General features: G+C 46.0%; 3 protein-coding genes and 1 non-coding gene across 11 annotated transcripts in view; 2 read left to right on the top strand and 2 right to left on the bottom strand.

Annotated features, from left to right (window-relative positions):
* Positions 1–22,926: 22,926 nt before the first annotated feature.
* Positions 22,927–96,564, bottom strand: LOC116986370 (protein NDRG3-like). Of its 8 annotated transcripts, none has more exons than XM_033041838.1 (18): positions 96,171–96,564; positions 95,467–95,470; positions 67,642–67,710; positions 64,391–64,426; positions 57,273–57,378; positions 55,944–56,064; positions 55,128–55,190; positions 54,911–54,971; positions 53,183–53,269; positions 51,359–51,415; positions 48,632–48,735; positions 45,278–45,343; positions 43,730–43,781; positions 42,670–42,717; positions 41,358–41,393; positions 39,865–39,916; positions 36,788–36,802; positions 22,927–26,048 (listed from the first exon to the last, which is right to left on the bottom strand). In XM_033041838.1, exons 3-18 carry the CDS (start codon positions 67,696–67,698, stop codon positions 25,879–25,881), a joined length of 1,131 nt encoding a protein of 376 aa, XP_032897729.1. In that variant the 5' UTR covers positions 67,699–67,710; positions 95,467–95,470; positions 96,171–96,564; the 3' UTR covers positions 22,927–25,878. The 8 variants fall into 8 exon arrangements, with proteins under 8 accessions (XP_032897729.1, XP_032897733.1, XP_032897728.1 ...); XM_033041842.1 differs by lacking the exons at positions 95,467–95,470; positions 96,171–96,564 and adding an exon at positions 95,471–95,865 and having other exon boundaries at positions 22,927–23,330; positions 25,911–26,048; XM_033041837.1 differs by lacking the exon at positions 95,467–95,470 and having other exon boundaries at positions 96,175–96,564.
* Positions 96,565–105,925: 9,361 nt separating this feature from the next.
* On the top strand, positions 105,926–126,814 carry LOC116986371 (ER degradation-enhancing alpha-mannosidase-like protein 2). Its single transcript, XM_033041844.1, has 11 exons — positions 105,926–106,262; positions 108,223–108,333; positions 109,407–109,446; positions 113,028–113,133; positions 114,082–114,207; positions 118,068–118,279; positions 119,968–120,109; positions 121,928–122,052; positions 123,528–123,672; positions 125,251–125,372; positions 126,268–126,814. Exons 1-11 carry the CDS (start codon positions 106,093–106,095, stop codon positions 126,751–126,753), a joined length of 1,785 nt encoding a protein of 594 aa, XP_032897735.1. The 5' UTR covers positions 105,926–106,092; the 3' UTR covers positions 126,754–126,814.
* An 8,203-nt stretch (positions 126,815–135,017) lies between these two features.
* On the bottom strand, positions 135,018–135,090 carry trnam-cau. Its single transcript has one exon. It is a non-coding gene; the product is annotated as a tRNA-Met (tRNA).
* Positions 135,091–141,226: 6,136 nt separating this feature from the next.
* Positions 141,227–144,179, top strand: part of map1lc3a (microtubule associated protein 1 light chain 3 alpha) — a 20,827-nt gene continuing 17,874 nt past the window's right edge. The window contains exons 1-2 of the mRNA XM_033041846.1: positions 141,227–141,383; positions 144,063–144,118. Of these exons, the coding sequence (XP_032897737.1) occupies positions 141,344–141,383; positions 144,063–144,118 (96 nt within the window). The 5' untranslated portion in view covers positions 141,227–141,343. The remainder of the gene's footprint in view (positions 141,384–144,062; positions 144,119–144,179) is intronic.

The following is a 144,179-nucleotide window of genomic DNA, read 5'->3' on the forward strand; positions in this document are numbered from 1 at the left end:
CTCTGAGGCTGTGGCCTCTGGTCCTAGACTAGTGGAAACAAGTCATCATGAAGTGAGTTTTGGTCAACACCTCAGCAAAAACAAGAAGCGAAGTATAAACCATAGAAGGCGGGCTTGATGAAAGAGACAGCGCGAGAAGCAGAACATCTTCAAGGTGTGATTTCTCAGAGGAGAAGTGGTGGTATATTGAACAGTAAATGGAGCTACAATCGGCAGACTCAAGAACCACACGACATAGGCATTAGTTTCAGAGACATAATAATAATAATAATGGATGGGATTTTTATAGCGCCTTTCTAATACTCAAGGCGCTTTACATCGCATTATTCATTCACTCCTCAGTCACACTCGGTGGTGGTAAGCTACTTCTGTAGCCACAGCTGCCCTGGGGCAGACTGACGGAAGCGTGGCTGCCAATCTGCGCCTACGGCCCCTCCGACCACCACCAATCACTCACACACATTCACACACAGGCAAAGGTGGGTGAAGTGTCTTGCCCAAGGACACAACGACAGTAGGCACTCCAAGCGGAATTCGAACCGGCTACCTTCCGGTTGCCAGCCGAACACTTAGCCCATTGTGCCATCTGTCGTCCCATGACATGACATGACAATGATAAACAAAACTCAACTCATCTACACCCTTCACCCGTTTTGATCAATGGCCAAGTAATTGAGAATAAAGCCAGAAGCTCTCCAGAGTGGTGTAGAACTCCATGTGTACAAGGACCAGCAGGCTGATTAACTACACGGTTATTAGCTTAGATTGCCTCAATGCAATTTTCCTGACTTGTGTTTCCTTCCTCTTTGGGCTTGGCAGGTACCAGTACCCAACCATGGATGAGCTGGCTGAGATGCTGGCTGCAGTTCTAACCCACATAAAGTGAGTTCATGTGAAAATGTCCTTAAATGGAGCCCGCACCAACAGCCGTTCCATCCCCTTCTCCCCACACCCTCCACCACTTTCCATCATACGATCTTCCTTCTGTTCCATGTCAGTGAGCGCCGGGAATACTGAGGTAGTCTGATAATAGTCGGAGCTAGTCAGTACGGAGTTTGTACGTTCTCAGTACGGAGTTTGTACGTTCTCCCTGTGACCGTGTGGGTTTTCTCCGAGTGCTTCGGTTTCCTCCCACATTCCAAACAACAAGCAGATTTGTAGGTTAATCGGCTTCTGTAAGTTGTCCCTAGTGTGTGTGGGATAGAACTAGTGTAAGGTTGATCGTTGGTCGGCAGGGACACGGTGGGCCTGGTTCCAAGTTGTATCTCTGAACTAAACCAGATGAATTTCAAGCTGAACTCCTCCATAACTCGTATCATCCGCATACATCTTTCACCGGTGTCTCAACACTCGTTCTTCAAACGTCATGGGAATCAGAATTGTGCACAGAATTCTTATTGTCATCCAACTAAAATTCAACTCTTTGAATCCTGTCCAAGAAGTCCTGGTACTTTGTTTGAAACATCCAGAAGAGTTTGAGAGGAGAGTATTTTGACTTTAGAGATACAGCATGGAAACGGGAGTTCAGCCCACTGAGTCCACGCCGACCAGCGATCACCCCGTACACCAGCGCTATCCGATACACTAGGACAATTTACAATTTACAGGAGCCAATTAACCTACAACCCTGCATAGAAAGGAACAGCAGATGCTGGTTTATACCAAAGATGGACACAAACTGCTGGAGGAACTCAGCGGGTCATGCAGCATCTCCGGAGAATAAGAATGGGTGACGTTTCAGGTTTGGACCCCTCTTCCAAGTGCATTAGTCTACAACCTACCTACAAACCTGTATGTCTATAGGAGTGTGGGAGGAAACTGGGGCACCCGGAGAAAACCCACGTGGTCACAGGAAGAACGTACTAACTCCATACCTGACAGTCAGGATGGAACTTGGGTCTCTAGTGCTGTAAGACAGCAACTCTGCTGCTGTGCCCCCCCCCCCCCCCCCCCCCCCCCCCCCCCCCACCCTTGAGTGGCCACATGTAACGGTGTCTCTGCGTGACCTAAACTACAAAGTTAACATCTCTGAACATCTGTGACGTGCTAGGTCCTGCACGAGAACAAAGTGTCTAATGCTGCGCTCACCACAGGGGCCCGTGTATTGCTTAGTATGCTTGTACCTAACCCTCAGTACATTCAGCTTATGACCTCAACTTAAGTTGCTTCACATCAACTGAAACACAAAGAAACCACAATGCTGTGGGGAAAAACAAAAGGATACTTAAGTTATCCAGTGTAATAAGGACCAAGATCACAACAGGTTCCATTTATTTAAAGGGCGGTGCATCTGTGGAATATATTGCCACAGAGACGGCTGTGGAGGCCAAGTCGATGGGTAATTTTAAGGCGAAGATTGACAGATTCTTGATTAGTAATGCCCCTGTCCCACTTAGGAAACCTGAACGGAAACTTCTGGAGACTTTGCGCCCCACCCAAGGTTTCCGTACGGTTCCCGGAGGTTTTTGTCAGTCTCCCTACCTTCTTCCACTACCTGCAACCTCCAGCAACCACCTGCAACCTCTGGGAACCGCACGGAAACCTTGGGTAGGGCGCAAAGTCTCCAGAGGTTTCCATTCAGGTTTCCTAAGTGGGACAGGGGCATAAGGGTGTCAGGGGTTACGGGGAGAAGGCAGGAGAATGGGGTTGAGAGGCAAAGATGGATCGCCCATGATTGAACGGCAGAGTAGACTGAACGGCAGGAGCAGATGGACCGAATGGCCTAATTCTGCTCCTAAAACCTATGAATAGCACCTTTACAGATCACTAAGTGAACATAGAGGCAATTTAATTATAATTAATGGTTGATTAATTAATGATTGAAGAACTGAACATGGAGGCAACAAATATTTTTACTTGCAAAATATTACATGCAGCTTGGTCACCTTTTAAAAGAGACAACAATTGTTGTTCCATGGTGTGTACGCAGATGAAACAGGTAACATTCAGTGCCTGCGTCACATGATCATAGCCTGTAAACAGATATCTTCATTTGTACTTGTGTGGGCGTGTTAAGGAAGGACAAGGTCGTGGTGTGGTCTTCACTGAGGTGTCAGAGACTCACAGTGGCGCTGCGGTAGAGTTGCTGCCTAACTGCACCAGAGACCCGGGTTCAATTCAGTGCTTTCTGTACGGAGTTAGTACGTTCTCCCTGTGACCGCGTGGGTTCTCTCCAGGTGCTACAGTTACCTCTCACATTCCAAAAACGTGCAGGTTTATAGGTTCATTGGCTTCTGTAATTTGTCAATTGTCCCTAGTGTGTAAGATAGTGCTAGTGTACGGGGTGGTCGCTGGCCGGAGCGGATACGGTGGGCCGGAGTGGATACGGTGGGCCGGAGCGGATACGGTGGGCCGAAGGGCCTGTTTTCGCGCTGTATCTCTAAAGGCTAAAAGTCTAAAGTCTACGCCCTCTCGTGTTATAGACAATAGACAATAGGTGCAGGAGTAGGCCATTCGGCCTTTCAAGCCAACACCGCCATTCAATGTGATCATGGCTGATCATCCCCAATCAGTACCACATTCCTGCCTTCTCCCCATATCCCCTGACTCCGTTATCTTTAAGTTGTGTAGCATAGAACTAGTGTACACGTGATCGCTGGTCGGGGCGGTCTAGTGTGGAGCCCACGCTACATCTCTAAACTAAACTACATTAAACTAGGGTGAATGTTGAAGGATGGGAAGTGCTCCGGGAACTTCCAGAGGACCTTTGTTAGGAGGGGAGAGTTGTAGACCTGGGGCTGGTTTGCCTTGCAGATGTTGAATGTAGGATTGATCATCTAGGTTGGTGCAGGGACAATGTTGACGATGATTTGGAGCTTCGTAGTGTGCACAAGTTCAAGCACCCTCACTTCACGTACATCTAGGTTTAGGTTTATTATCGTCACGTGCTAAGGTACAGTGAAAAGCTTCGTCTCGCATGCTGTCCAAACAGATCAGATCTACCATGCATAAACACAACCTGTTCAATCTCAAGTACAATAAATTACAAAGAGTGCAGAATATAGTTCTCAGCATTGTAGCACATCAGATCCATAGACAATGTTCGATGTCCTCAATGGGGTAGAGGTGAATCGTGCAATACTCTAGCCCAAGAAGGAGCAGAAATCCCCTTTTCTTCAGTCATCGGTGACTGTCACCTTTAGGCAGGTACATGGATAGGGCAGGTTTACAGGGATATGGGCCAAACGCAGGCAGGTGGGACTAGTGCAGATAGGACATGTTGGTCGGCATGGGTAAGTTGGGCCGAACGGCCTGTTTCCATGCTCTATGACTCCATGGCTCTCTATGTAACAAACTTCCTTGTTTCTAAATTCCAATCCCTTGCAATAAAGGGAAAAAATGCCATTTTCCGTCTTAACTCCTTATTGCAATGCCATGCTAACATTTAGTTTTCCATGCAAGAACACCTAAGTACCTCCGTACTCCATTCCAATGCAGCCACTGTTAATAGTTCAATGGTACTTTATTGTCACGTGTAAACAGGTCCAGTGAAGTTATTTTTTGCATACAGTTCAGTAACAATCCTGCTCCACATGATATTTTATTGCCACATGTTCCTAGGTGCAATGAAATGCTTTGTTTCGTACACAGCCCGGTAAAACCATACAGCACAACTCACCTAGGCAGCAGGCCCACCCTTGCCCCCATCTACCCCTCCTCGCCCACTCTTCCCCCCCCACCCCCCCGCCAGGTCCCCCCCCGCCAGGTCCCCCCCCCCCTCCTTCCCTGCACCCCTGCCGCCTCCGCCAGGTTCCCCCTTCGTACTAAGGATAATTATACTAAGTACCAGTGAGTAAGACACTAGACCACACTGAGTCAGTGCACAAGTTGCAATGCCAAGGGTAACCTCACTTACCCTGTACATAACAGGCTTCCTATAGTTTCCTCCTACTGATGTGCTTGACTTCATATTTCTGACGTTAAACTTAATTTGCCAAGTTTGTGCCCACTCATTTAACCCCATCCACATCCTGTGGTAGTGCACACAAATCCTCGTCCCTGCATGCCCACCCACCCACCTATTTTTGTGTAATCAACACACTTGGTTGCCCTCCAATTCTGTCCCTTCTTCCAGATCATTCGTGTCGTTTAGAGATACAGCGTGGAAACAGGCCATTCGGCCCGCCGGGTCTGTGCCGACCAGCGATCACCCGTACGCTAGTTCTATCCTACACGTTAGGGTCATTTTACAGAAGCCAATTAACTACAGACCTGCACGTCTTTGGAGTGTGGGAGGAAACCGGAGCACCCGGAGAAAGCTCATGCGGTCATAGGGTGAGCGTACAAACTCCACACAGACAGCACCCGTAGTATGGATTGAACCGGGTGTCTGGTGCTGTGAGGCAGCAACTCTACCCTTGCGCCCCTGTGCCACCCTTAATATGGGATAGTGAATAATTGAGAGGCAAGGACTAACCTTGTGGCTAAAAGGAGACGCAAAGTGCTGGAGTAACTCAGTGGGTCAGGCAGCATCGCCGGAGAACATGAATAGGTGGCGTTTCTGGTCGGTAACCTGTGGCAGTGGAAGCGAGATGGGACAATGCCAGGTCTATTGTTTGGGAATCTCACCAGATAGGATTTTCCACTTGCACCATCTCCGGAAAGCCAGAGGTTGAGGGGACACCTGGTAGGTGTTTAAAATTATGAGAGGCATAGATAGGGGGGGGGGACACAGCCAGAATATTTTCCCCAAATGGATATAGACCATATTCGAGCACATAACTTTAAGGTGAGAAGAGTAAAGTTGAAAAGCGATGTGCAAGGCACGTTTACTGCACAGAGGGTGGTGGGTGCCTGGAACGTACTGCTGGGGGTGGAGGTGAGGGCAGATACCATAGTAATGCTTAAGGGCCTCTTGCATAGCCACATGCATATGTAGGGATTGGAGGGATATGGATCATGTGCAGGCAGATAAGAAACATAGAAGGTAGGTGCACGAGTAGGCCATTCGGCCCTTCAAGCCAGCACCGCCATTCAATATGATCATGGCTGATCATCCAGAATCAGTACCCGATCTTATGTCAGTCCCACCATCCCGGGAATCAACCTGGTGAACCTACACAGCACTCCCTCAATAGCAAGAATGTCCTTCCTCAAATTAGGAGACCAAAACTGCACATTGTAATCCAGGTGTGGTCTCAGCAGGGCCCTGTACAACTGCAGTTGGACCTCCTTGCTCCTATACTCAAATCTTCTCTCTATGAAGGCCAACATGCCATTTGCTTTCTTCACTGACTGATGTACAAATGCACCCAGGTCTCGTTGCACCTCCCCTTTTCCTAATCTGACACCATTCAGATAATAATCTGCTTTCTTGTTCTTGCTACCAAAGTGGATAACCTCACATTTTTCCACATTAAACTGTATCTGCCATGCATCTGCCCGCTCACCCAACCTATCCAAGTCACCCTGCAGCCTCATAGCATCCTCCTCGCAGCTCACACTGTCACCCAGCTTGGTGTCATCCGCAAACTTGGAGATGTTACATTTAAATTGGTGTTGGCATCATGCTTGGCATAGACATTGTGGGCTGAAGGGCATGTTCCTGTGCTGCACTCTTTAATGTTCTATATTTTATGGCTTATGTTTTTTCTTATACTACATGCATAAGTCAGGCTTACAAGAAATATCCCATCACCTTTAGCATTAAAACTCATTACACTTGCCCAGTAGCTTAATGTTCTCATAACTGTCCACAATAAGCCATTTCACTCATCCTAATGCAAATATTCCTTATGTTCTTCACATCTCTTCCTATTTTTCAATCTTTTACCTCGACTGAGATGCGATTTTTTTTTCTGTATCTTAACTCCGTCCCCACAGCGGCCTAACATCGTGGAGTTGGCGGCCTTTTCTGGAGACTGACGGACGTTCCAAGTGGCGGAACTTGCGATCCCTTTGCCGGGAATCGAAGCTTCAGCCGCGGGGCCTGTGGACTTAACAGCGTGAAACCCGCGGTCTCTGGTAAGAAGAGGCAGACTCGGGAGCTCCATGCCGCGGAGAGAGTTACAACCGCCCCAACGCGGGAGTTTCGATCACCCCGACGGGGGCTTCGATTGGCAGCTGCGGGGGCGGGGGGGGGGGCTTTGATCGTCCCGACTGCGGATGGTTTGACTGCCCTGACCTCGGGAGAACAAGAGGAAGAAGTTTGAACTTTATTGCCTTCCATCACAGTGAGGAATGTGGAATCCACTGCGATGGATGTTCATGTTAACTTTTATGTGGCTGTGTGTCTTGTTGCTTTCCACTTAGTATCGCTGTACGGCAACTCAAATTTCACTTCTTCTTTCGTGTGGCGTGCACAGCCTAAAGTTGTTGGACAACTTGTTCTATTTGATCTTCCGTTTGTGCACGTCGAGTTGATTGCGTTAGTCGAAACAGGGCTGACCAAGTGAAGGTTGCAATCTTCCACCCCTCAAATTTCACTGTACCTTAATTAGTACATGTGACAACAAACTGACCTTGCAACCTTGATCTTCTCTCCTGCTGGAAATCTAGTGAAATGTAATCTTTCTTTTCCATTTCTAACAAAGAGTTGCAGAACAAAAATGGAACCTATTGCTCTTTCCACCGATGCTAATTCATTTTTGTCCTTCCAGCATTTACTGTTTCTGATTCTTCATGTTCACATGTTGGTTTTACTTTGCTTGAAAGATACAGCAATAAACAGGCCCTTGAACCCACCGAGCCCGCACCAACCATTGATTACCCGTTATCATTAGTTTAATGTCATCTCCCTTTCTTATCCCTTCCCAACACTTACAGAGGGCCAATTATCTTACAAAACCCCCGCAACTTTGGAGTGTGGGAGGAAACCGGAGCGCCCGGAGGAAACCCATGTGGTTACAGGGAGAACGCACAAACTCTGCGCAGACAGGACCCGTAGTCAGGATGGAACCCGGGTCTCTGGCACTGTAAGGCAGCAATTCTGCCAGTTAGTTTAGAATTTAGACTTGTGACTTTACAGATACAGTGCAGAAAGAGGCCCTTCGACCCACCATGTCCATGTTGACCAGCGTTCACCCCATACACTAACACTATTGTACACACTAGGGACGATTTTAGAATGTACCAAAACCAATTAACCTACAAACCTGCACATTTTTGGAATGTGGGAGGAGACAGGAGCACCCGGAATAAACCCACGGGGTCACAGGGAGTACGTACAAACTCCAAACAAACGGCACCTGTAGTCAGGATCGAATCTGGGTCTCTGGCACTGTAAGGCAGCTACTCTACCTCTGTGCCGCCCTAGTTGACAAGTGATGGGAGCAGAATTTTGGTCATTTGGCCCATCAAGTCTACTCCGCCATTCAATCATGGCTGATCTATCTTTCCCTCTTAACCCCACTCTCCTGCCCTCTCCCCATAACTCCTGACACCCACATTGATCAAGTTGTAGTTGTAGTGAGTAGGTTAATGACTGTGTGACCACACAGAGTGTGCTAACGAGAGGCTGTTTTTATGGTGTTAGTGATAATTCCAATTGGCTAATTCACAACCCGTCTGCCAACAGTGTCGTTCTCATCTACTTGAGGACGCAGGCTGACTTGGTGTCGTACTTGGGGTGGAAGGTTGCAACCTTCACGTGGTCTGCCCTGTTTCGACTAATGCAATTCAACTCGACGTGCACAAACGGAAGATCAAATAGAACAAGTTGTCCAACAACTTTAGGCTGTGCACGCCACACGAAAGAAGAAGTGTGGTACTTCAGCCAAGGACACAGTCCACCTGCTCCACTGTGGCCACAGTATGCAATGAAGTGTGTGGCATATTAATAGGAAGTGAGCATTCTACTGACTCAGAGTTGAGAGCCTTACCACTGAGTAAACATCGTGACTACACTGGCATTACTGACTCTTGAGACAGAGTGAGGCCACACGCAAATTGGAGGAACAGCAACTCATATTTCGCTTGGGCAGCTTACAACCCAGCCATATGAATATTGATTTCTCTAATTTCAAGTAACCTTTACATCCCCTCACTCTCCCCACCCATCCACCACTCTAGTCTTCCTGCTAGTTCCAATGTTTGCATCCATATATCCCTTCATTACCACCCATTCTACAGCCAACAATGAACCATTGTGGGCTCCGCATTTCCTTGGTCATCGGTGTCGGCTCCGATTTACTCTAATTGTCTTCCTACCTCTAGTTCCCCTCTCCCCTGACCCTCAGTCTGAAGAAGGGTCTTGACCCAGAAACGTCACCTATTCCTTTTCTCCAGAGATGCTGCCTGACCCATTGAGTTACTCCAGCATTTTCTGGTTACCTTCTGACTCATGGCTGTCCATTATTCTACCCTTGTTTAGAGATGCAGCATGGAAGCAGTCCCTAGTCTGTAGGATAGAACCAGTGTATGGGTGATCGTTGGTCAACGTGGACTTGGTGGGCCGAAGGGCCTGTTTCCACACTGTATCTCTTCACAATAGTGTACTCTATGATGCTGTGGGAAGCAAGCGAAGGGTTTGCAGGTGCCCTGGCAGAGATGTTTGTCTCTTCCTTAGTCACAGAAACTGAGTCAATGCCGACTATCAACGACCCGTTCCATTAGCATTTTGTTTATCTTCGGTGTAAACCAGCATCTGTAGTTCCTTCCTACCCATCAGATCGATGTTATCCAACTTTCTCATTAACGTCATATACATTGTTATATGCAATTTACAGAGGCCGATAAACCTACAAACTGCACATCTTTATCTTGCACCAAACGTTATTTCCTTTATCTTGTACACTGTGGACGGCTCGATTGTAATCATGTGAAGTCTTTCCACTGACTGGTTAGCACGCAACAAAACGCTTTTAAGTTCATGTGAAAGGAGCAGAATTAGGCCATTCGGCCCATAAAGTCTACTCCCCCAATTAATCATGGCTGATCTTTCCTTCCCACTTAACCCCATTCTCCTGCCTTCTCTTCATAACTCCTGACACCCATACTAATCGAGAATCTGTGAATCGCTGCCTTAAAAATATCCATTGACTTGGCCTCCACAGCCCTCTGTGGCAATGAATTCCACTCATTCACCACCATCTGACTAAATAAATTCCTTCCTAAAGGAACGTCCTTTAATTCTGAGGCTCTGACCTCTGGTCCTAGACTCTCCCACTAGTGGAAACATCCTCTCCACATCCACTCTATCCAGCCCTTTCACTATTTGGTAAGTTTCAAGGAGGCCCCCCTCATCCTTCTAAACTCCAGCGAGTAGAGGCCCGGTGCGGTCAAACGCTCATCATATGTCAGCCCACTGATTCCTGGGATCATTCTTGTAAACCGCTTCTGGATCCTCTCCAGCGCCAGCACATCCCTCCTCAGATATGGGGCCCAAATTTTCTCTCAATAATCTTCTGTACACGACACTAAACTAAACAAAAAGCATGGGAGGAAACCAGAGCACCCAGATGGAACCCATGCAGTCACAGGGAGAACATGAAAACTTCACACAGGCGGCAGCCAAGGTCAGGATCGAACCCGGCTCTCTGAGGCAGCAGATCTACCAGCTGTGCCATTGTGCATGGGTGGTGGGCTGTATGGAACGAGCTGTGGAGGAAGTGGTAGCAGAGGGGTACAACTGCATTGTTTGTGGCACATTTGCACAATTCGGGAATAGGAGAGGCTTAGAGAGATGTTGGCCAAGTGCCAGCAAATGGGAGCAGCTCAGGAAGGCAGCTAGGTTGGCATTGGCAAATGGGTCGAAGGGCCTGTTTCTGTTCCGTGTCACCCCGTGACTCTGTAACTCTTTCCAAAGAACATTGGCATATATTTGTGGCTAAAGCCTACAGAACCAGTTACCCACGCCCAACCCCCACAGAAACATCACAGCGAATCTCTCTGATTCACATTGTATTTCCTCAATTGGAAAATACTGGCTTACTGCTTGTCTAATCTAGACAGTGGAACAATATAAAAGGTCAAAGGTTTTATGGAACAGCAGAGAGGAATGCGATTGAAGTTGATAAATCTACTCTCCTCTGATGGAGACTTTGACTCATGGTTCTGTTACTTGGCTTCGATTGAGAAAGTTGCAGCTTACAATCCCACTCCAGAGACGTGTTGACCTGATCACCTTTCTACTAAACTAAAATGAGAAACTGAGCGTTTGGCAGCTTCCTCGGCTAGAAACAAAATACAAGGTTCAATCTCCAAAGATGATCACAGGCACACAGACTCAGATAGCACACAAAACACACATTATACATAAATCCTACAAGACAATGAAAAATAAGAGACTGTGCGGAAATTAGTTGTGTGCATTTAGTTTAGTTTTAAGACACAAAATGCTGGAATAACTCAGTGGGTCAGGCAGCGTTTTGTGTCTATCGGAGAAAATGGATGGAGTCTGAAGAAGGGTCCTAACCCGAAACGTCACCTATCCATTTTCTCACGAGATGCTGCCTGACTTACTGAGTTTCTCCAGCATTCCGTATCTTCCTTTAAACTAGCATCTGCAGTTCTTTTCATTACATTTCAGCTTAGTTTTAATTAGGAAATACAGTGTGGAAGCAGGCCCTTCGGCCCACCGAGTCCATGCCGACCATCCATCAGCCCCGTTCGCTTGTTTCATATTATCTCGCGTTCTCATCCACTCCAGACACACTAGAGGCAAGTTACAGAAACCAATTTACCTACAAACCAGCACGCCTTTAGAATGTGGTAGGAAACCGGAGCACCCAGAGAAAACCCACGCGGTCACAGGGAGAATATACAAACTACATACAGACAGCACCCGTAGTCAGGATCGAACCAGGGTCTCTAGTGCTGTAAGGCAGCAACTCTGCCGCTGCGCCACCGTGCTGCCCCTCAAATCCGAGTGCTGGCTCGAAGGGCCGAATGGCCTATTCCTGCACCTGTTTGAAGTACACATTGTACATTGCACTAAAACATGATTTTAATACATCAAAGTTGAAAAAGTCCCTACCGTGGGAGGGGGAAGAACCCCCTCCCACACCCTCCCCCCACTCGGTTGCTCCATTCCCTCACTGGGTACCCCCAAGGCCAGTGATTAGTGATCGCTCAGCCCCCCCCCCCTTTCAAAAACGCTCCGTGGTACTGGTTCAGACTGAGTGCACTGCCAGATGTGAGCGGGGAACTGAGGCCAGTTGTCCGTGATGTCTGGATCCCAATGCTCAGCGCTTCGTGTTTCGGAGTTGGCTAATGTCAATGATTTGTAATTGGCCTGATTTGTAATTAGTTGAAAGAACCTTAATTTATTAATCTGAAATATCCAGGGGGATGGGATAAGTGTAATATTAAAATGACATGCAAGGTGTCAGGCTGTCTGTCACAACATGCAGCCCCGATAACCCATTATTTCCTTCAGTTAAATATTGGAAGGTTGCACTATTGTCATTTGCCACTCAACTATTATGTTTGTTTACCTCACTGACTATTTCTAACCCCCCCCTCCCCAAATTCCCTTGACAGGTTGAGTAGAAATGTCCCCAATCTCATTTCTTAATTGAACACGTAGATGAACATCAGATGGAAACTGATTCAGATGCGATGTTTAAGAGCCTGTTCAAGAAGGGGCATGTTTTTAAAGAGTGACAGAGATACTTGCAGGGGAATGTGTGAGGAGGTTATTATTTGTCTTTAGTTTTAGCTTGAACCAGGACATCTGAAGATTCAAAGTTTAATATAGTAATTGTGCTGATACTGACTCCAACCAACCAAGTAATGAATATCATCCATTCCAGAGGTTTTATTTTTCTGATGACATTTAAATTTCACTTGGATTTCAATCACTTCAATGTAAAAGCAATTGGGAATGGGGAGCATTGGAACAAAAATTTGCCCTCGGTACATATTAACTGTAATATAATAATGTATGCATGTTGGTAGGTGCAATCAAAACAAAAATCTTTTTATCATTGTGTTATGAATACCACAGAAAATATGATGTACTCTGAAGATCACATTTAAGAGAATAATATTGCTTAAATATATAGTTATTGGACTTTGCATTTCGGAAAAGTCCCAGCTGAGAGGAAGACAGCAAAATACTGAAAATGTTGGGGATGAAAATAACTTCAGGACAGTTTGTTAGGAAAATGAAGGAAATGGTAACAGAATACTTATACAGCTGAGTGAGTATAATTTTATGGATGAGAAATTGTGTTCAACCAATTGATGACTTCTTTGACAAAGTAACCAGCATGTTAGATAACAAGGAAGCCAATGGATGCAGCAAATTTTGTTATACAAAATTTGGTCTGTGAAGTGCCCCATAAAAGATTACCACATTAGATAAGCACCTGTGGACTTGAACGTAATAGGTTAAGTCCAGGGGGGAGATATGGGGCTTTATGTGTGGGCCAGATATATTGTCAGTGCAGAGGGGCTAGGAGCAAGGCCAAGTGTGCATCCAAACTCAAGGTCTGGAATAGCACTAGGTGCGCAGTCAAAGCTGGGACAATAGGAGTGTTCAGCACTGGGAACCTAAGCAGGTAAGCAGCTATGATCAGGGTAGAATTGAATTGAATTGACTTTATTTGTCATTCACACCTTTCGGTCCGAACGAAATTTCGTTTCCCTGCAGTCATACATATAATAAAAATGACAAAAACACACAATCAACACAAATTTAACATCCACCACAGTGAGTTCACCAAACACCTCCTCACTGTGATGGAAGGCAAAATCTTAGTCTCTGTCTCTTCCCTCTTTGTTCTCCCTCTGCGCCGAGGCGATCTAGGCTCCAGATGTTGTGACCCCACCGGGTGATGGTAGGTCCCGCGGCTCAACCGTGCTCCGCGAACGGGCCGGTTCAAACTGTGGTCGCTGCCGCCGCCACAGCTCCGGGGCCGAGTCGGGTCTCCGCTGCTGCTGCCGCTGCTGCTGCTGCCGCCACAGCTCCGAGGCCGAGTCGGGTTGCCGCTGCCATTGGTGCTGCCGCCGCCACAGCTCCGGGGCCGAGTCGGGTCTCCGCTGCTGCTGTCGCCGCCGCCACAGCTCCGAGGCCGAGTCGGGTCACCGCTGCCGTTGGTGCTGCCGCCGCCACAGCTCCGAGGCCGAGTCGGGTCACCGCTGCCGCTGGTGCTGCTGCTGCTGGAGCGCTGCCACAGCTCCGAAGCTGCCAGCTCGGCCATTAGGCCTCGGCGCAGACAGAGACGGGGAATACGACAGAAAAAAAGTCGCATCCCCTGAAGGAAGAGACCAAAACATGTTTCTCCCACCCCACCCACACACATACACAATAAAACAAAATTGACTAAAAACAGGACAAAGGAACAAAAAGAAAGAAAGAAAGAAAAAAAAACAGACGGACTGCAGGCGGGCCGCAGCTGTTAAGCCAGCGCCGCCATCTTGAAAATAGGGGGCCAGGTGTAAGGCTGGACTCAGGGTCAGGAATGAGAGAAGGTATGCAACTGGAGTCAGGGTCAGGAGTAGTACCAGGTGTGCAGTGAGACCCAGGTTGGTCAACATGGGCCAAGTGTTTGATTATAATCTGATTTCCATACATGAATATACTAAGATCATTCATGTGCTGCACCTGTTGATCAGAGCCTGGGTCTATCGTGGAATGTAATTAGAAATGTAATTTAGCCTAATCTTATTCATTGCTAATCCAATTTAAAGCATAAATATTAGATTCAAGTGTAAGTTAAAAGACTCGCTACAGTATTCACCAAATTGCACAATTTCAAGCTGAAAAATGCAAAAGCTCCATACCAATGGGAGGGGGGGCACCTCTCTCCAACACCCTCCCCCCCACACCCTCCCCACCCCTCCCACACCCTTCCCCCCCCCCCTCTCAGTCACTGCAGTCCCTCGGGCTTGGTCTCTCACTCCCAACTCTCACCAAATGTTGGTAGCCCTGAAGAACAATGAAAGTCTTGCTTGCAGCAGCATTCCAATCCTTCTATGCAGCAAGTCATTGAGTTCTACAGCGTGGAAACAGGTCCTTTGACCCAAATTGCCCTCACCGGCCAACATGCCCCAGCTACACTAGTCCCACCTGCCTGCGTTTGGTCCATATCCCTCCAAACCTGTCCTATCCATGTGTAACTGTTTCTTAAACATTGCGATAGTCGCTGCTTCAACTACCTACTCCGGTAGCTCGTCCCATACACCCACCACTCTTTGTGGCTCTTTGTGATTCCTATTTTAAAATTTCCCCCGCTCATCTTAAACCTATGTCCTCTGGTCCTCGATATTCCTATTCCGGGCAGGAGACTCTGTGCATCTACCCGATCTTTTCCCCATGATTATATACACGTCTATAAGATCACCATTCATCCTCTTGCTGGGAAGAGAGTCCCAGCCTACTCAACCTCTCTCTATAGCTCAGAACCTCGAGTCCTGGCAACATTCTCGTAATTCTCGTAAACAGATTTGCGTCAGGGTGCCGCCATTACAGTGGAAATCCAGCTCACTGTTAGTCATACATAGTGAAGCTTGTACCTCCTTCCTCTGACACCCACTTCCGAAAACAATTGACTGTTTAATAAGTCATTTTTTCCTATTAATAACGTTCAAAATGAACTTGATTCAAGGTAAGAGCTTGAATCACACAACGGCCAAGCATGCACGCCAATGCCTCTACTTCCTTAGAAGGCTTAGGAAGTTCAGCATGTGCCCAACAACCCTCGTCGACCTACAGATGTGCCGTAGAAAGCATTGTATCGGGATGCATCACAGCTTGGTTTGGGAACAGCTCCACCAAAGACTGCAAGAAATTGCAGAGTTGTGGACGTAGCCCTGACCATCGCGCAAACCAACTTCCCTTCCATTGATTCCGTCTACATCTCACGCTGCCTCGGCAAGGCCACCAGCATAATCAAGGACCAGTCTCCACTCCCTCTTCTCCCCTCTCCCATCAGGCAAGAGTTACAGGAGTGTGAAAACGCACACCTCCAGATTCAGGGACAGTTTCTTCCCAGCTGTTATCAGGCCACTCCAGTTAGAGAGCGCTCCTGACCTACCACCTACCATATTGGTTACTATCTTTAATCAAGACTTTCCTGGACTTTATGTTGCACTAAACATTATTCCTGAAGAAGGGTTTCGGCCCGAAACGTTGCCCTTTTCCTTCGCTCCATAGATGCTGCTGCACCCGCTGAGTTTCTCCAGCTTTTTTGTGTACCTATTATTCCTTTTATCCTGTATCCGCTTGATAATAATCATATATTATCTTTTCACTGAGTGGTGGGCACGCATTAAAAAACCTTTCACTGTACCTTGGTACACGTGACAATAATAAACTAAACTAAAACTAAAACTAAAACTAAAACTAAAACTAAACAAAGCGTTTCGCATTGGGATAACACTCGGCACAGGCATCGTGGGCTGAGTGGCATGTTCCTGCGCTGTACATTTTAATCCCCTTCATAGTTTCCAAAAAAGAATGGATAAAAGCAGAGGAAGGCTGATTGAGGAGCCACCATCACCAAAAGTGGTTGAAGATCTGTAACCGGGACAAACAGGTCGCTGATAAAGAGATATGGAATTTTTAGATGCCAAATGTGATTTCAAAAACGTCCTTCTCATTTTCAATAGTGGGTGTTACTCGCGAGAGTGTGAGAAGCAAAAGCAAACGGTTCATCTTCCATCTACAGCTTATCATCTACCGTGCTGCCCTAAACCTGCTTTATTATTGTGCCTAAACTAGAACCTGGTACATTTCCTGGCAACTCCAGTTCATTTACAATTACAAGGAGTTTCACTTGCATTCGGGATGTAGGCTTAGCTCTCTATCGTACATCAGTGTCAACATCTGATGTAATTGGCAGCATGGTGGTGCAGCGGTAGAGTTGCTGCCTTACAGCGCCAGAGACCCGGGTTCGATCCTGACCACAGGTGCTGTCTGTACGGAGTTTGTTCGTTCTCCCTGTAACCGCATGGATTTCCCCCGAATGCTCTGGATTCCTCCCACACTCCAAAGACGTGCAGGTTGGAGGTTAATTGGCTTCGGTAAAGATTGCAAATTGCCCCTAGTGTGTAGGATAGTGCTAGTTTGCGGGGTGAGCGCTAGTTAGCGCGGATTCGGTAGGCCAAAGGGCCCGTTTCCTTGCTGTATCGGTAAACTAAACAATCCCGTTAGCACCGAGACAAGATCTGGAAGGAACTGTACATGATATTGCTCCATCCATAGGAATGAACAACTCTGCTACAGTCAGGACTGCGGTGTGATGGTTTCTACCTTATTCATTAGTTATAAGTGGCAGCACGGTGAAGTAGCAGTAGAGTTGCTGCCTTACAGCGCCAGAGACCCAGTTCGGTTTCCAACCACACTCCAAAGACGTGCAGGTTTGTAGGTTAATAGGCTTACTATCCTTCACTGGCTGTAGGCCATTGCCCCTGTCCGTCAGAAAATAGATACGAGAACTCACGTGATGCATTTGGTTCTCGACAGTTTTACATTTCTGCACGTGTAATCATCGGAACTCTTTCTCCAACATCAGATTTTCTATTTCTGCCCACGTTGCCATCAATATATTATCTTTATTACATAAGCAATGATTCACTTCTTTCAAGATGTTATCATATTGTGCTGGAAATAGTGAAGACTTGATTCTGAAAGGTAACTTTAAATATGAGCGGAGCACTTTGTGCATGCTGATGGTCAGATACAGTCAAGTATTTTTTATGACATTCAACTCTGTGGAGCATGGGAGAGAAGACATTTTAGGAATATTTTGTCAATCCATGCACCAGTATCAAACATACGAAGCTGAGTGATACTGCCGTCCAACTATTCCGGAGATCTAAACATAATAGATCAGAATTTCCCCTGAATAAGGGGATTAATAAAGTTTAATCTAATCTAATCTAATAACATTGCAAATGCTTTGTTGAAGATACTATGGGGCTGCAGAAGAGTTCTGACCCAAAATGTCATCCATCGTTTTTCTCCAGAGATGCTGCCTCACCTGTTGTTACTCCAGCATTTGATGCCCATCTTCGGTATAAACCAGCATCTGCAGTTCCATGTTTCTATATTCTTATTATGAGTTCGGTTTTGTGTATGAAGGAACTGCAGATGCTGGTTTAAACCGAAGTTAAGACACAAAAAAGCTGGAGTAACTCAGTGGGACAGGCAGCATCTCTGGAGAGAAGGCATGGTTGACCTTTCGGGTCGAGACGTCACCCATTCCTTCTCTACGGAGATGCTGCCTGTCCCGCTGAGTTACTCCAGCTTTTTGTGTCTATCATGAGTTTGGTTTTGTTTGGTTTGGTTTGGCTTCGTCACGTGTCCTGAGGTACACTGAAAAGCTTTTTGTTGCACGCTATCCAGTCAGTCTTCTTATCGAGTCCACATCACAAGATTAGAAATTGTTCAACCAGATTTGAACACACTCCTCGGCATCTGCGCACAATGGCATCTTGCGCTTCTTGTGGTTCTTGTGCATAGTGGTAGAAAGATTGGTGGAAACAGGGCTGCCCGACGTGAACGCTCTTTCCTTGACCCCATCCAGAGAGTGAAAAGACTATACAGTACATGATTTCAATCAAGCCATGCACAATGTGTATAGATACAGGATAAATGGTACAACATTTAGTGGAAGATAAAGTCCAGTAACATCTGATTAAAGATATTTTGGCCATACATGCAAGTTGTAATGGCATCAAACATACAAAATTGAGTGATATTGCTGTACAACTATTCAGGAGATCTAATAAAAATAACATTATGAATGCTTTGTTGAAGTTACTATGAGATCTCTTCACATTGGAAATAAAATTGTAATCTCCATGTTAAATGTTAACCAAGAGGTTTTTCCTATAATCTGACTAAAACTGTGCACAAGAGCCAGAAATACAGTGTGTTGAAAAGGGTTTATGGACAGATATAACTCAGTGTGTGAAGAAAATTTGTTCATGGTCCAGACAAAGAACTAAAACAGTTGCATAGTTGTTGCAATGGGTAGTTGTGTTGGCTTCTAGATATGAGCAGTCGAGTCCAAAATGCCACCATAGCACTAATCAGAAAAACACAGCTTGAAGCAAAGTGAGCACAATTGAATTCTTAAATCTTCTACGATCCCAACTTGCTGAGGAGTGGAATGCACGAGCCATGGGAGGAATTTACAGTGTCTAGACCTACTTAGTTGAATTGGTGACAAAATGCAAATTGTTCATGCAGATCTCATGAAGCTCTTGGTCTTGACATGGACTAATTGCTTCCTGGGAGGACTTCAGGAATTGAAGAACCAAACTCGAGCAGCCATGACAAAGATGCAGAACCCTCTCCTATTTCAAAACCAAACTTCCCAATAAGGAACAAGGAACTGCAGATGCTGGTTCACACTAAAGGGCACAAAGTGCTGGAGTAACTCAGCGGGTCAGGCAGCATCGTTGGGTGACATTTTGGGTCGGGACCCTTCTTCAGACGGATCAGTTTGTGAAGAAGATGTTACAGAAACAACTCCCACCTCTGTCTATTTTACCTGATGACTAAACTTCACCACTGGCATCCACATCTGACTCACAGGTAAAGTCATTACCAACTGAGCCACTTCAATAGATTTATACCATGTTCATTATATCATCTTACTCCAACTATCATTCATGACAACAGTGGCTGATAAGAAGAACACTTGTTTGGGCTTCTCAAGTTGAACATTTTCCATCTGCCACTTAGACTTGGCACCCATTACGGAAGCAATCAACTTCAATAGGTGATCATTTCTATTGCACCCTATTTTCATATCATAAGACCATCAGCCATGAGAGCAGAATTAGGCCATTCGGCGCTTCGAGTCGAGATGGCCGATATATATAGTGTCATAGCCATACAGTGTGGAAACAGGCCCTTCGGCCCAACTTGCCCATGCTGCCGTACATGCCACATCTAAACTAGTCCCACTGGCCTGCATTTGGCCCATATCCCTCTAAACCTACTCTATCCATGTACCTGTCTAAATGTTTCTTAAACGTTGCGATACTAACTGCCTCAACTACCTCCTCCAGCAGCTCGTTCCATTCACCCACCACTCTTAGTGTAAAAAAAGTGACCCCGCAGGTTCTCCTTAAATCTTCCCCCCCCCCCTCACTTTAAACCTGTTTCTCAATTCCCCTACTCTGGGCAAAAGCCTCATTGCGTTTACCCATTCTATTTCTCTTGTGATTTTTCCCTTATTTTTCCATATGAATCCCATTCTCCCTTCTCCCCGTGACCCTATCAAGAACCTATCAATCTCTGCTTTAAAAATACACCAATGACTTAGCTTTCACCTTCTGTGGCAATGAATTCCACAGATTCACCGCCCTCTCGCTATCCAATGTTCCCAGTCACATTGACAACACAACCAATAATTGGCCATTGGAATCACCTATATATCGATGCTCTGACAACTACCACTGTTAATTAAATTGGTTGCAATCACTTGACTTAGTCAGTTCTTGAAACGTTGTATTAGTTGGATATAAGTTGCAGTGGGGAAATCCTGTTCTTCAATATAAGGAAGTACATCAATATTGATATCACCTGCCCAAAAATCTCCATAGTCTCTTCAGTATCAAATTTATTTGGGTTATTTCCCCTTGTAAGGAGCAAGTCAACATGCTTCACTAATGGAAGTGAACCACTCTTGGCACACAACGGCGCCATCTGTTGGCGTTACCTTCAACTGCATAGACATTTAAAAAAAGACACAAAGTGCTGGAGTAACTCAGCAAGTCAGGCAGCATCTCTGGAGAACATGAATAGGTAACGTTTTGGGTCAGAACCTTTCTTCAGACTGACCACAGGGGGTGGGAGGTGGGGGGAGGGGAGAAAGGTGGAAGAGAGGAGGGGCGGGACAAAGCGTGGCAGGTAATAGGTAAACACATGCAAGGGGGGGGAGGGGTTCTGATGGGCAGAAGAGTCCTCTTACGAGGAAAATCAGGAGGACAAAAAAGGGACATGAGATAGCTGTGACAGATGAGGTAAATGCGAATTTAAGGACATTCTACGTATATTTAGGGGGGAAAAAACAGGGAGAGTAGAGGGCCCCTTAAATTACGATTAGGACGTAATCTATGTGGAGGCACAAGAAATGGGAGAGCTGTTCAATGGACATATTTGAACAATCTACATTGAACATGGAGAAACGCATGCATGGTCAGGCAACTTGGGGACGTTAATAATGAGGTCTCAAAGGGAGTTCACATTACAGAAGAAGAGGTGCTGGAGGTCTTAAAAACATTAAGGTAGACAAATCCCTGGGGCATGATCAAGTATATCTCAAAGATATTGTGGGAAGCTAGGGGAAAAAATTGCAGAGGTATTTGCACGAGATCCCATTGTTACACTGACCTTTCTGTCCAGGGCCTCCTCCATTGCCAGAGAGAGTTGGCAATGCATTATCAATGGCGCAGCAGCTTTTGTCTTCTCCATTGCGATGAAGGGTCTCCCAGATAAAAGGTTGACACATTTCTCATACCACACATGCAGCCCGAGCTGCTGCGTACTTGCCGTGTTATTCTGTTTTTTTATTCTCATAACCCAACCCTTGCGAGGACCTGGTGCGGTTTAGCAAACCTGCAATGGAATCCTTCCACATAAACCTATCATTTCTGAAGTGTGGAGGACAGATTTGTCTAGGTGTGAGTGTGCCTGTTTGTGTGTGTGTGTGTGTGTGTGTGCGCATGCACACCTGTCTATGTGTGTGCCTGTCTGTGTGTGTGTGTGTGTGTGTGCGCGTTCGTACGTCTTTCACGACCTCTGTCGAGTTTGCCCTTGACTCATACTCGCAGCATGGCCGTCAGAAACAAAGATCCTATAGCGGAGCAAGATAGACCACTGCTGCTACATGCAATGGGCTGACGTGTAGTACGCAACGGAACGGAACGTGGGCCTTTTTTTCATCCATTTTCGTAACCGGACCCGACCCGACTCGCAGTGTAATCAACGTTGCGGGGGAACAGTTTGTGTTAATAAATAAAAATTCAGAAAATGAGAAGATTTTTATCAAATAACTTTTATTTTTACGAGGATGTTTCCGTGACCGGCTTCCGTCTCCTCGCTAGTTATCTTTGCTCCGCTATGGGATCTTTGGTGCGGAGACGGAAGTCGGTTACGGAAATGGGGCCTTAAGTTACCCATGAATCTGCCCATGACCGTACTACGTCTTTTTCGTCGAGTGATCTATCTTGCTTGCTACAGGATCTTTGGTCACAAGGTCGTAGGAGGTCGCAGGTAGGCCGTAGCAGGCCGTGATGCTAGTCGTAGGTACTCGTGACATCAAGTAGGTCGGGCCGTTTTTTCTAGCATGATGAAAAATGTCCACGAGTATAAAAAGGTCCTGAATTTGGTTGTGAAAGTGGGGCAGGCCCTTAAGGCCTCATATGGCTAGTGTAGAGATACAGCATGGAAACAGGCCTTATGGCCACCAAGCCAATGCCGACCCATCGATCATCAATTCACATTAATCCTATGTTATCCCAATGTAATAAAAAGGAACTGCAGGTGCTGTTTTATACCAAAGATAGACACTAAATGATGGAGTAACTGCTGACCTTCAGCAGGTCAGGCAGCACCAATGGAGAACATGGATAGGTGAAGTTACAGATCAGGAACCTTCTTCAGCCTGATTATAGGCAGGAGAGAATAAAAAATAGATGACCTCAGGCAAGGAAGTTCCCTGATAAGGTGAATGTTGGCTAGGGACAGGTCCAAGGGGGATATATAGTTGCACAGGTTCAATTCTGCCCACCGGTGCTGTCTGCGTGGAGTATGCATGCTCCCCCTGTGACAGTGTGGGTTTCCCCCAGGTTCTATGGTTTCCAACCACATGCAAGTTTGCAGTTTAATCGGCCTTGGCATAATTATCTACTGTGAGGGCAGTGGATGGGAAAGTGTGATATCATGGAACTAGTACGAGCAGGTGATCAACGGTCAGCGTGGACTCGGTGAGCAGAAGGGCCCGTATCCATGCTGCATCTCCGAAGTAAACCCAGTGAATAAAGAATGGTCATTATTGAACTGTAGGCAAGACAAGCAAACAATTTGTACACAACACATTCAAATTTTAATAAATGCTTTAAATGAACTCCAGCTGCAAAAAAACACAAACATCTGGAGCCAGAAACTCCAGCAACCAGTTTCAAACCGTAAGCAAGAACGAGTTTTATTTCCACATCAGTTTAGTTCCTCTCTAGATGATTAAAGACAGCGCGAGAGTCAGGTGCCGGGGATTTTATCACAACAAACCTACACACTGATGCCACAAGCTCACACAAACAGCTTTTGTATCTGTATCCTCTTGTTTTGTGTAGCATTTTATTGAAAAATATTTTTTAAGCTGGTGGTGCTCCAGTCTTGTGGAGAACAAAAGATGCAGAAGGGATGGATGCAGAGCTGGGTCACAGGGTGAGGGCGTTAGAGTCACATCAGCCGGCCTTCTTTCACCCTGTGCCCAATGACAGAAAGGAAACAAAACTGCTCAAGCTCAAACCTTCAGACTTTACAGATACAGCGTGGAAACAGGCCCTTCGGCCCATCCAGTCCGTGCCGACCAACGATCACCCCACACCGGGGACAATATACAGTTTTCACCAAAGCCAATTAACCTACAAACCTGTACATCTTTGGAGTGTGGGAGGAAACCGAGGCATCCAGAGAAAACCCACGCGGTCACCGGGAGAACGTAAAACTCTGTGCAGACAGCACCCGTAGTGCACCTCTTCCACCACCGAAATCGAGAGGAGAGTTAACATTTAATAGGAATTCCCACCCTGGAAAAGTCACTAAGAGTTGGAGTAACTCAGCCAGTCAGATAGCATCTCTAGATAACATGGATAGGTGGTGTTTTGAGTCCCGATCCTTATTCCGGGTCCCAACCCGAAACGCCATCTACCCACGTTCTCCAGACATGCTGCCTGACCCGCTGAGTTACTCCAGCACTTTGAGTCCTTTTGTGGAAACAGGCATCTGCAGTTCCATTTTTGATATGGATGTTGGGATTTAAGTAAATGCTGAACAGGTTTTGGGGAAAAACTTAAAACAGTTGCAAAAAAGTATGTTCCTCTCACCCCTCAGTGGCATCTCACTCACGTTACTGATTTGGGTGGATAACTGGACTCAAATCCTGGAGAGAAAACAGCGATACAAGGAGTTGCAGATGCAAAAAAAAGGACACAATGTACTGGGTTCTCAGTGGGTCAACCAATGTCTCTGGAGAACATGGGTGGCAACATTGAATCGGGACCCTTCTTCAAGCTCTGAAGAGGGGCCCCTAATTGAAACGTTGCTCATCCATGTTCTCCAGAGATACTGGCTCTGAAGTAGGGTTATAACCTGAAACGTCACCCATCCATTCCCTCCAGAGAAGCTGATCGACCTGCTGAGTTACTCCAGAACTCTGCGTCTTACCTTGGTGACAAAAGACCCAGACACATATTGCCCAATAACCTTCGTTATATGGGAGAGGCGCAGCTCCAAACATTAAGGAGGTCCTGCAACGTGACGTATTCCCAATGACTGCCCAGTCCATGGGTCGCGGGTGGGGGAAAGCAACGGTAGAGCTGGTTAAATAAAAAGTAATCGAAGCTTCAGCACTTGCTGAGATCACCTTGAATCTTCAAAATGGACACCAAGCCTGTTAGCTTTGTGTCAGCGATGCTCAAGTTTGAACTGGCCATGAGTATCAGGATAATTGGCGTGGGTTATGGGTAGAGTTAACGAGGTTGAAAGACCCGGTTCGGTTATTTGAGCACATCTTTGGAATTAAATAATCAAACCCACAAAGTATACGGTAGGGTGGAGCAGCGGTAGAGTTGCTGCCTTACATCGCCAGGGACCTAGGTGCGACCCTGACTACGGTCGCTGCTTGCACACAGTTTGTATGTTCTCCACGTGACCGCGTGGGTTTTCTCTGGGAGTTCCGGTTTCCTCCCACACTCTGCAGAAGTCCAGGTTTGTAGGCTAATCGGCTTTGGTTAAAATTGTCCCTAGTGTGTAAGATAGTGTTGGTGTACGGAGATCGCTGATCGGCGCGGACTCGGTGGGCCGAAGGACCCGTTTCTACGTTGTATCACTGAACTAAACCCCCCCCCCACCGTCAAATCTCCACGTACTGAAGATTTAACTGTGACATTAACCCAAAAATCACGAGCAGGAACCCATCTCTGTATCTATAAGCACCACCTATTTTAGCCCATATGTAACAGAGCGTGAGGTTGCAAAAAACCCCCCCAAAAAACTGTATTCTGAAAAACTATGCAGAATTATAGATTTCAGCGTCTGTCTATTGAGAAGCTTTACAGTGAATAGCAAGGAAATTCTGGCACTGCCCTTTAAATCCAGTGGGAATAAACAAATCAAGGATGAGCGGTCACCTCATTGAAACTTACCGGAATGGATAGAGTGGATGTGGAGAGGATATTTCCACTAGTCTAGGGGCAGCGGCCATAGCCTCAGAATATAAGGACGCATCTTTAGAAAGGCGAGGAGGAATTTCTTTAGTCAGAGGGTGGTGAATCTGTGGAATTCAGAAGGCTGTGGAGGCCAAGTCAATGGATATTTTTAAGGTGGAGATTGATAGGTCCTTGATTAGTATGGGGTCAGGCATTACAGGGAGAAGACAGGAGAATGGGGTTGAGAGTGAAAGATAGATAAGCTGTGATTGAATGGCGGAGTAGACTTGATGGGCCGAATGGCCAAATTCCGCTCCTCTAATTTATGAACTTATGAATCGTGGCTAACTCAGAGAATGCTGGAAAATAAGTGTGCATTCACTACTTGGGTGAAAATATAGCAATAGAAACAAAACACAAACATCAACCATAGACGAAAGCTACAACCGAGGTGCCAGCATGCACTACCGCGACAGTTAAACAAGAACCTTGCTCTCTACTGTTGAGATTCTGCACTGAAGGCTCAGCCATGTCGACAGGGAATTTCTTAAATCAAGAAAGAGGGCAAAGGAAAAATATAAATAAGAGGATGACAATGCTGCTTTAGCAGGAGACCTTCATGGTCTGAGCGGCACCTTGGTTTGTTTCTCTGTTCCTGATGGCATCGGCTTGGCTGACGGCGGGAGACTGGTTGCGAGCGATGTCGCCGGATCCCACGCTCGATACGGAAGCGGTCCTGGCCCGGGCTAGCCTGGTCATGGTGACTGCTGGCACTAGGGGTGGGGAGAAGGGGGAGACAGGAAGAAACACACACACACACACAAAAAAAAGATAATTAAAAACAAAGGCCAGTCATTACTTAATCAGCTCTGTTTACAAGCTAGCTGGATTAGAGGGCTTTCTGGGACAAAGTATAAGACGGGGGGGGGGGGGGGGGGGGGGGGGGGGGAGGGGTGGGGGGGGGGGGGGGGAGGGGAAGGAAAATAGATTGTTTTCTCAAATTGAAGCTTCTATCAGCGGTCCCGGATTTTATTTTGTAGCTACTTGTCCACATGAAGCTACTCCAGCACTCTATGTCGTCTTTGATTTAATCAAGTTATATCTCTATTCTGAACCCTATAACACTTAAGAGTTATTCAGCACGGAAACAGGCTCTTTGGCCCAACACTAGTCACACCCACTCGCGTTTGGTCCAGATACTTTGTAGAGATGTACAAGATCTTGAGAGGAATAGATGGGATTAGGAAGCAGAGATCAGCCATGATTGAATGGCAGAGTAGACTCGATGGGCTGAATGGCCTAATTCTACTCCTATAACTTGTTAAGATCAGTTGGAACTTGATCTTAACAAGGGTGACAGGCGCTATGAGGCAGCAACTCTGCCAGCTGTGCTACCCTTAATTTGGCCAATTATTTGACACTAATATGACCAACAATTTGACTATTGAAGCAAATCTGTTTGAATTCATGCTCAAGAGTGATAATTGTTCCCGTTCTAAATCTGATCGCCTTTCCTTCCTTTGGGCAGAGGTCACGTGCCCCCCCCCCCCCTCCCTCCCTCCCCTCCCCTGTACTCACATCTGGCAAGGCCAGCACCTGTTTCCATCCCTTAATGTCCCCATGAAGCTGCCCACATGAATCTGACTGGAGACAACATCAGGGGTTGAAACCTAGTCTAATGTTTACTCTCTGATGCAGGTTAGTTCCAATCTCCAACCAGACCGAGACAAGCTCGCTCAACGTAGGCAGCGAGCTTTTAACTCCACTTCCCATTCCCACACTGACCTTTCTGTCCTGGGCCTCCTGTCAGATTGAAGCCACACGCAAATTGGAGGAACGGCACCTCATTTTGCTTGGGCAGCTTACAGCCCAGTGGTATGAATGTTGATTTCTCTAATTCCAAGTAATCCTTGCATTCCCTCTCCCTCCATCCCTCCCACACCCTAGTTGTCCTGCTACTTTCACTTCATATCCCTTCATTATCACCTCCTCCACAGCATATAATGGACCATTGTGAGCTCCACCTTTCCTTGGGCCATCAGTTCTGGCTCTGATTTGATCTGTACCTTTTCATACCTCTCGTTTCCATCTCACCTGACTCTCAGACCCGAAACATCACCTATTCCTTTTCTCCAGAGATGCTGGTGATGTTTCAGGTCGAGACCCTTCTTCAGATTCTTCAGTGTCTGAAGAAGGGTCGCGACCCAAAACGTCACCTATGCACGTTCTCCAGCGATGCAGCATGACCTGCGCAGTTACTCCAGCACCTTGTGTAGAAAGGAACTGCAGATGCTGGTACATAATAACGTGCTGGAGTAACTCAGTGGGTCAGGCAGCATACCCGGAGAAAAAGGATGGGTGACTTTTCGGGTCGAGACCCTTCTTCAGACTAGTCCAGCATTTTGTGTCCTTTTGTGTATTAACTGATATCTCCAGTTCCTTGTTTCTGCTTCCAGATCTCTTCCAGATCGTTTTTCCCTCGTGTCATTTTCAGGTCTATTTCTCCCCAACAACTTCATTCTCTTTCTACCAATTCGAACTTTCTTCTCACCTACTTGGATACCCTTGAGAATAGTATAAAGGCATCCGATCCCTGCACAACCTCCGCTGATCCAAAGCGAACAAGTCTGGATTTCTCCATTGTGTCCAACTAACCACAGTAACTGATCTCTGGAGGCATTAGTGTACGTCTCATCCTCACCCTCTATAACGCCTTCACTTCTTTCTTAAGCAGCGGCAGTCCAGATAAGGACACAATACTCTAGTTATGGATGAAACCAGTAAAGGTTCCTTGCTCTGCAAATCTATTTTCTGGGTGTCCAAATCATTAACAATGAACAATTTATTTCGAAAGTGTAGCTACACCTGTTTTATGAATCACAAAATGCAAAGGAGGTCCGACCAACACAAAACTATCATCTTGCAGACTTTCGATACACTACCTTAATCGTGCTGGCTGCATATTTAACTGGGTGCCAGTGAACCCCTTGGATCTTCCAGTAGGAATCCAAAGGACTGATCGATTCCTTGGTTTAATATTGCTTCAGACTCATGTAACTCTAAACCAAGGGTGCTACCATTGCAATACGCCCAACCACTCCAGAATTTAAAAAAAAAAATTAAATCCAAAGTTTTGCACATTTCGACACAGGAAATATTCGAAAAATATGATCCGGTTGACATGAAAGTCTCCATTCATTCACATTCAGGATCCATCTTGGAATGGGGTGGTATGGCAGGGATGGGGGTGGGGAGGAGATTTGCAAGCTATTTGACACAAATACACGAGCACACAAAAATCAGGAAGCAGGTCACGATGGCAAACACAGCACAAAGGGCAAAGGGACATGCACGGTACAAGACAAGGCCCAAACAAAGTGACGGAACAGCATTCAGCCTGGTTGGGAATTCCAATGGGCTGGAATCACTGATTTCAATGTTTGTGCCACATGAGGATGTCGCTTCCATCAACGCATTCCCAGTTTGCCCAGCAATGTTTTGTTTCCCTCCACCAGCTTCCTAATCGGGTCTGGCAGGCATTGGGATGGAGATTTTTTCCATACAGGTCCAGTCCTTACCAAAAGCCAAGTACAGTCTCCCCAAGTTGCAGAAGCATGTTCTTGAACCTCACTCTCCCTCCCATTAAGGATCCTGCGCTAACAAGGACCAAGACTTTAGAAGCACCTTAGTTTAGTTGAGAGGTACAGCACGGCAACAGGCCCTTCAGCCCACGCCGACCAACAATCACCCACTAGCTCGACCTTACCTCACTTTCTCACCCACTCCACACACATTAAGGGTCATTTGCAGAAACCAGTTAACCTACAAACCTGCACGTCTTTGGGATGTGGGAGGAAACTGGGGTACCTGGAGAAAACCCACAAGGTTACAGGGAGAACGTGCAAACTCCACCCGAGGTCACAAGAACCCAGGTCTCTGGTCTCTACCATATTAGCTGTGCTACTCTTACCTTCACCTCTCTTCAAAATCCATCTTTGGCTCAACCTTTGGGTGAGTAAGCTTGTCTCCCTATTCTCGGGGGCAAATAATTTTTTTAAATGCTCCTAAATTTGCCTTTAATGTACGAGCTGGCCGATTACAGTAATTGGTATGGAAAAATAAGAATATGAAATTCATTGAAAACCGAGTCTGTTCTGCTCTTACGGTGAACCCAACTTCACGTACTACTTTTGGCTTTGCATTGCCCTTTATACCATGGGCCGATAAATATTTCAGGGCTTGCTATCCCAAATGGCTCTTAGTTGCATCCGGGAACACAGGTCCTCGCCAATTTAAATCCGAATATTCTTCCAAATATTAGAGTTCTTAGTTTTAGAGATAGTGTGGAAACAGGCCCTTTGGCCCATCGAGTCTGTGACTTCCAGGGGTCACCCTTGCACCAGCTCGATCCTACACTCTGGGGACAATTTAACCAATTAACCAACAAACCTGCACGCCTTTGGAATGTGGGCGGAATCTGGAGCACCTGGAGAAAACCCACGCGGTCACAGGGAGAACGTGCAAACTCCGCACAGATAGCACTCGCAGTCAGGATGGAATCCGGGTGCTATGAGGCAGCAACTCTACCGCTGGTCATTTATACCAGCTGAAAAATGATCATCAATGGAGCCAAAATCTTGATTAAATGCATTGAATGACTGGAGCACTTTTGCACAAAGCTTCTTTCGTTAATTAACTGTCAAATCGCAATGTTTCAAAGGCAATTGAGATTTTTTTTTTAAAGCCTTTATCCAACAGTTTGATATCAGCCAGCCAAAAGTAGGGAGCTCAGCGCCAAAAGAGATTTAATCAAGGAATTAAATTGGGAGATGTGGACTGAATATAAATGTATGACATTGAGCTTGTGTTCAATTGAGCTGCCTTGTCAATGATTTACTCAAACGAATGTCAAGATGGGACCATGGACAGGCAGTCAGAGGGAAGGGGCAAAGGTTAAGGACTGTGGCGAATGGTGAAGCATGATTGTAAATAATGCCAGTGGAGCTACCTGTTTCACTGTGCAGATGCTTTAGCTGTACATACGGGACTGTAGGCAGTGGGAGGTGGAAGGGGGAGGGGAGAGACACACACAGGAAGAGAACCAGGTTATTAGTGATCATAGAACACACATTGCACACAATAGGCAGCAGCAGATTGCAAAGGTTGCAGTACACAGAAGCGGTGGAAAGACGACCGAGAAACAACATTGGACGTGCCACGCACTCTCAAGCGTCAACTCTCCCTGAAACCCATCCCTTTGACCCAACATCGATGCCCATGTTGTTAGGCTTGGAAAGGGTGCAGAGAAGATATACAAGGATGTTGAAATAACTCCAGGGAGAGGTTGAGCAGGCTAGAACTCTATTCCGTGGAGCACAGGAGGATGAAGGCTGATCTTATCGAAGATCACGAGAGGAATAGATAGAGTAAATAGGCCACTTGTATATAATGGAGACCTGTATATAAATGAGCAGGGTGCAAAGGTGCAGAGAAGATTTACAAGGATGTTGCCAAGACTCGTGGCCCTGAGCTATAGGAATAGGTTGAACCATGGAGCGCAGGAGGATGAGGGGTGATCTTATAGAGATGTACAAAATCATGAGAGGAATAGACGCACTGAGTCTTTTATCCAGAGTTGGTGAATCAAGAACCAGAGGACATAGGTTTAAGGTGAGCGGGGGAAAGATTTAATAGGAACCTGAGGGGTAATTTCCTATTTTTCTTAAACACACAAAGGGTGTTCGGTATTTGGAACGACCAGCCAGAGGAGGTATTTGTGGCAGGTACAATCACAATGTTTAAATATGGACAAGTGATAGCTTTAGACACGAGCGCCCCATTCCCATTCGATACTGGCCACCTTCTGTAATACTAGGCCACATGTCCAATACTGTAGGACAGAGATGGCTGGTATATTCTGCCACGATTTTACATGCTGAGACAAAGAGGTGAGGAGCGATTAGTGATTAGGGTTGAGTGTGGTGACTTAATTGCAAGGCTCCACACAAAACAGTGAGAAAGTCTTGCTGAAGTTCAAACCTGTTTATCACCCTCTAGTCTCTGTACATCCATACACCCAGAGCCCAAAGAAATGCAGACAGCATAGAGTGCTGTTCAAATTGACACATTCGTAGCAAATCATTGGTAAAACTCATCAGGATTGTTTTGTTTAGTTTAGAGATATAGCGTGGAAACAGCCTCTACGGCCCACCGAATCCACGCTGACCAACGATTATCCCATACGCATGTCCTATCCTACACTCTAGGGACAATTTACAGAGGCCAATTAACTTACAAGTCTTTGAAAAGTGGGAGGAAACTGGAGCACCCGGAGAAAACCCACACAATCACAGGGAGAAAGTGCAAACTCCCTACAGAGAGCAGCCTTAGTCAGGATCGAACTCGGGTCTCTGACACTGCAAGGCCACATCTCCACCGCTGCGCCACTGTGGCCATTATCTGAACAATGAGATTAGATGCAACACATGGACATCAGTTAATCTCCTACAATGTCAGGCAAGGAGTCTGAAGAAGGGTCCCGACCCTAAACATCGCCTATCCATTCCCTCCCACAGATGCTGCCTGGCCTGCAGAGATACTCCAGCACTGTGTGTTATGCTCAGGCAAGAAAATGGTAGGTTTCATTACCAAAAGTGTACATCATGGCAGGCTTAGAGATTAAAGTACCACTGATGGGGGAAACAATTGCATGAGCTCTTGCATTGCTTTTGAGATCTTACACCAATGAGGGAGAAAGTAAACGCAGAAGTTTATTTTACAGAAATCATTAAATTGCTAGCACAAGTAGTAATTCTACTGAGCTTTATTGCAGTCAGCTTCAGCCCTGTCAGTAACATTATGTGACGCCACACACCACAACGCTTCCTGTTGACATACTTAAAAATAATAAAATAATAAACAATGGTGCATTTACATGTCCACCACCGATTTTCCGGCACCCTTGGTTCCAGAGCTAGGCCGAATTATCCATTTGCCGAACCAACAGAGGTCACATATTAATGACACAACAATAAGTTTCTTGCCCAGAGTACGGAAAATTGAGAACCAGAGGATATATGTTTAAGGTGAGGGGGGGGGGGGGGGGGGGAAAGATTAAATAGGAACCTGAGTGGTAACTTCTTTACACAAAGGGTGGTGGGTGAATGGAACGAGCTGCCAGAGGAGGTAGTTGAGGCAGGTACTAAATGCAATGTTTAAGAAACATTTAGACAGGTAGATAGGATAGTTTAGAGGGATATGGGCCAAACTCAGGCAGGTGGGACTAGTGTAGATGGGGCAAGTTGCGCTGAAGGGCCTGTTTCCACACTGCATAAATCTATGACTCTGATACATCCCTGTCACTAACTATACCCCTCCCAAATCTCTAAAGCACCATAATCTGTTAGAAACTTAAATAAAACAAATATTACATGTAAATTAAATGTGCTTACGCTGGACACCATGATGGTCACTTGGACCTCACTTAGAAGCCACAGCTAGGGTTTAATGTGCCCCACCTAGACTCACACATTTTTCTCCCCTCCCCCTACATTCCTTCCTCTAGCTTCACAATTCGCAACTCCTCAATCCTATTATCTCACACCTGCCTTATCATCTCTGGTGTTTGTCCATCAATCTTCCTATAAGAACATGCAAACTCCATACCCAAGGTTAGGATTGAACCCGGGCCTCTGGTGCTGTGAGGCAGTAGCTCGACAGTTGCGCCACTGTGATGCCAGCCAACGTTCCTCCAGCACTTTGTGTTTTGCTTCATATTAGTAGCTGGAGTTAGTTAATGAGCCCACCCCCTGCACCAGAAGCACTGGCTGGGAACCGTGGTGGAGTTTAGAGTGAACCAGTCTACCCAGGCTCATGTTATCCTCAGTACAACTTGCCAGACCTTTAGGAGGGTGAGTGAAGGAGTGATGGGATCCAATGCGTGCATCAGAGTGGCATACACAGAGAGGTGAGTACGTTCAAGTCGGGGCTGGTGAAGGAGGGGTCAGGTCTTGACGAGCAGCCACTTCCGTGGAGAGCACCAGCTGACTGCGCCCATTCCCACAGTACTACTAGGTGGGGCTCAGCCGCTCCCTGCTCAACCATGCAACGCAGCTGATTATTTCAGTCTACATGTAACTCTTGTCACAAATCCCTTCCTTTAGTTTAGAGTACAGACACTCTGACTTACATAAAGGTTATGAGTGGCAGACCCTGGTGCAAGTCAGCTGTTATGTTGGTTGGGATACCATGGGGGGGAGCTCCATCACAGGCCTGAGCTACAGGGAGAGGGTGAGCAGGCTAGGACCATATTCCTTGGAGTGCAGGAGGATGAGGGGTGATCTTACAGAGGTGTACAAAATCATGAGAGGAATAGATTGGGTGGACAGAGACTCTTGCCGAGAGTAGGGGAATCGAGACCCAGAGGACATGGGCTTAAGGTGAGAGAAGAAAGATTTAATAGGAATCCGAGGGGTGATTTTTTTTTTTACACAAATGGCGGTGGGTGTATGGAACAAGCTGCTGTTTGAAGTAGTGAGGCAGGGATTATTGCAACGTTTAAGAAACATTTAGACAGTTACATGGATAGGATTGGTTTGGAGGGACATGGACCAAATGCAGGCAGGTGGGACTAGTATAGATGGGACATGTTGGTAGGCATGGGCAAGTTGGGCCAAAGGGCCCATTTCCACACTGTATAACTATGACCATGACCTCACAAACAACTACATACATGACCTTGATCAGTAAGGGTGTCAGGGGTTACGGGGAGAAGGCAGGAGAATGGGGTTGAGAGGGAACGATAAATCAGCCATGAATGAATGGCGGAGTGGATTTGATGGGCCGAATGGTTCCTATGACTTATATGAACTTAAAACAGAAAACTTAAATGTCTGAAGGGAAGTTATACGTAGGCAGAGATAATAATGCAAATGGAATCTAGGTCAGTGCTGGAGTTGACAATTTGCCGAATCTTTTTCAATCTACACAGTGCCCACAGTTATCAGGAGAAATTGAATTGAAGTATAAAACATTACACGCGCTATCTGAAACATGCAGCCAGCTACGGGCTCTGTGGTAGCAGAACATGGACATCAGACATTTCATAGTGCTCTGCTCCCAGCAGTCTACAGACTCACTAGAGATTCTACCGCCCAGGGCAATGCTGAGAATGCAGAGAGAAGGGAAAATCCTTGGGTTTCCACAGAGAAGACTCTTTTTCCCCATCAGAAGGCTGCAGCAAAACTGCTCTGGGTTAGTCAGAGATGGTGTGTCGGAACTGCAGACGCTGGTTTACACCAAAGATAGACACAAAAAGCTGGAGTAACCCAGCAGGTCAGGCAGCATCTCTGTAGAAAAGGAATATAGGTGATGGTTTGGGTCGAGACCCTTCTTCACACTCGTGTTCTTCAGGTCACCTATTCCTTCTCTCCAGAGATGCTGCTTGTCCCACTAAGTTACTCCAGCATTTTGTGGCTATCTTTAGCCAGACACGGGCCTCATTTTAAATGTTTGAGAACAAATGTAATAAACAAATAGATTTTTAATATCATAAAGTGAGGATTTAAATGATTGACGCTCAGATTTCAAATCGGGATTGCTGGCACACAACGGCTCGGGTAGTCTTATCTGCGTCATCAGAACTAATCGCTCTCTTCCTCTGCCCTCCGCGGCCCAATTTATCCCTCTTCATTGTGTTGACTTTGTGTTGGGTTTCACGGTCCACTCATCCAGCCTGTGGTTCAATACTGTGTCTATTAGCTGGAGGTGGGACAACTCAAGGAAACTATTCTTTATACTTTAGAGATGCAGCGTGGAAACAGGCCCTTCGTCCCACTGAGTCCGCTCTGACCAGCGATTCCCCCGTACACTAGCACCATCCTACACACGAGGGACAATTTACAATTTCACTGAAGCCAATTAATCTACAAAGTTGCACGTCATTGGAGTGTGGGAGGAAACTGGAAAAAACCCCGGAGAAAACCCATGCAGGACCTATTACAAGCATGAGGTGCAATAGTAATTTTAAAAATAAATAAATAAATAAATGGTATCAGGACCTGGCAATGGGAGGTAAAACAACAAAAACAGACTTGGTTGGTAGTCCCCTTTCTGCGGAGTTTAATGTTATAATAGAGCGATTGTTCCTACTTTCTTTTTCTTTCTTTTCTAGGGTCTACTTTCTTACTTTACTTCCTTCTCTAACTTCTTTTCTAAGGGGCTTTCTTTTCCCAACACTCTCTTGCACTTCACGACTCTTGCGCACTTTCTTTACTTTCCTTACTTCTATCTTTTTCTTAAAGCTCAAAAAAATGAAGCGGTACAAAAAATGTATTAAGATATATGTGTTGTGTATTATTGTAATTTACCGTACTTCTAATAAAAATAATAAAAAAAGAAAAAAAAAAAGAAAACCCACGCAGTCATGGGGAGATCGTGCAAACTCCAAACGGCACATGTTGTTAGGATTCAACCCGGGTCTCTGGCACTGTAAGGCAGCAACTCTACCATTGCACCAGCCAAAGGAAACAAGAGTTCTAAGTAGCTCCAACTAAGTGAATCCCACTCCTAAAGCCTGCAATCTATTCCCTTTAGAATACTTCCATTCCCGTTCTTAATGCTACAACTGCATTTGCCACCTTCAAATTTGTGCAATAAAAAAATCTGAAACTTCCATTAACCAATTACTCACGAGGCATTCTGAATCAGTGACAATAGGGAAATGAGGTAAATCAGCCAAGAGACCATGAAAAAGTGAATTAATTTGGCCATTGGGGGTTACGTGCGGTATGTGTCACATCAATTGGATGTGAAGTTTAGGTTAGTTTACTGATACAGCATGGAAATGGACCCTTTGGCCCACCGAGTCCGCGCCGACCATTGGTGACCTGTTTCCACTGATTCTATGTTACCTCACTTTCACATCCACTCCCTGTCCAGTACACTAGTGGCAATTTACAGAGGCCAATTACCCTACAAACCCCCACGTCTTTCAGAGGTGGGAGGGAACTGGAGCACTCGAAGAAAACCCATGCAATCACAGGTAGACAAAATTGCTGGAGAAACTCAGCGAGTACGGCAGCATCTATGGAGCGAAGGAAATTGCCAACGTTTCGAGCCGAAACCCTTCTTCAGTCTGAATTCTCCAGCAATTTTGTCTACCTTCGATTTTCCAGCATCTGCAGTTCCTTCTTGACCATGCAATCACAATTGGCTTCTGTAAAAATAAACTGCCCCTGGTGTGTAGGACATAAAACTGTTGTACGGGTGATCGACGGTCAGCGTGGAGTCAATGGGCCGAAGGGCCTGTTTCCGCGCTGTACCTCTAAACTCATATGCAGCATGGGGCTCTTCCTACTTCAAGTTAAATCCTATTTTCATTCAAAGCTTGAATTTTCCTATTTTCTGTCCAAGAGCTGTCGTCCAAGGAAACCCAGGGCTGGTGGCACCATTGACCAGAGACCGCGATTCCCAGAGCATGCATGCATTCCAACTCCATACTTGCAATACTCACAATTAGTGCGAAACACTGCAAACAAGAGCAATCGGACGGTTAGTTCAGCACTTCGCCCGCTGGAGTTGCAACACTGCACAATTGAAGTAAAACTGTGACTACACATTAATCCAGACCCAACTACATGTTCCATTTGGCCTTAACCTCCTTCGTGAATTTTGAGCACGTCTTTAAGAAATTTCCCCCCCTCTCTCAATATAAAACGGTTGCATCGACACAATTTCTTGCACTCTGGGGCCAGATAGAGAGACGAGGGCAGTGTTCCACACTGGTTTCCTCTACACAACCACTATTGCGGCAAAATTCATCACTCAGAACTAATGCAGTTTCCATTCCAGTGAAAAACAACACAAGCACTAATCAGCCTCTAAACTCAAGTTACAAATTTAGCTGGCCAAGGAACGAGGAGCAGAAGATTAATTAACCCTCATGGTCTGGTTTATTCATGAACCAACTCCAGTCACCCACTTCTCCCTCCTATCCCTAATACAGGTCCACCAACAATTTTTACGGCAACTGGCCGTCCAGCCCCTCCTTTAATCTGGACAAATTTACAAGAGTGCACAAAATCTCTCATGGAAGCCCCCCCCCCCCCCCCGAAAATGTGACGCCGAGGCCGGGTGAGGCAGCCGATCTGGGCTTCCGCGGCGGGTGGAATTTGTCCCGTGCAGCCGAGGCTCTGGAACTCCTGCCGAGCAGGAGCCGGCAGAGCCGTTCCCATGGCCGACCACTGAAGCCGACTTTGCGGGTCGGTATCTCGGGCCCTCGGCTGACCGTTCGATTCCTCTCGGAGCCCGTGACCTCTATTGGTCCAGCAAGGCAGATAATCCAGAAAGGCTCTGGAAACAAGGGGGCCAACAATTGGTTAGTGGACCTGCACCCTGCACTTTGATTAAGATCTATCAATCATGTATTTAAACTAACTGACCTAGAGCACACTGCTGCTTGTGGGAGAGAGTTCCACATTTCTCCAAGCAGAATACTGGAGAACTGTTTCCTAAATTCACTACCAAAGTTTTTAAGACTATTTTTCCAGTGTTAGACTCTCCAAACCAAGGGAAAGTTACCCATCTAATCTTAATCTCTTGAAATCTTTTTCCCCCAACCTCTGCATTCTGGTGACTGCCGCCTTTAATTGGTGCAGCGCAACCCAAGATGAATAGCATTGTTGCGTTTGAGGGAGAGGGGATGAAGAGAAAGAGGGCGAGGGAGAGAGACGCAGATGAAGATGAAAGGAAACAAATTAAAACAATGGAAATGTTAAATTGGCATTTTTTATGTGACCAAATTTGGAAGTCTGGTAAGACTACACTGCTTTCCTTTAGACTTTACTTTAAGCTTTAGAGATAGAGTGCAGAAACAGGCTCTTCGGCCCACCGAGTCCGCGCCGACCAACAATCACCCCGTACACTAGCACTATCCTACACACTAGGGACAATTTACAATTTTTGTTTTTACCAAAGCCAATTAACCTACAAATCTGTACGTCTTTGGAGTGTGGGAGGAAACCAGAGCAACCAGAGAAAACCCACATGGTCACGGGGAGAACGTACAAACTCCATACAGACAGCATCCGTAGTCAGGATCGAACCCGGGTATCTGGTGCTGTGAGCCAGCAACTCTACCACTGCACAACTGTGTCGGCTTTCCTTTCAAGGATAGAAGATACTAAGATGTCCAACAAGACGTTCCAATTTTCTTTCATTTTATTCATTATTCAGGTTGTGGACATTGTTGACAAAGCCAGCAGTTATTGCTCCATCCATTACTGCCCTTAAACATTAAAGGCGAGCTGTGCCAGTACATAAACCACATAGGTACAATACAGGAGTAGGCCCTTCGGCCAACAATATCCATGCCGAACATGATGCCAAGTTAAACTAACCTCCTCTCCCTGCGTGTGATCCATATCCCTCCATATCCTGTACCTACTGAGAAGCCTTTTAGACACTACTATCATATCTGTGTCCATCACCACCCCTGCCTCACGCATCTCCTTTACACATTGGCCCTCTCGTCAAATCATCCGATCACCAACGAGAGAGCAGTCCGGACCTCCCACCTACCTCATTGGAGACCCTCAGACTATCTTTAATCACTAAACGTTATTCCCTTTATCCCGCATCTGTAAACTCTGGATGGCACGACTGTGATCACGTATAGTCTTTCCGCTGACTGGATAGCACGCACAAAATCTTTTCACTGTACCACAGTACACTTGACAATAAACTAGAATGATTGATGAGGTTGATTGCAGACAGAACCACGATGACAGACTGAAAATGGTGGGTTGGTAGTGAGGGGTAACAAACAGAACACGAGGTAGCTTGATAGGGTGGCAATAGAGATGGGAGTGTCCACATTGCAGAATCTAAAGGCAACAGATCACAAATAAATCTGAGAAGAAATCAGAAGAAATTTCCATTAGAGTGTGGCTGATCCTTCAAGCAGCAGCTGGATACATTGAGAGAGAAAAAAAAAGCAAGTTGTGGTGATGGAAAGAGAAGAAAGATGAGAGAAAGCTGTGCGATGCTTTAAATCCCCTGCAATTTCAAGAGATTATGATTCCAAGCAACGACAGTGTTTCACCAGTCAAATTCATCTGCAAATATGAAAGATTCTCACTGTCATTTCGCCATTCAATCATTCAGCAAAAACTGCCACACTAACAATACCAGATAATGCTCCAAGAATATGGGGATGAGGTTTACTTTGCAAAGATGGTCAGAACCAGAAAAGCTAAACACATGCTGATCCCAGATTAATTAGTCTAAGTGATTCTTACTGCACTGGGGCACCATCAGAATATAAACACAGCTCTCTGCTGGCTACGTTGCTATATCGCATCAAGGGACCCATGCAGGGAGCATGTCAAGCTGGCTGCAATGAAACACAAGCTGCCCAACTGTTTGGGGTCTATTCCAGAATCCTTCCACTAAATCAAGCACTGTGCTGAGGTGACAAGGAGAAGGAGAACGCTATCATTAAATGATACAGTTGCTAAAGCCAAGTCTTGAGAAACAAGCCGTTGGAAAAATAATCACTGCAGTAAGAAAGGTTCAAGAGGTGATACTTACTGTAGCCCATTCCCTGCACAAAGTATTTGAAGGCTTCGGTCAGCTTGCCAGGCTAGGAGGTAAACACAGATATTTATTATAAAGTTCATGTCATAGGAGCAGCATTAGGCCATTCGGCCCATTGAGTCTACCCCACCATTCAATCATGGCCGATCTACCATTAGTTTGAGTTTAGAGATACAGCAAGGAAACAGGCCTTTCGGCCTACCAAGTCCACGCCAAACAGCCATCTACCATCACTAGTTTGGTTGCGAACTGGGTCCAGTTTCCTCCCACATTCCAAGGATGAAAGGGTTTGTAGGTTAATTGGCCCTCTAGATTGTCTCGAGTGTGTAGGGAGTGGATGCGAAAGTGGGATAACATAGAACTGGTGTGAATGGTTATCGATGGTCAGCGTGGACTTGGTAGGCCGAAGGGCCCCAACTCCTGATAGCTCTCCGAATAACTGTGATCTCGCCACTAAAGACAGCAGGAACTTGGGCAAGGTGGCACTCAGTAGCTCATACCTACACACTGGCTACATCAGTGATGGGTAACTGTATCTGACTGGCTAAATGGGGGAAATTGAACTAAATCCCATCAGCAATTAGGAAATCAGAGAAGGCAAATGGAGGAAAAAAAAATGTGAAGGAATTAAGAAAAATGATGTGGGGCGAAATATTAGTTTTAATACTGGCTGCTATAACGACTTCCACTCTTCCAAATGTCTTATTCTCAAAAACAAGGAGCTAGAAGAGTTTTGGACATAGCCTGAGCAACGTAAACACTGGGAGATGCAACAAGCTGCGGAGAGTAGATATGTAGAAATAAAGAACCACCAATGCTGGTTAACACTAAAAAGGACACAAAAAACTGGAGCAACTCAGCAAAATATCTCTTTGTTAGGAAGGCACGGTGGTGCCGTGGTAGAGTTGCTGCCTTACAGTGCCAGAGATCCCGACTACGGATGCTGTCTGTACGGAGTTTGTACGTTCTCCCAGTACGTTTTTCCTGTGACCTGTGTGGGTTTTTCTCCGGTTGCTCCGGTTTCCTCACACACTCGAAAGATGCACAGGTTTGTAGGTTATTTGGCTTTGGTAAAATTATTAATTGTCCCTAGTGTATGTAGGATAGTGTTATTGTGCGGGGATTGCTGGTTGGCACAGACTCGGCGGGCCGAAGGGCCTTTTTCCACGCTGTATCTCTAAACTAAACTTAGTTCAAGCAGTATCTCTGGAGAACAAGAGCAGGTGACGTTTTGGGTTGAGACCCTTCTTCAGTCTGATTATAGGGGTATTGATTGTAGTAGACCGTGTAAGGAATGATTGCAGATTGAGGAAGGGTCTCACCTATCCATGTTCTCCAGAGATATTGTCTGACCCACTGAGTAACTCCAGCATTTTGTGCCCTTTTGTTGGCAGTGGATATCTGTCCCAAACAAAGTGAGGCAAGTCCAAGGAATTAAAATCCAATGTCAGCAAAGACAGTCAAGAAGCAACACTGATTCTGCTTACCTGGACAACCTGTGGTAGACCTCCGCAATCTGCCATCTGCCAAGGAAGATTAAGTTATAATCAGAGTCTTACAGAGTGGAAACATGCCCTCCAGCCCAACTTGCCCACACCGGCCGACATGTCCCATCTACACTAGTCCCACCTGTCTGCTTTTGGCCAATATCTCTCCAAACCCGACCGATCCATGTATCTGTCTAACTGTTTCTTAAATGTTGCGATAGTATCTGTTTCGACTACCTCCTCCGGCAGCTCGTTCCATGCACTCACCACCCTTTGTGTGAAAAAGTTACCCCTCAGTAAATCTTTTCCCCTTCACCTTCGTCCTCGATTCACCTACTCTGGGCTAGAGACTCTGTACATCTCAATATTTTCCTTGAATACATCTTTCCCCCCTCACCTTAAACCTATGTCCTCTGATTTTTGATTCCCTTACTCTGTGCAATAGTTTACCCGAGCTATTCCTCTCGTGATTTTGTACATCTCTATAAGATCACCCCTCATCCTTCTGCGCACCAAGCCTGCTCAACCTCTCCCAAATGTAGAAGGAGAACGTGCTTCAAATTTTCTTAGCAGGCTGGAAGCAATACAGACTAGTCTATTAAACTTTAGCACTGGTTAGAGCTCACTGCAGTTTAATTCCTGAAGGATAATTAACATTCCTATTTCTTCAAATCAGGGACATCCAGAATCAATTTGTAATCTATTGCTGCAGATACGGCACATACAGGCCACAGGATAGATTAGACAGCTACATCTTTAACATGGATGCCATAGGAATAACCCTCTAATTCCCATAACGTATGATGAGCGTTTGACGGCACAGGGCCTGTACATGTTGGGGTTAAGAAAGATGAGGGGAGACCTCATTGAAACTTACCGAATAGTGAAAGGCCTGGATAGAGTGGATGTGGAGAGGATGTTTCCACTAGTGGGAGAGTCTAGGACCAGAGGGCACAGCCTCAGGATAAAAGGCCACACCTTTAAAATGGACACGAGGGGGAATTCCTATAGCCGGAGAGTGGTGAATCTGTGGAATTCATTGCCACAGATGGTGGTGGAAGCCAAGTCATTGGGTATTTTTAAAGCAGAGATTGACAGGTTTGTGATTTCTCCACTACTGGAAACATCCTCTCCACATCCACTCTATCTCGGCCTGGTTTGGCCCAGGAGAGGTCCAATGATAAGCTTGGGCCTGGCAGTTTGGCTCAAGTTAGCTGGATTTGCATTCCTGGTGATCGGGGAGTAGGCTTGGAGCAAAGGCCACACTTACATAGAACAGAAAGCACCAGTTAACTCAGGAAGGTAGACTCACCTTCAGTAGTGTCGTGTTTGTTGGGTTTAGCCTGGAATTACACTCGACCTGGAGCCAAATGGGCAATGTTGGACAACGTTAGCAAGTCACGAATGTATTTAAAATCAGGTTTCACAAACACATCTCATCGAGCTCAAAATAGGCCCTACATACGCGAAATAAGCACTGGTCAAGGTCACGTTACACACTGGTGACTCAAACACTAGCTGTTCCTGCTTCTCTAGATGTTATTGCCATGTTCCTCTGCCGTTGTAGGTACACAGCTCAACCAGTTTTAGGTCAAATTACAACTGATTGCACACCTCAGCAAATTAATATCAAGCTGCATCTAATTTTGCATTTACATACTTTATAGCCTTCTGGTATAAAAACTACGCTCCTCTCTATGTAATGAAAACCAGCTGCAGATGCTGGTCTATACCAATAATAGACACAAAGTGCTGGAGGAACTCAGCGGGTCAGGCAGCATCTCTGGAGAACATGGACAGGTGACGTTTCGGGTCGGGACCCTTCCTCAGACGCTGCAGACTTTACTGTAGAATTTGGAGATGCAGCGCGGAAACAGGCCCTCTGGCCCACGGAGTCCGTGCACACCAGCGATCACCCCGTACACTAGCACTATCTGACACACTAAGGACAAATTACAATTTTTACCAAAGTCTATTAGCCTACAAACTTGTACGTCTTTGGAGCATGGGAGGAAACCGAAGCTCCCGGAGAAAATCAGCGCGATCACGGGGAGAACGTACAAACTCCGTACAGACAGCACCCATAGTCAGGATCGAACCCAGGTCTCTGGCCCTGTACCGCTGACCAGCGTGCCACGCTAACTCTACTCAGATTCAGGTCTGAAGAAGAGTCCTGACCCTGAAACGTCACCTGTCCATGTTCTCCAGAGATGTTGCCTGGCCCGTCGAGTTACACCAGCACTTTGTGTCCATCTCCTCTAGACTAGGCTTGCTGCTTATCCTGCACCTTGCACCATCATCTCCCCTCTCCTGCCAATAACATAATTCATTTCAAACGTCGGACCAAAGAATGTAGCTGCCATGTCACATACCACAGCATCCACGGCGGGAGAGGTGTCACCAACAACCAACAAGGCAGAGCACCTGAGTGAAGAAAAAGGTTCAGTCTGAGTTCCCCGATTCAATCCTAGTGCACAAACGCTAACACCAGATGTTCAAATCATGGGAATTTTGTTGTTTAATGACTTGAGAACGAGGAGACTAAGCACAAAATGGGAAGGGGGGGGGGGTGTACCATGTAAAGTGAACATTGGCGCAGCAGTAGAGGAGTTGCTGCCTTACTGCGCCAGACACTCAGGTTCAATCCTGACGGGTGCTGTCTGGACGGAGTATGTACGTTCTCCCCGTGACCTGCGTGGGTTTTCTTTGGGTGGTTGAGTTTCCTCCCACACTCCAAAAATACAGTTTTGGCCTTGGTTAAATTGTAAATTGTGTACGGGGTGGTTTCTAGTGGGCCGAAGGGCCCGCTTCATCTTAAGAATTATCTGAAGAATATCTCTAAATAAGTCTCTCTTATTACAGTGGAGAGAAAAAGAACATTTCAATTCAATTTTCAGGAAATGTGTCGAGGGACATGGATGAAACGTGGGTAAACATGGGACATCTCGGTCGGAATGGATGAGTTGGGCCGAAGGGCCTGTTAGTGTGCTGTTCGACTGTATAACTCTATCATTGTGATTGAAAGCAAAGCTTTAAGAGGCGAGACAACACCACAAGACTGGAAAAACAAAATGGAGCTCATGATCAAACGGATGGGAAACCTGTTTCAACATCAAGAGGTTTGATGTGAACAGAATGTCATTACATAAACATTAATCACCAACAGGTGTAAATGGAAAACTGGGGTTGCAAAGCTATTTGTTACACTGTGAAAACCTTCCGGAGGCACACCTGTTTAGCAGGCACATATGCCACATGCACTCTGTCTTTCAATATGGTTTAGGCTTATTATTATCACGTGTACATACATGAATACAATCCAGTTAAACTAAAGTGCACTAGATAGAGCAAAACTTTAGACATTAGATAGTGCGGAAACAGGCCCTTCGGCCCACCAAGTCAGCGCCAACCAGCGATCGCCCCATATTAGCAATAGTGCAAAGAATGGATCGACTGGGCTTGTATTCATTGGAATTTAGGATGAAAGGGGATCATAGAAACATATAAAATTCTTAAAGGATTGGACAGGCTAGATGCAGGAAAAATGTTCCCGATGTTGGGGGAGTCCAGAACCAGGGGTCACAGTCTAAGAATAAGGGTAGGCCATTTAGGACTGAGATGAGGAAAAAATGTAAATAGGCAAGACTTAAAGGGATATGATTCCAATGCAGACAAATGGGACCAGTGTAGATGGCCAATGGGGTCAGTATGGACATGGTGGGCCGAAGGGCCTGTTCCTGTGTTGCATGACTATGAATCAATGAGGTCTACAGTGCACAATACAATAGGAAAAGATTCAACATGATTGCAGGGTATCCCCAATATAGGCAGCTTTCAAGGCAGTGGTGAGGAATTAGCATGTACATTGAAGAGCAGATCCTGGTATTGACATGCCTTCTTAGAAGATAAAAAATACTCACTGCAGCGTTTTAACCGTGGTTTCATTAATACCAATAATTGGTCTTTCAATTTCCAGGTCTCTGCGACTACAAAAAAGGAAAAATAATGTCGGTAAATTATTGCATGGCTATTGTAAATAAACAACTATATATAGTTTGTATGAGGCTTGCATTTAGCACCTGCAACCCACTCCTTCCTGTCGCCACAGTATTTGGGTCAGACTTCACCATTGCAAATTACTACAACATTTCTCTGTCTGGCCACGTGTGTGGTTGCTGGATGTTGTCACTAGGTGGTTGAGTGGATCGTGTTTCCAAAGTCTTCATCCCAACGCCAATGAGCCGAGAGCGAGGAAGGACCTGCTCAGCCGAGTGCGAGGGGGGACCCCTACCGGGCATAACAAGGTGGGGACCCAGCCGGCGGGGCCACCTGCTCAACGTCTCCCTATAGCTCAAGCCTTCAAGTACTGGTTTAGTTGTGGATTTTTATTGCCCTGTCCCAGTTAGGCGATTTTTTTCAGCGACTGTCATAGTTGTAGCAGGTCGACGAAAAAACGGCGACTGGACCCCTCTATGACAATGTCTACAACAACCTACCACCTAGTCGACGTCCAGCTACGGCAAGCTACCGACAACCGGCGACCCATTAGGACGTCCACCTACAACAAGCTACGACAAGATAAGACAATTCAGTCGCCGTTTGGCGTAGGTGGTCGCCAATGGAATTCACCGAAGTCTGCACCAGCGACAACCTACAACAAGCCGACTGTCGCCGAAAAGTTTTGAACATTTCAAAATCCAGCGGCGACCAGAAAAACACTACGATTCATTGGGCGACTGAGGAGACTACACACGACCGTACAGGCGTCACCCCGGCAATCACGTGGCGACACCCCGGCAATCACGTGGCGACAGCCTAATCGCCTGTAGTCGCCTAAAAAAATATATCGCCTAAGTGGGACAGGTGCATCACACTCATGGTCTCATTGACTTTTGTCCGTGGTATTTCAGTCTTTTGTTTCCATTGCTGAACAGATGAAGAGATTGGGTCTGAAGAAGGGTTTCGGCCCGAAACGTTGCCTATTTCCTTCGCTCCATAGATGCTGCCGCACTCGCAGAGTTTCTCCAGCACTTTTGTCTACCTTCTGAAGAGAATGGGATGAAGATAGTGGAAACTGAGCAGGTCACACAGCATATCTGGAGAACATGGATAGGTGATTTTTTGCAACAGGACTGATTCTACGCAATGCGTAGGAAGGAACTGCAGATGTTGGTTTAAACCGAAGATAGACACAAAAATCTGGAATAACTTGGCGGGTCAGGCAGCATCTCTGTAGAATATGAATAGGTAACCTTTTGGGTTGAGACCCGTCTTTCATTCATTTATTCTATATCTCTCTATAACAGTCATTCTCTCGTTTCCCTTTCCCCTGGCTCTCAAGTCGGAAGAAGGGTCTGTGTTATTCCAGCTTTTGTGTCTTCTGATTCTACACGTTGCATTTCACATATACTGTAACTTCCTGTGTAATTTAAGGGTGCTGGCTATTCAGCAGAGTCTTGCCTTGTCTTTACATTTCAGATACTAGCAGCAGGTTTCAAAGATCATAGAACAGTACAGTACAGGAATGGGCATTTTACCCCACAATGCCCGTGCCAAACATGATGCCCAGTTAAACCAGTCCCAGTACATCTGCCAGTACATGATCCATATCCCTCTATTTCCTGCACTTCCATGTGCCTATCCAAAATCCTCTTAAACACCACCTGCCTCCAGCACTCCCCTGGTGTTCCAGGCCCTCACCACTCTCGTTCTAAAGGACTTGCCCTGCACATCTCCATTAAATCTCCCCCCCCCCCCCCTCCCACCTTATCGCTGTGCCCTTGGTGGTTACGTTACTGGATTTGTAACTAAAGTACTTAACAACTATGAATCCCATCGTGGCCTTTACAAAAAAGCAAACCCTATTAAGGATGGCCATAAAACAACAGGGCTGTCATAAAAACCAAACTGGTTCACTAATGTCCTTCAAGTCATCTTTACCCAGTCTGGATTTTACAAGACTCTAAAGTCAGCTCTGTTATTGAGACGGAACTGCCACTTAAAAAAGCTTGTCCTTTCACTCATTCCAAGGGTTTACGAGGGATAATCAAAAAATACAGATGTGACACCCGATTCCCATGCACAAATAAATAAATCGGGATGCATCACAGTCTGGGATGAGCTCCATCCAAAACCACAAGAAATTGCAGAGACATGGATACAACCTAGACCATCACACTGGATAGCACTCGACAAAGAAACTTTTCACTGTACCTTGGTACACTTGACAATAATAAACTCAAGTAACTATCTTCGGCATAATCCTGCCAAAAATCAAAAATATAACTTTTACTTTTTCCATTACAATGTAGAATTGTGGGAGAAATAGGTGCATATCCAGGTGAGGCAACTGGAAGGGAGGGAAGGGGGAAAAAAGGGGGAAGTGGGTGTTTGTTTGTTAGTACATTGAAATTGGAGAATTCAATGTTCATACCGTTGAGTTGTAAGCTACCCAAGTGGTATACAGGGTGCTGTTCCTCCCGTTTGCGTGTGGCCTCACTCCAGCAACAGAGGAGGCCAAGGACAGGAAGGTCAGTATGGAAATGGGAGGGGGTGTTAAAATAGATAGCTATGATTTTGAAACAAAATTCTATTTATTTTGGAGATACAGTGCGAAAATAGGCCCTTTGATTCACTGAGCCTGCGCCGACCACCGATCATCTAGTTCTACATTATCCCAGTTTCACATCCGACACACTGGGAGTAATTCACAGAAGCTAATTAACCTACAAACCCGAATGTCAACAGGATGTGGGAGGAAACCAGAACAGCCAGAGAAAATCCATATGGTCACAGGGAGAACGTACAAACTCTGCACAGACAGCAGCGTAGTCAGGATCGAACCCAGGACTCTGGCGCTGTCAGGCAGCGACCCTACATCTGCGCCACTGTGCCACCTACTCTTCCAGATTACATGGTTTTCAATAACAAATTTAGGTGCGACACAGTGGTGCATCGGTACAGTTGCTGCTGCCTTACAATGCCAGATTGACAGGTTCGATCTTGAATACGGGTGCTGTCTGTAGGAGTTTGTACGTTCTCCCTGTGACCGCCACGGGTTTTCCCCAGGCGCTCCGGTTTTCTCCCACACTCCAAACATGTAGAGGTTTGTTGGTTAATTGGCTTTGGTAAAAATTGCAAGTTACCCCTAGTGGTTTGGATAGTGCTAGTGTACGGGGCGATCTCTGGTCGGCGCAGAAGCAGTGGGCCGAACGGCCTGTTTCCACACTGTATCTTTAAAGGTGGCCACAATTTATTCATAAATGCATCTGTACCTGTTGTATGCGTTGACGAAGAGATGCAGGTTTTCCTGGTTGATATCCTGGGCGATGTGGAGTCGATAGGTCTGGATCAGCTCCAGGTTATTTTCCAGCTCGTCCTGCATGTGGCAGTGGTTTCGGTAGAACAAATATACAGAGGCAGTCATTAAAATGGACACACAGCTTAACTCTCCTCACCATAGTTAATCAGTGACAAAGATTATTACAATCACAGCCCGGCATTCCTGCAGAAATTAGACTTAACATTAGCCGTTTGTTAGACTTAACATTAGTGTGCGCACACTAAAATTCTGCAGGTGGTACATTGACCATTGTTGGCAGATAGAGCTGATTTAGACTTTCGACATACAGCGCGGAAACAGGCCCTTCGGCCCACTGGGTCCGTGCCGACCAGCAGTACCCCGTACACTAGCCCTATCCTAAACGCACTTGTGAATTGTATTTACAATTTACAGCAGCCTATTAACCCACAAACCCGTACGTCTTTGGATAAAACGTTTTGGGTCGCGACCCTTCCTCAGACAGACTAGACTATGGGAGAGAAAACTGGAAAAGAGAGGTGGGGGCCGGACAAAATCAGACAAGTGATAGGTGGATACAAGGGAGAGGGGGTTAAATAGCTCGTGCTCCTCTCTTTCCCAGCCCCCTCCGACTCTCTTTTCCAGCCTTCTCCTCTCTACTCCAATCGATCTGAAGAAGGGTCCTGACCCGAAATGTCACCCATCTATTCCCTCTACAGATGCCGCATGACCTGCCGGGTTCCTCCAGCATTTTGTATTTTGCTCAAGATTTCACGATCTACAGTCTCTTGTGACTACAGATGATGTAGCATTGACCTCAATTAGTTTTTAAAAATAGGATCTTACTCTGCGTATGAATATTGATTTCTCTCATTTCAGGCAACTCCTGCATTCCCTCCCCTCACCTCTCTCCCCCCTCCCCCACCCTAATCGTCCTACCAGTTCCCCTGTTCGCATCCTTGTATCCCGCTCGTTATCACATCTTCCCCAGACAACAATGGGCCATTGTGGGCTCCACCCTTCCTGAGAGCATCTGTTGCCGGTAGACAAAAATGCTGCAGAAACTCAGCGGGTGAGGCAGCATCTATGGAGCGAAGGAAATAGGCAACGTTTTGGGCCGAAACCCTTCTTCAGTTGCCGGCCCTGATTTGTTCTGGTCTTCTCATCTCCAGTTAATTTCTCCCCCCCCCCCCCACCCTCTTCTTTCAGTCTGAAGAAGGGTCCTGACCCGAAACGCCACCCATTCTATTTCTCCAGAGAAACACAGCAACCTTTGATTACACGTCAGCAAAAGCAGCAACAAATGAAAATTAATAAAAACTGCAGATGTCAGCAACCCCAAGTAAAAACAGAATAGCACTTTCAGCATTTTCTATTTTTACATCAGGCAGCATCTGTGGAAAAGGAAACGGAGTTAAAATTTCAGGCTGAAGTTGAGTAATCTTCAACACAAAAACATTAACTATTTCTTTCCACTAATGCTGCCTGACCTGCTGAGTGTTTCAGCTGGTCTATATTACAGCTCCCAACGTGTTGCTGCAAAATAGGCAGCATCACGTACTGGACAGCACGGCGGTAGAGTAGCTGCCTTACAGCAGCGCCAGAGTCCCGGGTTCTATCCTGACTACGGGTGCCGTCTGTACGAGAGTTTGTACCTTCTCCCCGTGACCTGCGCTGGTTTCCCCAGGTCCTCTGGTTTCCTCCCACACTCCAAAGATGTACAGGTTTCTAGGTTGGTAAAATTGTCCCTAGTATGTAGGATATTGCTAGCGTACAGGGATCGCTGGTCGGCGCGTACTCGGTGGGCCGAAGGGCCTGTTTCCGTGCTGTATCTCTAAAGTCTAAAGTCCAAAGTCTAAAGAATTGTCCATGACAAGAAGCCCCATCATATGCACATTTATCAAGAAACACGAGTTGAAAAAAAGTGTGTTTACTTAGTTTGTTTCGCTTCAAATTCTGGTAGAGCAAATTTCATTCCATATCTCAAATTTCAGGGTAGAAATCTGTGAATGTTGTACAAGCAAATTTCCGTAACCCGAAAAACAGCACTTCCGATTTTACAAAGCAGCTTATCTTTGGACATCAAGTGCTTTGGGGCTCCCCAGTTCCATGGAAGGAGCAGTTTAACATAGTACCAACCATTGATTGGACAATTTGAGCTCATGTCATGATCCCAGGAATGATTGGGTTAACATATGATGAGCCGTTTGACGGCACTGGGCCGGTACTTGCTGAGGTTTAGAAGGATGAGGGGGAACTTAATTGAAACTTACCAAATAGTGAAAGGCCTGGATAGAGTGGATGCAGAGAGGATGTTTCCACTAGTGGGAGAGTCTAGGGCCAGAAGGCACAGCCTCAAAATAAAAGGACGTATCTTTATAAAGGAGATGTGGAGAAATGTCTTTAGTCAGAGGGTGGTGAATCTGTGGAATTAATTGGACGGCTGTAGAGGTCAAGTCAATGGATATTTTTAAGGCGCAGGTTGACGGATTCTTGATTAGTACGGGAGTCAGAGGTTATGGGGAGAAGTCAGGAGAATGGGGCACAGTAGATTAAATGGGCCTAATGGCCTAATTCTGCTCCTATAACATATTAATATAAATTTGCAACATGGTGCCAACCACTCCATTGATTAGACAAGGAGAAAGGAAGCCAATGATGGTGACTGTGATTGTAACTAGTGCGTTCAGCAGTAACTCACGCTGCTGAAGTGATGACCCAGCACAATGTCATCCAAGTTGGTGGTCCATCCCGTGAGCTGAAATAAAAAAAGGGAGAGTTACTTCATCGAGAACAGCACTGCAAGAGCCAATATCATCACCTGCGGACACACAGTACTGGAGTAACTCAGTGGGTCAGGCAGCATCTCTGGAGAACACGGATAAGTGGAGAAGGGTTGGCACGGTGGTGCAGCAGTAGAGTTCGATCCTGACTACGGGTTCTTGCCTGTATCGAGTTCGTACGCTCGCCAAGTGACTGCGTGGGTTTTCTCCGGGTGCTCCGGTTTCCTCCAAAACTCCAAAGGCAAGACAGGTTTGTGGGTTAATTGGCTTCCGTAAAGGATATCGAGGGCTCGGTGGGCCGAAGGACCTGTTCCACGCTGCATCTCTAAGTCTAAGAGTGGATCAGGCGCCGCTCCACGCAGATGGGACCCTGCTTGCAGTGGCAGGGGACACACTGACATAGTCCCCGCCAGAACAACAGGCCTTTGTGGCCAGGTTAACACTCTAAACTGATGAAGGGTCTCGACCCAAAACGTCACCTATTCTTTTTTCCCCCAGAAATGCTGCCTGACCCACTGAGTTACTCCAGCATTGTGTCTATCTTTGGTGTAAACCAGTATCTGCAGTTCCTTCCAACACATTGTGCCCCTGTATAGTCAGATATTTACTGAACTGAATGCAAGAAAGGAACTGCACTGCACCCAAGTATATGTGACAATATATTACCATGAACATACTGTTTCTATGCATTCTGTACTTAAAACAGGGATGAAGTACTTATATGTCTGGCAATAACCTTACTGAGCCGTACGCAATAAAAGTATTTCACTGTACCTTGGTGAACATGATAACAAAGAACTATTGATATCTCCATTAAGAAAGCCACAAGAGCAAGAGACCTGAAAACATTAACTGACAGACGCTGGCTGATCTGCTGAACATTTACAGCATTCACTCATGTTATTTCTGGCTTGCAGCACTTGCTATCTGTTAATGCCAATGCTCACTGCCAAGGCTCAGGGTAAATATTTTAGTGCAAGTCACTGGAAACCGGTTAGTGATAGGGAAGAATTACATACATACACACTTGAAGGGTATGCGTATAGACAATAGGTGCAGGAGTAGGCCATTCGGCCCTTCGAGCCAGCGCCGCCATTCAACGTGGTGATGATGGCTGATCATCCCCAATCAGTACCCTGTTCCTGCCTTCTCCCCATATCCCCTGACTCTGCTATTTTAAGAGCCCTATCTAGCTCTCTCGTGAAAGCATCCAGAGAACCTGCCTCCACCGCCCTCTGAGGCAGAGAATTCCACAAACGTCGCCCGTCCCTTCTCTCCAGAGGTGCTGCCTGTCCCGCTGAGTTGCTCCAGCTATTTGTGCTTTACCTTCCCTGCGCCCTTCCCAGCTTTGACAACATTGCAGCTGGCGCCGTTGAGCTCGACGCCGCTGAGAAGCCGGCGGTTACAGCGCGTGCTGCAGGCAGTGTTGCTGTTAGGCTGTGCAGTGAACCCTGGGCTATGACTGGAGGCCAGGGTTGTTCTCGCAGCCTGCTTACTGTAGGAGGACTGTATCAGCAAAGCCACATCAGCTGCAGGCACCACGCTTTCTACATCCTCCACATATATACACACACACACACACACACACACACTTGAACGGTATGCATACATAGACACACACACATACACATATGTATATTTATATGTATACAAAAATAAAATCACACATTGCAAAGTATTAGACTGCAAATTTCCTCAGGTGAAAGAAATTGGCAAATGAATGACAATGTTATCCGACAAACCTTTGATGCAGCCCAGTCCATCCAGCCTTTAGCGCAAGGGTCAATGTTGATCAGGACAAGTCCCTCAACGAGATTTTGGTGATTCAGCTGCATAGAACAACAGGCAGAAGTTAAACATTAGCAACAGTTCAAGATACACAGAGAGGCATCGCACAGAGACGCCCGTGACCCTTCGTCCCGATTTGAGAGGTTCTGGGTTCAAATCCCACTCCAGAGCCTCCTGCGCAATAATCCAGGCTCACACATTAAACGGGTCGAACGGCACAGCAGCACAGCTGCTCCCTCAGAGTCAGAGCCCCTGGTTCAATACTGACCTCGGGTGCACTTTCTCCCCGTGACTGCCTGGGCTTCCTCCCGTTCCCAAACATATAAGATTGTTAAGGGCTTGGACACGCTAGAGGCAGGAAACATGTTGGGGGAGTCCAGAACCAGGGGGCACAGTTTAAGAATAAGGAGTAAGCCATTTAGAGCGGAGACGAGGAAACACTTTTTCTCACAGAGAGTGGCGAGTCTGTGGAATTCTCTGCCTCAGAGGGCGGTGGAGGCAGGTTCTCTGGATGCTTTCAAGAGAGAGCTAGATAGGGCTCTTAAAGATGGGGAGAAGGCAGGAACGGGGTACTGATTGTGGATAATCAGCCATGATCACATTGAATGGCGGTGCTGGCTCGAAGGGCCAAATGGCCTACTCCTGCACCTATTGTCTATATTGTCTATTAACTAGTGTGAGCGGGTGATCGATGGTCGGCGTGGACTCAGTGGGCTGAAGCGGCCGTTTCCACGTTCTCTCCTTTACTCTAAACCAGGGCAGTAGTGAGCAAGGGGCATGCAGAGGAATCTTTGGGCAACTGGACAGTTAGGCTTCCACAGATGGCATTTACTAAACCGCATCAGTCTCTTGTTAGTCGGCCCAGGTAGAGATGGCCAATCATCTTTCCTAGAGCAACTTCGGTGAGCCAAACAAATTATGTTACAACAATCTGCTAATTTCATGGTCACCAAGCATTGAAATTAGCTCTGCAATTTAGATTTCTTTAACAATTTAATTTCCCCAGCTGCCAGAGAGGCATTTTAACCCATTAGTGCAAGAATCTAAACTGCAAGCCATGGTAATAGAATAACTTCGCCACAAGTGATACAAACATGCCATCAAAACATAACAAAAGTTGCACCGGCAAATGTTGCACCGGATTAGTTGTAGAGACATAGAGCATGGAAACAGACCCTGCACATGCCAACCAACCAACATGCCCCATCTACACAAGACCCACCTGCCCCCTCTTTGGCCCATATCCCTCTAAACCTGTCCTATCCATGTACCTGTCCAAATGTCTTTTAAATGTTGTTATAGTACCCACCTCAACTACTCCTCTGGCCGCTCATTCCAAATACCCACCACTCAAAAAGTTGCCCCTCAGGTTCCTATTAAATCTTGCCCCACTCACCGTAAACCTATATTCTCTGGTTTGTGATTCTCTCACTCTGGGTAAAAGACTGCGCATCTACCTTATCTATTCCCCTCATGATTTTTTTACTCCTCTATAAGATCACCGCTCAACCTCCTGTGCCCCAAGGAATAGTCCTAGACTGCCCAACCTTTCCCTATAGCTCAGGCGCTCAAGTACTGGCAACATCATCTCTGCACTCTTCCCAGCTTAGCACCGTCTTTCCTGTAGCACGGTGACCAAAACTGAACACATTGCTCCAAATCAGGATTGGTCAGATACTCACCGCAAATCTGGTAAGGATGTAGGCCCCAGCCCCAACTCCAATTCCAATCACACTTTGGATGCTGCAAGATAATCAGACTACTTCAGTATTCCCGGCGCTCACTGACATGGAACAGAAGGAAGGTCATATGACGGAAAGTGGTGGAGGGTGTGGGGAGAAGGGAATGGAACGGCTGTTGGTGCGGGCTCCATTTAAGGACATTTTCACATGGACTCACTTTAAGTGGGTTAGAACTGCAGTCAGCATCTCAGCCAGCTCATCCATGGTTGGGTACTGGTACCTGCCAAGCCCAAAGAGGAAGTAAACACAAGTCAGGAAAATTGCATTGAGGCAATCTAAGCTAATAACCGTGTAGTTAAACAGCCTGCTAGTCCTTGTACACATGGAGTTCTACGCCACTCTGGTAAAAGCAGCTAACCTGGGAGCTTCTGGCTTTATACGCAATTACTTGGCCGTTCATCAAAATGGCCGAAGGATTCAGCAAACTCCAAATCCAATTTTAGAGAGCAGAGTGTAGAGTTTAGTTTAGAGATACACAAAAAATAAACCGGCCCTTCGGCCCATCATGCACTCACCCTGCACACTAGCACTATCCTACTCACCAGGGACAATTTACAATTTTATCAAAGCCAATTAACCTACAAATCTGTACGTCTTTGGAATGTGGGTGGAAACCGGAGAAAACCCACAAGGTCACGGGGAGAACGTACAAACTCCGTAGAGAGCACCCGGAGTCGGGATGGAGGCCGGGTCTCTGGTGCTGTAAGGCAGCAACTCTTCCGCTGAGCCGCTGTGCCCCCCCCCCCCCCCTCCCTCCATGATATTCGGTAGATAATGAAAATATATTTTTCTACAAAAGAAGTTCAGATCATGGTTTCAACTTCCATTGACGAGGTTGGGAAGAGGAGTTTGAACTGAAGAATTTAAGGTGCAGATCAGCTGGACCCCTATGATCAGAGGAACTGGCTCGATGGCGTGAATGGCCTAGAGCCGTTCCAATGTTGAAAGATAGAACTGGGAAAACCGGCCTTACCCTGTTGGGAAAGGTGGAGCCGCTTCCTGGTGTCCAGGGGCATCAACGTGGCAGACGGCAAAGTAGTGCGTGATCTCATGCATGTCCTCATAGTTAAACAATGTGTTGAAGCAAGATTTATCTGTGGGGAAACAAGGAGATGTTAACAAAGTAGAAGAATAGGGGCACAGAGAGAAAAACATCAGCACAGGTTCCTATTAAATCTTTCCTCCCTAACCTTAAACCTTTGGTTCTCGATTCCCCTACTCTGGGCAACAGACTCTGTGCATCTACCCGATCTATTCCTGATGTCTGGAGCTTGTTGCTTTTGCAACCTCTTCGTTCCACAGCCAGGGTAAGTACCGAGCCTGTGTATCATTCACTGCCTGCATTTCCTTTAAACCAGGGCACGCTTCAATATTCAGTGGAGTGGATCAAATGGCCCCATCCCAATACATGGTATATCCTGCCAAGCATCCATGACTTCCCCACGCCGAGAATCTGGCTCTGATCCTTGGCTACTGTGTGGAAAGATGGATGTTTCGTTTAGAGACGCAGTCTCGGCCCACCTCGACCATCAATACAAAATCTATGTTATCCCACTTTTGCATGCACTCCCTACACACTAATTTTCAGAGGGCAATTTAGTTTAGTTTAGAGACACAGCGTGGAAACAGCCCCTTGTGGAGTCCGTGCCAACCAGCGATCACCCGTACACTGGTTCTATCATACACACTGCAGTGGGGACTATAAAATGGCTCCTCTGGCATTTTGATTCAGTTGGCTGTTCTGTACATTCTGTACTGACCGGGGGATTGTGTTTATGTACGGTGATAGTATTGATGAGTTGTATGTAAAAAAGTATCTCTTTGTACCTTGGTACGCATGATAATAAAGAAACCAGTGGACTTGTCTGCCCAGAGTTTGGGATCTACAGGCAATCAATTTTCCTCCAAACGCACCTGAAGTTCGGCATCAGACAAGGAGTCTGGTGAGCCAGCATAGCAACACAGAAGTAGCGTTTTGCTGCCTTACAGCGCCAGAGACCTGGGTCTGATCCCGACTATGGGTGCTGTCTGTACGGAGTTTATACGTTCTCCCTATGTCCGTGTGCGTTTCCCCCCACACTCCAAAGACATACAGGTTTGTAGATTAATTGCCTTCTATAAATTGTAAATTGTCCCTCTTGTGTAGGGTAGAGCTAGAGTACGGGGTGATCGCTGGTCGGCGCGGGTTGATTACGGGGTGATCGCTGGTCGGCGCGGACTCAGTTGGCCGAAGGGTCTATTTCCACGCTGCATCTCTAAAGTCTAAAGGAGAGCCGGAGATATTAAAAAACCACGGACTTACGATTGAGACCAATGTCGTGGTAGGTCAGGATGACGGGTCTGTTCCCCTTCGGAGTTCCGCGCATGGTCACGTGGAGCACCCCGTGCGCGGTTTCAATGTCATGTTCCTGTGGATGAAGAGCAGAACATTACACTAACCGCAACACCGCCCCGCACCAACCTGCTGCTATCTCCAATGGCCAACAAGCTGTAAAGTTGAAGCATTGAGACACACGGAACTGCAGATGCTGGAATCTTGAGCAAAACACAAAGTGCTGGAGGAACTCAGAGTGTCAGGCAGCGTCTGTGGAGGGAATCGACAGACGATGCTTCGGATCAAGACCCTTCTTCAGACCAGGTCGAAGGATTAATCCTGATCTTTGCAATGGTGGAAAGACCTCACGTACACCACCATCAAGAAACATGTTCTCCAAGATGATAATCAGTCAACAGCAGTATATAAATTTCAATTTACACTTCACTTCCTTCAATCTACACTTCACGCTGCCTTGGCAAGGCCACCACAGAATAATCAAGGACGAGTCTCACCCCGGTCACTCCCCCTTCTCTCCTCTCCCATCAAGCAAGAGGAACAGAAGTGTGAAAACACACACCTCCAGATTCAGGGATAGTTTCTTCCCAGCTGTTGTCAGGCTACTGAACTGTCTTTTCACAGACAAGAGAATGCTCCTGCGCTAGTATCTACCTCATTGGAGACCTTTGAACTATTTTAATCCAACTTTACCATGCACTAAACATTACACCCTGTATCCTGTATCTACACACTGTGGACAGCTCGATTGCAATCATGTACAATCTTTTCACTGTACCTCGGTGCACGTGACAATAAACTAAATGAAGGGCGTCCTTGTGATTGAGGCAGTGCAGCATAGGTTCACGAGATTGATCCCAGGGATGGCGGGACTGTCATATGAGGAAAGATTGAAAAGACTAGGCTTGTATTCACTGGAGTTTAGAAGGATGAGGGGATATCTTATAGAAACATATAAAATTATAAAAGGACTGGACAAGCTAGATGCAGGAAAAATGTTCCCGATGTTGGGTGAGTCCAGAACCAGGGGCCACAGTCTTAGAATAAAGGGGAGGTCATTTAAGACTGAGGTGAGAAAAAAGTTTTCACCCAGAGAGTTGTGAATTTATGGAATTCCCTGCCACACAGGGCAATGGAGGCCAAGTCACTGGATGGATTTAAGAGAGAGTTAGCTAGAGCTCTAGGGGCTAGTGGAGTCAAGGGATATGGGGAGAAGGCAGGCACGGGTTATTGATAGGGGATGATCAGCCATGATCACAATGAATGGCGGTGCTGGCTCGAAGGGCCGAATGGCCTCCTCCTGCACCTATTTTCTATGTTTCTATGGAAACTTAAAGGCAGTTATGAGGAATGATTAACTAACCAAATCACACACCAAACCGCAGAGAGCTATCGGAATTCTGGCAGCTTGTTCAAAAGCAGCCCTTCTGAAACATGGTAGAATGAGAGGGAACTCTTGCTGTCACTGCTGAGCCGTGGGTAAATGAAGGTCATTCAGGACATCAGGGTGAAAACATCCCACAGGTGAACACACCAAATGTGGAAGCAACTCTGCCTCAAACTGGAGAGGGCGGCAGGTGCACTACAGGTGAGTATTCAACGCATCCCCCTCTGCCCCTCCCACAATTCACTTACCACAAGTATCAGCCACTCACCGATCTGAACCCAGCTCTCTTGAGTTTGAAACATTGATAATTGCTTTAAAGCGTCACTTTGATAGTTTAAAACAACAGAACAGGCAATTCTCTGGGCACCCGAGAGAAGGTTTTGTCAAGAACTCCCAGATCAGCTAATCGGCAAGAGTCACACACAGACGCACAACGCGTGTGTGCGCAAGTGCGCAAGGATCAAGCCAATGACCGCAAGTCTATGTAGTTCAGAGCTGTTTTAATAGGCTGATGGCTGTAGGGAAGAAGCTGCTCCTGAACCTGGATGTTACAGTTTTTAGGCTCCTGTACCTTCTTTTTGAAGGCAGGGGTGAAATAAGAGCCTGCCCAGGGTGGTGTGGGTCTCTGAAGATGCTGGCTGCCATTTTGAGGCAGGGTCTCTTGTAGATCCCCTCAATGGTGGAGAGACCAGTACCGTGATTTACTGGGCAGTGCTCACCACTTTCAGCAATCTTCTTCATTCTTGGGCGTTCGAGTTGCCGAACCAGGCCGTGATGCAACCAGACAATATGCTCTCTACACCTGTAGAACTTCAATCTCTTTACTAACGTGAAGGTCCAGCCCAGAGGTTCAGACTAAGGCCCCATTACTCCTAACATTCAAGGTTGAATAAGTTAGGTCTTTATTCTCTGGAGCGCAGAAGGTTAAGGGGGTACTTGATAGAGGTCTTTAAAATGATGAGAGGGATAGACAGAGTTGATGTGATCAAGCTTTTCCCTTTGAGAATAGGGAAGATTCAAACAAGAGGACATGACTTCAGAATTAAGGGACAGAAGTTTAGGGGTAACATGAGGGGGAACTTCTTTACTCAGAGAGTGGTAGCGGTGTGGAATGAGCTTCCAGTGGAAGTGGTGGCGGCAGGTTCGTTGGTATCATTTAAAAATAAATTGGATAGGCATATGGATGAGAAGGGAATGGAGGGTTATGGTATGAGTGCAGGCAGGTGGGACTAAGGGAAAAAAGTTGTTCGGCACGGACTTGTAGGGCCGAGATGGCCTGTTTCCGTGCTGTAATTGTTATATGGTTATATGGTTCAAAAATCAACCCACAGGTTTGTAGGTTAATTGGCTTCAGTAAAAATTGTAAATTGTCCTTAACGCACAGGATAGTGCTAGTGTATGGTAGTGATCTCTGTCCGGCACGGACTAGGTAGGCCGAAGGTCCCGTCTCAAAGCTGAAAACTCTAAACTAAACAATAGTCTTTCCACTGACTGGGTAACACACAACAAAAAATGCACTAACAATATCCTGCAAGGGATAATTTACAATTTTACCAAAGCCAATTAACCTACAAACCTGAATGTCTTTGGAATGTGGAAGGAAACCCACGCAGTCAGGATCGAACCTGGGTGTCTGGCACAGCAACTCTACCGCTGCCACACTTTGTTGCCCCTCCCCTCCTCCCAACCCTGTTCTCTCTCATTAATAGCATTGCCACTTTCATTTCACTGCACATGTCGTATGTGTATGTGACAAACAAACTTGACTTGACTTAATACCAGAAGTACTGGAGGAACTAGAGTGTTGGAGGTCAGGCAGCATTGTGAAGGGATTGGGGAGGTGAGATTTCTGATTGGGACTATTCTTCAGACTCCAGTCAAAATGTCACCTGTCCATACCCCCCACAGATGCTGCCTGATCCGCTGAGTTCCTCCAGCACTTTGCGTTCAGCTCAAAACTCCCGCATCTACAGTTCCTTGCATCTCTCTCACAAATATACTGCTGGGCTGCGAGCCAGTATCTAAATTTAAAACCTTTCCTTCCTCATGTGGAGGTTTCTCCGAGCCACCATTCTGTTTCTTCCTCATTCTGCCTTCTCTCCCCGTATTACACGCTGTATGTGTCTTGATGTATTGTCACATGTACCGTGATAGAGAGATCTCTGCATTGCTCCCTTCCTGGTCTCACGTTTCCCCATTCTGGGGTGGCACGGTTTAGTTTAGAGATACAATGTGGAATTGGGCCCTTCGGCCCACCGAGTACGTGCTGACCAACAATCACCTGTACACTAACATTATCTTGCACACTGGGGGCAATTTACAGAATACAACTAACCTACAAACTTGGACGTCTCTCGAGTGTGGGATGAAACCAGAGCACCCGGGGAAAACCCACGTGGTCACAGAGAGACTGTACAGATGGCACCCGTGGTCAAGATCGAAATCGGGTCGTTGGCGCTGTAAGGCAGCCGCTCTACCGCTGCGCCACTGCGCCACCCAGCTCTCAGCATTGTAGCGCACCAGTTCCATAGACAAAGTCCAATGTCCGGATTTATATATACATTTCCAATCTATAATCATTCCTTATGATAGACACAAAATGCTGGAGTAACTCAACAGGACAGGCAGCATCTCTAAAGAGAAGGATTGGGTGACGATTCGGGTCGAGACCCTTCTTCAGCCTTCTCGACCCGAAATGTCACCCATTCCTTAACTCCAGAGATGTTGACTGTCCCACTGAGTTACTCCAGCATCTTGTGTCAATCTTTGATTTTAACCAGCATCTGCCATTCCTTCCGACACATATAATCTCTCCTTGTTTGGGCCCTGTTTATGAACCTGTTCATGTGGCAACAGTTAATGGCAGCTGCTTGCTCGTGCGTTAGAGTCATCAGCTCCAGGATTACGGGCAGATCCGCTGAATAACAAGACGGCAGAAGCCAGCGCGTCGGTATCTAGGCCAGCCCTGTCACCACGCATTAACCTCCAAGCCTGGGATTAGTGACCCCATGCTGCTTTTCTCAAACACTAACCCCGTGTACAGCTGGCCCTCGTTCTGGTTCCCATTTACACCGCCAAATCTACGTTGCTGTTGCAGTGTAAAGTCGCTTTTGTAGCGTTTCTCAACTGTCTTCCACTGCCCCAAAGTGTTTTGCAACGAGCTAGAATTAGAATCACAGGCCATTCAGCCCAGCGAGTCCATTCGCACCATCAATCACCCACTCACACTAATCTCATTTCATTCTCCCCACAATCTCAAGAAAACCATTCAGTTTCTGTCACTCACCTAAAAAAAGAGGGAATTTTGTGTCCAATTAACCCACTGACCTGCACATAGATTTAGGGTTATTATTGTCATAGAGTCATACAGTGTGGAAACAGGCCCTTCAGCCCACTTCCCCGCGCCAACCCACCAACATGTCCCAACTACACTAGTCCCACCTGCGCCTGCATTTGGCCCATATCTTTCTAAACCTATCCTATCCATGCATCTGTTCAAATGTTTCTGAAATGTTGTGATAGCACCTGCCGCAACTGCCTCCTCTGGCAGCTCGTTCCATATATCTAGCACCCATTGTGTAAAAAAACTTGCCCCCTCAGGTTCCTATTACACCGTAAACCCAGGTCCTCTGGTTCTCGATTCCCCTACTTTGGGTAAACGGCTCAGTGCATTCACCCAATCTACACCTCTCAGGATCTTATACACTCAATAAGATCACCCCCTCATCCAGCTCTGCAAGCAATAGAATCCCAGCCTGCTCAACCTTTCCTTATAGCCCAGGCCCTCGATTCCTGGCCACATCCCCATAAATCATCGTCGCACGCTTTCCAGCTTGACAACATCTTCCCTTTCACAGGGTAACCAAAACTGAACACAACATAACCACATGTGACAAAAATAACATCCCAATTAAGAGATTCAAAGACAAGTTGAGTCACCCTTCACCACAATCCAACTGGTACCAGCAGACTCTTTCACAAAACTAACTAGACACTAAACATGCCCGATTACCTCATTTCAAAAGGTACTGCAAATAGTCAGCAGGTCAGGCAGCAACAACAGAGAGGGAAACAAGTTCCGCAACTCAAGTTTACCCGAATTGTTACCATCTCCCCGCAGGTAATACCAGCAATTCCAACTTTACTGCTGGTACCTTTGCCTGTAGCCCTGTATTTTTGAGAAATATAGCGTGATAACAAGCTCTTCGGCCCACTGAGTCCATGCCGACCATCGATCGCGCCCCAAACTAGTTTGACATTATCCCACTTTTCCCATCCACTCCCTACCCACGAGGGACACTTTACAGGGGGGTAATTAACCTCCAAACCTGCACTTCTTTGGGATACGGGAGGAAACCTACGCGGTCACAGGGCGAACGTGCAAGCCCCACACAGACAGCAGCAGAGGTCAGGATCGAACCTGGGATGCTGGCGCTGTGAGGCCGCAGCAGTATGACCTGCACCGCCTTAATTTGCTTTGGAAACGTAGATCTCGAGGCACAAAACCTAAAATATACCAGGCCTGTGAGCTTTACACTGAGGGAGGGTTTGACTAAACAATTACAAGCAGGCACGTGCCGTCAGGGTGGGCAAGGTAGGCACTGCCTAACCTGGCTAAAATGATAAAATGGTCATTATTAAATATAAATTGTAAAGGCATGGGAGAACTATGCCTATCGAAGAGATCGATCTTTTAGGTACACATAATTCTCCGTGTCTTTCATCCGCAACATATGTAATACGTGAAGGTCTGTGCCGCTGACGTGCCGTCGCCGCTGCTTCAAGCCGCCAATATCCAGTGTACTGAAGGCAGCTGAAATTCTGCTTTGCATTACTGTGCATAGCAAGTTTCTTGGCGGGTTTTTCAAACATGGATTGCCATTATCTTAAGAGCTTTTGAAGACTTTATAAAAGTCGACTGACAGTTTACGGAGAGAACAATCTGCGCATGCGCAGTTTAAGATTTTTTTTAAAAGGCGACTGACTGCCTACCCTGAGTAATCACTCACGGCACGTGCCCGATTACAAGTAACAGGAGGCCGGTGTCAGCCATGATGTTGTGACCTTGTACACATGCCCTGCTTTCTGTTCCAAGAGTCACCAGGCCAGGAACTCAAGGCCCCAGCATATGGCCAATGACAGACTAAAATAGCACAAAGCAACATGAAGAAAGGTTTCATCACGAAATATCACCTATCCCTTGTCTCCAGAGATGCTGCCTGATCCGCTAAGTTACTCCAACTTTGTGTCTCTCTACAAAGCAAAACAAATTGGACAGCACCGTGGCGTAGTGGTAGAGTTGCTGCCTTAGTGTGAGGGACCTGGGTTCGATCCAGACTACGGATGCTGTCTGTATGGAGCTTGTACGATCTCTCCGTGACCAGCGTGGGTTATTTTCTGGGTTCTCCGTTTTCCACTCACACTCCAAAGACGTACAAGTTTGTAGGTAGACACAAAATTCTGGAGTAACTCAGCGGGACAGGCAGCATCTCTGGAGAGAAGGAATGGGTGACGTTTCGGGTCTTCAAACAGATTTGTAGGCTAATTTGTTTTGTATAATTGTACAGCGTTAGTGTTCGGGGATCGCTGGTCAGCACAGACTCGCTGGGTCGAAGGGCCTATTCCCGCACTGCATCTCTGAACTGAACTAAAAACATCACACCAAACCCACTAACCCATAGAATACAGAGAGAGACCTTACCTGACAGTCAAAATCCTGGAAATTTCTTGCAGAATTCTGTGAAGAAAAGAAAGCAGCCATCAATATCCCAATTAGTTGCAACCTGTCAATGTTTGTAACGATCGCCCAAAGTCAACGGGGCACCAGAGATGCCTTGATCTGTCTGCCAGAGTATCTTCCCACTGGATTACACGGGCCAACACAAACGATGCACAACCCGATCAGAATCTTTAATTCAACAACACAGACTGCGCAAAAAAAATATAGAGAGTCCCGAGTGAAAGTGAAGTGACAAGGAGCTGCAGATGCTGGTTGACCAAAGAGAGACGCAAAATGCTGGGGTAACTCAGCGGGTCACGCAGCTTCTCTGGAGGACGTGGATAGGCGAAGTTTCGGGTCGCAACCCTTCTTCAGACTTCAGTCAGTTTTTGTCAAGTCAAACTGACTTCTGTTTTAAACCGCAAGCAGTAGGGTTTCTTATTTTTGAAGTGTGCTTCTGAGGAACAAGGGCCAGAAGTGCGAAAACACACACCTTCAGATTTAGGAACAGTTTCTTTCCAGATGTTATCAGGTAACTGAACCACCTTACTAACGACTAGAGTGGGCCTGAGCTACGAACTGCCACATTGAGGATCCTTGGATTATCTTTAATCTGACTTTATCAGGCAGTAAATGTTATTCCTTTTATCAAGTATTGTACATTATTAATGGCTCGATTGTAATCATGTAGTCTTTCCACTGACTGGTTAACACACAACAAAAGCTCTTCACTGTACCTCAGTACACATGACAATAAACTAAACTGAAAGCATCCCATGGGTTGTTTAACCACCTCATTGGCCAGCTCTGCTACACCTGACCCTCTGACCCAAGGCAACAACGCTACTCCGAGACAACAAGATCCATGGCAGATCCATAAAGTGTGGGATAAACCCACTGAACAGTGCACGGCCTAGACAGAGTGGATGTGGAGAGGATGTTTCCACTAGTGGGAGAATCCAAGGTCAGAGGGAACAGCCTCAGAATAAAAGAATATACCTTTAGAAAGGAGAAGAAGGGGGATTTCTTGAGCCAGAGGGTGGTGAATCTGCGGAATTCATTGTCACAGACGGCTGTGGAGGCCAAGTCATTGGGTATTTATAAAAGCAGATATTGGCAGATTCTTGATTAGTAAGAATATGGAGAGAAGGCAGGAGAATGGGGTTGAGAGGGAAAGAGAGATCAGCCATGATTGAATGGGGGAACTAAACTCGAGGGGCCGAATGGCCTAATTCTGCTGCTATCATGTTTGAATTAATTCAATTCAAAATAGAAGTGCATTAAAGGAATGAAAGGTTGGTAAGTCCAGAGAGCTAATGCATGATGGAGATAGTGGAGCTAAATTCAGTGAGCCAATGGTAGACCCAATTCCAATCTGAGTTTAATCCTATCTCACAAACAACATTAAACAAACTAACAGCGATATAAAGAGCTGAGGCTGAAACCTGAACAGAAACCAACAAAATTGTGCACTAAAAGATCAATCTTGATAGCCATTTATTTTCATGCTCCAAAATTATATATGTTTGTAAATTCAGAGTCCATCGCTGGATCATGGAGACTTTCATTTTGGAAGGAAAGGTTTGAATTTTATTCCAATTTGCTTGGCTCTTAATTGAGTCTGTCGTCTTGGGTAAAGGTTTAGTCTACAATTATAGGAGGACAAGATAATGAAAGACCTGTCCCACCCCAGCCATTCCTTCTTCTCCCTGCTCCCAATGGGCAGAAGATACAGAAGCTTGAAAGAGCGCACTACCAGACTCAGGAACAGCTTCTTCCCCTCTTATCAGGCTGCTGAATGGTACTTCCATAAGCTAGGGTACTGTCCAATTCACCTCTATCCCATTGTACACATTGAACTATGCCTATGAAACTGGTGCGCTACAAAACTGAGAACTATATTCTGCACTCTGCATCTTCCCCTTTGCTCTACCTATTGTACTTGACTTTGACTTGATTGTGTTTATGTGCAGTATTACCCAATTGGATAGCATATCAAAGAAAGCTTCACCTCAGTACACGTGGCAATAATCAACCCAAACCTAAATGCGTTTCAACAATGTGCGAACCTTCCTTCCCTCTCCATTCTTTACACCATCTATCCTCCAAGGTCCCACTTGCTTTAGCTCCAAGTACACACGTTAGTCTGCCGTCATGAGGCAAGGAACCAGCTCCCACCCCTCGTTCAAAGGACTGCGCAGTGACGGAGTCGATGTTGTAATTCTGCAGTCGACCAAGCCCAAACGACATCAGTGCGTTCCGATTCCCCCCACATCTCAAAGACATGCGGGTTAGTAGGTTAAGTGGCCTCTGTAAATTGCCTCTGGTGCAGAGGGAGCGGATGAGAAAGTGGGATAACGTCGTAGAACTAGTGTGCACGGGTGTTTGATGGTCAGCATGGACGTGGTGGGCCAAAAGGTCTGCTTCTATGCTGCATCTCTACACTAAACATGCTACAAGCACTGGAAGGACCGTACATCAGTTTGGCTTGGTGCAATTATGCTCATTGTGTGCAGCTGTAACTTAGCAATTCCGATGAGAACAACAAACAGTACCTAACATACCAGATGGTACTTAGTACCTTTTCTTCAAAAGAAAGAATGCTGGACATCCTGAAGTTTCTCCGTTGCATGTGGGCATTCATGTCTGGACAATTGAATCGATAGAAATATACTGCTTGGAAGCAGGCCCTTTCGGCCAACCAAGTCCACGGCGACCATCAATCGCTCCTTGACGCTAGTTCGGTTATCCCATCTTTGCATCCATTCCCCACTCACGAGGAGCAATTTACAGAAGCCAAATAACTCACAAAACCTGCACGTCTTTGGGATGTGGGAGGAAACCCACATGGACGCTGGGAGAACGTGCCAACTCCACACAGACAGCACCAGAGGTCGGGATGCGACCTGCGTCTCTGGCGCAGAGAGGCAGCAGCTCTACCAGCCACAACACCCTGCCGTCAATTCATTATCTATTCTGCATATAATGCATTGGGCAGCTTGCAAGCTAGTGTTACAAATCAACCATGGAGGTCCACCAAGTCCGATAAAGGTGAACTTCAGCAAGAATCGGATGTTTCCTTCCCTTTAGAATTCAGCATTTAGGTATATAAATGATAATTCTCCGCTTTTGAAATCCATGGCTTTATAGAATCCATTCTCAAGCTCCCACAGCTAACCCAACCTCTTTGCTGGTTCACCAGTTCAGTAACATTAAATAAACAACCTCCTTACCCCATCTGTCAGAAGTGGCTTAATCTCGGTCAACTGTACATCTTGCAGTTCCTCCATCACTCCCAAGTTCTACAAAAGAACAAAAAAAAAAAAAACAGTAAAACCACTGAAGATGCAGCATGCGAAAATTGGTTTTACAAAAATAATTAATATGCAAACAAATCTAAAGAGACAAGTATAAATAGCAGATGAAGCCTGGCTACAGATGGAGGATTTTAAGAATCCAGTGTTAAAACATGTAAACGGGATCAAAGGGAAATGGAAGATCCTCACGAACACAAGTTGAGCACCAAGATTAACTGCTGACGGAGAGCTGGCGGCAAGTCCTGAATTATATCAGGGACACAGATACAAAATGCTGGAGTAACTCAGCGGGTCAGGCAGCATCTCTGGAGAGAAAGGATGGGTGACGTTTTGGTCAAGACCCTTCTTCAGACGCTGAACAAGGGTCTCGACCCGAAACGTCACCCATCCTTTCTCTCCAGAGATGTTGCCTGACCCGCTGAGTTACTCCTGTATTTTGTGTTAATCTTCAGTGTAAACCAGCATCTGCAGTTCCTTCCTACACTTTGTATCATGGGAAATTCTGTGTTCCTATCCCCTTTGCTCACCATCATTGGGCACCATACCCATAGTCACACAACATAAATAGGATGTAGACATAAGATGCTGGATGTAGACACGAAATGCTGGAGTAACTCAGCTGGATAGGCAGCATCTCTGGAGAGAAGGAATGAGCGACATTTCGGGTCGAGGACCTTCTTCAGTCTCGACCCACAAAAGTCACACATACCTTCTCTCCTGAGATGCTGCCTGTCCGGCTGAGTTACTCTAGCATTTTGTGTTTAACTTCCGATTTAAACCAGCATCTGCAGTTCCTTCCTGCACATGTAGACACAAGATGTTGGGTGTATGGAACAAGCTGCCAGAGGAGGTACTGAGGCAAGTACTACAACAACCTTTAAAAGACATTTGGATAGATGCATAAATATCAAAGGTTTAGAGAGAGGTATGGGCCAAACGTAGGCAGGTGGGACTAGTGTAGATGAGGCATCATGGGCAAGTTGGGACAAAGGGCCCATTTCCATGCTGTATGACTCTATGACGAACTGCAGGAGGAATTCTGAATCAGGGTCCCGACCCAAAACGTCATCTCTCTATCTCTTCCAGCGATGCTGGCTGACCCACTGAGGTACTCCAGCACTTTGTGCGCAAGATCAGAATTAGGGGCAGGAGTCAGCCCAATCCTGCTCCGCCGTTCACCAAGATCATGGCTAATATCCTGCCACAGCTCCAGTTGCTACTGCTATCAGGGCAGCACAGTTCGTGAGGCAGCTGTCCCACATCTTCAGCAACCCAGGTTCAATCCTGACCACTGTGTGAAGTTCGCACGATCTCCCGGTGCACGAGCATTTACTCCCACAGGTCAAAAAGATACAAACTCGTGGATTAACCGGTTATCATAAATAGCACCTCAAGGCATCGCCATTAGCTCGCCCAAGTTCTCTGGTCCTGTAGAAACAAAGAACTGCAGAAGCTGGCTGAGCAAGGAAAGGACCCACAAAATGCTGGAGTATCTCAGCAGGTCAGGCAGCATCTCCGGATAACATGGATGGATGGGTCTAGAGACCAGTCTGAGGAAGGGTCCCAACCTGACACGTCACTCGTCCACGTTCTTCAGGGATGCTGCCTGACCCGCTGAGTTACTCCAGCACTTTGTGTCTTTATTTATTTATTTATTAAAAAAAATATATATAATTTTATTTATTAGAAGTAGTGTACATTACAATAATATAAGCCAAGAATAGTATAATACATTTGTGTCTTTCCAAAGTCTTTGTGCCTTTCTACACTGTTAAAAAAAAAAAGAAGAGAAATATTCATTGCGGATCTTGCCCATCCTCTGTGGCTCCACACGTTGGTTTCCGAGGGGCTCAATTCTCTCTCTAGTTACTTTTCCCTAAATATTCTCATAAAAACTTTGGATTCTCCTTAATCCTATCTGCCAAAGTGATCTCATGCCCTCTTTTTGCCGTCCCGATTTCCCTCCAATGTCCCCTCCTCAATCCCCTATATTCTTCCAGGGAGATAATTAAAACAAAAAACCCAGGCAATGTTTTCTACAAAAGCTGATGACAGGCCAGACAAGGAGATATTAGGACAGGCGACTTAAAACTTGAACAAAGGTGGGAGGATGAAGGAGAGGCGAGAAGGAGAGGGTTTGATATTTCAGACCTCAGGATTGTAGCAGCTAAAGACCCAGTCAAGAGCCTTTTATTCCTGAAACTCTAACTTACAGCAGCATCACAGACATGTAAACTTGCATAGTACTCTGTAAACCTCATGATCACATTGAATGGCGGTGCTGGCTCGAAGGGCCGAATGGCCTACTCCTGCACCCATTGTCATGATATGTGCAAAGACAAAAAACAATGCCCCCAAGTCTATGTATTTCAGGGTTTATTTGGAGGTTGTAGTGTTTAATAGACTGACGGATGCGAGGAAGAGGCTGCTCCAGAACTTGGACATTACAGTTCATCTTCTTGCTGGCGGCTGGAGAGAAATGAGAGCGCGGCCAGGGTGGTGTGTGGGTTTCTGGCGACGCTGGCTGCCTTTTCGAGGCAGCGACTCCTGTAAATCCCTTCGCTGGTGGGGAGGTCATTGCCCACGGCGGCCTGGGCAGCGTTCACCACTTTTTGAAATCTCTTTCTTTCCTGGGCGTTCCTGCCGAAAAAGGCTGTGATGCAACCAGTCAAAATGCTCGCTGCTGTACACTTGCAGAAGTTCAAGAGCGTGTTCGTTGACATGCCAAATCTCATGAACCTTCTCAGGAAGTAGAGGCCTTGATGGGCATTCTTACAGATTGGTTCAATTATCTGGGCCCAGGACAGATCTTCAGAGATATGCGCGATATGCAGGAATTTGAAGTCTTTGACTCTCTCCACCGCACAGCCGTCGATGAAGGCAGGTTTGTGGATTAAATAAAAAAACGGATTCACTCGATGCCAGAACTGGAGGAGGATAATGCCAACAGTGTGGGAACCCATCTGTCAATCTGCAACAGGCTCAATGTGCTGTAATTTACCCTTTCGCATCCACATGCACTCAAACATTCTGTATTTATGTAATGCTTTTAACTTGGTAAAACATCCTAAAGAATTCCACAGAAGTGCCATGAAGCAAAACAACTCGTAGCTACACACAAGAACCAAAGCTCCAAGGGGTAGGTTGTAAGAAGCAACTGAGGAGAAGGAGAGAGAGTTTAAAGATATTTAGTTCAGAGATACAGCATGGAAACAGGACAAAGCACCAAGTCCATGCTGACCATCTGTTATGCCATTGCTACAACAGGTTCCAAGCAGCCTACTTCATAGGTTTGAGGAGCAGAATTAGGCTGTTTGACCCATCAAGTCTATTCCGCCATTCAATCATGGCTGATCCATCTCAACTCCATTCCCTCTCAACCCCATTCTCCTGCCTTCTCCCCACAATCCCCGACACCCTTACAAATCAAGAATCTGTCAATCTCCACCTTAAAAATATCCATTGACTTGACCCCCCACAGCTGTCTGTGGCAATGAATTCCACACATTCACCACCATCTGATTAAAGAAATTCCTCCTCATCTCCTTTCTAATGCCCGTCCCACTTAGGAAACCTGAACGGAAACCTCTGGAGACTTTGTGCCCCACCCAAGGTTTCTGTGCGGTTCCCGGAGGTTTTTGTCAGTCTCCCTACCTGCAACCTCCGGCAACCACCTGCAACCTCCGGGAACCGCATGGAAACCTTGGGTGGGGCGCAAAGTGTCCGTTCAGGTTTCCTAAGTGGGACAGGGGCATAAAGGTACGTCCTTTTATTCTGATGGGATGTGGGAGCAAACCGGACCACCCAGAAGAAACCCACATGGTCACAGAGGGAGAGCCCGCAAACTCCGCGCAGACAGCACCCGAGGTCAGGATCGAACCGGGTCTCTTGCGCTGTGATACAGCAGCTCTGCCAACCGTATCACCATGCCACCCTTTATTCATCCCGATATTTAGTGAGGCGATTCGGAACAGCAGCAAATGGCAGGGGATAGATAATTGGGCGAAGGGACTGTTGATGATGGATTTAAAAAAATGCTTAAGAAGAAATGGATAGAAGACTTGCGAATTGTGAAGCCAGAGGAAGGAATGTTGGTGGAAGGGGAAGAAATTTGGAATTGGGTCTTACAGACATCGAGAAGTGCGTGACCAAAGAAATTCCAGAGATGTGGAAGAGCAAGGCTAGAGATATTTGAACAAAGTGTTAAAACTGAAGCATTCCGAGACCAAGTGGCAATGGAAAACAGAAAACGGAAGGGTAAATATGTCTTTGAGTATTGGTTGGCAATTTGGCTCGCACCGGAGTTTCAAGCATGAACACTTTTGGACAGCACAAGGAACACCTACTGTCATTTATTTTGATTTGGGATTCTACTCTGAAGCCATGTTATTTACACTATAAACTAACTTGATTTAGTACACAAGCAGTTGGCATTAGTCAGTGTTGAGTGTAAAAAATAAAAAATAAATCACAAGGTCATGGGCTTTTCATGCTGTGGCTAGGTAGGCAGCTACAGTTGGTCTTAGAACAAGTGAAAGCCACATCCGTACAAGACAGCCGGATGGTAGCAAAGTCTGCTTTGGGAAACGCTGGGAAAAAAATTCAACAGCCATTCGGCGTCCAAATGGAGATACTGAACAAAAATAACTACAGGCCAAAAGGCTGGTGAGGAGTGAAATAAAGCTTTGTGTTGGAAACAGGAGAAAAGTAAACAGAAAATACTGGATTATGCTCGACGGGTCAGGCAGCACAACAAAGGGGTAACGGGTTTAGTTTATTGTCACGTGTACCGAGGTGCAATGACAAAACTTTTTGTTGCGTGCGATCCCGTCAATGGGAAGACTATACATGATTACAATCGAGCCGTCCACAGTGTACAGACACAGGATAAAGGGAATAATGTATAGCGGAAGTCCAGTAAAGTCCGGTGAAAGATAGTCCAACTGTCTCCAATGAGGTAGATGGTAGATCAGGACAACTCTCTGGTGGTTGATAGAATGGTTCAGTTGCCTGATGACAGCGTATTTCACACTGTGATCATTTAACAGAGAAACATCAGACGTTGCTCTCCCTCTACTAACATTGGCTGACTGCTGGATTGGTAAGGAGCGTACAACACACAGATAGTTTAGACCAGATTATTCTTGATTAATACGGGTGTCAGGGATTATGGAGAGAAGGGAGGAGAATGGGGTTGAGAGGGAAAGGTGGATCAGCCATGATTGAATGGCAGAGTTGACTTGTTGGGCTGATTGGCCTAATTCTGTTCCTAGAATTTATGAACTGGATGGACCTTGGTGATGCTGATGAAAATAATCACACTCTAAACAAAGCCAATTCCTTAATTTTGCAAGAATGCTTCATGGTTCGGATTCCTCCAGCAGCTATCGAGCGGGCTGTGTTCGCCTCTGAAGACTGGGAATCAGAGAGGAGGATGGATGGAGACGGAGGTGAACGCTGGATCTAATCTTCTGCACCCTCTAGGTTGGCTGCGGGAGGCACCCCTGGGAACAAGGGCTGAAGAGGGCCAGGCAAGGAGAGGGACAATGGGACGACGGGAATGGCAGTGACAGCTGCAGCGGGCCTTTGTGGCCAGCTGCAGTTGGGACAGTAAAATGACACGAAAATTGAGCCTCTTGCATATGGACTCAGTCGGCTGTTATGGATGATGCTAATGTGTGGTCATAGTCTCGCTGAGCTGTATGCAAACAAAAAGTATTTCACTGTACCTTGGCACATGTGACAATAAAGAAACCATTGAACCATACAAGAGACCCGCCTGCCTGCATTTGACTCGTATCCCTCTAATCCAGTCCTGTACATGTACCTGTCCAAATGTTTTTGGAAAGTTGTGATTGTACCTTCCATACACCCGCCACCCTTTATGTAAAAAAGTTCTCCTCAGGCTCCTATCAAATCTTTACCCCCCCCCCCCACCCCTCCTTAAACCTATGTTCTCTGGTTTTTGATTTTCCTACTCTGGACTAACAGATTTGTGCATCTGTGCATCTACTCTATCTATTCTCCTCATGATCTAGTACCTCCATAAGATCAACCTCATCCTCATGTGCTCCAAGGAATAGAGTCCTAGGCGGCTCAACCTCTGCCTATAGCTCATGCCCTCGATTCCTGGCAACATCCTTGGAAATCTTCTCTGTACCTTTTCCAGCTTAACAACAACCCTGGAGAACGTGGCTAGGAGATGTTTCGGGTCAGGAAACTTGCCTGAAGAAGAGTCCTGACCCGAAACGTTGCCTATCCATGATTAAGAAGGAACTGCAGATGCTGGAAAATCAAAGGTAGACAAAAATGCTGGAGAAACTCAGCGGGTGAGGCAGCATCTATGGAGCGAAGGAAATAGGCAACGTTGAAACCCTTCTTCAGACTGATGTGAGGGAGGGGGGAAGGAAGAAGAAAGGAAGAGGTGGAGCCAGTGGGCTGAGGTCTCCTTCCCATGGAGGAATGCTGTGAGGCAGAGGCGACGGAAGAAGATCTCCACATCGTGGCTGGCGCGGAACTCATTGAGCTGGGGACAGAGGGGGACAAAGGCGAGGCCTCTGCTGAGGACAGACCCCATTCGGTATCAGAGAGGGGGAGGTCAGGGGGAGATGGTGAACATACTGCAAGGATGGGGGTTGGGGCCGGAGGAAGGCAGGCGAGTGGACTGAGGTCGAGATTATGTCTGGTGGGAGGGGGGGGGGGGGGGGGGGGGGGGGGGGGGGGGGAGGGGGAAGGGGAAGAAGCTGCCTGACCAGCTGAGTTTCTCCAGCACCTTGTCTGATTTCATGCTGTGTCTTTTAATCAATTGATCAATGACTGGCACAGTGAATACAACGTGACCTGCCAAGGGATCTCAAAGTGCATTCAAATCATGTAAAAATTCAATTAAAAACTTTAATTTCCATTAAGTTATTAATATTCAAAACTGTAATCAAAATTATGGAATAGTCAGCTATTTTTATTGCAAAAGTTACTTGAATCATCTCCTGACTTAATGCACATGTCACACTGTTTAATGCAAATGTATATGTAACACCATATCAGAGCTTCCAAAATGACTAAGAAGGAACTGAAGGTGCTGGTTTAAACCGAAGATAGACACAAAAAGCTGGAGTAACTCAGCGGGACAGGCAGCATCTCTGGAGAGAAGGGCTGGGGGGGGGGGGGTGCGCTTTGGCGTCGAGAAATCCCCTCCTCAACTTCGTCTGATCCCATTCCTTCTCTCCAGAAATGCTGCCTGTCCCGCTGAGTTACTCCAGGTCTTTGTGTCTATCTTCTAAAACGACTGTCACACAAAGATAGGCTTTCCACTCAAGTCTAACCTGTAACAAACTCAAGCAACCCAATGGTACAGAACAATTAAAACATTCCTGAACACTAGTTCACTCCCAGTAGGGCGGCACAGCGGTAGAGTTGCTGCTTTACAGCGCCAGAGACCCGGGTTCAATCCCGACCAAGGGCACTGTCTGTACGGAGATTGCACATTTTCCCCTTGACCGCGTGGGTTTTCTCTGGTTTCCTCCCACACTACAAAAACGCGCAGGTTTGTGGCTTAATTGGCTTCTGTAAATTGTCCCTAGTGTGGAGGGGAGAACTAGCGTGTGGGTGATTGTTGGTGGGCGCGGACTCGGTGGGCCAAAGGGCCTGTTTCCTTGCAGTATCTCCAAACCAAACTATAAAAAGCCACAGAATACATTTCAAAAGACCAGCTGATGAGAGTTCAGGACCGGCAAGACAAGGGTACCTTGGATGATCAAAGCAGTTGCAAGTTTGGTGTAAAAGAAAAACGAAATAGAAGGTTTAGAATGATGAAATTGCACAAGGCCTTTGAGGAATAAAAAACAAGTTGGAAAGAGCTCAAGCAGGCAATTAGCAGGGCCAGAAGGAGCCATGAAAGATCATTGGCAAATTGGATTAAAGAAAAAACCAGGGCATTTTATATCTGCATTAAGAACAAGAGGATAATGGGAGAAGATGGGACCTCTCAAGAGTAAAAGAGGGAATTTATGCTTGTAGTCAAAGGATGTCAGCAAGTACTTGTTTGCATTCACTAAGGACAAGGGGGAAATGGGATTGGTGCGGTGTAGTGATATGCAAGGGCACCTTGAGATCAAGCAAAGATCATGTTGGAACTCTTGAAAAGCATTAAGTTGGATAAATCCCAAGAGCTGGTGGGATCTATCCCAGGCTACTGAAAGAGGCAAGAGAGGAGTTTGCAGGAGGCTTGATGAAGATCTTTGAATCTTATCTAGCCACAAGCAAGGTCTCAGAGGCCTGGAGAATAGTAAATTTGCTCCTTTGTTTAAACAGGGAAGTAGAGATAATCGAGGAAATTAAAAGCCAGTGAGTCTCGCGTCAGTGGTAGGGAAGCTATTGGAGACAATTCTTTGGGATGAGATTTACCTCCATTTGGAAGAAAAAGGGCTAAATGCTTGTCCAAAGCAGCTCATATCTTACCAAGTCGATGAGTTTTATTATTGTGATGAAGGTGATTGATGAGAGCATGACAGTGGATGTTGTCTACATAGATTCAAGTAAATTGTATATAGTACGCTGATCTAGATGACTAGGCCACATAGAATCCACTGTGACTTGGTAGTTTGGATTCAGAACTGGCTTACTTATGGAAGACAGGGGATAACAGTGGAAGGTAGTTATTGCAGCTAGAAGTCTGGGACCTGTGCTGTGCAACATGGATGTTTGCTGGGACATACTGTATATATACACATACATGTGTCTGTGTGCATGTGTGTATATATGTATGTGTGTTTAATGTGTGTGTCTGTGTGCGTGTGTGTATATATGTATGTGTGTTTAATGTGTGTGTGTGTGTGTGTGTGTGTGTGTGTGTGTGTGTGTGTGTTAGTGTGATTGTGTGTGTGAGTGTACGATAAGTAGATTGGTAGGTTAGTTTAGTTTAGAAATACGGTGCAGAAACAAACCCTTCGGCCCACCGAGTCTGCACTGACCAGGGATCCCCGCACATTAACACTATCCTAAACACACTAGGGACAATTTAACATTTATACTACGCCAATTTACCTACAAACCTGTACGTCTTTGGAACCCGAAGATCTCGGAGAAAACCGACGAGGTCACGGGGACAAAAGTACAAACTCCGTACAGACAGCGCCTGCAGTTGGGATCGAACCCGGGTCTCCGGCGCTGGAAGCACTGTAAGGCAGCAACTCTACCGCTGTGCAACCATGTCGCCCTTAATTGGCTATTATAAAATTCTGCAGATGTGGGTAGAATGGTGTGGTTAGAGAATTGATGAGAATAGGTTACAGGGAAAACCAGATTGCTCTGTGAGGTAGTACAGATTAGAGGGGCCGAAATAGCCTCCTTTCGATATCACAAGCAAACAAGGGAAATTATATTCCCTGACTACACTGAGATGTGAGCGGCTTTGAAAGAATTTCCAAGGAGCAATCCATCCTCTTATCCAGGAGTATGCAGAGAGGACAAAGCCCTTGCTCCTAGTTTTAAATGAAACTGGAATTATTAATGCATCGGTTTTGAAAGTCACTGTAGGATACAGAAATCAAAGCTGCTCCTTCATCAAAATCCTCAGTCAATAAATCTGACAGCTGACGTCAATGTGAGACCGTTGAATTATGGAAATTACACGTTGGTGAATCACCGTCAAATGCAATTTTCCAGCATTCTTTTCTGTTCCAAAGCTAGCATTGTCTTCCCCTTCCGTCCTTGTTACCCGTCTCAGTCCAACATGGCCACTAACCCTTTTCTCCTTCATGCCCTTCATTTTTACTACTTCATCACTGGTGTTCTTAGACTCTCCAAGGTCCTGGAAGTCCCGTCAAAGTCACAGCAGGTCGGTGAAAATGTTCAAAATGTTGAAAATCCAGCGTCAACCGGAAAAAGGTGCCACTCTTTGGGCGACTGCTCACGACCAAACATGTCGCGCGGGATGACACCTGTTTAGTCGCGAGTAGTCGGCCAAAGAGTCGTACCGTTTCTGGTCCCCGCTAAATTTTTAACATTTGGAATATTTTCGGCGACCTGCTGCAACTACGACGGATGCCGGCAAGTCGCCGAGAAAAAAAAAATTTGCATGTGGGACAGGCCCTTCATGCTCCTGCAAGTAAGAATTGTCAATCCATATGACAAATAAACACATTAGACTCTTAACTCTATTCCTCAAAGCCTGCTGTTTAGACCGTGCTTTCAGGACCTTTGATAACAACCTCATAAACCTTTGGAATTTTTACCCACTTGAAGGACAATAAAGATAGAAGCTAATTAAATGTCAACCAGGCAATTATCGTGAGCTGTAGACGACAGGCTCCACAGGTGATCTGAGCAAAGCTTGGAAAAATATTTTCACAGTTCAACAATTTAATAATGCCAATCTTTTCCTAGAAGGACCGTGGGCGTGGCAAACTGCGCCACTGAAAGTAGTGCCGTTGCTTATTAGCTCCAGCGACCCAGGTTCAACCCCACCCTCGGGTACTGACTAAGTGGAGTTCGCACGCTCCCCCTGTGTCCACATTTCCTCTGGCTGTTCCAGTTCCCTCCCACAGTTGGTAGAGTAAATGGCCACTGTAAATTACCGCTAGTGCAGAATCAAATAATGTCTGTGAGCAAGGGAAGAGAGTGATTTACAGAGAGATACATGGGAAAAACAGAATGGAGAGCCAGCAGAGATGCAATGGGCCAAATGGTCTCCAATGTAATCAAGAAATGAGAAAGGACACCATCCAAGTCCTCCAGAGATACCGCTTGACCCGTTGAGTTATTACATCACTTAGTGTCGTTTCATATTCAGATCAGCCACGATCTCATTAAATGGCAGTGCAAGCTAGAACATCCAAGAGGTGCTAATTTGTACGTTCACATGTATTAGCAATCGCCAACTATTTATGCTGCTTAATGTGACCCTTCTGTTTTCATGTTCATAAGACACGAGTAGAATTAGGCCATTCGGCCCATTGGGTCCACTCCGCCATTCGATCATGGCTTTCCCTTTCAACCCCATTCTCCTGTCTTCTCTCCATAAGCTTTTACACCCTTACCAATCAAGAACCCGTCAATCTCCATTTTAAATAGACCAGTGACTTGCTCTCCACAGCTGTCGATGGCAATGAATTCCACAGATTCACCACCCTCTGGCTAAAGAAATTCCTCCTCATCTCCTTACTGAAGGTACGTCCTTTTCTTCTGAGTTGATTAGTCAAAGAGACACAAGGCGACATGAAATGATATTTAAACTCATCATTAAACAATACTCAATTGCCGTCTCTGGGACCTAACTGGGCTCTTTGTCGGCTATCATGAGTGTAGGAAGGAATTGCAAATGCTGGTTTACACCGAAGAGATGGACACAAAATGCTGTAGTAACTCAGTGGGTCAGGCAGCATCTCTGGAGAAAAGGAATAGGTGACGTTTCAGGTTGAGACCCTTCTTCAGAACTTTTATACTTTATAACATTTTATTATATAGGCTTGTATTCACTGGAGTTTAGAAAGATGAAGGGGGGGGGGGGATCTTATAGAAACATAAAATTATATAAGGACTGGACAAGCTAGATGCAGGAAAGATGTTCCCAATGTTGGGCGAGTCCAGAACCAGGGGCCACAGTCTTAGAATAAAGGGGAGGTCATTTAAAACTGAGGTGAGAAAAAACTTTTTCACCCAAAGAGTTGTGAATTTATGGAATTCCCTGCCACAGAGGCCAGTGGAGGCCAAATCACTGGATGGATTTAAGAGAGTTAGATACAGCTCTAGGGGCTAGTGGAGTCAAGGGATATGAGGAGAAGGCAGACAGGGGTTATTGATAGGGGACGATCAGCCATGATCACAATGAATGGCGGTGCTGGCTCAAAGGGCCGAATGGCCTCCTCCTGCACCTATTTTCTATGTTTCTATGTCTATGTTTCTATTATCACATGCGACATGTCACAGTGAAATTCTTTGCTTGGCATACTATACACAAAGTATGTAAAGAGGCGTCGCGTATAGGGCGACGAAGAATGGTCTCGACCGGAAACGTCACCCATTCCTTCTCTCCAGAGACGCTGCCTGACCCGCTGAGTTGCTCCAGCATTTCCACGATCTCCATTTCACTGTCACAAAGTGCTTTGCGAACGCCAAGATGGCAAGGCCGGGCGGGATACAAGTGTGCTTCTTTTATGATTCAGTCGTTCCACAAATAGCTGAGATAAAGAGGCTAAAAATGGCACCGGCTCCCCCGGGCGACAAAGTGGAAAATATTGCAATAGAGACTCCAAAAAGTACCGGTAATTAATTGACTGTACAGCACTCTGGGGACATCGCAGTCATGAAATGCTTGGTGCGAAAGTGCGCTTGCTAGCTAGCGAGCCACACACACACACCCGGTACAAGTCCCTTTCCTAGCAACACTCTCGATGTGCCCGATTGGTAACTGGAAACATCTCCAGCTGCCAGCGGTTAAACACACACCCATCCCCACTGCAGCGGAAGCTGACTGATTCTCCTCTGGGATGGCAATGAATACCAACGCTGCCAGCGTTTGTTCTGCCTGGTATCATTGCCTTCAAAGGAGAGATTTAGACTTTCACATTAATACAGGTTGTAGCTCAACAGGTTATGTTGTACCTGTAGAGGAGGAGGGTTGGGGGAGAGTGAGGGGGGCGGGGGGGGGGGGGGGGGTGTTAAATAGGAACCCGACGGGTAATTTAAAAAAAAATTGCACTCACAGAGGGTTGTGTATGGAAGCATCTACCAGGGGAGGTAGTTGAGGCAGGTACTATCGCAACAGGTATATGGATACGATAGGCTTAGAGAGATATGTGCAAAATGCAGGCAGGTGGGACTAGTGTAGATGGGACATGTTGGTCAGTATGGGCTGAAGGGCCTGTCTCCACGCTGTATGACTGAGATCTGCAGGGACTGACTCTACGAAGTCGATCCCCGCAGCATGGAAACAAGCCCTTTGGCCCAACTTGCCCATGTTGACCAAGATGCCCCATCTGGTCACTAGTTATTTTCCAAACCTTTCCCATCCATGTACCTGTCCAAACATCTTTAAGTGTTGCTGTAGAACCTGCCTCAACTACCGCTCTGGCAGTTCATTCCATATACTAGGTATGTTGCAAAACTTACCTTCAGCAGCGCTGCAGTTCTGTCGCTGCCCGTGCGTGACTTTGGCGCATTTGAGAGGGGTGCGGGTTTAAAACGCCGTTTTCTCTAGGCTATTGAAATCGAGGTTGTTCAGCCTGCTTAGTTGCTGACGAAAAATCGCTGCGACATTCGTTCGCTGCAGTTATTTTTAAACTTAATTGGATTATTTAATTGATGTAGTAGATTAAAAATCATCCTCTAAAGCCGCGAACCCGCAAACGGGACGTATCTCACGTAGGGGACAAGGCAAGGTAGGCTATTTATTTTTACATTAAAAAGTGCTTCTTAAGATCCCTTTATTCAAATTTTTAAGTTGCGAGAAGGTGACTTGGGGGCCCATCCGACCCGGCAGTGTTTTTCATGCCGACATTGGCTTCAAAATCACTGCAACCGCAACGTTCCAAATCATCGCGTTCCAGAAAAACCCACTCGCAAGCCGATTTAAATGGCCATTAATTTACAGCAATTAAACACTAAATTCCTTCCATTTGGCAATGAGATTTAAAAATCATGTTTTATTATAAATTCTTGTGTGAATGTTCTTTGGACACTTAGGCTATTTAAAAATGTTAATCTTTTCTTAAGAAATGGATAGATGTTTAGATCTAGTAATTGAATTTTGGAATTAGCTACAATTGGGTAAATTGTACCCAATTTAATTTCAGGTCATCCAAGTAAGATTGTTTAATATTTGTTTCAGAATGCTTCAATCTATAATAATTGAAAATATCTTTCAGTTCTCTTAATTTTTAATAAAGTTATGGCCATTTGACTGTCCTTGAGCACAACTTTTGTGTTAAGTCAATGGAAAAGCAATAGGGAACAAGATGCTAATTTCCAAGTATGAAAATGGCCATAACTGTTTTAATACTGAAGATATGAAAGTGAATTAGGTGTCAAATTAAACTTCTTTTTATACTTTATCTGATGGGATAAATTGCAGACTTGATTTTTTAAATCTCAAAATGTTGTAACATTGCTACATATACCCACCACCCTTGATGAAAACAATGCCCCCAGGTTCCTGTATATCTCGCCCCTTTCACCTTAAACCCATGTCCTCTGGCTCGATTCCCCCGCTCTGGATAAAATACTGTGCATTCACCCAATCTATCCCCCTCATGATCTTATGTACCTTTGGAAAATCACCCCTCAGCCTCATGCGTTGCAAGGAATAAAGACTTAGCCAGCCAACCTTTCCCTGTCATTCAGGGCATTAAGTCCTGACAGTTGCTTGGCAAGGTCACAATGCCCAAGCTGAAACTTCCCATTTAAAACACTTTACCCAGCGCCTCTCAGCTCTCAGAAACACCAACATATTCCGAGATGTAGCCAAATGATTCTGGCATCCTTCCCAGGAATGACCATCAACCATTCTTTGTGAGAGAGCGACTCCCTGGCTGCCAGCTACACTGGCTGTTCCCAGGGGAGCCTTCAACTGGAGAATGGGAGCAGGATCCAACGACCTTCCATCCATCCTTCCTTGCTCCAGGGAGGAGGGGAGGAAGCTTACTGTTACTCGATTAATCTAGTATTGCCGTACATCGGCAAGACCAAGCACAGACGTGGGAACCATTTCGAGAAGCACTTGTGCTCGGTCTGCCTTGGTCTGTGGGATCTCCCAGTCCCTACCCATTTTAACTCCCTTTTCCCCCGGTCACAGGCAGAACATGCAAACTCCATAAAGACAGCACCCGAGTTCAGGATCGAACCCAGGACGCTCGTGGTGCGAGGCAGTTGCTCCACTGTGGGAGAATCTAGGACCAGAGAGCACAGCCCCAGAATAAAAGGACGTACCTTTAGAATGGAGATGAGGGAGAATTTCTTTAGCCCAGAGGGTGGTGAATCTATGGAATTCATTGCCACAGACGGCTGTGGAGGCCAAGTCATTGGGTATTTTTAAAGCGGAGATTGACAGGTTTTTGATTAGTAAGGACGTCAAAGATTATGGGGAGAGGGCAGGAGAATGGGGTTGAGAGAGAAAGATAGATCAGCCAGGATCAAATGTCAGACCAGACACGATGGGCCGAATGGCCTAATTCTACTTCTGTGTGTTATGGTCTTATGGAAACATTGCTTTACATTATAATTGGGGGGGGGGAATACATAAGTATGGATCGATTCCACTCCTAGTCTTAAGATTAAGAGAAAATAACCCCAACTACCTGATAATCATGCAGAGAATCCATGCCTGCTGACCTTAATGCAGAAGAGGATCGTTGCACTGATGCTGGTGTAACAGGTTTATAATGACAATCTTTTCCTCCGTTTTAAGCTTTGCCGCAGTCAACAAACAACCTCAGTGTACACACACACCAAATAAACATCTTCAACGTTCATTATCACAAACAATGTAAAAGGCTTCAACAAAGAGCTGGAGGCTGATTGTTTCTCTCTAGACACATCAGTGAATTTAAAAGCAATAAGCCAGTTCTCTGACCTGCGAGTGGGAAACTGGCTGGTGCAGAATGAAGGAAGCCCATGTCTACTGGCTGGTGCAGAATGAAGGAAGCCCAACCTCTCCCCTGGCATGATATTTAAACCTGGAGCAGTCACCCCGATCACAATCCAGGCCTTGTTTCCATCCACCACAGATTTCCGTTTTAATAACTGGACAAATAGGAAGGGTGTTGGATAATAAATGTCAGGAGCTTGGAGGCATTAAGCCAACATATTGCCCTGTGCTCCTTGAAGGCAGCATTTTATACCAAAAATTAATGGAGAATAAAAATTTGACTGACACAGGAATTAAATAATGATGTTAACCCTTGGTACCGATGGCCTGTATCCGTGGGTGGCATGATGGTGCAGCGGTAGAACTGCTGCTTTACAGCGCCAGAGACCCAGTTTCGATCCTGACTACAGGTGCTGTCTTTATGGAGTTTGCACATTCTCACCGTGTCCGCATGGGTTTTCGCCGGGTGCACTGGTTTCCTCCCACAAGCCAAATTGCACAAAGGTAGTGGTTGTGACAGACTGGGGGGGGGCAGAATTTCACGAGGTGTACAAACACTGGTAAAGACTATTGAAGCAAATGGTATATTTGGCATATTGAGGAAAGTGACAATCCTACTGTATAGTGAAGCACACACTCCAATACTTAGTATGATTGTAGGATCATCACTGAACTGTATGCAAAAAATAAATTAACTGTACTTGGCTACTAATGACAATAATGCACCATTGAATGTACACACACACACACACAAGGCAATTGTATGTACTCATACAAGGCAAATTCCTTGTATATTGGCCAATAAACTTATTTATTGAACCATATTCCTTTAGACTTGAGATACAGTGTGGAAACAAATGCTTCGGCCCACTAAGTGCTCGCCGACCACCAACACCTCCGTTACACTAGCACTATCCAACACACTAGGGACAATTTAAAATTCTTACCGTAGCCAAATAACCTGCAAACCTGTACGACTTTGGAATGTGGGAGGAAACTGGAGAAAACCCACGCAGTCATGGGGAAAACGTGCAAACTCTGTACACACAGCACCCGTAGTCAGTATTGCACACGGGTTTCTGGCGCAAGGCAGCGGGTTTACCGGGTCTACCGCTGTGCCACTCTGCCTGTTGTGCAATGTTCTGTGCTGGGCTTGCTTAGAGAGAGAGCGATACAGCAAGGAAACAGGCCCCTCGCCCTACTCATCCATGCCAACCTTATTTAACCTGTCCCACTTGCCTGTGCTTGACCCACATCTCTCCAAACCTTTCTGCTCCAAGCACCCAAGTGCCTTTGGATTGGGCGCGCGCAGCTCCACGGGACACTCCCACCGCACGCACGGCTCCTCGCGACCCGTTTAAGGTCCCATTTAAATCTTTCCTCTCTAATCTTAAACCTGGGCCTTCCGGTATTTCACTCCCCGTCTTATAGGAGCACGACATGACGTTTGTTCGTGTTGGAAGGAACTGCAGATGCTGGTTTACACTGAAGATAGACACAAAAGGCTGGAATAATTCAGCGGGTCAGGCAGCATCTCTGGAGAAAAGGAATAGGTGACGTTTCGGGTCCAGGGGCTTCTTCAGTCTGAAGAAGGGTCTCAACCAGAAACGTCACCTTTTCCTTTTCTCCAGAGCTGCTGCATGCAGTTAACTAGTTGATTTCTCCAAGTAGCACAAGAGGCAAAGTCTGAGACTAGATCAAACGTGGCCACTTTGTAACTTAAACAAAACCTTTCCTATCCATGAACCTGTCCGAATGGCACAATTGCATGTGCCTCTGCTTCTGGCATCATTCAAGTGAATCAATAACTCCCCATACCTTCCAAAGTCCACTCAAATGGTTCATAAAGAAACCAGTACAGAAAATAAAGGCAGATGGTGAAAGAACAGTGTTGTTTAAAGATGCTGCCACTGGCTGTCTGAATGACAACCCAGATGATCAGCTAAGTCACAGTAGAGGGCTCTGAAAAGACAATATGTCGCAACACAGGCCCTTCGGCCCACTGGCCATTGATCACCCACTCACAGTAGTTCTGTGTTACCCCACTTTCGCATCCACCTACACACAGAGGGGAATTTACAGAGGCTGAGCAACCTTGAAGGGTGGCACGGAGGCGCGGAGGTAGAGTTACTGCCTTACAGCACCAAAGGCCCGGGATCGATCCTGACAACGGGTGCTGTCTGTGCAGAGTTTGTGTGACCATGTGAGTTTTCCCCAGGTTCCTCCCACACTCCAAAGACGACAGGTTTGTGGGTTAACTGGCTTTGGTAAAATAGTAAATTGTCCCTAGTGGGTAGGAAGGATAGTGGGGGGATAGTGGGGGTGTACAGAGTGATCGCTGGTCGGCGCGGACTCGATGGGCCGAAGGGCCTGGTTCTACGTTGTCTCGCTAAAGTCTAACTATAAACCAGCATGTATTTTGGATGCCAGAGGGATCCAGAACAGAAACCCTACGCGGTTACAGGGAGAACGTGCAAACTCAACGCAGACAGCACCCGAGACCAGGATCGAACTGTCACAAGTTATGGGGAGAAGGCAGGAGAATGGGGAGAGATAGATCAGCCAATGATTGAATGGCAGAGTAGACTTGATGGGCCGAATGGTTCCTATCACCTATGACCTTACGAACGAGAGAATGACAAAGATCTTTCATTGCTGCTACATTCATTAAAAAGCATCAAGCTCGAATTGATTCAACACAAACTGCGTAGTCAGAAATGAATCGATTATTTCTTACACTCTCTGCAATAAAAGTGTGACAAAGTTACAATCACTCAACCATCTCCATCCAGAGACTGCGAAAATAAATCAATGTACCACGGGGAGGTTGGTCGCTGTGATAAACAGTGTGCGGTAATAGGATGACAATAAGCTAATTGCAAAGTGAAATTTGCTCACACGTTGGAGCTTTGAGGCCCGGCTCCCTGTCACTCCGAGTGCCAATCTGCTCTGAATCATGGCTGGCTCTGGCTCTCACCGAGCAACCACAATCGTGAAAGGAAATAGGCTCGAGTTTAGAAGTCTGTCACAGAATTATATTTATCCGTTAAGTACATGAATGAGTTAGTCACATGTACCTTGGTACAGTGAAATATTTTGTTTTGCATACAATACACAAGTACGCAAAGAGCCGCCACGTAAAGGCGCCGATAAAGCTACAAGAGCATTAATCATGGTCCCCCTTAGTCCTCATCACCCCCCCCCCCCCCACCCCTCCCGTGCCGAGTATTATGTTCTCTAGGCGCTGCACCCCCCCCCCCCCCCACCCCCCCACATGCCAGGTCCCTCTGTCATCTCCGTGACCACATGGGTTTTCCGATTTCCTCCGTCACACCAAAGACATAAGGGTTTGGAAGTCGGTTGCATTCTGTAAAATCATCCCTAGTGGGTAGGATAGCATCAGCGTGCGGGGATCGCTGGCCAGCGCAAACACAGTGGGCCGAAGGGCCCCCGTTTCCACACTATGTCTCTAAAGTAAACTAAACTAAAACCTTCACCAAAACATCAGCAGCAGTTCAAAGCTAGTAGCTCACCAGCACATTCCAAAAGCAATTAGGACTTGAGTAATGAATACTTGCCTTGCAAGCAACACCCAGATCACCACGAAGAGATAACGTTTGAAGAAACTGAGCCGTGATAATTTGAAACACGAGAAGTGTTGGAATGTTGGAAGAAGGTTCAATAGCAACTTTCAATAAAGGAACTGTGTGAAAAGAAGAACATTTGCAGGGAGACACAAGATGCTGGAATCTTGAGCGAAACATAAATGGAGTAACTCAGTGGGTCAGACAACATCTCTGGGGGATACAGATAGGCAACGTTTTGGATCGGGACCATTCTTCAGGCTGATTGGAGTGTGGGTGAGACGGGGAGGGAAGGTGGAAAAGAAGTCATCTCTGCTGAGGATGTATTCTCTGGAACATTAAACACTACTGGAGGAGCTCAGTAGGTCAGGCACCACCCGAGGAGGGAAATGGATGGAAAACATCAGTAGCAGATCAGCTCCTTTAGTGTATAAGATCATGCGGAAAAATAGATTGGGTAAATACACAGACTTTTACCCAGAGTAGGGTTAAAAGGGAACCAGAAGACATAGATTTAAGATGAGGGGAGGGGAGAAGATTTAACAAGAACCCGAGAACAACTTTTTTTTTACACAATGGGTGGTGGATGTATGGAACGAGCTGCAAGAGGAGGTGGTTGAGGTAGGCACTATCACAATGTTTAAGAAGGTACATGGATAGGACATGTTTAGAGGGATATGGGCCAAAGGCAGGTAGATGGGGCATGTTGGCCCGTTTCCACGATGCATGGCCCTAGGTGGTGGTGTGACAAAGCCTGGCAAGTGATGGGTGGATACAGGTGGGTGGATACAGGTGAGTGGAGGGGGGCGGGGGGGGTTGCATTATGATTGGCAAATGAGTGGACAACGGCTAGAGAGAGTCACAAGGGCAACAAAAGGAGACAAAAAAAAGAGACCAAAAAGGTGTCAGGTACGGAGAAAAAAAATGAAAGCGTGAATTTGAAAAGACTGAGGAAATTTGCAGAGCTCTGGGCAAAGGATAAGGGAATGGGATTAATTAGATTATGTTCTTTGTTGAGCAAGTAGGATGGACCAATGGATCAGGGTGGACAAAGGGAAGGCACAGACTTAAAACATCACCTATCCACGTTCTCCAGAGATGCTGCCTGACCCGCTGAGTTACTCCAACATGTTGTGTCGTTCTGTGCATTATATTTCTATATTCTGGATCAAGCACTTTTAGGATATAATAGATACCAGTAAATAAGGCTGCAGAAAAGAATGGAACTGTTTTCTAACGTGGTAAAGATTTTTTTTAAATGTCGGAGCAACTCAGCAGGTCAGGCAGCATCTGTGGAGAAAATGGATAGGTGACGTTTTAGATCGGGACCCTTCATCAGATTCATTGCGAGGGGAGAGAACTGGAAGCAAGAAAAGACCCGGACACATCAGGGCAGCAACACATTACCTCAGACGGCGGGGTACTCAGATAGGCTAACGGTTGGCTAGGCATGGTATGATCCCAAGAGGAAACTATTTTCTCAATTGTATCTACTACAAAGAGAAATGCTAAACCTAAATAGCTTACAGTTAGACCAGAGTTAGGATGAAATGTCTTTAAGGTGCCTTGCTCTAGGGAAGAGATTAAGGCCAAGGAGAATTTCTAAGCAAGATTCCTGAAGGTGACACCAGCAGCGTGATGCATTATTTTACGAGGGGCTGTTAATGAGGTGGAGTGTCTTTCTATCTAATTAAACCAGATTTAAATTCAAGATCGTGAGGGCTTTTCCCAAGACAAATAGTTGGCAAATCAGTAGCTGGAGATAAATGCAAGATTGTGGCCGGGTTTTAAACATATTTTATTATTTAGGAATGGGGCAGCCTAGCAGAAACAGCAGTGGAAGCAGAATCCTTTCAAAGCTAATGAAAGGTATTGAATAATTCTGAAGGTAATGGAACTAAGAGACACACCTATGTGGTAAAATTCTATGATCCCGTAAAAATATGACTTTAAACGATCGGATTTTTCAGAGTGCTGCAGTAAACTAAAATAGATTTGTACAGAGGAGAATAAATCAGAAGGCTGCAAGAATCTATTTGCCAAATTGGCACATTAATAGAGGCAGTTATACTCTGTGGATGTACTACCCACAGCTACAAACAAGCATTCAAGAGCAAGAGTATTGTGGATTAGAAATTGGAATTAGAATGGGCAACACTGCCCGATCTTTAGTTAATAGTTTAGAGATACAGCGCAGAAACAGGCCCTTCGGCCCACCGAGTCTGTGCCGACCAGCAATCCCCACCCACTAGCATATCCTACACCAAGCCAATTAACCTACAAACCTGTGCACCTTTGGAGTGTGGGAGGAAAACCGGAGCTTCCCGGAGAAAACCCACACGGTCACGGGGAGAATATACAAACTCTGTACAGGCAGCACCCGTAGTCAGGATCGAACCCGGGTAAGGCAGCAACTCTACCGCTGTAGAGGGACGGTGAATGATCTTGTTTTGCTTGGTGGTCAATCAAAGCAGATAATACTGTACACCAATACAATTAAGTCAAACTAAAGTACAATAGGTAGAGAGAAAGGAAAGACACAGAGTGTGGAATACAGTTCTAAGCATTGTAGTGCACCATTTCCAATGATTGCAATGGATTGAGGTGAATCGGACAGTACCCTAGCTTATGGAAAGACTGTTCGGAAACCTGATAACAGAGGCAGAAGCTGCTCCTGAGCCTGGTGGTGTAAGCTTACATGCTGAAATATCTAGAAACAAAGAAGTACAGATGCTGGTTAAGACACAAATGGACACAAAATGCTGGAGTAACTCAGCAGGCCAGGCAGCATCTCCAGAGAAGGATAAGTGACTGAAGAAGGGTCTCGACCCAAAACGTCACCTTTCCATGTTCTCCTGAGATGCCCCCTGACCCGCTGAAATACTCCCAGCATGTTGTGTCTAGCCATACCAGCATCTGCATTTCCTTTGGCTGAGTAATTTTAAACTTTAGCTGGACTTTACTTAATTACGAGGTTGGAGAATTTTGGTGCATATTTTAAATGTTCCAGACAGGCCGATTATGAAATCCTATCCATCTGGGTTAGATGCATAAACCCTCATAAACAGATGACGAGACGACTTTAATGATATATCCGTGACCTAGAATCTGACAAAGCACGAGTAATCTTCCCTTTTCAAGCATGATTCAAGTTACAATGTCCGCCTGCCATCTCCACGTGATTGACTGGGCAGGACTGCGTGACCCAACACGCCACGTGGGGTGTCAGCCGCTTCACAAGCGTGATCACTGTCACGTCTACTTCTGTGTGACTCACACATACGGATCTTTCACAGGTCCCACACTCCTGCACTGATATCAGTGAAGGGAAAGAGTCATCAATTTCAGCAACATAACACACCTCCACAACATTCCCCTTCCCCTAGTTAGCCCATGTCACAACAATGAGATGCAGAGGATAGGGGGACTAGTTAAGTTTAGAGATACAGCCTGGAAACAGGCCCTTCAGCTCATCTTTGCTAAGCCCTTTGTTAAACCTCAAAGGGAGAAAACAAGTTAGCTCCAAGTCTCACCCAACTCTTGAATGACTCTGTAGACTTGATGGGCAGCTGGGTGGTGCAGCACCAGAGACCTGGGGGTTTGACCCGAACTACGGGTGCTGCTGTCTGTACAGAGTTCGTACGTTCTACCTGCGACCGCATGGGTTTTCTCCGGGTGCTCCGGTTTCATCCCACGTGCCGAAGATGTACAGGTTTGTAGGTTAAATGTCGGTAAAATTGTAAATTTTTTCCCTAGTGTGTTGGATAGTGCTAGTGTACAGGGTGATCGCTGGTTGGACTCGGTGGGCCGAAGGGCCTGTTTCCGTGCTATAAGTCTAAAGTGTAACGGCTGAATGGCCTAATTCTGCACCTAACGTCTTAGGGTCATAAGTCGCAGAGAAGGTGAGGGAGGGATGCAGAGGACAAATGGAATGCCTGTAATAGATTGAGGTTGTAGTTGGGGATGTTAAAAGAGTGACAAGGAAGTGCAATGCGTTCCAAATAGCTGGTCAATGTCCTAGTGGATAGGGAACCAAAATGCTGCCTTAAATCCAAAACTAAGTAAGTAAAACTGAATAGGATGGTAAGAGACACAGAGAGACTTTAGAGATACAAAATGGTAACAGGCCCTTCGGCCCACCAAGTCCCAGCTGACCAGTGATCACCAGCACTATCCTACACATTAGGGACAATTTACAATTTTATCAAAGCCAAGTGACATACAAACCTGCATGTCTTTGGAGCGTGGGAGGAAATGGGAGCACCCGGAGAAAACCCACGCAGTCACAGGGAGAACATACAAGCTCCATACAGGAAGCGCCAATAGTCAGGATTGAACCCGGGTCCCTGGCACTGTAAGGCAGCAACTCTACCGCTGTGCCATTTTGAAACAGAAAATAGAATAGAAGGGTGCTTGCTCAACGTGCCAGCAATCACAGTGGCGCGGCGGGTAAAGCTGCTGCCTCACAGCATCACGGACCTGTCTGTGTGGAGTTCGCCTTGTCTCCCTGTGACTGCTTGGGGTTCCTTCCACATCCCAAAGACGTGCAGGTCTGTAGGTTTATTGGCCCTCTGTATTTCACCCCTTGTGTGTAGGGAGTGGATGAGAAAGTGGGATAACATAGAACTAGTGTGAATGGGTGATCGATGGTCAGCGTGGACTCGGTGGACTGAGGAACTGTTTCCACGCTGTATCTGTAAACTTAGCTAAATTCCCCCTGAATATTCCCATTCAAAACAGTTAGCAATAGGAAAGGAATGGCACAAAGAGTCAGTGACGCATCCATTCTGCTCCTTCATTCCAGCAAAATTAGGCCATTTTCCCCACATCCCATCAAATCTGTTCCACCATTCCATCATGGCCAATCTATCTCTCCCTCATAACCCAATTCTTCTGCCTTCTCCCCATAACCTTTGACATCCTTCCTAATCAAGAACCTATCATTCTCTGCTTTAAAAACATCCAATGCCATCAAACGCTCATCATACGCAAACTCAACATCCCTGGGATTATTCTCGTAAACCTCCTCTGGACCCTCTCCAATGCCAGCAAACAAAAGAGAAAGAGAAATGTTGACCAACTTTTATTTTCTTTAAACCAGAAATGCTTATTCTATTTCCACACAGATGCTGCCTGAACTACTGAGTCTCCCACCATTTTGTATTAAAACCCTTTTTGTATCAGACATGCATCTTGCATTCAATTGTCACTGCTTCAGTATACTCCTAGCCGATCTCTTTTGCTCCACCTCCTGTAAATGGTCACATGGATCCTCCACAGTCCAAACGGTAAGGCACAATATTATCTTGTCTGTTCTATAGAGTAATACAGCATAGGAACAGGCCCTTCAGCCCATCTTATCCATGCTGCCCATTGTACCTATCCACAATTTGAGTCCCAAGGAACTACACCAACCACCTCTAAACGTCGATGCCCGCTACCAGCCGGATAATGCACGCCTTGGCACACTCTCCACCCTCTCATCCCTATAAACCCCTGTTATATCAGCATTTAGAAGATTGAGGGGGGATCTTATAGAAATTTACAAAATTCTTAAGGGGTTGGACAGGCTAGATGCAGGAAGATTGTTCCCGATGTTGGGGAAGTCCAGGACAAGGGGTCACAGTTTAAGGATAAGGGGGAAATCTTTTAGGACCGAGATGAGGAAAATATTTTTCACACAGAGAGTGGTGAATCTCTGGAATTCTCTGCCACAGAAGGTAGTTGAGGCCAGTTCATTGGCTATATTTAAGAGGGAGTTAGATGTCGCCCTTGTGGCTAAAGGGATCAGGGGGTATGGAGAGAAGGCAGGTACAGGATACTGAGTTGGATGATCAGCCATGATCATATTGAATGGTGGTGCAGGCTCGAAGGGCCGAATGGCCTACTCCTGCACCTATTTTCTATGTTTCTATGTTCTTCCTAACCCAGCCTCTTGAGCCAATGGTGGAATGCATTGCCACAGATGGCTGTGGAAGCCAAGTCATTGGGTATTTTTGATTAGTAAGGGTGTCAGGGGTACGGGGAGAAGGCAGGAAAATGGGGTTGGGAGGGAAAGATAGGTCAGCCGCGATTGAATGGCGGTGTAGACTCAATGAGCCGAACAGCTTAATTCTGCTCCTATGACTTATGGACCTGACCATCTCCAATATCTCTTTCCCAGATCCCAAACACAAAACATTAACTCCCCCTTCTTTCTATATATGCTGCCTGACCTGACCAGCCTTTTCTGGGTTTTTTTTATTATTTATTTCAAAAATCAACTTTATTCAGAGTAAAAATACGCAAAACCAAAAAAATAATCATACATTCACAGCATCTTTACATTCAATAGTGTCAAACTCAGTAGTGTTCACACTCGTCTTCAAACAAAACACCTTTGCCACTCGTGTGGCCCCCTGGGGTATTTTCCCCACTCAGAAGGCAGTAGGTATATGGAACGAGGAAGTCTGAAGGATCCAGAGGAAGTCTGAAGAAGGGTCTCGACCTGAGACATCACCCATTCCTTCTCTCCAGAGATGTTGCATGTCCCGCTGAGTTACTCCAGTATTTTGTGTCTATCTTCGAGCTGCCAGAGGTAGTCGAGGCAGATACTATACAGTAATAGCATTTAAAAGACACTTGAACAGGTACATGGATGGGAATTTTTTAGAGGGGCTATGGGCCAAACGGGATTTGCAGCTTTGTAGGGCATCCTTTTTTAATTTTTTTTATAATCAACTCTATTCAGAAATATACAAAACAAAAACTCATCACAATTACATTAAACAGTGTCATATTCAGTAATATTCACACCTGTCTTTCAACGGCATGGATGAGTTGGCAGAAGGGGAGGTAGTTGAGGCAGGTACCACAGGAGGCAGTTGAGGACAGGTACTATAACAATATTGAAAAGCCACTTGGGCAGGTACAAGAAAACGTTTTGAGGGTTAATGAGCCAAACACGGGCTAATGGGGTATCTTGTTTTTTTAATTCCAAAAATCAACTTTATTCAGGAATATACAAAACAAAAGCTCGTCATAATTACATTCAAGTGTTATAGACACAAAAAGCTGGAGTAACTCAGCGGGTCAGATAGCATCTCTGGAGAAAAGGAATAGGTGGCGTTGGCATACACGGCATGGACGAGTTGGGCCGAAGGGCCTGTGTCCGTGCTGTATGACTCTCCAAACCCAATGTTTTTAGCCAAACCAATGGAGTCACCCACACCATCTCAGTTGGCTCAGCGCTTGGCAACAACACAGGACTATCCCGGGAGCTGTCTCTCTTCCTCATTCTCTATCTAACCACCTCTATCACAACTCTAAATGAATTGTTTTTGGAGGCATCCCACCGCTCCTCCCCATTTCCCCGATGGACCACGGCAACTCCTAATGAGTTTAAAGTGGCCTCGGGGAACGAAATAGACAAGTGCGTGCAAGAAGTGCCGGAGGTGGCGGCACTTGTGAAACGGCTGCGGCTCGCCTGCAATCTGTCTGTTTTTACTTTTTTGTTGTTGTTTTTTTTGTCTAGTTCAGTTAAACTTTTGGTCATTAGGTGGTGTTATGTGTGGGGGGGGGGCTGAAACAGGACTTTCTGTCTCTCCCTTCGGGGGAATGCGACTTTTTGTCATATCCCCCTTCTCTTCCCCCGCCTGAGCTGAGGCCTAATGGCGGAGCTGGCGGCCTCCAACCTGCGACCGACCTCGAGGCTCCGGAGGTAGAGCCAGCCAGGACTCACCAACGTGAGGCTGGCCGTCTTCGAGCTGCGGCGACGTTCGGGCAGCGGCACGACTCGGCGCTCCGGTGAGGGCGGACGGCGCGGGGCTGAGACACTCCTGTGTGGGCGGCCCGGCTACCGGCTGGAAGGCGCTCCCGTGTGGGCGGCCCGGCTCTCGGCTGGAATGCGCTCCCGTGTGGGCGGCCCGGTGCGGGCTGAGACGCTCTCGTGTGGGCGGCCCGGTGCGGGGCGGAGACGGTGCTCCGGTGGCTGAGACGACGTTCTGGCGGCGGCGACCTGAATCCGGGGCCGGCCGCGGGCCAGTGGACGGCATCGTCAGGAGCTCGCAGGTCACAGGCTGGTGCCTGTTTTCCGGAGCTCCCGTGGCAACAGCTGCGTCCGCTGGACTGGAGGGCGGCAGCTTCGACCACCCCTGGGCCGCGGAGCTTGAACCGCGGGACTGACTTACCATCGCCCGGTGGGGTATCGCCTCAGCGCAGAGGGAGAAGAGGAGGGAAGAGACAGTAACTCTAAGACTTTTGCCTCCATCACAGTGAGGAAGTGCTTGGTGAACTCACTGTGGTGGATGTTAATTTGTGTTTATTGTGTGTTGTTATTATTACATGTATGGCTGCAGGCAACAACATTTCGTTCAGACCGAAAGGTCTGAATGACAAATAAAGGATTCAATTCAATTCAAGAGTTGCTATCGCACACACAAAACATGAGACACACGCTTCCTCTCCTCTCCCCCCCCCCCCCTCCTCTCCCAAGGTCACATTGAACTGAGTGGTAGATGATACTGATTCTGTAAACAACGAACATTTTTACAGGGGGAGGGCAAGAATAGAAAACACTGATTTAAGAGCTTCATAAACTCACCTTGGTGCGAGCACAGTGCCGAAGATGAAAGCGACAGATGAAAGCGACAGAGCCTCAGATAGAGATGTGCAACTAACTGGACGACACCGTCCTTGATACCCTTCCCTGCTAACGTCACGCCGAGGTAGAAAGAAGGGACGGAGAAAATAGTCTTCTTGTGCTAAAATACAGCTTGGATCAGATCCAAGACCCGCATAGGGCCGTCTCCCAAGAATTGCGCCTTGCCTCACGGCACCGTTCGGCGCATCAATTTCCTCCTGCCTCTTGTTAATTTCCGAAATAAATTACGGCCGGGCTCGACTATAGGAGAGGGGTGTTCGACACCAAAACTGTATCTCATCCGACCACTAAAGATCTCTGTGAACCCTTCATTTCCAACAGTCTACCCCGACTGCGACCGGGAACATATCAACAAACAGTTGGGGGTTGGGGTGGGGGAGGTAAATAACACACTATTCATTTTCAGTTTGATCTTAAAATTCAACCCCCCTTCCCCCCCCTATCAGTCGCTAATTTATCCGAGGCGACGCTGGGAATTTTTTTACGTGTTTTATTTTTGGCTCAAAGTGGTTTAAAAGTCGAATTATTTGTGTGTGAGGGCGAGCGAGCGACCGGCTGTGGAGTGAATGGGCCACGTGTGCGATGTATCCATTCCTCAACATTCCATGTTGTATCAGTTGATACAAATTGTATCGAGTACTCACTATCAGCCGGCCGTGGCACGTCGCTGGGATTCAGCCGGAATCGAGCTGTCGTTATCTTTGCTTGCTTCTTGCAGTGGGGATCTGGTGGAAGCTGAACTGCGATTGAGCGACGGAGTCACGCCTCTGCTGAGAGAGGAATGGATAAGGAGCAAAATGGGGAGGGAACACAAAGACCTGCAAGCCGCATTGAGGGGGAAGCGTAAGTCACTATGGCAACGGGCTGCGGAGAATGACTCCACCAAAGGTCAGATAGATCACTCCTGCTACGCAACGGAACGTGGACCTTTTTTTTCATCCATTTCCGTAACCCGACCCGACTCGCAGTGTAATCAACGTTGTGGGGGAACAGTTTGTGTTAATACATTAAAATTCTGAAAATGAGGAGAAGATTTTTACCAAATAACTTTTATTTTTACGAGGATGTTTCCGTAACCGGCTTCCGTCTCCGCACTAGTTATCTTTGCTCCGCTATGGGATCTTTGGTGTGGAGACGGAAGGCGGTTACGGAAATGGGGCCTAAAATTACCCACAAATTTGCCCATGACCGTACTATGTATCAAAGATCCTATAGGGTGATTTCACGAAAGGTCACTGGATCATAGATCCTCACCCACGTGACCGCAAAATCCAACTGGGGTACAAACATCACTTCCGGTGCATGTTATTGATGCTGAAAACGCGAACTTTCACACCCGTTAAAAACCGCGAAAACGGCCCGTTTTTGAGCTGTAAATTACTGTGCCAGTCGGGGTGACCGTGAGACACAGTTATCTTACTTTACAGTCTAGAAGATAAATAAAAACGAAGGTAAATACAGGAGGGAGCTGAAGGGGCAACAACAGCGGAAGTGGTTAGCGGATATTCGCCGTGGAGATATAAATATTGAAAATATCGGGAATTATCGCGTTTGCTCGCTGCATTTCATCAAAAGTGGCATTATTGACGTTTTATCTTTATTCATTTGTTATATAAAAAGTTGTAAAAGTGAAAAATCCGTCAGTAAAATTGCAAAATCGCCCATGGTTCTCAGGTGGGTTTTAACATGCAAAATGAAAACGCTTCTGAAGCTACATTTACCATTTAAATAATCGTAAACTATCAATGCGTTTTGAAATAAATTTTACTCAGATGCAAGCTAAGGAATGGGATAATTGTCAGCTGTTAATTGGACAAAATCAGGAAATTTAATTATTTGCCAAAATATATTTCTCATTGTTTCTTGTTTAAAGCCTGCACAATCACCCAAACTACTTATTTATTTTACTGACGGATTTTTCACTTTTACAACTTTTCATATAACAAATGAATAAAGATAAAACGTCAATAATGCCTTACTTTTGATGAAATGCAGCGAGCAAACGCGATAATTCCCGATATTTTCGATCTTTATATCTCCACGGCCAATGTCCGCTAACCACTTCCGCTGTTGTTGCCCCTTCAGCTCCCTCTGTATTTACCTTTGTTTTTATCTATCTTCTGGACTGTAAAGTAAGATAACTGTGTCTCACGGTCACCCCGACTGGCACAGTAATTTACAGCTCAAAAACGTGCCGTTTTCGCGGTTTTTAACGGGTGTGAAAGTGCGCGTTTTCAGCATCAATAACATGTACCGGAAATGACGCTTGTACCCCAGTTGGATTTTGCGGTCACGTGGGTGAGGATCTATGATCCAGTGACCTTTCGTGAAATCACCCTATAGCAGAGTCACTGGGTAAAAGGGCTTGACACACGGAGCCGCTCAATCCATCTGGAGGACATCCGTCACTTCCGGTATATGTTATTAATGCTAGAAACGCGTACTTTCCTACCTGTTAAAAGCCGCCAAAATGTTGAATTTTTGCGCTGAAAAAAATTGTGGGAGTTGGGGTAAGCGTGAGAGACATGTACCCAACTTTAGAATTCCAAAAGTGAAGCGAAATGAAGGTATAGAGAAGCGAGAACTGAAGGGACAACAGCAGCTAAAGTGCTTGGTAAACATTGGCCGTGCAGATATCGGAATTGAAAATATTGGGAATTATCGGGTTTGCTCACTGCATTTCATCAACAGTAAGGCATTATTTGTGTTTTTTCTTGATTCCTTTGGTATCTAAAAACTCTCAGAAGTGATAAATCTGGCTGTAAATTTTTCTTCAGATGCGTTTTCATATGTAAAAACCCACTTGGGAACCACGGGCGATTAAAAAAAATTACAGCCAGATTTATCACTTCTGAAACTTTTTAGATGCCAAAGGAATCACGAGTCGTGACCTGACTGCTGTGAAACCTCCCTATAGGAACTTTGGACTCCACCTCTCTCTCACTCTATCTCTGTCCCCCATCCCCCTGGTGATAAGTAGCTCCTCCTCTAAACACAATACAATAGAAACGTCACCTATTCCTTTGATCCATAGATGCTGCCTCACCCGCTGAGTTTCTCCAGCATTTTTGTCTACCTTCGATTTTTTCAGCATCTGCAGTTCTTTCTTAGACAATACAATACAATAATACTTTATTAGCCAAGTATAAAAAGCAACAGAACACACAAAATACATTTTAACATAAACATCCACCACAGTGACTCCTCCACATTCCTCGCTGTGATGGAAAGCGAAAATAAAATTCAATTTTCCCTTCTTTATTCTCCTGCGGTCGGGGGCCTAGAGCCTTCTGTTGATGGGACGATCTTACTTGCGTAGCCGGCAGCCGGGCCCTCCGCATCGGGACGATCAGCTCCTGCATCAGAGGGGAGGGGGGAGATCTCAGCTCCCCCGTGCCGGTGATCGGACCCCGGGTGGGGGCTGGTCGTACCATTGCGTCATTGGAGCTCCCGACATCTACGGTCTCTACCCGAGACTTGATGGTAAAACCCGCAGGCTGCAGCTGGAGCGATCCCAGGCAAGGATTCGCCCCCGATGGTAAGTCCACGCACCGTGGTGGGGCTCAAGGTCAGTCCCAAGCAAGGCCTCCAGCTCCATGATGTTAAGCTGCAGAGCAACCGGAGAGACGACCCGAAAACCAATCACATCTCAGACAAGGTAAGAGAATAAATAGTTTCCCCCGACCCCCTCCATCTCCCCCACATAAAACAAACCAGAGAACTTTTACACAAAGTTTTAAAACACACTAAAAATAACCAAAAAAAAGACAGAAAAACAGACAGACTGTCGGCGAGGCTGCCAATCGTACGGCGCCCCTGGTGGTACTCATGCCACGATCACACAACAAAAGCTGCGCTCTATTAAAAAAAACAAAAAGAGGTTTCAAATGTAAAGTGCGGTACTGTAGGTGAGAGAGAAATCGGATATCATGCCGATTAAAAATCTGAAGAAGGGTTCGGACCCGAAACGCCTCCTATCCATGTTCTCCAGGACTGTTGCCTGACCCACTGAGTTACTCCAGCATTTTGTGTCCATCCCTGCAATTGTGATAACTTCCAAAATGTCAGATTTCCCATCCTTTACTGAAAACTGTTTATCTTCTGCACATGATAGAGATTAGAAATTAGTGTGCTCACCAGCTTTGCACTGCAATAATATAATACCAGGAACAGATGTGCTATCTCTCTATTATGTCTTGACCTACAAATGATTCATGCTATGATTCCAGATTAACTAATCAAATCACTTTTCCCCAAAAAAGGAATTCTCACTCAGACTTGAGTTTCACACTTGCTCATTTCACATGAGGATTGTTCACAGAAAGAAATGAGCAAGTGTTTATGGTCACGTTGAAAGAAGCTTGGAGAGGAAAAAAACAGACAATTAATTATTTTGTTAAAAAAGGATAGTCAATGTTTCAAAGAGTAGATCAGATAGAGGAATGAGATATTAACAGCACAGAATTACACCAATATGAGATCAAAGTCTTGCGGAGTTAGTGGTATTGTGGCAGGTTAGTAGGTAACACAGAGCCTGTTGAAGATATTGGATGGATTTACTCAGACACATTCGGGCAGCAGGGTGGTGCACCGGAAGAGTTGCTGCCGTACAGCGCAGGAGACCCGGGTACGATTCTGACGACGGGTGTGGTCTGTACGGAGTTTGTACGTTCTCCCTGTGACCGCATAGGTTTTCTCCGGGTGCTCTGGTTGCCTCCTGCACTCCAAGGCCATGCAGGTTTGTAGGTTAATTGGCTTCTGTAAATTGTACGTTGTCCCTAGTGGGTGTAGGATAGTGCTAGTGTACGGGGTGATTGCTGGTCAGTGTGGACTCAGTGGGCCAAAGGGCCTGTTTCCACGCTGTATCTCTAAAGTCTAAAGTAAACACAGAGATGAAACCAAACTAATGAGAACAGGAATTGCTAATGAATTTAAATATACCCCTGTATTGTGCTTTTGTACTTTACCTTGTGATATTTGCCTCGGTTTTGCCCCTTTTTTTCACCTGCTTCATCTAAAAGCAAAGACTCTGACAGGGTATGAGTTACTGATGGGTTACTATGGGTCACTGAGTAACCTTGTCAGTGAACCAGAGCACAGGTATGTGTGGCCTTGGACAGTGGATGATGAGTGGGGTATTTAATTGAGGGTGACAGTAGATTTTTGACTTTAGAGATACAGTGTGGAAACAGGCCCATTGGCCCACCGAGTCCGTGCCGACCAGCGACCAGATAGATCAGCTATGATTGAATGGCGGAGTAGACTTGACGGGTCAAATGGCCTAATTCTGCTCCTATAACTTATGAACCTATGATCACCACGTGCACAAGCAAGACCCTGCAAACTAGGGATAATTTACAATTTACAAAAGGTAATGAACTTACAAACCTGTATGTCTTGGGAGTGTGGGAGGAAACCGGAACACCTGGAAAAAACATGCAGTCTCAGGGAGAACGTACAGATTCCATACAGAGAGCGCCCGTAGTCAGGCTTGAACCTGGGTCTCTGGCACAGTAAGGCAGCAACACTGCCGCTGCCCCCGCCATACGAGTCTCAAGAAGGGTTTCAGCCCGAATAGGTTTAATAGGTTCCTATTAAAATTTCACATCTAAAAACCTATGTTCTCTTTATTGGTAGGTTAATTTGGCTTCTGGTAAATATTGCAAATTGTCCCTAGTGTGTAGGATAGTGTGTGGGGATCACTGGTCGGTGCGGACGTGAGTCGAAGGGCCTGTTTCTGCGCTGTATCTCTAAACTGCACTAAAACTAAACTCTGGTTCGTGATTCCCCTACCCTGGGCAAAGGACTGTGCATTCACCCTATCCACAGTGCCCTCCTTAATGTTGGGGACAAATACCCATCATTTGTTTATTTGCCTCTGTACTCCACAATTTTAGATTTGTAATAGAAAAAAATGCATGTGGTTAAAGTGCACATTGTCAGATTGTATTAAAGGGTATTTTTTATACATTTTGGTTTCACCATGTAGAAATTACAGCTGTGTTTATACATAATGTTTATACGAGTCTCAAGAAGGGTTTCAGCCCGAAACGTTGCTCAGGTGTGTTTAATTGCCTCCTTAATGCAGGTATAAGAGAGCTCTCAGAACCGAGTCTTTCCTCCGGTCTTTCCATCACCTTTGGAAACTGTTATTGCTGTTTATCAACATGAGGACCAAAGTTGTGCCAATGTAAGTCAAAGAAGCCATTATGAGACTGAGAAACAAGAAATTTATTTTTTCGTGTCCATCTTTCATGTTTCAAATACTGACATCGCTGTCATCGTCCATCCTGAAAAGGACGCAAGCTTCCGGCGACAATCAGTGGGAGCCATCACTTGGTGCAATAGATGATGGTGGTAGCAGAATTAGCTCGGGATACTTCCAGTTTCCAGCCCCACGATGTGGACGCTTCTGCTATGGGGCCAGAAACAAGAATAAAACTGCTAGAGACATCAGCCAAACCTTAGGCTTACCAAAATCAACTGTTTGGAACTTCATTAAGAAGAAAAAGAACACTGGTGAGCTTACTAATCACAAAGGGACTGGCAGACCAAGGAAGACCTCAACAGCTGATGACAGAAGAATTCTCTCTTTAATAAAGATAAATCCCCAAATACCCGTCCGACAGATCAGAAACACTCTTCATGGGTCAGGTGTGGATTTGTCAAGGACCACTGTCTGCAGAAGACTTCATGAACAGAAATACAGAGGTTACACTGCAAGATGCAAACCACTGGTTAGCTGCAAAAATAGGATGGTCAGGTTACAGTTTGCCAAGAAGTGCTTAAAAGAGCAACCACAGTTCTGGAAAAGGGTCTTGTGGACAGATGAGACAAAGATTAACTTATATCAGAGTGATGGCAAGAGCAAAATATGGAGGAGAGAAGGAACTGCCCAAGATCCAAAACATACCACTTCATCTGTGAAACACAGTGGTGGGGGTGTTATGGCCTGGACATGTATGGCTGCTGAAGGTACTGGCTCACTTATCTTTATTGATGATACAACTGCTGATGGTAGTAGCATTATGAATTCTGAAGTGTATAGACACATCCTATCTGCTCAAGTTCAAACAAATGCCTAAAAACTCATTGGCCGGTGGTTCTTTCCACACCAAACATACTGCTACAGCAACAAAGGAATTTTTTCAAAGCTAAAAATTGTCAATAATTTAGTGGCCGTCAATCACCCAATCTGAATCCAATTGAGCATGCCTTTTATATGCTGAAGAGAAAACTGAAGGGGACTAGCTCCCAAAACAAGCATAAGCTAAAGATGGCTGCAATACAGGTCTGGCAGAGCATCACCAGAGAAGACAGCCAGCAACTGGTGATGTCCATGAATCGCAGACTTCAAGCAGTCATTGCATGCAAAGGATATGCAACAAAATACTAAACATGACTTCTTTCATTTACATGACATAGATGTGTCCCAAACATTATGGTGCCCTGAAATGGGGGGACTATGTATAAACACTATTGTAATTTCTACATGGTGAAACCAAAATGTGTAAAAATGGCCTTTATTAAAATCTGACCATGTGCACTGTGATTTTGTGATCCACATGTGATTTTTTTTTCTATTAAAAAATCTCGAATTGTGGAGTACAGTGGCAAATAAATAAACGATGGGTCTTTGTCCCAAACATTATGGAGGGCACTGTATTGCCTCATGATCTTATACACATAATAATAATAATAATAATAATAATAATAATAATAATAATACATTTTATTTAATGGGCGCCTTTCAGACATCTCAAGGACACCTTACATAGATAATCGGAATAAAAACATATAATCGGAATAAAATAAGTAATAAAGACATCACAGATAAAGTCGGCACATCTAGAAGATCATCCCTCCTCCGCCAGCGCTTCCATGAATAGTCCTAACCTGCCCAACCTCTCCCTATAGCTCAGACCCTCAAATCCTGGCAACATCCTCATAAAGATTGTAGGAAGGTTAAAAAAGGAAAACAGAAAAAAACATCTTAGTTATGTTTGTGCATAAAGCTAACATTGACATATGGTCATTGTAAACAACTCACCTTTCGGGAGATTTTGGTGACGAAATTGGGATTATGGGATTATTGGATCCTTATCCAGCAACTGAGACTTGGTGAGCCGCAAGTGTAAACAGCAACAGATTCAGAATGCTGCCTAAGACTGATGAAAGGCTTGGATTACAAAGTATAAATATCTGTATATACTCTCTAAGTCTGTAATCTGTTTGTTGATGAACCCTCTCACATAATGAACCTTCTTCCACCTCATTGACAGCTGTTCATCATTTTATTGCTTTATTACTAACTAGTCACAAATACAGCAGAAAAGGAAACAAAAAGTGCTGGAGTAACTCAGCGGGTCAGGCAGCATCTCTGGAGAACATGGATGGGCGATGTTTCAGGTCGAGTCCCTTCTTCGGACTGATTGTAAAGATGGGGGACAGGCATTAGGCGCAGCCACCTGGGTCTCCACGATTTCCACCCTTTCTCTCCGTCACACACCTTGGTTCTTCCTGTATCTTTGGCGTGACTACCTCACTATAGGTCCTGTCCAGGAAACTCGCCTTTTCCCGGATGTGCCCTGAAGTCATCCAGCTGCTTCTCCAGTGCCCCAACACGGTCCTTTAGGAGCTGAAGGTGGACGCACTTGCCACAGTTGTAGCAGCCAGAGGCTCCATCTGTGTCCCTGTGCTCCCACATTCTGCAAGCCTCACACTGTCTCATCTGCCCGACATGTATTCACCGCGTTCCGTCCTCTCAAGCTTTATGCGAAGCCTCCTCCCCTCAGCCTCCTCGCTGAAGACTCTCGAGCCGAAGACTCACAAGGCCACACCCTCACTGCCGCTCCCTTAGATGGACACGAAGGAGGAAGATTCTTGTTTCGTGTCCGCAGAATGTCCGTAACGAGTCCGTAGGAGATCATAGGAGTTCGTAGATATATCGTAGCGACTCGTTATGCCAGCCGTAGGTACTCATGGCATCAGGTAAGTCGGGACTTTTTTCCAGCCCGATAAAAAATGTCCATGAATAAAAAAATGGTCGGGATGAAAGAAATTGCAACTTTTTACTCGTAAGGAGAGCATTGAAATAGTCGTGGGAATTTGTGGACATACTCGTAGGAGTTCGTAGGAATCCGTGAACATAGTCGTGGAAGGTCGTAGGAGTTCACAGATTACCACGATCTTGATTTTTTTTTAGGTCCTTTAAACTCGGCAGAGGTTTTGAATTAAGCTGTGAAAGTGGGACAGGCCCTTTACAGCGCCAGAGACCTGGGTTGGATCTTGACTACAGGTGCAGTCTGTACAGTGTTTGTACATTCTCCCTGTGACCGTGTGGGTTTTTTCCGGGTGCTCTAGTTTCCTCCACATTTGAACGACGTGCAAGTTTGTAGGTTAATTGGCTTCGGTGAAATTGTAAATTGTCCCTAGTGTGTAGGATAATGCTAGTGTATGGGGATCGTTGGGCAGCGCGGATTCGGTGGACCAAAGGGCCCGTTTCCGCACTGTATTTCTAAACTAAATTGTGTATGAAGGAACTGCAGATGCTGGTTTACATAAATGATAGACACAAAAAGCTGCAGTAACTCAGCGGGTCAGGCAGCATCTCTGGAGGAAAGGAATAGGTGATGTCTCGGGTCGAGACCCTTCTTCAGACTGAGAGTCAGGGGAGAGGGAAACGAGAGATACAGGTACATAGAACAAATGAATGAATTATATACAAAAAGCAACAATGATCAAGGAAAGGTGGAACCCACAATGGTCCATTGTTGGCTGAGGGAAAGGTGGTAACTAGTTACACAAACAGTAAAACTCAACAGGACGACAGGGAAACTAGTATGATGACTAGGGTGGAGGAGGGACGGAGAGAGAGAGGGGATGCAAGGGTTACTTGAAGTTAGAGAAATCAATATTCATACCGCTGGATTGCAAGCTGCCCAAGCGAAATATGAGATCCAGTTCCTCCAATTTCTGCTCGCCTCACTCTGACAATGGAGGAGGCCCGGGACAGAAAGGTCAGTATGGGTAGGAAGGAACTGCAGATGCTGGTTTAAACCGTAGTCACAAAATGCTGGAGTAACTCAGCGGGACAGGTAGCATCTATCTCTGGAGAGAAAGAGTGGGTGACGTTTCGGTTCGAGACCCTTCTCCAGACTGGTATGGGGAGTTAAAGTGTTTGGCTTTGGCCTACCGGGAGATCTTAACGGGATAATTAAACTGCATTGTGTTATTGGCTAGTTGTTACGCTGGTGCAAGTAAGAATTTCGTTGTTCCCATTGTCAATGAGTGCCTTGAGTATTAGAAAGGCGCTATATAAATCCCATCCATAATAATAATGAGGCACTCTTCTTGACCCTGTTCCTGTGCTGTATAACACTTGCAAATGCCAGTTAAAAGTCGTGCTTCTGGTTAGATTGACGGGAGTGTTGGCCACTCATCTGCATTGCAGCTGCAGCAGCAGCAGCAGCAGGATACGCCTTTCGCCATTGAGAATAGATGTAGACAGAGGACGCAGACGTTAATATCCCCCGCCGGTTTCCGGGTTTTGCTGACGCGGAATGCGAGGAGCGCTGGAGCCGCACGGTGATCACCCACACCCCGGGGAGGACAGGGGCAGCGAGCCGATGCACCTCGCCCTCTACACCGCTTGCTTCTTCCTCGTCGCCGGGGCGGGCGGCAACATGGCAAAGGGCAACGACTTTGGGGCGGAGGCGATGGCTCAGTACAGGTAAGTGTTTCACCCCTGCAGAGGAGAAGAAGGGGGGCGGCGGCTTGAGGGGAAACTAGATTTACAAGCTTTTCTCTGAAGGGTGAAAGTTGAGCCACAGTTATTGCCAAAACAAGGTGACTGTTGTGGGGAGAAATGCATACTTTTCCAGAGTTGATGCCTTCTTCCTAAACCGCATGAAAGGGTTAACTTGCAACCACTCTAATGTCTCACCTATACATCTGGAGGCATTTGGCATTAAACCTGGGAAAGTCAACATTGGCCGGCTGTGGTGGCCAAGACAATGTTCATTGTTGTGTTATGATCCCAGCAATGCCTGGTGTGAAGACATGCAGACACAAGCAACTGCAGATGCTGAAATCTTGAGCAAAACACAAAGTGCTGGAGTAACTCAGCCGGTCAAGTAGCATCTGTAGAGGGATTGTGTTATGATCAAGTTGGCAGCACAGTGGTAAAGTTGCTGGTTCGATCCTGATTATGAGTGCTGTCTGTGTCGAGTTGTACGTTCTTCCTGGGTTTCTTCTGGGTGCTCCAGTTTCCTCCTATATTCCAAAGACATGCAGGTTCGTAGGTTAATTGGCTTCTGTATATTGTCCCTAGTGTGTAGCATGGAACTAGTGCATGGGTAATTGCTGGTCAGTGTGGACTCGGTGGGCCGAAAGGCCTGTTTACACGCTGTAAACTAAGCCAAGCATTGTGTCCAGCACAGACATTATGGGCTAAAGTCCTATTCCTACTTTTCTAGGGAAGGTGGGATCTCAAGAGAAACAATGTGGAGAACTGTCTTTTTCAACATTTACCCACCTGTCCATTGTATCAGCCACCACCTCCCCCATCTACAGTTCCCATGTTGACGTTGTTACCCACCTCTGAACCCAAAAGTGGTGCAAGAAAATACTCCTCAATCCAAGGGAATGAATGAAAAGAATTATTATAAAAATACAAAAGTACTTGTGCAATAACACCAGGATAAGTGCTCAACCAAGAAAAGCAAACCCAAAGCCCAAGTAGTATCTAAGCTACCCATACATACATATTTATGCTATCGTACAATAACTAACTTCATGTTCAGTAATCCGCTATTTATATGTTGACAGTTTCCCATTCATTCGTCCCACTCCACTTAACTCTAGGTTTCAGTCCACTGCTCTTCTCTGGATGGTCTTTCCGCTGACTGGATAGCATGCAACAAAAAAGCTTTACCTCGTACATGTGACAATAAACTAAACTAAACTCAGGGGCGGCACAGTGTAGCTGCTCACAATCGGAGACCCAGGTTCAATCCTGACCATGGCTGTTGTCTGTGTGAAGTTTGTACATTCGCCCTGTGACCGCATGGGTTTTCTCCAGGTGCTCCTGTTTTCTCCCACATTCAAAAGACGTGCAGTTTGTAGCTTAGTTGGCTTCTGTAAATTGACATATAGGACATAGAATTAGTGTGAAAGGGTGATCGATGGTCAATGTGGATTCAGTAGGCTGACGGGCCTGTTTCCACTCAGTTTCTCTACACTAAACTAAGTTGAGTTTATTCTCATGTACACAACACATACAATGAAAACCCAGCATCACAGGCATGTAAGCACATGAATACATGAGTCATACATATGTTACTCATGCTATCTACAAGAAGGTGAAAAGAAAAAGCAAGATGTTCGTGCAAAATACAATCAGAAAACGTCTGTTTATCTGACTTGTATAACTTTGCATTAGTGAAGTAGTTTTTAAGCCAGATTCTGTGTGTGGCCATGGATCACTTGCTGTTGCTATTTGGAGTTTCTTTTGATTCATCATCTGGACTAAATTCTGATATGGGTAAAGTTGACATTGGCAATGTCACCTCCCCTTGCCCTAAGAACTCGGATGATTTCACAGTTGCTTTGATACTATCGGGGTTGAAAGGACAGTTGGTGCAACCAAACATCTCTGTAAATAAATCTCTGTGTTTTTTTTCTCCCTGCAGAGAGCGTGTTAAAGGAATGTTTTACCATGCTTACAACAACTACTTAGAGAATGCCTTCCCGTATGATGAACTACGACCTTTAACCTGTGATGGTCAGGACACCTGGGGAAGGTAAGCTGTTAACTCTATGGCCAGATTTGTTTCAAAAGATGTAACGCATTAGATTTTAGAGATACAGCATGGAGATTGGTTTGTGTGATGGTCTGGGCTCACACAAACCAACCTCCCTTCCATTGGCTCCATTTATACCTTGCACTGCCTCGGCAAGGCCAGCAGCATAGTCAAGGATGAGTCGCACCCTGGCCACTTCCTCTTCTCCCCTCTCCCTTCAGACAAAGGTATAGAAGTGTGAAAACGCACACCTCCAGATTCAGGGACAGTTTCTTCCAAGCTGTTATCAGGCAACAGAACCATCCTACAGCAACTAGAGAGCGGTCCTGAACTACTATCTACCTCATCGGGGACCCTCAGACTATCTTTGATTGGACTTTACTGGCCTTACATTGCACTAAATGTTATTCCCTTATCATGTATCTGGCCACTGTGAATGGTTTGATTGTAATCATTGCTGTCTGATTAGCGCGCAACAAAAGCTTTTCACTGTACCTCTGTACATGTGACAATAAACTAAAACTGAAACGGGTCCTTCATTCCACCAAGAATGCGCCGACCAACGCACACTAACACTATCCTACACACTAGTGGCAATTTTACCACTTACCGAAGCCAATTAACCTACAAACCTTTACGTATTTGGAGTGTGGGAGGAAACTGGAGCACCCGGAGAAAACCCACTTGGTCACAGGGAGAACATATACACGCCGTACAGACAGCACCCGTAGTCAGGATCGGACCCGGGTCTCTGTCGCTGTACGGCTGCGCCCCTGTGCCAGCTTAGATGTGTTTCCAGAATTTTCTGTTCTTGTTTCCCATTTTATTTTCCCCACTGGTGCTGGGTTGGTTGAGGGATCAATGCGCTTGTAAACATGGTGGAAAATGACCAGCAACCGAAGGCTTTGTGCTTCCTAAGTCACAGAACTGAACAGAAATGTTCTACCATGGTTCAATGTCCACAGGAAGAAGGAAAATCTCTTGCTCGATGGATTTTAAAAACATTTTTGTCACTAATTGATTCAGCGTTCCCTGCTGTGTAAAATGTTAATTGCATTTTCTGCACTTTACAGCTTTTCTCTGACTCTGATTGATGCCTTGGACACACTTCTGGTAAGTGGCTGCTTGTGTTCCCTTTAATTGGGCTCTCCGGCCTCATACAAACTCCACTTGCCTTTGGCTTGTTTTCTCTCTTTCGTTTTCTTTCTTTTAAAATCCTTTTATTAGTTTTTTTCAAAAGCAAAAACACGACAACAAAAAAATAATGATAAACATAACAATGATATAATTTGCGGTAAAATATTTTCCAATCTCATAGCTAATATTATGGCAAGAATTTTGGAATCTACATTTAACAGTGATATAGGTCTATATGATGTCACTTCAGTAGGATCTTTATCTTTTAAAGAATTAAAGAAATAGATGCTTCATAAAAGGATTGTGGTAATCTGTTCATTAAAAAGGTTTCTTTAAAAACCTTGAATAGCCAGGGAGACAGTATACTTGAGAAATACTTTAAAAATTCCACTGTAAACCCATCTAAACCAGGAGCTTTACCAGAATTCATCGAAATAATTGCTTTCTGTATTTCTTCCTCCCCGATGGGTTCATCTAACAACAGAGACTCATTATGTGATAAATTTGGCAAGTTCCATTTCTTTAAAAACTCGTGCATTATATTGGAATCAGTAGGAAATTCTGATTGGTATAGGGAGGTATAACATTCATGAAAGGATTTATTAATTTCATCATGGTCTACAGTCAATGTACCATCCCGTTTACTCACTTTAGTAATCTGACGTTTGGCCGACACCGGTTTCAACTGATTGGCGAGTAATTTACCAGATTTATCGCCATGTATATAAAATTGACTTTCGGTTTTAAGTAGCTGATTCTCAATCGGTGAGACTAATACCAAATCATGTCTCAATTGAAGTTCAACTCTATTCTTCTAGAGCTCTAGACTAGGAGCTTTTGAATATTTTTAATCAATTTCTTTAATCTCATCAGCCAATATACGTATTTCATTTTGAGTTTTTTTTTTAATCCCGCGGAGTGTGAAATAATTTGTCCACGAATATATGCCTTAAAAGCATCCCAGACGACAAATTACATTTTCAAATGTCTGAAGAAGGGTTTCGGCCCGAAACGTCGCCTATTTCCTTCGCTCCATAGATGCTGCTGCACCCGCTGAGTTTCCCCAGCAATTTTGTGTACCTTTTCAAATGACATTTTATTTCCACCCCTTTTCCTTCCCAGTCTCCACTTTGTGTTTCATGACTCTGTTATAAAAATAATAAGGCCTCTAATTGTTTGTCGCCCAGCTTTTTTTCTGTCTGCAAGCTCTCGGGTCATTTAAGGCACCTTTGTCGAGCCTAAATCCACCCCTGTTCCTAATCCCCACTCCTCCTAGCAAGCAAGGAGCGGCGTGATGGTGCAGCGGTAGGGTTGCTGTCTTAACTGGATTATTACAATCAGTCTGGAGAAGGGCCCCGACCTGTAACATCACCTATCCACGTTCCCCGGAGATGATGCCTGACCCACTGAGTTACCCCAGCACTTTGTGTTGATCTAGTCCTAAGTGAAATGAGTTCAGTTTCTCATTCATGTCGCGAAAGAAAGGCCATTCCCATAGGATAGGTTACAGGATGAGGTCGGAATTCCCGATCTCCTTAAATTTCCCTCCCGGGAGAGTTGGTGGGTGGGTGCAGGCATTGGGTGGTCAAGTTCTATTTCTTCCTGCCAGTGTTTTATGGGAACGTTCCTTCTCGAGAACATCGAAGAATTACTCCCCTGTGATTTTATGTTTCTTTGCAGCGGGGGTGTTGAGAGGTTTTCTGAGGTACTGGAAAAATGGATAAGTGGCAGGACTCTTGTATCTGGCCCTGAACTGTAGTCCGGGTAAAAAACCATGAGGCAGGGTCATCTCCACTGCCAGAAAGAGACCTGTCTGCACTAGTTTTTAAACATAGAACAGTGCAGCACAGAACAGGCCCTTGGGCCCACAATGACAGTGCTGAACAGGATGCCAAGGTAAACTCATCTCATCTGCTTGCACGTGATCTATATTCCTACATTCCCTCCATATCCGCGTGCCTGTCTAAAGGTCTCTTAGTGCACTATCATATCTGCCTCCACTACAACCCCTGGCAGCACGTTCCGGGGACCATTTTGATGCCATTGCAATTCAGTTCTATTTGGGTGAAGGGGTGGGAATAGTGTTGGGAATGAAAATGATAAACTGGGTGAATCTGAAGGAGGGCCCCGACCTGAATTCTTGCCTGCCCGTGTCCTCCAGAGATGCTGCCTGACCCACTGAGTTACTTCTGCATTTCGAGTTTTATGCAAGGTGGAAGATTACTATGTCTCTTAAATAAATCTACATGGGGGGTTTCAGGTCTGTGTGTTCCTTCCTGTTCTGTTCAGCTGCTCTTTCGGAAGTGAAATAGTCATAGAGCGTAGAAAAAGGCCCTGCAACCCAACTTGTCCATGCCGACCAACATGTCCCACCTACACTAGCCCACCTGCCTGCCTTTGGCTTGTATCCCTCTAAATCTGCCCTATCCATGTACCTGTCTAAATGTTTTTTAAATGTTGTGTTACTACCTGCCTCAACTACCTCCGTAGATCGTTCCATACACTCACCACCCTTTGTGTGTTTTAAATATACAGTTGCCCCTCAGGTTCCTGTTTGCTCCCCTTAAACCTATGTCCCCTGGTTCTCGATTCCTCTACTCTGTGCATTTACCCTGTCTATTCCTTTCATGATCAGATGACTGCGTGAAAGGCCTGGACAGAGTGGATGTAAAGAGGATGTTTCCACTAGTGGGAGAGTCTAGGACCAGAGGGCACAGCCTCGGAATAAAAGGACGTACCTTTGGAAAGGGGATGAGGAGGAATTTCTTTAGTCAGGAGGAGGTGAATCTGTGAAGTTTATTGTCACAGAAACATGGAAAATAGGTGCAGGAGTAGGCCATTCACCCCTTCGAGCCAGCATCACCATTTAATATGATCATGGCTGATCATCCAGAATCAGTAGCCCACTCCTCCTTTTTCTCCATATCCCTTGATTCCATTGGCCCCAAGAGCTATATCTAACTCTCTCTTGAATACATCCAATGAATTGACCTCCACTGCCTCTTGTGGCAGAGAATTCCACAGATTCACAACTCTCTGGGTGAAGAAGTTTTTCCTTATCTCAGTCCTAAATGGCCCACCCCTTATTCTTAAACTCTGACCCCTGTTTCTTGACTCACCCAAAATGGGGAACATTTTTCCTGCATCTAGCCTGTCCAATCCTTTATGAATTTTATGTTTCTATAAAACCCCCCGCATCCTTCTAAATTCCAGTGAATACAAGCCCAGTCGATCCATTCTTTCATCATATGTCAGTCCTGTCATCTTGGGAATTAACCTGGTGAACCTACGCTGCACTCCCTCAATGGCAAGAAGGCTTTGGAGACCAAACCATTGGGTATTTCTAATGTGGAGATTGACAAATTCTCAATTAGTAAGGGTGTCGGGGGTTATGGGGAGAAGGCAGGAGAATGGAGTTGAGGGGAAAGGATAGATTGAACGGTGGAGTAGACTTTGGGCCAAATGGCCTAATTCTGCTCCTGAAACCTATGAATGTTAACTGATGAATTGCTGCAACATGGTATGAATGATCATCTGTTGTTCCAATCTGTGTTCAGGTGCTGGGCAATGTGACTGAGTTTCAGAGAGTTGTCCACATCCTTCAGGATGGGATGAATTTTGACATCGATGTCAATGCATCCGTCTTTGAGACCAACATTCGAGGTAAGTCAACAATGATGGGGTGACGTTTGGAGCACTGAGTTCATGTTTTGGTCACCCTGGTAGAAAGGATGTCATTATACTGGAAAGAGTGCAGAGAAGATTTCCGAGGATGTTGCCAGGACTCGAGGGTTTGACTAGGGATTGGTTGGGCAGGCTGGGGCTTGATTCTTTGGCGAGCAGGAGCTCAGATTATCTTACAGAGGTGTATAAAATCATGAGGGCGGATAGATAGGGTGAATGCATAGTCTTCTACCCAGAGTTGGGGTGGTAGGGATGCTGTCTCACAGCACCGGAGGTCAGGATTGAACCCGGGTGCTGCCTGTGTGGAGTTTGCGCGTTCTCCCTATGACCACGTTTTTGTTTCCTCCGTGCTCCAGTTTCCACCCAAATTTTAAAGACGTGCGGGTTTGTCGATTAATTAGCCCTCTGTAAATTGCCACTACAGTGCAGTGAGTGGATGAGAAAGTGGGATAAAATGGAACAAGTGTTAATGAGTGATCAATGGCCCGCGTGGACTGGGTGGGCCAACGGGCCTGTTTCCATGCTGTCTCGAACCCAAAAAGGTGTAGGCTGGAACCGCCATATTAAGAAGCATTGTAAAGGCATTTGTTTGGATTTTCCAGTTCAATTCAAAGAAATGGGAAAATAAGGAGTGAGTCGGTTGGTTAATTAGTTGGTTGGTTGGGTTTAGTTTATTGTCGCGCCTACAGTGAAAAGCTTTTTATTGCGTGCTTTCCAGTCAGCGGAAAGACTACACATGATTGAGCCGTCCACAGTGTACAGATACAGGATAAAGGGTATAACGTTTAGTGCAAGATAAAGATTGTCTGAGGGTTTAGTTAAATTGACCATTAACTGGTATATTCACCTCCTTTCTTGAATTGCCGATTTGCAGTCCCTCCGTTTTGCCGCAGGCTGTGACGTGGTGTGTTTTGTTGCTGTCCCCAGTGGTGGGGGGTTTGTTGTCCGCCCATCTGCTGTCCAGGGAGGGTGGCATCGCGGTGGAACCCGGCTGGCCGTGCGTGGGACCGTTGCTCAGACTGGCGGAGGAGGCGGCTCGGAAGCTGCTACCAGGTGAGGTCCTCTAAAGGCTGCTCCTTGCCGCTCCCTCCCGCCCGCTCTAGGGCTCTTCCCAACCTGCTCTCATCTACTCCCGGCCAGCACGGTGGCACAGCGGTCGAATTGCTGCCTAGAAGCGCCAGAGACCCGTGTTCCAGTGCTGTCAGTACGGAGTTTGCACGTTCTCCCCCATGACACCATGGGTTTTCTCCGGGTGCTCCAGTTTCCGCCCACACTCTAAAGATGTGCAGTTTGTAGGTTAATTGGCTTCAATAAAAATTATAAATTGTCCCTGGTGTGTTGGATAGCGCTAGTGTGCGGGGATCGCTGGTTGGCACAGCTCAGTGGGCTGAAGGGCCTGTTTCCACGCCGTATCTCTAAACTAAAATAAACTCTCCACTGCTTGGAATGACTCTATATCACTCGTTATCACCTTTCCCACAGCCAACAATAGACCATTGTGGGCTCCACCTTTCCTTGATCGTTGCTTTTTACATCTTTCATTTATTTGTTCTAAGTACCTTCTATATCTTTTGTTTCCCTCTCCCCTGAGTCTGAAGAAGGGTCTTGTACAAGATGTCACCTATTCCTTTGCTCCAGAGATGCTGCCTGATCCTGTGAGTTACTCTAGGATCTTTTCTCTATCTTTGCGTCTGATCTAGTCACTGGGCTTGCTATCTGCCCATTACTTTCTCCTTTTGGTATCTTGAAAGGAACGCGGCTCTGTTTGTCTAACTGTGCGATGATTTGTCCTACGACAGGTGACCCGAAACGTCACCCATCCAAGTTCTCCAGTGACGCTGCCTGATCCACTGAGTTACTCCAGCACTTTGTGTCGTTTTCTGCAAACCAGCATCTGCAGTTCCTTGTTTCTACACTTTATCCGTGGTTAATTATGCTCCTCTCCTGAGCATTATGTCTCTGTCTCTGTCCCTGGCTCTCTGTGTGTATCTCTCTCTAACAAAGGAGATGTGCCTCTGACAGACTTTCTGAGCCATCTAGTGGCTAGCAGAGTATTGTACTTTAAGCCATTTTAGGTTGTATTCGTTTTGTGACGGTAGAGTTTCATAAATATGTCTATTTCCATCGAGATTCATCCCTGATCATTGGTTCTGACTGTGCGTTTTAATAGTGACATAGTATTTTGTGGAAAGTCAGGAGACTAAATGAAGCTATTATTTGGCACATTCTGTGTTGCAGGTGCTGTGAATTTCTGGACATTTGTTTATCCAGCTGCCGTTTCCCACCACAAAACAAAAATGTTCCATTTATTTTTCAATCCATTCTCGGATTTTAGTTTCAAGAATGTTAATGGCCCAACTTTTATTGCAGGGATGTAGTTAGAACAGTACATTAGAAGAGGCTCTTTGACCCATAATGGCCGTGCTGTACATGATGTCAAGTTATGGCACAGCAGTCGAGACCCGGGTTCGATCCTGACTATGATTGCTGTCTGCACATTGTTTGGACGTTCTCCCTGTGACTGCATGGGTTTTCTCCGGGTGTTCCGGTTTCCTCCCACACTCCAAAGACATACAGGTTTGTAGGTTAATTGGCTTCGGTAAATTCTCCCAGATTGTGTGTGTAGGATAGTGTTGGTGTGCAGGGATCGTTGGTCGACGAGGTCTCGATGGGCTGAAGGCCTGTTCCCACGCTCTAAACTAAACTCAAAGTGAAACTAATCTCCTCTGCTGGCACGTGATCCATACTCATCCCTATCCGGCAAATCCACGTGCCTATCCTCTACCATATCTGCCTTCAACACTATCCCTGGCAGAACATTCAAGGCTCAAACCTGTCCCAGTGTTAAAAAAAACTTGCCCTGCACATCTCCTTAAACTTTGCACCCTGACCTTAAAGTTATGTCCTTTAGTCTTTGACATTTATATCTTGAGAAAATGACTGTCTACCTTCTCTATGCCTCATGTAATTTCATAAACTTCTACCGTCTCCCCTCCAGGGAGAACAATCCAAGTTTATTCAACGTCTCATAGCGAATACCCTCTGATCCGGGCAGCATTCTGGTTAACCTTGACTGTACCTTCTCCAAACCCTCCACATCCTTCCTGTAAAGGGGCGACCAGGACTGCACACAAGTTCCATAATGCTCCCTGTGATATTAGTGCGGGCAACAAAAGTATTTTTTGAAGCACGGTCACAGTTCTGCTGAGGGAATTGTGGCAGCCATTTTGTGCATATTTTGGAACATCTAATTTGATGTTGGTAGATGGGTGAATATTGTTCGGGGCACAAAGGAGCATTGCATGCCTGAAGAAGTTGGTGATCAGTGTTGATGATGGACATTTTTAAATTATAAGAAAGATGAGTAGCTTGTTATGTGTTTAGCAGTCAAGCTTACATACTGGGGGAGCATGATGGGGGACAATGGTCAACGTAGTCAACCTAACGATGTTAGTGGAGCAATTAATAGATTTATCCTGGAGTTTAGATTCCACAGCATAGCTAGTTTAGTTAAAATAAACATTGGGTTTATTAGGTAAAATAAAACTGCCCAGGAGATGGGACTTTTGGCCATTAGTTAGATATTTGCGAGAGAGATTTTCAAAATAACAGGAAACATAAGGCTGAAGATGATTCTGGAGAAAGTCAGATGAAAGATTGCAGAGACATTGATCAGTGAAGGCTTTTACAACAATGTAGAATGTAACCATTGAGTCGTGAGAATACTGGGCGCACGAGACCGGGTGATCTCTGTTTGCACGTTGTGACTGCGTGAGTTTTCTCCGGGTGCTCTGGTTTCCTCATTCCAAAGGTGTACAGGTTTTTAGGTTAATTGGCTCCTGTAAATTGTCCCTAGTGTGTAGGATAGAACTAGTGTATGCGTTATCCTTGGTCGGTGCGGACTCAGTGGATCGAAGGGTCTGTTTCCTCGCTGTAACTCGAAACTAAACTTAAAAATATAAAAATGCTGTATGTACTGTGAATCTTAGAAACACTTTGTGTTCTCTCAGTGTTTATCAGTGCGCGCAGTTAAGGCCTTCAATAATCCAACTTGTTTGCAAGTCTCACCACTGACCTATGAGATGTTTTATTTCTTGTCTGTGCTTATTTGAGGAAAGCCAGATACAGGGTATGGGTATAACACAAATTCCCACGGACATGTATGCTTGGTGGGGGGGGGGGGGGGGGGGGGGGGGGGGGGGGCTTTGAATGTGTAGGATAGTGTTAGCCCATTCGTGGTCCAAGACTCTCTTCGTTACAATCATGTTGTCTTTGAACCTGGATCTGCTTGAGTCTCCCCTGTATGTTCATCCCTTATTTTAAGAAAAAGAACATCTGCAATATCAGTCTTGAATTTGGCTTTTTTCAGTGTCACCCTGTCCTCGAAATTTAATATGAAACAGTATTTCAGAATTACTAATTCCATTCTTTTTGCACGCAGAATTCTTTAGATATCTAATGATCAGACCAAAATGTCTAGAGGTGTGTGCTGACCAGCAATTGCCCCGTACACTGGCACGATCCTCCCATACTAGGGACAATTTACAATTTTACCCAAACCAAATAACCTACAATCCTGTGTGTCTTTGGAGTGCGGGAGGAAACCAGAGTGCTCGGAGAAAACCCACGTGGTCACAGTGTACAAACTCCGTACAGACAGCACCCGTAGTCAGGATCGAACCCGGTCTCTCGCACTGTAAGGCAGCAACTCTACCGCTGCGCCACTGTGCCGCCCTGCTCCTCTGGCAGTTCGTTGCGTATACCTACCCGCCACTGAATGGAAAAAATTGCCCCTGATGTTTCTGTTTAAATCCCTCCCTCTCATCTTAAACCTATGTTCTCTGGTTCTTCATTTCCCCTACCTTGGGTAAAAGACTCTGTGTATTCACCCTTGCTCCCCTCATGTTTTAAAGCGTTCCAGACTCCGACGGGAATGCCGTTTGGGACAGTGAACCTGATGAACGGGGTTAATCCCAGCGAGACGCCCGTCACCTGCACGGCGGGCATTGGCACCTTTATCCTGGAGTTTGCCACCTTGAGCCGTCTGACGGGCGACCCAGTGTTTGAGAAGGTGGCGAGGAAGGCACTGGACGGGCTGTGGAACAGCCGCTCCGACATCGGCCTCGTGAGTGCTTCCCAACCCTGCTCCTGGGTTGATGTTTTTGCTTTCTTTCTCCGCTGCTGCCATTATCCACTGTGATGCCCAGTCATACGGCACAGAGCACTCTCACTTCACTGCTTCCATCGGGAAGAAGGTACAGGAGCCTGAAAACTAACGTCCAGGTTCAGGAGCAGCTTCTTCCCCACAGCCATCAGGCTATTAAACACTACAACCTCCAAATTGACTTCTGAACTATATAGACGAGGGCATTAGTTTTGTCTTTGCACTACATACGTATATAATGCACACACATGCACAGTGGAGACGATGTTTCCACTAGTGGGAGAATCTAGAACCAGAGGCCGTAGTCTCAGAATAAAAGGACTTGCCTTTAGAAAGGAGATGTGGAGGAATTTCTTTAGTCAGGTGGTGAATCTGGAGTTCAATGCCACAGAAGGCTGTGGAGGTCGTCAATGGGTATTTTTAAGGTGGAGATTGACAAATTCTTAATTAGTAAGGGTGTCAGATGTTATGGGGGAAAAAGAAGGAGAATGGGTTTGAGAGGGAAAGATTGATCAGCCATGAGTGAATGGTGGAGTAGACTAGATGGGTCGAATGGCCTAATTCTGTTCTTAGAACTTATGAACTTATATTCAGCACATATAACATATGCACAACTTTGTTGTTTATTATGGTGTTTACAGAGTACTATGTTTACATATCTGATGTGCTGCTGCAAGTAAGGATTTCATTGCTATGACTTTCATGGCTCTCGACTCTTGAAATAGGCACTTCAGCCCATTATATACTATGCTGATCCCATTTGCCTGCATGAGCTCCATTGCCTTCAATGCCTCTGAATATTTTCTTGTCACCATCTTTGGGTAGAATTGGGTAGTTTTGCATATTTTAAATCTTGATGTAACTGCGTCATCTTAATGGTTCCACAATAACCTGCAATTAAATTACTTGAGTTCCTCCAGCACTTTGCTTTTTGTTTTCAACCCAAGGGCAGCACAGTGGTGCAGCGGTAGAGAGCAGCCCTACAGCGCCAGAGACCCGGGTTAGATCCTGACCATGGGTGTTGTCTGTACGGAGATTATACGTTCCCCTTGTGACCCCGTGGGCTTTCCTCGGGTGCTCCGGTTTTCTCCCACAATCCAAAGGTGTACAGGTTTGTAGGTTAATTGGCTTCTGTAAATTGTCCCGAATATGTAGGATAGTGTTAGTTTACGGGGTGATCGTTGGTTGGCGTGGACTTGATGGGCCGAATTGCTTGTATCTCTAAAGTCTAAAGATTGCATCTGTGGGTGATGTCCCCAAAAAAATCTGAGGGGCAACAAAGTAAGGGGCAGGTTGGTTAGTATTGTTATTATTGTCTCGTGTACGGAGATGTGGTGGAAAAGTTTGTTATGCATGCTATCCCAGCAACCCATACCATCTATGAGTGCATTCATGTTATATAGGAATACATCATGTGGTGCAAGAGAGAAATAGCGTGTAGAATATAGTGTTGTAGCAACAGAGAAAGTGCAGATGAAAGGAAAAGGACAAAAGCTGCAACAAGGTAGATTGGAGGATTGGGGATACATCTTTAGCATATGAACTCCATTGTGGAGCCAAAACCCCACTGCCTTTGGTGACTGCAAGTTTAGCGTCTGTTTGAACTTTTTTTCTGCAGTTCCCTTCACCACTTGACTTTTGTTCCAAAGGTTGGAAATCACATTGATGTGTTAACCTCAAAGTGGGTAGCTCAGGACGCTGGGATTGGGGCAGGAGTGGACTCCTACTTCGAATACCTAGTGAAAGGAGCCATCTTGCTGCAAGATGAAGGACTGATGTCGTCTTTCTTGGGTAAGATTTGTGCTTTTATGAAGCTTGTGTTGTCGTCTCCACTGCTGTACGGGCTTACCTATATGGCAGATGGAGAAATGGAATATGATGCTCGTGTTCTTGGTTCTTGGTTTCTTGGTCCTCCAAAATATTCCAAATGGAATTTAAACTGAAGGTGGTGAAGGGAGTGTTGTGCTATTTTATTAAGAAAAGGTATTAGACTTTACTTTAGACTTTAGAGATACAGCGTGGAGAAGCCCTTCGGCCCACCGAGTACGCGCCGACCAGCGATCACCCCATATACTGGCATTATCCCAACCAAAAATTTGCAATTTTACCAAAGCCAATTAACCTACAAAGCCACGTATATATACATACAAGGAATTTGCCTTGGTGCTTTGCTCGCAAGTAACAACACGATTTACAGTAGACAATTAAAAATAAAACTTTATAATTTAAATATGTGAAGTATGAAATACAATACCAGAGCAATACTAGGAGGCTACAGACTTTTGGCTGTTGAGTAGAGCTACTGATCATTGTTTTTGTGTCTGGCTGTGGCGGCTTTGACAGTCCGGAGTTGCCTTCCAGAGGGAAGTGCTTCAAAGAGTTTGTGGGCTGGGTGAGAGGGATCAGAGATGATCTTACCCGCTCGTTTCCTGGCCCTTGCCATGTACAGATCGTCGACGGGGGGAAGGTTGCAGCCAACAACCTCTCAGCTGATCGAACGATGCGCTGCAGCCTCCTGATGTTGTGCTTGGTGGCTGAGCCAAACCAGACCATGATGGAGAAGGTGAGGGCAGGCTCTATGATGGCAGTATAAAACTGGACCATCATTGCCTGTGGCAGATTGTGTTTTCTCAGCTGCTGCAGGATGTACATCCTCTGTTGGGCCTTTTTGGCTGTGGAGTCAATGGTGGCCTCCCATTTAAGGTCCCTGGGGAAAATGGTTCCAAGGAACTTAAATGACTCCACACATTTTTGGAGTGTTGGAGGAAACCAGTGCACCCGGAGAAAATCCACAGGGAAAATGTAAAAACTCCGTACAGATAACACCCTATGTGGCAATTCACATAAACTGGAAATCACTAACCTAACCTTTGGAAGAATAAGTTTAGAAACTGTTCACTAGCTGGTCAGCATGTCTGCACTATGTACGTTGTCCCTGTGACCTTGTGGGTTTTCTCCAGGTGCTCCGGTATCCTCCCACATTCCAAAGACGTACAGGTTTGTCGGTTAAATGGCTTTGGTAAATTGTCCCTAGTGTGTTGGATAGTTCTAGTGTACGGGTTGATCGCTGGTCGTCACGGACTTGGTGGGCCGAAGGGCCTGCTTCCATGCTGCATTTCTGAAGTCTAAATGCATCTGTTTTTGATCTGACCAGCTCAAGAAGTGGAAAGGAGTCTTTTATCACAATGACATCAGCATGAATTAGTGGAAAGTGATTTAAATCTCTGGGTAAAGTGGATGCTTGTACAAAATGTATCTGAAAAAAAAAATCTCCTTTCCGTTAATAATCAGAACTTTTGGGCAGTGATTACCACAGAACATTCTGGACTAGATGCTAAATTATCAGCACTAATCGAGAATGCCTCTTTTTTTTCATGATGCGTCTCAATTGTCTAACAGATCTCATAAGTTCATATGTTATAGAAGCAGAATCAGGCCATTCAGCCTATCGAGTCTACTCATCTATCTTTCCCTCTCAATGCCATTCTTCTCCCCGTAACCCCTGACAACATCTCTTATTGTACGTGGTTTGTAAGGATATAAATCTTTATGGCATTGTCTCTATTTAATGAATCTCAGCTAATTTATTTCTGTTTTTTCCCTTTGTAGATTATGAGAAAGTGATTACGAATTACTCCAAGTTTGATGATTGGTATGTCTGGGTTCAGATGTACAAAGGCACCGTCTCCATGCCGGTATTTCAGTCCCTGGAAGCTTTCTGGCCAGGACTGCAGGTAAGACTTTGATGGACTTGGTTGCATCCTTTTTTTTTGTGACATCCTAAAGCGTCGAGAGTATTTTATTCCCGTATGTCCCAGACAGAACAACAAAATTATTTCTTGTCATACAGCGTGGAAACAGCCCTGCGGCCCAACTTGCCCACTCCAACCAACATGTCCCATCTACACTAGTCCCATCTGCCTACGTTTATGCCCATATACAAAGTGTAAACCTGTCCTATCCATGTGTCTGTCCAAATGTTTCTCTAATGTTGCGATAGTACCTATTAGTCTACTTGTTAAAATGTTTGAAGATGACCTCGAATTTCCTCTTCACATCTGCCAGAAAATGGCAACACCAGTAGATACAGTGGCAAAGAAGGTGAATGGCATGCTTGCCTTCATTGGTTGGGACATTGAGTATAAGGGTCAGGCAATTTGACACAGTTCTACTAAATCATCCTGGTTCTTGAGTTCTTCCTCTGATCATCTTTACCTTTCCATCTCTGTCATAAAAAAAACTAATCACTTGGGGTCGAATTTTTCTGTACATAGTGGTGCAGCTGGTGCCTCACAGCGCCAGGGACCTGGGTTCGATCCTGGCCCTGTGCCGTCGGGTGTCCACCGGGAGCTCCGGTTTCCTCCCACATCCCAAAGACATGTGGGTTTGTGAGTTAATTGACTTCTGTAAATTGCCCCCACTGTATAAGGAGTAGATGAGAAAGTGGGATAACATAGAAGTGATCGATGGTCAGCATGGACTTGGTGGGCTGAAGGGCCTGTTTCCATGCTGTTTCTCTAAACTAAGCTTGCCTTTAAAACCTTCATCTTTTGCACGTAAGTGGGGAGTCGGTGGGCCACCTCTGAAAGAATAGGTTATTGGAATGGATCTCACCGAGAGTTAGCATAGGTTCTGTGGACCAAATGGGGGCCATCGTCAAGAAATAGAACATGGGAAATAAATGCAAAAATCCAATATGCTTCTGGAGAGAAATATAATTACGTGGAGGCTGCAGAAGGAACAGGATCATTGTAGAAAATCACTGGTTTTAGTTTGGTTTAGTTAAGCAATACAGTGTGGCAACAGGCCCTTTGGCCCAGCGAGTCTGCGCCGACCAGTGATCACTCTGTACACTCTTTCTATCCTACACACTAGGGACAATTTACAGAAACAATTAACCTACCGACCTCCATGTCTTTGGACTGTGGGAGGTAACCGGAGAAAACCCACACGGTCACAGGGACTACGTGCAAACTCTGTACAGACAGCACCCGTAGTCAGGATCGAACCCGGGTCTCTGGTGCTGTGAGGCAGCAACTCTACCACTGTGCTGCCCCTTGTTCAATGTTCTGGCTCAATTTCCTGGCTTTGAGTTGTCCGCCCGTGGTCTTGATGTAGCTGTGAAGATGGACTGGAGTTCTGGAATCTTCAGTGGTCTTTGCTGGGTTTGAACCTGGGACAGACGAGGCTCTTTCATCTTCCCTCACAGAGCTTAATAGGCGACATTAACAACGCAATGAAAACGTTCCACAACTACTACCAGGTTTGGAAACAGTACGGGGGGCTGCCCGAATTTTACAGCATCCCCCAGGGTTCGACTGTGGACAAGCGGGAAGGTTATCCACTTCGACCAGGTGAGGAAAAAATGGACCTTCCATTAAACTGTCGTGTTGCCCTTGGGATGTCCTGAAAGCAATTGGCTGAGAGATGCGAGGAACTGCAGATGCTGGAACCTTGAGCATAAAATACAGTTGCTGGAGTAACTCGATGGCTCAGGCAGCATCTCCAATGGTTCAATGATGCTGTTATTGTCTCATGTGCAAACACACAGTGTAATTATATTCTTACTTGCAGTCCAGTAAAGTATTATCATACCTAAGCATATCCCTTTTTGCATTCCTTTCAAAACATAGCAAAGCATTTGTAGAAACGAGGAACTGCAGATGCTGGTTTATACCATATGATGGACACAAAATGCTGGAGTAAATCAGCGGTTCATGCAGCATCGCTGGAGAAAAAGGATGGGTGACATTTTAAGTCGGGTCCCTTTTTCTGAATCGAATCGGCACCCATCTTTTTTTTTTTTCTCGAGAGATGCTTCACCTGCTGAGTTACTTCACCACTTTGTGTCTATCTTATGGTATAAACCAGCATCTGCAGTTCCTTGTTTCCACCCATCACTCGCCAGAATTTGTCCCGCCCCCACCTCTTTTCCAGCTTCCTTCCTCCCCCCACCAAACTACAATCACTCTGAAGAACGGTCCCGAACCCAAAATGTCACCTATCCATGTCCTCCACATATGCTGCCTGACCCACTGAGTTATTCCAGCAATTTTTGTTTTATTACGCAAAATTGGCCTGTGGCTGACTGATACATTTTAAACTAGGCCGAAATCCACACCTCCACTTCTTTTTTTCTCCTGCCCCTTTGTTAGCACAGTGAAAGTGTGGAGAAGAAACTATAATATAGACTACACTGACCCCAGCAGGCTTGCTACTTTGTGATGGGACCATTTCAAATTACTGTACTGCCCTGGGTATTAATTCTTAGCATTTGAACCAACACAGGAATGATTAAGTTAAGGTGTGAGGAGCTTTTGGTGATTCTGGCCCCGTACTCACTGCAGTTCGGAAGGATGAGGGGACACCTCATAGAAACCTACCAGATAATGAAAGCCTAAGAGTGGACGTGGAGAGGATTTTTCCACTGGTGGGAGAGTCTAGGGCCAGGGGACACAGTATTAGAATATAAAGACGTACCTGGAGAAAAGAGATGAGGAATTTCCTTCGCCAGAAGGTGGTGAATCTGTAGAATTCACTACCACCGACAACTGTGGAGGCCAAGTAACTGGGTACTTTTGAAGCTGAAATTGATAGATTCTTGATAAGTAAGGGCATCAAAGGTTATGGGATGAAGGCAGGATAATGGGGTTGAGAGGGAAAAATAGATCAGCCGTGATTGAATGGTGGGGTAGACTTGATGGGCTGAATGACCTAATTCTGCTCCTATGTCGTATGATCTTATGAACAGATTTTCCTCCCAATGCACTTCAATTGTCAATGACCAGACTTGCCGTTGCACAATTACCCTCCATGTTATCCAGAAGTAACCATCTCAATCTTCTGGCATCTTTTCATTTCCTCTGCTGTTTTTGCTCCGGGTTATTTGATCTGACGCTAGAGAGATCAGCGGGCCTGGTTTGTTGTTGCAGAGCTGGTAGAGAGTGCGATGTATCTGTATCGAGCCACAGGAGACCCAACCTTCCTGGAACTGGGCAGAGATGTGATTGAGGCCATTGAGAAGATAAGCCGTGTGGATTGTGGCTACGCTACTGTAAGTACTGCACCAGTTTACACTATTGTTTTCAGAGATACAGTGCGGAAACAAACTCTAGAGGCTACTATGTTCATAGACTACGTTATTATCTCTGTCCTGCGTCAATCACCAGCTTGCGTAATTGTTCAATTGGGGAGAAATGCAGCATGGAAACGGGCTCTTCAGTCACCGACTGGCCATTCAGTTATACATTAATCCTACCGTAACCCATTTTATTCTCCCCACCACTCACCTACACACTGAGGGCTATTTACTGAGGGCAATGAACCTCAGGACTCCAGGGACTGAGCTAATGGGAGGGATTGGGCAGGCCAGGACTTAATTATTTGGAGCATTAGGAAACGGGGTGATCTTGTGGAGGTGTATAAAGATTATAGAAGCCTAGATGGGGTGAATACACAGTCTTTTCCCATGCTTGTGAATCATGAAAACTTTCTTGACTTGACTCTTGAAGGCATGGGTTTGGTTCAGTTTAGTTTGGAGATACAGCGTATAAACAGACCCTTCGGCCTACCTGGCCACGCCACCAAAAACCACCCAGTCCACTAGTTCTTTCTATTCCACACCCTAGGGATAATTTACAGAAGCCAATTAACCTACTAACTTGTATGTTTTTTGGAGTGTGGGAGGAAACCGGAGCACCCAGAGAAAACCCATGCAGCCACAGGGAAAACGTACATACAGCACCCATAGTCAGTATAGCCGGGTCTCTGGCAATGTATGCCACCAACTCTACCACTGAGCTTCTGTGCCCTCCTCGGCAGTGGGACCAAAAGTTTATAATGTTAGGAGTTTTCCTGGTTGAGTGTATGTGTTTGATCGACCTGATGACTGACAAGTTGGTGGAGGACTTGTCTGATAGACCTGTTGACTGACTCTTTTGGCATTGAAGGTCCGAGATTTGCGTGACCACAAGTTGGACAATCGTATGGAGTCTTTCTTCCTGGCCGAGACGGTGAAGTACCTCTACCTGCTCTTTGACCCGGACAACTTCCTCCATAACGACGGCACCTCCTTCCACACGGTGACCACGCCCTACGGCGAGTGCGTGCTGGGGGCGGGTGGCTACCTGTTCAACACGGAGGCGCATCCCATCGACCCCGCGGCTCTGCATTGCTGCAGCCAGCGCCGCCAGGAGCGCTGGGAGGTGGAAGCGCTGATGCAAGAATTCCACAGTGCCCGGTACGAGAGGACGGGGTCCCACCACGCAAGTTCCCAGCAGAGTTCCCAGCATGGCAAGAGCAAGAGGACAGCTCAAAATGGGGACGGGGCAAAGAAGAGAAGGAATAAGAAAGGAGGCTGTGTGTTGAGTTGTCCCAGCCAGCCGTTCAGCTCCAAACTTGCAGTGTTAGGTCAAGTGTTTACAGACTCTTCCTGATCTACGCCTTAGATCTTTATTTATTAAATTGTGGAATAAAGTTTGTCTGTTTTGTACGTGATCTTCCTTTCTTTTTGTTTTGGTGTCTGAAAAGCTACCAGATAATGAAAGGCCTAGACAGAGGGGAACGCGGAGAAAATGTTACCAGTTGTGAGAGAGTTTAGGATCAGAGGGCACAACCTCAAATGGAGTTGAAGAGGAATTTCTTTAACTTGAGGGTGGTGAACCTGTGGAATTTATTGCCATATACAGCAGTGGAGGTCAAGACACTGGGTGTTTTTAAGGCAGAAATTGATAGGTTCCATATTAGGAAGTGTGTCAATGTGATTGAGGGGAAAAATAGACCAGCCATGATTGGAAAAACAGAGTAGCCAATGGGCCGAATGGCTTAATTCTGCTCCTACGTCTTCTGGGTTGATTGATTGATTGATTGAAAGATACAGCATGGAAACAGGCCCTTCAGCCCACTGTGTCCATGCAGACTGTCGATCACCCGTTCACGCTAGTTCTATGTTATTCCATTTTCCCGTCCACTAGGGGTAATTTACAGAGGCCAATGTGGATGTGGGAGAAAACCGGAGCACCAAGAGAAATTCCATGCGGTCACAGGGAGAGCGTGCAAACTCCGCACAGACAGTGCCTGAAGTCTGGATCGAACCCGGGTCTCTAGGGATTTAAATCACTAGGCAAGGGATATGATTTCCACGAGTGGACCAGACACTTGTTTACACCAGAAGCTTTTCCAACTTAATTAATTTTTACTTCTGAATACAGCAGTTACTTTATTGTAATATAGAAATGAGGAGCTGCTGTTTACATGAAAGGGCACAGTGTGCTGGAGTACCTCAGTGGGTAGGGCAGCAACTCTGGAGAACAAGGATTGGGTCATCAAATATGAAGGGGTCAAGGAAAGAGCGTTCACGTCGCGGTCCTGTTTTCACCGATCTTTCCACCACCACGCCCAAGAAGCGCAAGACACCATTGTATGCAGATGCTGAAAAGTGTGTTCAGCCCTAGCTGTACAATTTCTAATCTTGTGGACTCGATAAGAAGATCAAATATGAAAATGAGGTGCTGATTCTCCTGCATGCAGTCTCTGGCAATGGGGGAGACCCAGGACACAAAGGTCAATGTTGGAATGGGAAGGGGAGCTAAAAAGGTTAGCAACCGCGAGATCCAGCAGGCCTTGGCGGACCGAACGAAACGCTCACCGAGTCTACGCTTGACCTCGCCGATGTAAAGGGGGCCATGTCGGGAACACAGGATGCAGTTAATGAGGTTGGAGGAGGTGCACGTGAACCTCTGTCTCACCTGGAAGGTCCCTGGATAGAAGTGAGGGAGGAGGTGTAGGGATAGTATTACATCTCCTGCAGTTGCTGGGGAGGGATGGGGTGGTTTGGGTGGGAAGGGATGAGTGAACCAAGAAGTTGCAGAGGGGGCGGTCTTAGTGGAAAGGGGCGGGGATGGTATGATGTAACTGGTGGTGGGATCACGTGAAATGTATTTATCAAACGCAGTAATTTGATCACAGAATGTAAAGGAGAAAGCCTTCTGGCCCTTTGTTCTTGCTCCAGCTCCTAGTAACTTGCTTTCGGATTAGATTTATGTCCCTGCTTCTTTTCTCTGTTGGCCTGCATTAGTGTGTTTGTTGCAGCCTTGCTGGAAAGTTATTTTCAGATTGGTTGTCAAATAACTTAGCACACCATTTGAAAACAATCTCCCTTCCTCTCTTTATTCCAACCACTGCAAGTATAATATCTCACAATTTTTAGTTCAGTTTATGTTTGACCCGGATAACTTCCTCCATAACAACGGATGGAAGCTATGGTTTCTATGTTTAGAGATGCAGCGTGGAAACAAGCCTTTCGGCCCACTGAGTGCACGCCAAGGAACCTTCACCCATACACTAGTTCCATCTTACATACTACAATCACAGAGGCCAACCTTGATGATGGTGCCTGTTTTTCCCGAGGCAGCGTGAACTGTAGATAGAGACAGACAGGGCCGGGGGGGGGGGGGGGGCGGTGAGGCTGATTTGTGACATGTACTGGGCTTAATCCACACAACTCTCTGCATCTATTTAGCAGTTCTTTAGAGTTACAGAGCGGAAACAGGCCCTTCAGCCAACCGAGTCTGCGCCGACCAGCGCCGACCAGCGATCACCCCATGCACTGGCGCTACTCTACACACTAGAGACAATTTACAATCTGCCGAAGCCAATTAGAAACATAGAAAATAGGTGTTCGGCCCTTCGAGCCTACACCGCCATTCAATATGATCATGGTGATCATCCAACTCAGTATCCTGTACCTGCCTTCTCTCCATACCCCCTGACCCCTTTAGCCACAAGGACCACATCTAACTCCCTCTTAAATATAACTCTGGCCACATCTAACTCCCTCTAAAATTAACCTACAAACCAGTACGTCTTTAAAGTGGTGGGGGGAGGGAAGGGACCGGAGCACTAGGAGAAACCCCATGCGGTCACAAGGAGAACGTACAAACGTGGTGCAGACAACACCCGTAGTCGGGATCGAACCCGGGTCTCTGGCGCGGCAGGGCAGTGACTCTACTGTTGCACCACCCCCAGTTCTCTCATTGTCCCTCTAATTCGTGCCTTGTTGGTGGGTGTGGAGAGGGAATGGAATTCTGTTCTGTTAGAGGAGAGCTGGCCAAGAGATTGCTGCAGCACAAAAGGGGTTTGTTAATATGAAGTACTGACATTACACTTAAATAGACCGGCATAAACCAGTTGAGAAATTGAAGGTTTCCGACTGTAGATGTAGCAACAGCAGGAAGTGAACGCCACATCAATCTAATCAAAGTGATGGTTTGAAAGGAATAATTAAGTATTTTATGTTTATCTGTTCTCTGATATTGTATGCTGCAATGCACTTGTAAGGCAACAGCTATTATCAGAGAGGAAATACTTAATTAAATCTCCCTGTTTGTTAGCCACTAGATTAATGGACAGTCAAGCTAATAGATTTTATAAAAATTCTTCACCATTTTATGCCATAGAATATATCAGACATATGTGCCTGAGACATAAGTGTCCACAGTACTGTCTTTCACTCAACCTTCATTTCCCATCAATGGCATTACTTGAAATATATATTCCTAAATGTTTTATCGACCCCCTAGTTAAACTGCATTTATTGATTATTTCTATAACTAATAAAATTAATTATTTTAATGGAGACACAAGAGACTGCAGTTGCTGGAAAATGGTTGGTAATAGCGTACATTTGGTCATTTGTCCACAACGTGGAAACAGGCCCTTTGTCCCACCGAGTCCATGCCAACCAGCAATCCCCGTACTTAGCACTACCCTGTACACTAGGGATAGTTTACTCGCTTTGCTGAAGAACATTAACCTACAAATCTGTACGTCTTTAGAATGTGGGAGGAAACCTGAGCACCCGGAGAAAACCCACGTGGACGTCACGGAGAATGTATAAACTCCGTACAGACAGCACCCAGAATCAGGATGGAAGCCGGGTCTCTGACGCTGTAAGGCAGCAACACTACCGCTGCACCACCGTGCCGTCCTATATATTCTTGGGTTGTGGCAAGTTTCAAGTGATCACTCTTTATTTTTCCCAGGTGCATTCCTCTGCAACCGCAGGATATACAACACCTGTCCCTGTACCTCCTCCCTCCACTCCATCCAGGGAAGTAAAGTTTGATGGGAGACCCAAAATGCCAAAGTAACCCAGCGGGACAGGCAGCATCTCTGGAGAGAAGGAATGGGTGACGTTTCAGGTCGAGACACTTCTTCAGACTGATGTCAGGGGAGTGGGTGGTACAGAGATAAAATGTAGTCGGAGACAGTAAGAACTAGGAAGGGGAGGGGATGGAGAGAGAGGGAAAACAAGGGCTACTTGAAGTTCGAGAAGTCAATGTTCATACTGCTGGGGTGCAAGCATTGAATTCTCTAATTTTAAGGAACTTCATCTTACACTGCCTTTTTACATTCCACTGTTCTCCACATTGTTTCTCTTGACATCACACTTTCCTGAGTCAACAATGCACCTACCAGGTACTACCCTGCCTGAGTTCATTTGTGGTCGGCATTGAATGGTCCTGGTCTCTTGTCGCCTCCAGCACTTCATCCCACCACCCCCTATTTTCATTGTGAAGAAGTGTCCCAACCTGAAACATCACCCATCCTTTTTCTCTGGAGATGCTGCCTGACACGTTGAGTTACTCCAGCAGTCAAAGTCAATTTTATTCGTCACAAGCACCCGAAGGTGCAGTGAAATGAATTTGCCAGCAGCGATACACGTAAAAAGAACACACAATACACAATAAGATTTAACACAAACATCCACCACAGCATTCTTCACTGTGGTGGAAGGCATCAAAGTTCAGTCAGTCCTCCTCCCTTGTTCACACGTGGTCGGGGCCATAAACCCTCCGTAGTCGCCGCTACGGACGGCCGGATGTACAGGCCCTCTCGTCGGGATGATCAAAACTCCGACGTCGGGACAGTCACACACACTCCGTGGCTTGGAGGTCCCGATTCGGAACTTTCCTACCGTAGACCGCGGCTTCAGGATGTTATAGGCCGCAGGCCGGCGGTCGGATGCCTATCTTTGGGTTGGGTGTTTGGTTGAGGAGGAACGAGCATTTCCCCAGCTCAGGTTCGGGAGGTCCAAGGTGCAGGGTGAATATTCAGCATTCCTACACTATGTCCCTTGTAATCCATTTCAAAACGTTTGAGTGGAATGCAACAGTCATCTGTGTGATATTGTCGATAGTGATGATACTAAAGTGGGTGGTATTGCAGAATGCAACAATAACTTTGCGCTACAAAGGTGCTTGTTGAAATCCACAAATGAATGCATTCCCAGAACCATTTCCGACTGGGTGTTCCAATTCATACCTGTTGTGGTCCCACATAGGAGATTAGTGGGAAAAATTAGGGCACATGGTATTGGGGGTAGAGTGCTGACATGGATAGAAAATTGGTTGGCAGCCAGGAAACAAATAGTAGGGATTAACGGGTCCCTTTCAGAATGGCAGGCAGTGACTAGTGGGGTACCACAAGGCTCGGTGCTGGGACCACAGCTATTTACAATATACATCAATGATTTGGATGAAGGGATTCAAAGAAACATTAGCAAATTTGCAGATGACACAAAGCTGGGTGGCAGTGTGAACTGTGAGGAGGATGCTATGAAAATGCAGGGTGACGGACAGGTTGGGGGAGTGGGCAGATGCATGGCAGATGAAATTTAATGTGGATAAATGTGAGGTTATCCACTTTGGTAGCAAAAACAGGAAGGCAGATTACTATCTAAATGGCGTCAAGTTGGGATAAGGGGAAGTACAACGGGATCTGGGGGTCCTTGTTCATCAGTCTATGAAAGTAAGCATGCAGGTACAGCTGGCAATGAAGAAAGCAAATGGCATGTTGACCTTTATATCAAGAGGAGTCGAGTATAGGAGCAAATAGGTCCTTCTGCAGTTGTACAGAGCCCTAGTGAGACCACACCTGGAGTATTGTGTGCAGTTTTGGTCCCCTAATTTGAGGAAGGACATTCTTGCTATTGAGGGAGTGCAGCGTAGGTTTACAAGGTTAATTCCCAGGATGGCGGGACTGAGTGGCTGGGCTTGTACACTCTTAGAAGGCTGAGAGGGGATCTTATTGAAACATATAAGATTGTAAAGGGTTTGGACACGCTAGAGGCAGGAAACATGTTCCCGATGTTGGGGGAGTCCAGAACCAGGGGCCACAGTTTAAAAATAATGGGTAAGCCATTTAGAACGGAGAGGAGGAATCACTTTTTTCTCACAGAGAGTTGTGAGTCTGTGGAATTCTCTGCCTCAGAGGGTGGTGGAGGCCGGTTCTCTGGATACTTTCAAGAGAGAGCTAGATAGGGCTCTTAAAGATAGCGGAGTCAGGGGATATGGGGAGAAGGCAGGAACGGGGTACTGATTGGGGATGATCAGCTATGATCACATTGAATGGCAGTGCTGGCTCAAAGGACCGAATGGCCTACTCCTGCACCTCTTGTCTATTGTCTATTGTGTCCGTTGGATACATTTTGCATGCAAAGGGAGAGTTCGAGGGGGAAACTGCAGGCTGAACAGAAAGGTGATGAGCAGGTGGTGAATCTGTGGAAATCATTGCCACAGACAGCTGTGGAGGCCGTCAATGGTTATTTTTAAGGTGGAAATGAACCGATTCTTGATTAGTACGGGTGTCGGGGATACGGGACGAAGGCAGGAGAATGGGAATGGGTATGGGAAGGCAGGAGAGAGGGAATGGTAGATCAGCCATGATTGAATGGCGGAGTAGACTTGATGGTCCGAATGGCCTAATTCTGCTCCTAGAACTTATGAACACCGAAACAACACAATCATGTAACAAAGGAGTGAGGTTAACAACACCAAACGTACCTCTCCAAAAACATGCACATTTAAATCACCGAGCATCACTTTGACTTCCTTTAAATCTTCAACTAGCAGTGCCAGTCTGGAGACCAAGGCTTTCATAAGGTCATAAGTTCTAGGTGCAGAATTAGGCCATTTAGCCCATCTAGTCTATGCCATTCAATCATGGCTGATCTATCTTTCCCTCCGAACTCTTTGCCTTCTCCCCATAACCCCTGACACCTATATTAATCAAGAATCTATCTATCTCTGCCTTAAAATTATCCATTGACTTGACCTCCACAGCTTTCTGTGCAAAGAATTCCACAGATTCACCACCCTCTGACTAAAGAAATTCCTCCTCATCTCCTTCGTAAAGAAATGTCTTTTAATTCTGAGGCTATGACCTCTGGTCCAAGACTCCCCCAATAGTGGAAACATCCTCTCCACATCCATTCTATCCAAGTCTTTCACTATTCAGTAAGTTTCAATTAGGTCCCCCCTCATCTTTTGAAGCTCCAGCGAGTACAGGCCCAGGGCCATCAAATGTTCATCATTTGTTAACCCACTCATTCCTGGGATCATTCTTGTAAACCTCCTCTGGACCCTCTCCAGAGTCAGATATGAGGCCCAAAATTGCTCACGATACTCCAAATGCAGTCTGACCGGCTCCTTATAGAGCCTCAGCATTACATCCCTGTTTTTGTGTTCTTGTCCTTTTGAAATAAATGCAAGCTTTGCGTTTGCCTTCCTTACTACCGATTCAACTTGCAAATTAACTTTTGGGGAATCCTGCACCAGCACCCTCAAGTCCCTTTGTACCTCCGATTTCTGGCTTCTCTGCCCATTTAGAAAATAGTCTATGCCTTTATTCCTTCTACCAAAATGCACGACTTCACACTTTGCCACACTATATTCCATCTGCCATTTCTCTGTCCACTCTCCCAAACTGTCCAAGTCCTTCTGCAGAGTCCGTGCTTTCTCTACACCACCTGTCCCTCCACCTATTTGCGTATCATCAGCAAAGTTGGCCACAAAGCCTTCAATCCCTCATCTAAGTCATTAATGTACAACGTGAAGAGTAGCGGCCCCAGCACCGACCCCTGCAGTTAATCACTGGCAGCCAACCAGAATAAAAACCCTTTGTTGCCACACTTTCTCTTCTGCCATCCAGCCAACCTGCTATTCATGCTAGTATCTCCCCTTTGATACCATGGGCTTTCATCTTACCTAGCAGCCTCATGTGTGGAAGAGGAAAGGAGACCCAGAGGACAAAGTTAGGGGGGAAAGATTTAATGGGAACCTGAGGAATCACTTTTTTACACAAAGGGCGGATGGCACGAACTGCTGGTGGAGGGAGTTGAGGTAGGTAGTGTCCCAACGGTTGAGAAACGTAGACAGGTACATGAATAGGGTAGGTTTTGAGGAACATGGGTCAAACTCAGGCAGGTGGGACTAGTGTAGATGGGACATGTTGGTAGGTGTGCGCAAATTGGGCCGAAGGGCCTGTTTCCACGCTGTATGGCTATGATTCTTAGTCAAATTGGGACCTTTCTTTAGATATAGATACAAGGAACTTCAGATGCTGGTATACAAACAAAAAGACAGAAAGTGCCAGAATATGTCTGAAGAACATATTGGTCATATGAATATCTGAACATATTCAGATCGGTCTGAAGAAGGGTCTCGACCCCCGAAACGTCACCCATTCCTTCTCTCCAGAGATGCTGCCTGTCCTGCTGAGTTACTCCAGCATTTTGTGCCAGAATATGCGTTGGAATCACACAACTGTCTGAGTTGCTCCAGTACTTTTGCCCTTATTTAGAAATATTAGGCAATTGAAGTGAAAAACAATTCAGACGAGGCTTTAAAATCAAAACATGTGCCCCGTGTGAGGCTCGAACTCACGACCTTCAGATTATGAGACTGACGCGCTGCCTACTGCGCTAACGAGGCTCTGCACTGAATTGATGTGAAGTGGCTTCAGAGACTGGAGCCGATGGTGCGGGTGGGCCCTTCTGTATTGGGTAGTGGTGTGGAATACACCGAGCCCGGTACAGTGGCTGGTGTATGGCTTCTGGAGAGCGCTGCGAGCCGCCGGCTGGAGACGCGGGGAAGGGAGGGGTGGGTGAGATTAGAGGGAGGAGAGGGTCGGGTGAGGGGAGGTTAGGGGGAGGGGAAGTTAGAAGCATGGCTATCCCCGGGCAACAAAGCCTTTCCCCTTATTACTGTGTGTACGAACTGAAGCGATCAATGGGCGATTAAGCATGGAACTCACACCAGTGTTTCTGCTGTTACAAGTCAGCGTAACAGCAGCAACGCTGGCGTTAGTTTCATGCTATTCCATGCATACTATCCATGCATGACATTTCATGCCATTTGCAAAAGCAACTGAGGAAGTCAGACATACAGGGTCAAGGTCAGGGAATCGTGAGTGGAGCAGCGGGGTCGGGGGTCTGCGGGAGGGAGGGGGGAGACGCAATAAAATGAACCAAGGGACTACAGACGCTAGTCTGCTAAAGGCACAGAGTACTGGAGTAACTCTGCGGGTCAGGCAGAACATGGATAGGCGACGTTTCAGGTCGGGACCGTCCTTCAGACCGATTTGGGGGAGGGGAGGTGGAAGAGAGGAGAGAGAAAGCTGGAAGAGAGGGGGGAAGGCAGAAAGGTTACACGGAGTAACACGCGAGGTCAGGGAGCGTTTACTACTTAGTAACCAGTGGGCAGTAAGTACCATTGGATTTTATATTTTCATTCTGGAAAAGCAAAGAACTGCAGATGCTGGTTTATTTTTTTAAAAAAACAAAGTACTGGAGTAACTTAATCGGGTCAGGCAGCATCAGCCTGAAGGGACCCGACCTGAAATGCCACGTATCCATGTTCTCCAGGGATGCTGCCTGACCCACTGAGTTACTCCAGTAGTGTGTCATATTGATCATAGACTCACTCCGAGTCATTCAGCGTGGACACAGGCCCTTTTGCCCAACTTGCCCACACCGACCAATATGTCCCATCTATACGTCCCATGTAGCTGCTTGTGGCCAATATCCCTCTAAACCTATCCTATCTATGTATCTGTGTAAGAAAGAACTGCAGATTCTGGTTTAAATGGAAGGTAGGCACAAGATGCTGGAGTAACTCAGTGGGACACGCAGCATCTCTGGGGAAAAGGAATGGGTGACGTTTCGGGTCGGGTCTCGAAGAAGTTTAAGAAGGAACTGCAGATGCTGGAAAATCGAAGGTAGACAAAAGTGCTGGAGAAACTCAGCGGGTGCGGCAGCATCTATGCAGCGAAGGAAATAGGCAACGATCCCGGCCGAAACCCTTCTTCAGACACGGTTTCGGCCCGGAACGTTGCCTATTCCTTCGCTCCATAGATGCTGCCGCACCCGCTGAGTTTCTCCAGCACTTTTGTCTATTCTCGAAGCAAGGTCTCGACCCGAAACGTCACCCATTCCTTCTCTCCAGAGATGCTACCTGTTCCGCTGTTACCCCAGCATGTTGTGCCTGAATGTTTCTTAAACGTTGCGATAGTACCAGCCTCAACTATCTCCTCGGCAGCTCGTTCCATACACCCACCACCCTTTGTGTAAAAAAGTTATATTTGTTGAGCCCCCTACACTAGTTGTCGATATGGGCCATGTTAGCTCAATGTTAGTTGCAGTGAATTAGGGAAATGAACGGTTGTGACTACGTTACGGGACGAAATGAGAGATATCTGGAACTCAAGTGAGCAACAAAAACTCGTTGACACAAGGAACTGCAGATGTTAGAATCTTGAGCAAAAAGTAACTCGGCGGGTCAGGCAGCTTCTGTTCGTCAGATGCTGCCTGGCCTAGTGGACAGACGGTGTTTCAGGTCGGGGACCTTCTTCAGACTGATTGTATTAGATGGTGGGTGGTAGAGGTGAGAAAGTTGGGGAGGGGGTTGGGGTGGGACAAAGCCTGGCAAGTGATGGGTGGAAGAAAGACACAAAAAACTGAAGTAACTCAGTAACTAGCATCTGCAGTTCCATCCTACACATGTGATGGGTTGATACAGGTGAGGGGGGGGGGGGGGGGGGGGGGGTGGGGGGGGGGAGCCTTGCCCTTGATACCCGACCCTAAACATTGTCTGTTCATTCCCTCCCCATATACTGCCTGTTCCCCCTGAGATACTCCTCCTGCACGTTGCGTCTATCTTCGGTATAAACCAGCATCTGCAGTTCCTTCTTATACACTAATCCCATTTGTGCTCGTTCCATAGCTTCTATCCCTTAGTATATTATATGACATTATACACTTTTGCAGGTCTTTGTGTCCAGAACTAATCTTGCCTGACCCGCTGATTTACTCCAGCATTAGTCTTTCTCTAATCCCATTTTACCCGTGTTCGTTCCATAGTTCCTATGCCTTAGTATATTATATTTCATATTTTTGCAGTATTTTTGTGTGCATATACATATGTATACAATACAAAGGAAACTAATGATAATTAATGATATATAGTGGAATTTCACAGCTCTTGTATAAGATCCTGCAAAACTAGTGCCCCGTGTGAGGATCGAACTCACGACCTTCAGATTATGAGACCAAGGTAACAAAACGCATAACATAGATCAACCTTCAATATTGTGCATTTTCTATTTAGTTTCATTATTGTTACACTAACACTACGGGTGCTGTCTGCACGAAGTTTGTACCTTCTCCCCATGGCCGCGCTTGTTTTCTCCGGGTGCTCCGGTTTCCTCCCACACTCCACAGACGAACATAGACACAAAATGCTGCAGTAACTCAGCGGGGCAGGCATCTCTGGAGAGAAATAAGGGGTGACGTTTCGGGTCGAGACTGTTCTTCAGACTGATGTCAGGGGAGAGGGTGATACATAGATAAGGAAGTGTGAGGTGTGAAAATAGGACAAAGGGAATGGAGATCAAGGAAAATGTAGAATAAATCATTGTTAGCTGGGAGCAAACAGATGATCAGATTCAGATTCAGATTCAACTTTAATTGTCATTGTAAGTGTACAGTACAGAGACAACGAAATGCAGTTAGCATCTCCCTGGAAGAGCGACATAGAATATGATTTCAATAAATAAATCTATAAAATGTAGTCAGAGACAGTAAGATGGGTAGAGTGGGAAGGGGGAGGGGATGGAGAGAGAGAGAAAGCAAGGGTTACTTGAAGTTAGAGAAGTCAATGTTCATACCGCTGGGGTGTAAGCTGCCCAAGTGAAATATGAGGTGCTGTTCCTCAAATTTGTACTGGGCCTCACTCTGACAACGGAGCAGGCCCAGGACAGAAAGATCAGTGTGGGGGGAATGGGAGGGGGAGTTAAAGTGTTTAGCAACCAAAGACGTACAGATTTGCATGTTTGTAAGTTAATTGGCTTCGGTAAGAATTGTAAATTGTCCCAAATGTCCCACCCTGGTTTAAGTTACTGAAGTCCAACACCTCGCACTTAAATTCCATCTGCCAGTCCTAGGCCCAGTTTCCCAGTTGATTAGCTTAATTGTGTAAGAATTGTGTAAGATGCTGGTTTAAACCGAAGATAGACAGAAAAAGCTGGAGTAACTCAGAGGGACAGGCAACATCTCTGGAGAGAAGGAATGGGTGACCCGTCCCGCTGAGTTACTCCAGCTTTTTCTGTCTATCCCTGCTTAATTGCGATGTTTTGGGTCGAGATCCTTCTTCAGACTCCAATGAATAACAGAGATGACACCACTACTCTCTGTTATTCACTGGATTGAAGCACATGGGGGAGTCAAACTAAGGAGCATCCTGGACAATACAGCTCACCTCATCCATGACACACTGGTCAACCTGAGGAGCACCTTCAGCAACGGACTGGTTCCACCAAGATGCAGGACGGAACGCCACAGGAGATCCTTCTTCCCTGTAGCTATCAAACTGTACAACTCCTCCCCTTCTGTCGTGGGGTACTGAGACTGATCCTCCCCCCCCCCCCACCCCTCCCCAATCTTTTCACATCCCCACTGCTTTATACTCGTCACTTTAATTTCAAGTTTCATGCATTTTGCTTTTTTAATGATTGCTGGCAGATCAATTTCCCTCCTGGGATAAATAAGGTTCAATCGTATCGTATAAAAATAATTTAGAATAGAAATAATTTAATTGCCACACAACCAAGGTCGGTGGTATTTGGGTTGCCAGCAGCGGTACAATAATAAAGAACACAACCACATTAAAATTTTACACAAACATCCACCACAGCATTCATCACTGTGGTGGAAGGCACAGAGCTTGGCCAGTCCTCCTCCATTTTCCCCCGTGGTCAGGACCTCCACCCTCCACAGCCGTTGCTGCAGGCGTCCAGATGGTAAGGGACAAAGTCAAAGTCAAGGTGAGTCCAGGATCGGCTCTTCCCAACCAGAGACCGCGGCTTCAGGCTGGTGTAGGCCGCAGGTATAGTATCGTATCGTAATGCAGCTTTTAAACCATTGGCTCCACAGTCAGGTTTGATGTATTCAAACGAAATGTAATCCATGCAATATTTTAATGTAATAAATGACAATATTAACATTAATAGATATGTCTAGGAAGAAACTGCAGATGCTGGTTTATACCAAAGAAGTAAAAACTCCAAGAGGGTTCTGACTCAAAACATCACATATTCCTTTTCTCCAGAGATGCTGCCTGACCCGCTGAGTTAGTCCAGCACTTTGTGTTCTCCTGAACCCTTTCAGTAAGTAATCTGTGATGTGGACAAAGGACCTCCAGGAGGGTTTGGATCACCAGAACAGCGTGCGGTTCACGACCCTGGAGGCCAGACACCAAGGCACAAACTGATCAGCAGCAAGAACAATGCACTCCCCAGTCCGAAGGCGAGAGACAACTTCACCTGTGGAAGCTGTGGGAGGGTCTCCCAGTCAAGGATAGGCCTAGTCAGCCACAGCAAGAAATGCAACCACAGATGAAACATTCCCCTCTCCAAGCAGGACAGCATGTTCTGGACATAGCCCAGACCGTCACACAAACCAACCTTCCTTCCATTGACTCCATCTACACTTCATGACACCTCAGCAAGGCCACCAGCATAATCAAGGACCAGTCTCACCCAGGCCATTCCCTCTTCTCCCCTCTACTCTCAGGTAAGAGGTACAGATGTGTGAAAATACACACCTCCAGATTCAGGGACAGTTTCTTCCCAGCTGTTATCAGGCAACCGAATTGTGCTCTCACCAGCTAGAGAGCAGCGGGTCAGGCAACATCTGTGGAGAAAGTGGATAGGTGACGTTTCCCAAAGGTCCCGACTTGAAACAGCACTTATCTTCAGAATGAAGGAGGGTCCAGACCCGAGTGGACAAGCCAGTGAGTAAAAGAGAGGATAATTTTTAAAGAAAGGAGATGGGGGGAGGGGGGGGGGGAGAGAGAAATGTAATGTCGCACTTTTAAATATTATAAGTTCATAAGATATAGGGTCAAAATTAGGCCATTCGGCCCATCGAATCTACCCTGGCATTCAATCATAACTGATCTATCTTTCCCACGATCACCCCATTCTCCTGCCTTCTCCCCTGAACCCCTAACACTGAACATTGGAGCTCACCGAATGATATGCTGCAATTAGAGTCATAATCATGGAGTCATACCGTGTTGAAACAGGCCCTGCGGGCCCAACTTGCCCACACCGACCAACATGCACCATCTACACTAGTCCCACCTGCCTGCGTTTGCCCCATATCGCTCTAAACCTGGCCTATCCATGTAACTGTCTAAATGTTTTTTTAACTTTGCGACAGTCCCTGCCTCAACTACCTCCCCCGGCAGCTCGTTCCGTACACCCACCACCCTTTGTGTGAAACGGTTACCCCCTCAGCTTCCTATTAAATCCCCCCTCCCCCTCCCCCTCCCCCTCCCTCACCCTCACCTTAAACCTGTGTCCTCGGGTTCTTGATTCCCCTACTCTGGGCAAGGGACTGTCTACGTCTACCCGATCTATTCCTCTCGTGAATTGCAATGTATTTAGAAGTATCAGTTCAACAGCATCGGATAATATAAGAAAGTAGAAGTTCTGGCGTGGCTCCGTTGCTCTGTGGCGAGCAAGGAGTGTAACCGACGCTTCCCCACGCCCTCCCCATGAAGTGTCTGTGCCTTGACGTCAAGGTGTTCACGTGATACAGTTTGTTACATCGCTCTGTGTTTGGACACATCAGGAACAGCACTGTCCGCTTCAGTTGATCATTCTCGGCATTCTCCAGCCCTGAAAATGCCTTCTGACAAGTCGTTCAAACAGAGAAGAAGCTTTGGTAAGTGGACGTGCCCGTGAGAAACGGAGAGTTTGACAAAATTAGAAAGGAGAGGGGAGGAAAAAGCGAGAAATGTAATGTAGCACTAGGCGAAGAGTCTTGGTTTGTGTCTTTGTTTGTGTGCGTCTCTCTCTCTCTCCTCTCCTCTCAGCTGACGAGGGTATGGAGTGATGCCGGCAGACAGCTGCGAAAGAGGGGAGATCACTGCTAGAGTACGTGCCGGGGGAGAGAGGGGGCGAATCAAGCGATCGGTTGCAAGCAGCCTTAGCTAACAAAGGGACGCTCTCTGCCCGTGTCGTTGGTAGCCCGAGGACAATGCATCACAAATTCTAACCCAACTCCTTAACGCTTAGCATTACAACTGGAACAAAACCTCGATTATCTTCACCCCGTTCTCACCCTCAATCCGTGGCAACCCCAAGTAACTGATTTGCAACCTCTGTCGAAATGACCCAAACACTAACCTGACAGCAATTCCCAGCAAAGGACTTTCAAAAGGATTGCGAATACTTGTTTTTATTGTTACTGTACTTTGGAAGCCATTTTACAGTAAAGTCACCTCCTTTTTCTAAGACCAACTCTCTCGACAAAAGATAAAACCTTTTTGAAGATTTGTTTTGTTTTTGTTCCCATTTCACCACCAATTGGAAACGTAGTTAAACAAATAAGCTGATCTTAGATCACCTGATCTAAGCTACAATGTTTAAACATGTTTCCTTTCTTAAAAAAAAACCCCAACGAAATGATATTTTACCGATGGTGGTATTTTTTTCTATAATGTCGTTACTTTATAACTCTAAAAGTAACGATGTCCATTTACTTAAACAATAACTGCGGTGATTATTTCCTCCTCATCTCCCCTGTTCCGGAAGTAATTCTGTTATTTTTTTTAACCATTGATTTAAAATGTTGTTACAATCACAATTTATAAGACAGAACAGTCAGCCGTGACAAATGACGTAAGACGTAATAGATGAATGCATGGTTTGACATCCAGTTATAAATACACACAGTTGGCTGGGAGGGACACTGTGATTTCAATGCAATTTCGCCCATTTTTCGATGGTCCATGCAAAATTACCAGCGGCGTTTGGCACTAAAACCAGGACTTTCAAAGCAATAATCCTGGTTTACTGAGTGAAGACCGTACGCACAAAAAAAAAATCCAAACTATTTTCTCCTGGAGATTTGGGCGTTGCTTTCTTTTCCTATAAACCTTCTCAAGCTTTAGGCCGCGATAGAAATCCGAGAACATGAAAACATCTGATTTTAGCTACGACGTCATGTTTTTTTTCAGCACTGTACATTATTTTCTCCTCGTCTATCAGTAGGTGGCTGGCGACATGTTTCACACTCCTTAAAAACCCAATCACAGGAATATTGTGATTCACTTAAATTATTTTAATATAAAGTCATCTCTTCCCTCCTCCCCAACCCCTCCCAGTAGGAGCCAAAGCAACCTGTCTTGTTCACTTAATGTCGCTCTGACCCGGGTTAACCTTACAATCATTCCAAGGAATGGGATTGGAGTTTCATTTGAAATGCATCGACACTGAGACAGTGGCACTGCACCGCTAGCTTTTAATTCATGGATTGACTAAATCTGCCAATTTCATTGTTAATATTCTAAAACGAGGGGAAATCGTTGGTTTCATTGAAGACAATGAAACATCTTGGTTCCAATATGGCCGTGAGCTATTGATTTCCCTATGAGCGGTAGTTCATTCTCGAGGCTGAGGCCGTTTGTTTGTTTGCTGGCCTTCACCATGTACTGCCCTCCTTGTCTTGTGATGAAGGCTGGGGTCACGGGAGCATCTTTCTGTTATGTGCCCTTTCCCCACCTGTTACCAAGAACACCCCTGCTGATGTGCAACAACAACCATCAGGTTATTCAACACTACCAACTCCAACTAACCCCCAAACTACCAATTGCCTTGATTGCATTGGGGACTAGGGGGTCATTGGTTTTGTCTTAGCACTTCATAGCTTGTTTGTTTTTATATATTGCACTTCATTATGTTGTTTATTATCGTGTTTACGGAGTACTGCGTTTACATCTCTATTGTGCTGATGCAAGTAAGAATTTCATTGTTCAGTTTTGGGACATTTGACGAAACACTCTCGACTTTCAACAAAGACACCACACACACACGCACACACACGCCCTGGTTAATTGAGGTGACCCCATTGCCCAGCCAACCTTCGGTTACCACCACCTCTCCAATTGAGGGGATCCCAGACGCATAGACAGAACATAACATAGAACAGTACAGCACGGGAACAGGCCCTTCGGCCCACATTGTCTGAGCCGAGCATGATCCCAGGATAGGTTAATCTCCTCAGCCTGCTCATGATCCATATTCCTCCATTCCTGGATAATTTGGCGTCTGGCATATTATTATCTGGAGTAGTTAGAACACTATTCACTGTTCCCCCTCATGCCTGACCAGTGATATTCGGCCCCAATCTGCCCGTCTAACGCTGGTAATATGTAGACTTCACGTTTGCAATTTGCAGCGTTCCCTTGGGATTGAACAATACCAGGACCTACAATACTGTGTTTTGCAGTAACCAGTGCAATTGATACCGAATTTGATTCTATCTGATCTAATTAAATAAATCTACCAGCCTGACAACCTGATCAGTTTAACGTGTTTCTTTTTTCTTTGTGTGGTACAGCTGACCGCGTTAAAGAAGTCCAACAGATTAGAGACCAGCATCCTAACAAGATACCAGTAAGTCAAGTGTGTTGTGATAAGGGTTGAATTGTTTCCTTTGCAACCGGGTAGACTCCTG

The sequence above is a fragment of the Amblyraja radiata genome, chromosome 23 (assembly GCF_010909765.2).
Source record: "Amblyraja radiata isolate CabotCenter1 chromosome 23, sAmbRad1.1.pri, whole genome shotgun sequence".
In the NCBI taxonomy this organism is placed as follows: domain Eukaryota; kingdom Metazoa; phylum Chordata; class Chondrichthyes; order Rajiformes; family Rajidae; genus Amblyraja; species Amblyraja radiata.

Bases quoted from the DNA above. Each gene is read 5' to 3' on its own strand.
- LOC116986370 (XM_033041837.1), bottom strand. From the start codon at position 67,698: ATGGAGGAACTGCAAGATGTACAGTTGACCGAGATTAAGCCACTTCTG. The intron at 56,065-57,272 runs GTAAGTCCGTGG...GTTTCCCCACAG, and splicing joins CCACGACATTGGTCTCAATC to ATAAATCTTGCTTCAACACA. The intron at 42,718-43,729 runs GTATGTGACATG...ATTTGGCTCCAG, and splicing joins CTCCCGCCGTGGATGCTGTG to GTCGAGTGTAATTCCAGGCT.
- LOC116986371 (XM_033041844.1), top strand. From the start codon at position 106,093: ATGCGAGGAGCGCTGGAGCCGCACGGTGATCACCCACACCCCGGGGAG. The intron at 120,110-121,927 runs GTAAGATTTGTG...TTCCCTTTGTAG, and splicing joins ACTGATGTCGTCTTTCTTGG to ATTATGAGAAAGTGATTACG. The intron at 122,053-123,527 runs GTAAGACTTTGA...CTTCCCTCACAG, and splicing joins CTTTCTGGCCAGGACTGCAG to AGCTTAATAGGCGACATTAA.